The sequence below is a fragment of the Panthera pardus genome, unplaced genomic scaffold, assembly GCF_024362965.1.
Source record: "Panthera pardus isolate Hobbes unplaced genomic scaffold, ASM2436296v1 HiC_scaffold_8, whole genome shotgun sequence".
Lineage (NCBI taxonomy): Eukaryota > Metazoa > Chordata > Mammalia > Carnivora > Felidae > Panthera > Panthera pardus.
The window spans coordinates 21,122,461-21,246,280 of NW_026527013.1; the positions used below are offsets into that span (position 1 = coordinate 21,122,461).

The following is a 123,820-nucleotide window of genomic DNA, read 5'->3' on the forward strand; positions in this document are numbered from 1 at the left end:
AGAGGTACATCCTGTGTCCTCATGAAGTCTGTGGTTCTGGGATAAGAGATGAAAAGCTGGAGCGCATGGCCCAGGACAGGGTAGGACAGAAAGTGAAACAAGAAGACAAATTCTGATGGAGGAATTTGAACACTAATTCTCATTGTGAACCCCAAGGCCTGGGCCCCAGTGTAGTCAAGAAAGCAAAGGAACACCCATCAGTCCCTTCTTTTCTGGGAGATAAAAACAGACCTCTCCGTTCATGCATGGTAGTCCCTCCATACCTCTATTCTGTAGGACCACCAAGACAAAGGCCCTGAGTGAGGCTGGTCACCCAGAAGGGGCCTCCTCAGATGCCACACACCAACCAATCAAAACCTTTGTGAAGGGATTAAAGCCACCGCACACGGGCACGTGAAAGCAGCAATTAATAAATTACAGCAGGCACTGCGTGACCTGAATCAAGAAAAAGGGCTGCCTTCCTGCTCTAAGACCAGAAAAGGCAGCTGAACTGTACTCCAAAGGATGGTTAGATTTGTACTTGGGGGGGGGGGGGGGGGGGACGGACTACTACATACAGGGAAGTGCTGAAGACTGGGATAAAACAAAAATATCCACTTGTTCAGGAGGGAACCCAAAACCGAGGGGTGCTTCCATGTATGAGATTTTATAACTTGTGATTCCTATACTACCTCCCTTGAGGGTAACTCATCGCCCGGCCCTTCCCTTGCCCTCAGGATGTACGGGAAGGCGCTGGCACCAAGCCACTCACCCCTGGCATTTGCTCTGAAGGTCATAGATCTCTTCCACCTGCACCCCTTTGACACCTGCGATCAGGGAAGGAAAGAAGTCGGGAAAGGCAGCCCCTGGCTGTGGTGCGAGGGCACAGAAGTGGGCCCCCCCGCCAAAGCCCGGATCCGACGGGTAGGAGAGGCTCTTACCGAAATCTTCCACCAGGAGGGTGAAGAGGCCTGGGTGGGGCGACAAGAGGAGCGGGTTGGTGGTCAGGCAGGCGCGTTTCGGGCCCACCCGGCCTCCCCAGCCCCCGGCCCGCCCGGCACCCTCCTCACCAGGGTCGCTCTCCAGCTCCAGCCAGCCCTTATTCATCTTCCCGCGGGGCGGCCCCTCAGCGCCATGTCCAGGCCCTCCCGACACCCCGCCGCCCGCGCCGGGAGCCCCCGCCGCCCCGGGGCCCCTAGCCCCACACACAGACAACGGGCCCCGTTAGCGTCACCCGTCCGCGCCGGCGACACTACGTCACCACGGCGCGACGCTCTCCGCCCCGCCTCTGGGATTGTCTGCCGCGGGATCGATTCCTGAGGTCCTGGCGCTCGCACGGAAGGGCGGGGCGAGGGGAAAGGGCGGGGCGAGAGCCGTGCTGGGCGCGGGCAGCGCGAGAGGAAAAGGCGGGGCGAGATGAGGGGGTGGAGCGAGAGCGGGCGCAGACTGCGCGAGAGGAAGGGGCGGGGCGGGCGCGCGGCCGTTAGCGCGCGGCCGTTAGCGGTCCTCCTCCGGCAACGGTTGGTGTTCCGGTAGTCCCCGCGGCCGCGGTCTCCCTAGGTCGCAGTGCGCGTGACCCGGCCCCCGTTTGCGCGCTCGCCCCCTTCGCTGGCGCAGTCACCGCGCGGGGCGGCCGCCCGTGAGGTAGCTCCCACGGCTTGTGACAACGAATAAAGCTCCGGACAGCAGAGCCCTCGGCGACAGCTGGGCGGGCGGCTCCGGCCGGGAGCGGCGGCCTGTGCGCTATCGGGAGGAGCGAGCGGCGGAGGCGACCTCCGGCCCGGGCCCGCACCAGCCGCCCGGCAGGCGCGACATGAACCTGGTCTGGCATTCGCGGGATGCTCCTTGAGCCCCTTCTCTGGCTATTACCTCCGGGGGACGGTTGTGGCCACACCGACACGTATTTTCCAAATCATTGTTTATTCTTGCGGCGGCGGGGCCGAACAAGCTAATTTATTTTTAATTTTCTCAACAAGCCTTTACCCAGCATTCATCCAGTGAAACAGCTTGATAACCGTTTCAAGGGAGCATCCGCTCGGTTAGGAAGTCTCGGACTGAGCAGCTCGTGGAAGCCGGCATTTGCAAAGTCCCTCCTCAAATGCTCTGAAGATTGTTGAGTCTTCCCGTAACTATCAGTGTGCCCAGAATCCCATTCAAGGAACGTCTTGGTCCAGCGATGCAAAGCACTGACGTTTCAAGGTTTTATTTCTATTGCGAGATGGCTGGGATTTCCCCCCAACAACCCGGAGCCGCTCAGTAGCCACTAAAGTGGATCCCCTAGTGCACGCCCTCCTCCCTCCTCTTCCAGCCCGTCCAAGTGCTTTTGTTGAATAAGAAGCCCTCAGATGTCATTACTTCTGCAAGTGTAACTCATGGGTCAGAGGAGGAGATGGAACAAACACAAAGAGAGGAAGAGCAGTCTAGTCTTAGTTTTCTGAACAGCTAGTTGCCTTAGTAGTTGTATCCATGGGGAACAGTTGACAGTCCCTGCAGATGTTCACGCTCCCCCGCTGTGATCTGAGGACATGGGTGCTGGAGTGTCTGTCCCTGGAGTGACCTGATTCACTCAGCTCTCCTTGGAAGAAATGCTGCCCTCCTCTCCCTTCCTTCATGGGAGTGGATTTTATGTCTTTTTCATTTGTCTCTCTTTCAGGGATTTCCCTTTCAGGGATTTCCCCTTTAACCAATGAAAACTAAATTTTCAGTCTGCTGACATTTGTTGGGGGAGGAGTGGCAGGATGTCCTCTCCACTCTGGGACATCTTACTCTTGGCTCAGATCTAGACAAAGATTGGGAACAGACCAAACGTCAATGGCCTGCTGAGCTGGGTGAAAAGTGATGTGACTTGTCAGTGTTCTCTCTTGTCTCCCACTAGGGGGGGTTCTTGCTTCAGGCAGTCAAAATCCCGGGGGCTTTTTTTTTTTTTTTTTTTTTTTTACTAGGAAAGAGCTACCTTCTCTAAGCTTTTACTGGGTAGAATTAAGGCACCTATACTTGGAGGCAAAAAGAACCTTTTTTTTCCCCCTGACCACTCCCTCATGTATTTAGTAGGCACAAAGAAAAAAAAGACCCACTTAGGTCAAGCAATAATTCCAATTCTTACTCTGCTGAGTGATAGCAGTAACTCTGATCTTGGGGAAGTGCCTCTCTGTGACCTCTCTGTGCCTCAGTCTCATCTTGAAAATAGGGATAATGGTGGTACCTCCTGCATGAGAGTCTTTGTGAGTTAACACATGTAAAATGCCTAGAACAGTTCTTAACACAATTTAATATTTATTGGCTAATGCTAGCCTTGATACTGGGTGGGTCCCTTTTATTATGTCACATGAGTTGGGAGGTGAAGTACACTATTACTTTGACCCTGTGGAATCAAGTGTAGAATTAAATTGCTGACCAAGCCCTGTTTGTATTTATAGCTGGAAGAGCCGGTATTGTCCTCATAATAGTATAGAAGAATTCAAGTTAGGAGAGAGAGGCAGCAGCGAATGAAGACTATTAAAGAAAAGAAGAAGGAACATCAAAGACTGAGGTAGAGTAGGTGATGTAAGGGAGTTTGGGAGAAATTGTCCAAAGGCCTGTGGCATATGCTACACTTGTGTGGCCTTGAGGGCTGAGGTTGGGTAGTACGGAAGCACACACCAGTGGTCCCTCGGAAGCTGCCCAGCAACCTATGCTCCTGGGGCTGTCCCTAGTAACAAAGTGCTGGCACTGGAGCCCTAGATTCATATCCTGGCTCTAACACTTGCTAACACTAGGTGACCTGGGACAGGTTACTTCATTTCATTATGCCTCAATTTCCTCATCTGGAAAATGTGCATAAGAGCAATGCCCATTTTTAGAACCGTCTGTAGATTCTTGCTTACTGGCAATAGTGCTTCGCAATAGGAAATTCACACTCAATTTTAGTATCATTTTTTGATGCTTTATGAGCATGGTACCACCAGAGATTCAGAGTATGTGGCAGAAGAAACAGTAAAAGAGTAAAAGGGGATTTGCTCTTGCATTCATTCAGTCTACACGGGCAGCACAGCCAACGGGAACAGAAAAGCACAATCTTACATAATTCAGATAACTTGGTATGGTTTGTGCTTTCAAAAAAATATCCAATAAAAAAAGAAACTGATGCCTTAGCCTTTTGATATTTTGGCCCTTCCTCAGACCCGTGGAGGCATTTTGAGGGAAATGTCACATTGGTAGGCGACAGGATCCTCAAACACCACCTTGTACTTCTTCCTTCTCTTGTATAGAAAATCTGCCAAGACAAGGAGGGTAACCCAAAGGAAGCCGTCTTCAGGGCCTGGTAAGAAAGACTGGAGGTTCTGTTCAACCGCATTCCGACCTCAGCAAAGGCCACCTGTGTAGGGCAACAAACTTGCTTCTCTGTCTGTCCTACTTCCCAGATTCTCTAAGATCCTGAAGAATTCAGGGTCCTTGATTTTTTAAATGTTCCAAAGTTCAAGAAACAAGTTAATTAAAGCCACTTGAGACAAAAGTATATGAAGTGTGCAGTTGTAGCCAATTCCCTAAAAAGTGGCCAAAATGTATAACTGATACCATGTAACACTTCATCCCAACCTCCATCCTTGTCAAAATGTCCTCTTCCCAATACTGGACTCCTCCTTGTATTTAGAGAGATGGTTATACTCCCAAACTGAATTCTTAACATTCTCTCTTCCAGTTTGCCGGCTATGCCTTCGAGAACCTGGGGATCCCGAAAAACTGGGGGAATTTCTTCAGAAAGACAATCTCAGCGTGCATTATTTTTGTCTTGTGAGTATAAGGTTCCTTTTCAATGTTTCATGGCATTTGCTATATAGTCTGCTCTCTGTTTTTCATCCAGCCTCAGATTTATAGCCCTGTTTGTTTTTCTTAATAGCTTTTTTCTTTTTTTTAACGTTTATTATTTATTTTTGAGAGAGAGAGAGCGAGCGAGAGTGAGTGGGGGAAGGTTAGAGAGAGAGAAGGAGACACAGAGTCCAAAGCAGGCACTAGGCCCCATCCGAGCTGTCAGCACAGAGCCTGATGCAGGGCTCGAACCCACAAACCATGAGATCATGACCTGAGCTGAAGTCTGATGCTTAACCAACGGAGCCACCCAAGTTCCCCAATAGTTTTTTTCTTTTTAAAACATAGTTTTTAGGGGCTCCTGGGTGACCCAGTTGGTTAAACTTCTGACTTCAGCTCAGGTCATGATCTTGTGGTTCTTGAGTTCAAGCCCTGCGTCAAGCTCTTGTGCTGACAGCTCAGAGCCTGGAGCCTCCTTTGGATTCTGTGTCTCCCTCTCTCTCTGCCCCTCCCCCACTTGTTCTCCTCTCTCTCTCTCTCTCTCTCTCAAAACTAAATATTAAAAAAAAGTTTTTTAATCCTAGTTTTGAAAAGTAATACCAGAGGTACCTGCTATAAAATCCTGGCAGTATAAAGTATGTACAATTAAACAGTACATTCTCAAACAGTATTCCCAATACTTCTCAAAACAGTATTCCCAATCTTTCCCCCTCTCCCCAGAAACACATGCTATCAACTGTCCTTCAAGCTGTTGTTTGCACTATCCTTTTTCTTAATTAGCTATAATTTGCATACTATAGAATGTACCCATTTTAAGTGTACAATTTGATGAATTTTTATAAGCTCTTATATCATGGGGATATAATGTATATCCTCATGTAAACACTGCCCCAATCAAAGTAAATATTTCTATCATTGGAAAGTTCCCTCCTGCACTCTTCTAGTCAGTCCCCTCAGAGATCATCACGTTCTGATCCATAGATTACTTTTGCCTTTTATTATACTTCATATAAATGGAATCATACAGCATTGGCACTCTTGTGTCTGGCTTCTTTTGCTCAACACAGCATTTTGGAGATTAACCCATGTCATTGCATGTACGGGTAGCTTGTACCTTTTTGTCGCCTAGTAGTATTCTGTTCTGTGAATATTTCATAATTGGCTTATTTATCCATCTGCTGATGGACATTTGAATTGTTTCCATTTGAGGCCTATTATGAATAAAGTGGCAATGACTATTCCTGTACAAGTGTTTCTGTGAACACGCATTTTCACTTCTCTTGGACAAATGCCTAGGAGTGGAATTACTGGTTGTATGCTAACTGCGTGTTTAACTTTATGTGAAGTTGCCAAATCACTTTTCAAAGAGATTGTACCAGTTTATACTCCCACTAGCAATTTCTGAGAATTCTGGTTGCACAATATTCTTGCAGTTCGTGCAGAACTTGATATGGTCGATCTTTTTCATGTTAGCCATTCTATTAGGTGTGTACTGGGATTTCACTGTAGTTTTAATTTGCATTTCTCTGTTGACTTAAGATGTTGAGCTTCTTTTGTGTGCTTACTGGCCATTCACTTATGTTGTTTTGTAAAGTATCTGAACAAATATTTTTCCTTTGTAAAAGTAGAGCTATTTTGTCTTATCAAGTTATAAGAGTTTTTAAATATATTCTGGATATAAATCCTTTTTCAGGCATGTGTATGCTTTGTCACTATTTTCTCCAAGTCTGTGGCTTGCCTTTTCATTTTCTTAATGGTGTCTTTCGAACAACAAATGTTTTTAATTTTGATGAAGTTCAGCTTATCAGTTTTTTTTTTCTTTTATGATTAGTGCTTTTTGTGTGTGTCCCAAGAAATCTTTGCCTACTCATTGAATTACCTTGGTGCGTTTGTCAAAGTCAATTAACCATGTATCTTTGGATCTGGGTGATTTATTTTATGTCATTGATCTGTGCATCATCCTTACAACAGTACTGCATTGTCTTGATTATTGTGACTTTATAATGTCTTGAACTCAAGATTTAGAAGTTCTACAGTCTTTTTAAGATTGTTTTGGCTATCAGGTCCTTTTCCATGAAAATCTATATTTAGCTTGTGAGTTTTTCCTTAAAAAATAAAAAAAGCCTGTTGGGATTGAGATTGGGGTTGCAGTGAATTTATAGGTCAGTTTGGGAAGAATTGACGAATAAGATTGAATCTTCCAATCCATGGATGTCATATATTTCCCCATTTATTTGGGCCTTGTAAATTTTGTCTCAGCAATGTTTTTTTTTAATTTATTTGTTATTTATTTTTTTTATTCAGCAATGTTTTTTAGTGAAGTCTTGCACATCTTTTATTAAATGAATGCCTAAATATTTTGTGACTTTCATGCTATTATAAATAGTATTTTAAAATTTCAGTTTCAAGTTTGTTGATGGCATATATAAATGCAGCTTATTTTGTATGTTGATTTTGTATCCTGGAATTTTGTTAAATTCATTTATTTAGTGGTTTTTTTATTTTTAAATTTTTTGGTAAATGCCTTAGGATTTCCTGTGTACACAATCATGTAGTGTGAATAAAGACAGTTCTACTTCTTCATTTCCAACCTTTAAATGTATTTATTTATTTTATTTTTTATTTTTAATTTACATTCAAGTTAGTTATCATATAGTACAACAATGATTTCAGGACTAGATTCCTTAATGCCCCTTACCCATTTAGCCCATCCCCCCTCCCACACCCCCTCCAGTAACCCTCTGTTTATTCTCCATATTTAAGAGTCTCTTATGTTTTGTCCTCCTTCCTGTTTTTATATTATTTTTGCTTCCCTTCTCTTATGTCATGTTTTGTATCTTAAAGTCCTCATATGAGTGAAGTCATGTGATATTTGTCTTTCTCTGACTAATTTTGCTTAGCATAATACCCACTAGTTCCATCCTGATAGTTGCAAATGGCAAGATTTCATTCTTTTTGATTGTTGAGTAATACTCTAGTATGTGTGTGTGTGTGTGTGTGTGTGTGTGTACACACACACACATATACACATCTTCTTTTCCAATCTTTAAATTCTTTTCATTCTCCTTGCCCTATTATACTAGTTAGGACTTTCAATCTAGTGTTGAATAGGAATTACGTGAGTACATATCCTTGTGTTATTCCCAGCATCAGAAGACAGCATCCTATTTTTCAACATTAAAATATGATGTTAACTGTAGGCTTTTAATCAGATTGAAGAAGTTTCCTTTTATTTCTAGTTTGCTGAGGATATCATGAATGTGTGTTGAATTTTCTCAGATGCTTTTTTTTACATCTACTGAGATGATCATTTTTCTTCTTTCTTTTGTTAATGTGGTTTGTTACATCAATTGAATTTTTTAATGCATTTGTGGTATAAACCCTGCTTGATCATGATGTATTATCCTCTTTATATGGTACTGGATTCAATTTGCTAATATTTTGTTTCATTTTTACATCTATACTTGTGAGAAAGATTGGTTTGTGATTTTCCTCTCTTGTAAGTCCTGTGTGGTTTGGGTACCAGGTCTTGGCTAATCTCAATGCCTTTACAAGCATATGCATTTTCAACATAAAAATAAACATACTATACACAGTGTTTTGTATTTTGTTTGTTTTGTTTTTTTTATCTCTTAATACTTATGAAGGTCTTTCCCCATGGAACATACTGTTTTTTTCTTTTAATAGCTAATTGGTATTCCATGGTATGGGGGATTAAAGTATTAAACTGCTCTTAAAGGACATTTAGATTATTTCTGATCTTCCACTGTTGATTTTTCTGTTTATAGAAATAATAGGTGTTCATTGTAGAAAACATTAATAATAGGAGTATAAAAACAAATCACTCATATAGTCCTAAAGACCTGAGATAATCAGTGTTACATAGATATGTTAAGCCTAATTGGGAATATAAATCTGTAATTCAAGCATCCTCAAGTCGTCTAGCCTTGTAGGGTCACCCTTCTATAATGTCAGAATAAAATAACCTGAGCCCCCATTATATATTACATGTAATCACTGCAGCCAGTCCAGTGCCCTCCCCAGTACTTTTGGAAGATTCTTGGGGTAGGGCTGGGGTGTTGGCATTTTTCCAGTGTACATACACGTACATAACAGTTTATGGGTACATGAACAGTTTATCTTCTTTTTTCTTGATTTCCCATTCTAGAATCGGCTGTGGGGGCTTTTCAGAAACAAAAAGGCTTTTAAAGTGTGTTTTTAAAGAAAAGTTCAATTCCTTCCCCTCCCCAATAGGGCAGAATGACTACAGTCAGATTTTAAAGCCCTGTTTCCCTTCTTGTAGAGAATACACTCTAAGAAGAGCATATTCTGTACCAAGGGTCAGTACAGTGGGTGGGCTAAGAGTGTGGGTTCTGTGGGCCTGGATGTGAATGTCAGCTCTGCTGCCTCCTTGCTGTGTGGCTCCAGCCGTTTCACTTACCATCCTGTGCCTCGAGGGGCTCCTCTGAAAGAGGAGGACCACAATAGCATCTGTATCACAGGGTTATAGTGAACATAAAATGAGTCAGTACACAGCGTTTGTTTCCCCAAAGGGCTCAGCACACAAAAGCAATCCTCAGTAAATGAGAGGCAGTGTAGCACAAAGGTATGTAAGGGCCCAGGTTCTGGAGTCCTGTAACCTATAAAATGGGATGATGACAGTACCTACCTCTTGAGGTTGTTATGAGGATTAAATGAGTTAATATTTGAAAAGCACCTAGAGCACCCAACACATTACACAGTTAATTCTGTGTAAGCCCTTTGTCAAGTAAATTACCTGTAAATGCGTATACACTGTATATCCTGCCCAGCTCTATATACCCTGTCTTCTTCCTCACCCCATTGCACTGTTTCACTGATCATCAATGTTGACAGCCTGCTTCTACTGCTCCCCCAGATCCTATCTAGCAAGCTGCCTCAGAGAGGCCAGTCCAACAGAGGTTTCCATGGATTCTTGCCGGAAGACATCAAAAAGGAGGCAGCCCGGGCTTCTAGGAAGGTTAGAATCCCCCAGTACAGGGGCCTGGGCCTTGGGGTAGGCCTCTTCTCATACCTCTCTGATCGTCCCTGTTTCTGTTCTTTTCCCTACCTGTTAGTTTAGAAGTCAAAGGACTCCTGGATTTCCCAATTGGTCCTCCTCTTAAGTTGCGTGCTTCTCTGGGGTGTAGTACCCTAAGTGAGGAGAGAGAGCAACATCCTGGGAAAACAAATAATCTAGTGCCACTTGAAACGCAGCTTCAGGGTACCCCCAGAGCTTTCAGGTCAACCAAGGAAAGGGAATGGCTTTTGCTCCATAGAATTTCCCTTCCATAGAGTGACGTGCCACAGAATGTCTGTTTGTCTTTCCTGGGGCCCTGAGCACTGCCTGGGATCTCATTTGCAGATCTGCTTTGTGTGCAAGAAAAAGGGAGCTGCCATCAACTGCCAGAAGGATCAATGTGTCAGAAACTTCCATCTTCCTTGTGGCCAAGAAAGGGGTTGCCTTTCACAATTTTTTGGAGAGTACAAGTGAGTGATGAAAGGGAAATGTCGGGCTGCCCTTTCGCAAGTTGCTCTGAATTGGCCACTAAGGAAATCAGAGTCCAGTTCTCACGGGCCTGTTTTGTTCACTGGTGAATCTGTCCCACCATTCAATAATGAGAAACAGTGTCTTGGCTTGGTGATTTCACAGGGGTTACTTCTTGCTTCCCATCCCCTTCTTAAATTACAAACAGCTGGGGTTCTTAGACAGCTGCTCAGAGCTAAGCGGGGCTTTCAGGAACAGAAGGCTGTGGAGATAGTCCCCAGAGTTCAGTTGGGGAACAGCTGTGAGGAGGCATGTGGGCTGTTCCTCCCCCTGCTCCCCTCCGCCCCACAAGCAAGGAGGTTTGCTGCGCAACGGCCTGGGTGGTTGCCCTTCCTAGGCCAGGCAGCTGGAAGACAGCATCAACGACGAGCCAAGTAAGTCTGTTTACTCTGCTACAGATCATTTTGTGGAAAACATCGCCCAACACAGGACATCCAGCAGGGGAAGGCAGGGGAGGAAAGCTGTGTCTTATGTTGTGAAGACTTATCCCAAGCAAGTGTCGAAAACATCCAGAGTCCATGTTGTAGTCAAACTGTCTACCACCGCAAGTGCATACAGGTGGGCCTTTCTCTGCCCTGGGGACCTCCCACATTTTCTCTAGTTCACAGCACCTTGGGAATGCTCAGGCAATCTCGGCTTCCGTGCTCCATCCTGGAGGCCTGTATGCAGGGGTGGTTCCAGGCAGTCAGAGGAAAGTCAGCCCAGTCTCTCGTCACTCGTGACTTGTAAGACCTCATTCATGATAACATTTAGACTGAACAAAATCCTTAGGATGGCTAGAGCAAATGAGTTTAACCTAGAATGAGTCAAGCAGCCTCAAAATCAGGCTTATTTCCTGAAATAGAAGGAAAAGGACCCCGAACGGGTCAGCACTGCCAAGCCCCACAGCCAGAGATGACAGCTGAGGCACTCCTGGGAGGTTTCTTGAATTGAGCTTGGTCTCTGGTCTGATACCTGGATTTGCACCCCTCACGCTGGCTTACCCATAGCTCTTCAATGGAAATCTCCAGTCAAGCTCTCTTAGCAACATCCTCTTTGTGAAATGAGGGTTGGGGTGGAGAGGAGGTGATCAAAGATGGTGTTTTTATAAACACAACGCTCTTCCATGTTTCTCTTACAGAAATATGCCCACACATCAGCAAAGCATTTCTTCAAATGTCCACAGTGTAACAATCGAGAAGAGTTTCCTCAAGAAATGCTAAGAATGGGAATTCATATTCCAGACAGGTAGTGGAAACTCTAAGGCAGGGATTGAGCCAGGGAGTGGGTTGCTAGATTTCTAGAGAGGAGGTGAGTGTGAGGGTAGTTCAGAAAATGAAGAAGCAGCCCATGCCTTTGTATATGGGAAAGAGGGAAGGAAAGGAGGGAGGGCTTTTCAGTTATAAAAAGAAAAATTGGGAGGGAATCATGGGGGTTGGGGTAGACATGTTCCTGAAAAGGGTACTTGGGTATCAGAATTCCCTGGTGGGTTGGTTCTTGAATTCCAGTGGGGAACTAAGGAACACAACCCCCCCCCCCCCCCCCCCGCCCCATGTTCCACTTATCCTGCCTCAACCCTCTTCCACTGTCAGGCCGCTCAGCCCATCTTGTTTAAAATAGTCAGGCAGCCTGTTGCACTCTTTTCCTGTGCTAGCTCTAGTTCTTTCTAGTTTCTCCCAGGTTTCACCACCGATTACATGCCCCTTACTCAGTATTTCTTCTCCCACTGTAGAGATGCTGCCTGGGAACTCGAGCCAGGGGCTTTCTCGGAGTTGTATCAGCGCTACCAACATTGTGATGCCCCCATCTGTCTGTATGAACAAGGCAGAGACAGCTTTGAGGACGAAGGGTAGGGAAAGGCTCCTGGCTAGAAAGATCTCTCATTGGTGCCACCATAGAGTTAGACCTTGGCACAGTTATTAGGAGCAAGAAACTTGCTCTTGTGTGCAGACCTCAGGGTGAACTCAAGTCCCATTCTCACCAGTCCAGGATTCACTCCTGCACAAGTGGACAGGTCCCTGCAGGGCCTGCTCCTCCTTGTGCCCAGGGCAGAAACCCTCAGATCCAATTCTTTCCCAAATCCACCTTTTGAGTGTCTGTGCCTGACTGCGGGGTCCGGGACTTGGCACTCAGCCACATGTGGGTCACAGGTAAAACGTATGGTGAAAAATGCCTGGGAAGCCCTCGGCAAAGGCCTGGCCTGTAGCTAGCCTCCCGAGAGTGATAGTGTAATATTTGTCTCCACGACCCTTGGCTCTTCCTGCAGGAGATGGCGCCTCATTCTGTGTGCTACATGCGGATCCCACGGAACTCATAGAGACTGCTCTTCTCTTAGAGCCAACAGTAAGAAATGGGAGTGTGAAGAGTGTGCACCTTCTGCTGAAGCCACAGGTGGGACCAGAGGGATGGTCTGGTCTAAGAACTGGGGTGGAGATGGGGGGACTTGTGGTGCCTGGGAAAGGGGGAGGGCTTGCCGCCAGATGGGGACTCGTGGTTGGCGCCTTTAGTTTGGGAAGGAAAGTGGCTAGGTAGGGGCTTAAGGACCTGAGCCTGAGAGGCAGAGGGTTGAGTCTTCCTCTCCCACCTTTCTTTCACCACAGACCACACACTTGAAAACTCAGGTGCCGTCCCTTGCTGCAGCAGCACCTTCCACTCCGGGGGGCATTTCTGCAGAGACACCAGCCTAGAAGAGAACCCAGGCCCTTCTTGTACTGATTGGCCAGGACCTTACTTACTAGAAAAACCAGAGTCCTCTGGTGGCAGGAGGGGCCACTCCTGGCAGTCCAAGGGTGTCAAAATCACTAAGAGCGGCAAAAAATCCAAGTAACAGCTTCTGAGTAGTAGCTGCTGAGCACATTTGGGTATGAAGCTGTGCTCCTCCATCGGGTTTGGGAGAGGGGGCCCTTTGGGACTGTGAGACAAGGAAAGGGGGCCAGCAGTGAGAGTAAGAACCTAGGAAAGAGAAGTCCCAGGGGAGATGCCAACCTTGGAACATGTTAGTGGTTACGAGAGCATCTCAGCTCTTTCTGCTTCGTCCCCAGAGAGCCCTCTTCTCTTCTCCCACCCTAGTCTGGTTCTCATATGCCTCTTCTTACTTCACCCACGTTTGTTATTATGCAAATAAAGGTTTTCTCTCCATTGGTGTCTCCTCATAAATTCACTCTGGAATTTATCTAGCATTCGGAGGAATCCAGAGGGCAGAGTGAGGAAATAGAAAACTCATGCTTCTACTCTATAAAATGCGGTGGATAAATGTAGAATTCTCAGCTTAGAACATAGACATGTTGCTTTGGAGGGAAGCAGTTTGCAGGGAAATCAACTTTACAGGTGGGGGCAGAGATTTCATCGTTGCACAAATAAACACAGGCTCCCATCAGGGAGGTGAGCCCACAAAGGAGTTTACACTGGACTGAGAATGGGCCACTATTGCAAGGCTTGGGGCCCTGGGCCCCAACCAGGGCAGGGACTGCCATGCTCACACTGGGTGGAAGGACTCCGTTCACTCAGGCGGTGCGGTCGGCAGCGTACCTCCACTGAAAACCTTGCTGCCTGGTGACTCAGGAATTTCTGTCTCGGGTAAGGGAGCCATGCCAGGACAGCCACATTAGACAAGGCAGCTAGGAATCTGGCAGAAGGTCTTGGGAAAAATTGGATGGAACCTATCTCACATTTGTTTGTTTTTAATGATTTTGTGGGATTTAGATTAGTGGGGGAAACTCAGGACCTTTGCCAGATACTCAGTTCTTAGGGTCTCACTGAGTCGTTGTCACCGATGACGGAGGATAGGGTTCTCCATTCAAATGTTGCTGACCCGTGGGGACTTAACATCCTTGGTGCTTACAGTGATCACTTTCAGATTTGACCAAATTCACTTGGAATCACATGGGGTGTGGGGTGAGGTACTTGTCTTTTTACTATTATTATTATTTTTTTTAACGTTTATTTATTTTTGAGACAGAGAGAGACAGACATGAACGGGGGAGGGGCAGAGAGAGAGGGAGACACAGAATCAGAAGCAGGCTCCAGGCTCTGAGCCATCAGCCCAGAGCCCGACGCGGGGCTCGAACTCGCGGACCGCGAGATGGTGACCTGAGCCGAAGTCGGACGCTTAACTGACTGAGCCACCCAGGCGCCCCACTATTATTAAAGTATATAGTAAAGTAATGCAGAATTTTAAAAGCCTTAAATTGAGAAGTACTAAAAGGAGATATAATGAAAATAGTCTTTTGAATTACCCTTCCCTACCCTCGTCCCATTCCCTAAAGCCAACCACCTTCCATTTTTTTAGCCATTTCTTGATTTATTAATCTTATATATTAGTGACTTCCTATTTTGTTAAAGGATCTAGCACCTTTATTTTTTAATATTTTTTTTTTCAACGTTTTTTATTTATTTTTGGGACAGAGAGAGACAGAGCATGAACGGGGGAGGGGCAGAGAGAGAGGGAGACACAGAATCGGAAACAGGCTCCAGGCTCCGAGCCATCAGCCCAGAGCCTGACGCGGGGCTCGAACTCACGGACTCACGGACCGCAAGATCGTGACCTGGCTGAAGTCGGACGCTCAACCGACTGCGCCACCCAGGCGCCCCAGGATCTAGCACCTTTAAAGCCTTCCCATTTTCATTCTCTCCATCTTTTATCATTGCATCACAATCTTTGTTACATCAACCTTCGGTATTTACGTTAGTAACCTTCTGTTTACCTATTATGACTATGTAAATGCTGTGTACTTCTGAGCCAGGCAGTACACTAGGATTATTTTTCCTCTCTTGGACATTGGTTCTTTCCTGAAATGAATTCCTATCTCTTTGTTAATTGCTCAATTTGCTATGTACCTGTGGCTAATTCTCAAATGTTCCACATGACAATTACCTCAAAATACGGTTTCCCTCATAGGCCAGACATCAGGTCACTATCAGCTGCCCTTCTTTTCTGGAAGACCTGCCTCCTCCTAGAGCTCACTGCTCACTGGGCCTACTGCACAGCTAACACCCCAGGGCTACCCACGACTGAGCCTTTTTTCTTCCTTTTCTCTCTGGTGATTTTGATGACTCAGTGTTGTGCTTCCTAGCCTGGCTTCCAAGGACACCTTGTCAGAGCTCTGCAAGAGACAGAAGAGTTTTTAAATTGTGGATTTTCATTTCAAAAATCCATTTTTTACCTATCCTAAAGACTCAATTCTTATAATTCACAACTGAAAGACACTTCCAAGATTAAGACTTTAGTTCTTAATCTAGAATTTCTGTAACTTGGGTCACCAGGCATATTCTCAAGACATCTGGGGTAGTATCTTTGAATCTACTTGTGGGGCACCTGGGTGGCTCAGTCAGTTAAGTGTCTGACTCTTGATTTTGGCTCAGGTCATGATCTCACGGTCATGAGATCGAGCCCCATGTTGGATTCCACGCTGGGCATGGGAGCCTGCTTAAGACCCTCTTTCTTCCTCTCCCTCTTCCTCTGCCCCTCCCCAGATCTCACTCTCTCAAAAAGTAAAAATTTAAAAAAAAATCCACTTGTATACTACTCAAGTGTGAGAGGCGCCATCTTAACTGAAAGTAGTGGGCCTCTAATAGTGCTTTCTGGGCTCCAGCTGCAGTGGATGGGAGGTAGAGCTTGTGGTGGGGGTGGGGGGTTGGGGTGCCTTTGTCACCCAGACATTCAGCTCCCTGAACATCTTATGAGTACCTAGCATGTTCTTATGGGAACAGCACACGTGCGCGTGCACACACTCCCACCCATTAACTTTTTCTTCATCTCTATACCTTTACTCTCCATTTATATTAATAGCCAATACCATTCTTGTAGATTGGAAAGTCCCCAACTTTGAAATGTTCTCTTCTTCATCTGGGCCTAATCAGTCGTTCTCCACTAAATAACAGGGCTTTCTTTCTTTCTTTCTTTCTTTCTTTCTTTCTTTCTTTCTTTCTTTCTTTCTTTCTTTCTTTCTTTCTTAACAGGGCTTTTTTTCTTAAATGAACTCTTAGTTTAGGATAGTTTTAGATTTACAAAAAAAAAAAGTGTGAAGATAGTACAGGGAGTCCCCAAATATCCCAAACCCGGTTTTCCCCGCTATTACCGTCTTAATATGGTACATTGTTACAATTAATGAACAATATATTATTATCGACTAAAACCCAAAGTTTATTTAGATTTCCTTAGTTTTTACCTAATGTCTCTTTTCTGTTCCAGGATCCCATCCAGGATACCACATTGCATTGAGTCGTCATGTCTCCCTAGGTTCCTCTTGGCTGTAACAGTTTGTCAGATTTTCCTTGTTTTTGATGACCTTGGCAGTTTTGAGGAGTACTGGTCAGGTATTTTGAGAGCCCTCAGTTTGAATTTGCCTGATGTTTTTCTCATGATTAGACCAGGATTATGGGCCTGGGAGAGGGAGAGCACACAGGTAAAGTGCTGTTGTCATCACATCATATCCAAATTACATTCTGTCAACAAGTCTTCTGCTGATGGTGACCTTGATCACCTGGTCAAGGAGTGTTTGTCAGGTTTCTCCAGTGTAAAGTTACTTCTTTTCCCCCCTTTCCAGACTGTGCCTTTTGGAAGAAAGTTACTCTGTGTAGCTCACAATTAATGAGCGGGGATTTATGCCCCCTCCCTCCTTGAGGACAGAATATCTAATTATTTGGAATTCTTCTGCATGGGATATTTACCTATTCTCTCCCATTTATTTATCCAGTCGTTTGTTTATATCAGTCTAGACTTAGGGATATGTATAGTATACTCTGAGTTATAATCCAGTACTACTTGATTTATTTTGTTGCTCAAATTATTCTAGCTTTGGCCACTGGGAGTTCCTGTGTCCTTTTCACATACCACTATTATTGTGTGGGGTTTTTTTTTTTTCTGTTGTTTTTCTGAGCACTTCTTTACTTTTTGGAGCTACAAGGTGCCCCAGGCTCATCTTGTATGTTTTAAATATGTGTTTTCACAAATGGTGTGTCTATTAGAAATAATTAGTGTTTTATAACTTAGGTCCTAAAACGAATAGTTCACTTGAGGAGGGTAGAAATAGATGTTACATAAAAATTCCCAAAGCACCTTCTCTATTTTCTCTAATTCTTACCTTTGTAGGAAGCATAAACTAAGGCCAGAATCCCAGAACTTCCTCCTATTTCCCTTTATCCTCAACCAACCTCTTTCTTATCAATTTGAGTGTTTTACAAACATTTGCATTCCTCACTATCCCAATTGCCAGGGCTCAGCTCTAGACCCCTGTGCCTCAGAGGACTGCAGGAAAAGCCTTCTGTCTTCATGGGTTCCTATGTCCACTTGCTTTGCTGACACATCCACTCTTTTCCCTTATGCTAATTGCCATAAAACATCTGCTAGCTCTTTACTTAGAATGGCTCTGCTGAGATTGGCATCCAAGCAAGGCCTTCCACAAATATGGCCCTACTCTTCTGCATCTTCCTGGATACCCCACCCACAGGCACTCTGCCCTGGCTACCCTGGAACCCTGGCCCTGAGCATGAAGTCTGCACTCTGGAGAGCCATACATAACCTTTATCCTCAGCCTGTTGAATCCAGCCTAAGGGCCATTTCTTCACCCTTAGGCACTGCCACTGGTCTCTGTTTATACTCCTATTAGGGCTAGCATCATTCTCCACCTGATCCTACAGTTGTGGATCTATCTCTCCCACTAGATTGGAAGCCCCCTAAAGGCAGGGACCTGTCTGTCTTATTAACCTTTCTCCCCTCATGGTGTCTGACTCTGGACCCCACATTCAGAGACAGTTTGATGTCTACTGCATTGATGGAAGTGCTTATACCTTGTGTGCACAAGCCTGTTGTTTTACTGTCAAACACCAGAGGGCACTGTCAGCGTATTGAGGAAGAAGGTTGTAACCCTTTAGAGCTGGAAGTTTGAAAAAGTTTGCTTCTCTTCTGGGATTGTATAGGACTTAATTCTCTTCACTTGTTCTAAATACATCCATTTGTGTTTATTCATGAGATATGCTCATATTGGATTTTGAAATTAGTATAAAAGTTATTAATGACACTTTCATCCCAGGTCAAAGACTCAGACAGGTCTGCCTTCATGATCTATCCAGACCCAAAGTGATTGTCCTAATTGCAGCTGCCCTCCTCCTACCTCCAAAAAATGACTGCCAGTCGCAAAGGACATGGGTGAAACAGTTCTGTTCTTTTGCCCCACCCTCCTTATATACCACACACACACACACACACACACACACACACTCACACTAAGGCCTCCCTCTAGTTAGTGACATCAATGGCTCTAACCTAAGGACCAGGCAGGAGGTTGCTATGAGAAATAGCAAATCCATTGGCCCTGCCCCCAGGGACCCTGTGTTAGCTCCTGTGTGCTCCCAGGCTGGAGGTGAGTTGCAGCATCTTTGGGGTCCCCAGGCATGAGAAGTCTCCCTACTAACTAAGCCAGGACACCCCATTCCAGAGGTGTCTGAGATTTGGCAGGATCTCATGCCTTGTACATTTTTTTTTTCCAGAAATCAGTGTGGCAATTGGAGGCCATAAACCAAAAAGGTGATATTTTTCAGAAAACAAAAACCCAAAACCTCGTTCTAGCTTCTCTGTGGCAAACCACCTCTAGTATGTGCAACAGCATGAGACCCATATGGAAGGAGAGAGGCCCAGGGCTCCTCCCCCTTGTCTTTGGTATAAACTTGTTCCTTGACCCTACCCTGCGAGCACCTCTGATAAACAGGAAGGCATCTGCGCCATCAGTGTCCATCCCCCTCAGAGCATCTGAGACCTGTCTGGGCCATCAAAGCCATCCCCAGCCCCCAGGAGCATTGTGGAGGGGACTCCAGCCTCACCAAAAACAATTCTCCATTGTGTTCCCCCCTTGGAAATCGGGGATTTGTAAACAGTCCCTACATTTAGACTGGTCCTGCCCTGTCTTTGTGCTGGTGTGTTGTTTTTTCTTCCCTAAACAATGTCCTTTCCAGCAGGCCTAGCAGTTCACACCATTGTCTGAGACCCTTGGACTACAGGAAACAGCACCAGATTCTTATCGGCTGGGGGTGGGGGGCAGCATGAACAGATGAGGTCATGTCCATAAACCAAGCTGCTGGTCTGCCACATCATTCTTCTGTATCTTTATCTGTGAGAGCAGAGCCCCCCTTGTCCTCCTAACAGGCCAATCTGGGCTTTGAGTGTTCCAACTACTATAGTTCCCTCCATTTGATGACAGACAGGCCTCTGTTGATTCATTTTGGAGTCCTTGCCAGACCACAACTGTCCCCTTGTCCTGGTCTTCCCTCTCTGTCCAAGGGGATGCTTATGGAAGTGAAACACACCCTGTTGGGATGGATTAAGGTACACTCCAGTCATCTTCCTCCCTGGGGGAAAGAAGTCAAGACTGGTCACCTGAGTCCCCCTCAGCTGAGTCCTTGAGTGCAAGCTACTAGCTGACTGCTAAGGCCTGGTGTGAGGTTAGGGGCTGGCGTCCCTTATAAGGCCTCCCTGGAGTCTGTGCAGCATTTCCCATCCTCGGTGAAGAATGATCTTTTTTTTTTTTTTTTTTTAATTCTTTCTTATTGTCCTCCACATGGGGAGAATGATCTTTTAAAAGGCTGCATTGAGGAACCAGGAGTTTCCTTAATAAAAATCCAGTGGGGAAAGTGAAAGGCTTCATTAGGACAGGGAATCCAGGGAACGGGCCCACCAGTGGTACCCATGGCAAAAGTGGGCAGGGGCCGGGCAGTGGGAAGTGGGCAGGGGGCCACAGCTGCTGTTGCCTCATCTCCTGTTCATCAGGGGGGGGGGTGGGTGAATCTGGAAGAGAAGCCAGGGCAGGGGCCCAACAATCCTTGAGATCCTAGTCAGGAATTGTATGGAAACCTAGCCCCACCCACTCACTCTCTCCCTACACCAGGGCCAAGTTTGTAGTCTCAGAAAACCCTGGAGATTTGATCTTAGTGTGTGCTGAAACTTCTCTTTGGGGAGCCCCTGAGAACCAGCACTTGGGGAAGGCTGGGGTGGATCCCTAATTAGGATGGAAATCAGGCTGTTTCTGAGCAACTGTCTCCTAGCTCTAAGAAGGAGATGTGGCTGGCTAGAGAGGCCTCAGTGTGCTGGACTGGCAGAGGGATGTGAGTGAGTTCCCTGCTCACCCCACTTTACCCATCCCCCTCTAGCTGCATCTGGGGCCCCTACCAGCCCATGGAGAGGATAGCCCGGATCCTGATGGCTGCTGCCTGACTCCTCCTCCAACTGGAGGATTCAAGGGGGTGTCTAGAAGCTGACCTGGGCTTGGCTGAGTGTAAGGAAGCCATCTAAGAAAGTGAAAAGAGCTGTTTTCCTCCCCTATTCTCCCTCCCTTAGAAGTGAGTGTATTAGACTGCTGGACAGCCACAGGCTTGGGGTGAACCCTAGCCATCAATAGAGGACCTTGCCAGGGAGTGGGCTGCTGAGGCATACTGAGTGTGGGAGGATGGGCAGAGGCCAAGCCCAAGGGCCAGCAGACTGGTGGCTTGGCTGCCCTGGCCCTAGGGTGGTGGGTCCTGCTCCAGTGCCTCCCATAGGAAGCCAAGATGTGGCTATTCGACTTGGGGGGGTTGGGGCAGAGCCTCCAGCGTTTACAGGCTTAGAAAACAGAGATTAATAAACTAATTTCACATGGCCAAGGAAGGAATGAATTAATCAAATCAGCATTTTCCCAAAGTATGCTCCAAAACATTAGAAACACGAAGTGGTGATGACCTGATGGGAAAAAGGGGATAGAGGACCCAGGTTTAGGAGAATCATGTAGCTCATGACAGACATGCAAATTAACGAGAGATCACTGTGGCTTCTTGGGGATTTCACAGGGCAAACAGGCAGCACACAGCAATTCCACGGGGGCTAAAGGGACAGAAATCCCCATCTTTATTTGACCCTTGTCACAGAGGATCTCATGTTCCATAGGACACCATTTTGGAAAATGCTTGTCCTGTGTCTTTCTCCAAGCCCCTTTCCAGCACTAAACCTGTTTGGGAAATCATGACACAGACCCAAAGACTAGGGGAGGTATGAGACTTTGAGGAAAAAGCTGCCAGAAGGAGTGAGAGGGAAGCCCTTGAGGCAGGAAATAGGACTCAAGATGAGAGGCTGAGAGGGAAAAGTCCAGACTCTAGGGGTGGGAAGGTAGGAACACAGCTTCTGTGGCCTGGGGGGAGAAGGGACTGTAGAGGTCAAGTTCTCACATCCTTCCCAACCCCACGCTCAGCACCAAATGGGTGCCCATGATGCTTCTCAGGTGGCTTGGGGCAGGACATACCGGTTCAATTCTGTCAGGCCCAGGGGACAAAAGGAGGGGCCCTGCTCCAGCGCTGCGAGAGGGGTCTGGTGACTGACTTGTTAAGCCTCTCTACTCTATAGTATGGATTGAGGGGCCCAGGCAAACAAGGGATTCGTCTCCCTGGCAAGGTGAGGTGATGTCCCTCCCATCTTCAAACCTTCCCTGCCTTTTCCCATCTCCCTCCAGCACCAGCAGGCTCTGTTCTTCGTGCAGGGGCATGGCATCGCTGGGGGAGTGAGAGCTGTGGTCAGTGGCGCCCTCGGAGGCAGCTCAACCAGACCTCCCGTCCTTCTCAGAAGCTGCAGCCCCCACAGCGCAGCCTAGCACCCCAGGCAAGAGCACAGGGGCCTTAATATATGTTGGTATGTGGCTTGTGAGGAAGACAGGCACCAGGCCAAGTATTGCTGTCATGAAGTTACTGTGGAAAAGGAACAGGACTGCCTACGTGCCCAGCTGCCCTTTGCCAGCACTTTTTTCTGACTCAAGGTCTTCCTGAAGCCCAAGAAGGTCAGTCTCAGAAGCCTGAGGGGCAGGAGTTTCCTAACTTAATAAGCAATCTCAGTTTCCTAGACAAAGCCCTTTGACTCCTTCCTTCCCCTCATGCCCATCTCCCTCCCTCCTAGAACATATCTCCGAGGGTGGCCATCCTGGAATGGATGGAAAGGCTCTTCATTTCCAGCTCACATAGATGGCATCCATCAATTTAGAACAGAAAAATACAGAGATACAATAATGATATAATTATGTGATGTAAATATTAACTCCATCGCTTTCCTTATAGGTCTATGCGGTAGACTACCTCATATCCTCATCAAAGCACAGAGGCAGTCATGACAATAAAAGTAACAATAGTAATTACAAGAAGTGTGCTCTGAAGACAAAACCACAAGGCTGATCTCAACATACCAATATAAAAATAGAATTCACACATAGAAGCATTTCCAGGAGTCAATAACACACAGTACCATGGGGGTGGGAGGTGTGGGGAGTTGGCAGAAACTGTCCCTAATTTTCTAAGTGCAGATGTTCGTTGTTCAGGATTTTGAGCTCCTCCTCCATTATCTAGAGTAACTTCCCCAGAGAACCCTGCCTGGAGCCAGCCATGCCTGGGTCCAACCTAGAGGCCACTGAGAGCCTGGCTGGTCATTTCTTCCTGACTTTGCTGGGATAGAGGGGCTGCAGCTCTATACACCCATTCCCAGGGCTCTGTGCTCTTTCCTCTCCCTCTTCCATGGCCTCTACCTCCCCCTCCATGCCCTTCTCCAGCCCCCTACCCCCACAGTCCTCTCCTTTGCTTTTACCTGCTGACTTCCCAGCCACAGCAACCCCAAACCTGAGGCTTCCCAAGGTTAATCTCCATGCCTCTGGTTAACTTACTGTGAAGTCAAAGAGGAAAGGGGGCCTATTTTAGATCCCAGTTCTCTGGGCGTGGTGGGGTGACTCAGGTAAAATCCAATGTAGATGTACAGTCTGGGTTTGAGTTCAGTGGAGCAGGAAACCCTGTCCTGCTTTTTTATCTGTTTTTCCCCCTCCTTTCTTCATCTTAGTTTTTCTCATGGAGGGAATCTCAAACCTGATGCTCTTGTCCCCTCCTGTCAGTTTTGTGCGTCATTAACTTGCTCATATGCAGTCTGGGAATGACTTTTCATTTAGTCCTCCTTCTCCTCCCCCTCTGTGCTCCCCAGCCCAAGAAACACATCCCTGCTGTTGGCAAAAACACCTCCCTACACACCCAGACAAAATGCATCCTGGCCACCTGAGCGTCACCTCCAAGAACAAGCAGGATTTAGCAGCTTTTTTTCCTTCTATTTTCTTCCCTTAAGAGAGAAAATCTTCATAAATGAAACCATTTATAACCAACCATTATTTAACAGAAACCAACGATCCCAGAGGGAAAACATCTTGTTTCCCCTGTGGCTCCTGAGCTAATTGATGCTATCCTGGGTTCTTGAGAATGCCTGCCTGGGGTCCCATAGCCCATCCTGGGGGGTCTCACCCTCTCCCCACCTCAGAAGTGTCTCAACCCTCTGTGGCCCTGGCAAAGCCCTGGGCCTGTGCCTGCCCACCAGCTGTAGCTTGGGGAGCTGCCACATTCCCTCCCTCCCCAGCTGTGAGCATGCTTGTACCACCCAGTGAGAGACAGCCCCCCCCTCCTGCCCCATACTTCCCCTGCTCCCCTCTCCCCATCTCTAGTCCACAGAACCTAGAATCCTCCTAGAACCTACCCTCTCCCTTCATCAGCTTGCAGCCCCTGATGGTGGGGAGGGGGACTCCCATCAGAGGTCTGGGCATCCCAGGAAATCTGGCCTGGCAGCTTGGGGTCTGGGGAAGAGAAGTCAGGCTGTAGAGACACTGCTTGGTTTATGAAGTAGTGCCTGAGACCCAGACCAGGGGCCCGGGAGCTCTGGCTGTCAATGCTTCTATGACTCTGTCATGGAGAAGAAGTGGTGGGCAGTGGCAGGGAGCCACCCCAAGTGGGGGGAGGGGCTTGCTGTTCCACCTTCTCTGCCCCTCCCCTTCCCTGCCCCAACTCACAGTAGGTCCTCTTAATGGGTGCTAGCATAGAGGCAACTTCCATCCTCCTCTGGCTGCCTAAGGGCCCCTTGCCCAGACACCTCCTCAGACGCACCCAAACGCCCATTCCAAGGGTCATTCAGAATGGCCATTGTTCTGCTGGCTGGGAAAGAACCACCCAGGCCTCTCACCTCCAGGCACAGCCGGAAATGTGCTCTGGGGACCATGTCTGAAAACAAACAGCAGGCCCACTGGGGTTGGCAGCAGACAGAGGGTGCTGGCTCCAGCCTAGGACTGAGAGCACAGAGGGGCAGGAACAGGTCTTGGACACAGGGCCCTCCATCAAGCCCCAGCTTTTCCTGTGGGCAGCCTGGTAGAAGTATGGGGGGCAGAGACTCCCGCCTCTAAGAGGCAGTCAGGCATGCTGCCCTCCTCCCCTTAGCCCTAGCTGGGTGGGTGGGAGACTCTGGGGGTTTCTGGGCCACCTGGTCCATCCCGACCACCCTCTCCTCCACCCTCTTCTATGTGGCCTCCACCTCCCGGGGCGTCCGATTGCGCTCTGTCTGCCCCTGGCTCTTCACCTTCTTGCCCAGCTCCAGCCCTGCCCAGCTCTTGCCCTTGGCCTGTTTGCCCCGGCTCCTGGAAGGGCACCACACGCGCTCACAGTACTCGTCCACCCGGGGCAGGTTGGCGAAGCCGATGAGCTGCAGGATGTCCTTATACCAGGCCTTGGAGGGGGTGGAGGCCAGGCCTCCCCAGCCTGGGGTCTCCTCTGGCCTTGGATCCCGAGGAAACAGGCCGTTGAGCTGTGTGGCCACAATCACCTCCAGAGCCAGGCGGACCACAGTCTGGGAGAAGCCGTGCTCCAGTGTCTTGCAGGTGTAGATGCCCGCATCCAGATGGCTGACTCTGCGGAACAGCAGCCCCTGCTCTGTTTGCAGGACTCTCTCATCTGTCTTTACCTGTGGGAGGTGGGGGAGGGGATGAGGGGGACATGGAGTAGGGCACACACAACATCAGTTACTCTCCCTGCTTTTCCAACTTCGCATTTCAGGACCTGGTGCTTAAGCATTTCCCCTCCCCATCTCTCCTTCCCAGGCTGGCTCAGCACTGTGAGCCAATTGCAGGCAGGGTCTCATCTTCCTATAACCCAGGACAGGGCCTGCAAAGGAGGCTTTTCAAAGATTTCACTGACTGGTTTCTCCCCTAGTCAGAGCTCTGTGGCACCTACCTTGGCCTTTGGGAGCCCTGCCACATAGTCCCTGGGGATAGAGTGGGCAGAGGGGTATTTATGGGTTTTTATTCAGGGAGGGCTATACCCATAGCCCTAGGACTAGAAGTCCCCTCCACTTTCCTTTCTCTCTCTCTCTCTCTCTCTCTCTCTCTCTCTCTCTCTCTCCCCTGTCCTTGTCTGCACTGTTCAGTCCCCCAACCAGGGGTGGGCTGAGTGCCCATCACAGTGCGGGAGGCAGGAGCGCTACTCTGATCCCACCTGGATGTCTGAACATCTGTACGTTGAGGCGGGACTGCCTGGGCGGTAAGTATTGTGTAACCATCTTGTTGTTCCCTGTGCCTGGCCCCCTGGGGGTGTGCTCATCGTGCCTAGCCCAACAGCTGGCCCAAAGCTGGCCTCCCCCAGTTCCCAAGCTGGAAGGAGAGCCCCTCCTGTAATCAAGGCACTCCCTCCCCTTCTCTGCCCCTGAGAGAGGCTGGAGAATGGTTCCTCACCCTGCCCCACCCACACCCTAATCAGGCCCCAGACTGAGGCCATTTCTGGGGTTGACAGACTTTTCCGGATGGGGGAGGAGAGGGCCTGGGCAGACAGCTGGACTCCAGGGAGGAAGTGTGGGGCTAGGCAGTGGGTATGTGTGTAGGGGTGTGTGTGTGTGTGTGTGCAAGTTTCAGTGGTTTAGGCACCACCCTGGGGCAGAGGAGAACCAAGAACCCATGGGAAAGAGAGGCCTGCAAAGATGAGCCATATGTGTGAGCCTGGGGGGCTTCTTGACTAGACCAGACTCTCTTCCATCTCTACTACCCACCTCCCAGAGCTCAGTTCAGTGCCTGGGAGTTAGTGGGCTCTCTGTCACAGGAAGGGTTGCAGCCACGTCTGGCCTGGGCATTCCTGGAGGCAGGAAGAGGGGTACCTCCTTCCAGGCACTGCAGGCACTTAATGCACACTCTTCTTCAGTTGACCTTGGCAGGTTCCCCCTAGAGCCCCTTCCTAGAGATCAGGACTTGGGGTCAGGGAGGGATGTGAGATCAGGACATGTGCAGGTTGGAGGCAAGGTCTTTGCTCACCCGGTCGGGTCCCTGACCCCCTGGCCTCTGCAAGAACCAGTGCACAGCAGCCTGGGAAGACTTGGGCAGGCACTCCAGGAAGGTGCTGTTGTGCTCCATGCCGTAGACTGTGGTGGCCGCCATGGGGCCTGTAGCCTCGTCTGGAGGGAGATGGAGGGGGGATCGGCTCAGTACTGTGGGCCCCCAGGGCCCCCACCAGTGTGACAAGGACCTAAGTCTCCATCAATCCCCAAGCCATTCATTCTGTCCAAAGACCCTTCCTTCCCCAGTATACTGACAAGAGCTGCACATGTAGGAAAACTGAGGGCTGGGTGTTAAATAAAACAGGACCAGCCTGAGACCACACTTTGCAGGGGTTGAGCCCGGGCCAGAGGGGTGAGGAGGGGCCCCCATGCCTGCCACCACTCACCTTCCTGGCTCTCCCCCAGGCACTGCAGGGCAGGGTTGCCATGCCGGATGTCCTGCCTGCGGAACCGGCGCTTGCTGGTGCCAGGCCGGTAGCGGGTACAGGAGGCACCGTCCCAGGCACAGTATGGGTCCCGGGCCAGGCAGCACTCAGCACAGGCACTGCCGTAGGTTTCACAGTGGTGCAGCTGCAGCCGAGCCACGCCCAGCCTCGAGCCCACGTACAGCATTTGCTGGGGGGGACACAAGCAGAGCCAAGGTGAGCCTGGGCCCCACCTAGAAGCAACTAGGCTCTTGGCCCTCTTGGGCTTCCTGAGACCCCCACCATTTTCAGGCAGTCTTCCAGAACCTCTTGGATGTATCCCCAGAAACCAAAAATGTTGATCACCCACCTGATATGCACCAGATCCTGTTCTAGGACACGGAAGGAAGGCACGGGGCAGACCCGGGGGGCTCTTCTCTAAGGGGTTTCTCCAGGCCCTTCCTGCTGCTGACTTTTGCCCTCAACCTCAATAACCTTTATCCTGACTTGCCTCTGACCTTAGAGGTGCACTCTGCCTCAAGCAATCCTAATACAAAAGTTGGGATTTACCCAAAGATAAACTGGGGCGGAATAACTTGAGGAGATTTTGCCACTTGCAAAAGGACATAGCAGGCCTCTAAAAAGTGGCTCTGCCCTATTTGATTTAAATTATGGGGGTGCCTGGGTGGCTCAGTAGGTTGAGTGGCCAACTTCGGCTCAGGTCATGATCTCAAGGTCTGTGTATTCGAGCCCCGCATCAGGCTCTGTGCTGACAGCCTGGAGCTGCTTTGGATTCTGTGTCTCCTTCTCTCTCTGCCTCTCCCTGACCCATGCTCAGTCTCTCTCTCTCTCTCTCTCTCTCTCTCTCTCAAAAAAAAAAAAAGAAGAAACATTAAAAAATTTTTTTTCAATAAAAAAATTCCGGATTTTGTTTCCAAGCATGTTTCTGTCTCCCCAGAGGGACTGGCCTTTGTGGCTCTCCCCTTATCTGAACACAGTCTCACTCAGGATTCCCACTGCCCACTGGTTTCATGCGTGAGGTCTCAGCTCCCCGCCAGACCCTCAAGCCTCGTTGCAAGGCCTAATCAGGCATCCCCATGGCCTATTGCAGCACCTTCCAGAAAGCGGCCTTGCTCAGAGCTTCAGGTGAGGGGTTAGAGGGAGAAGGAGGGAGGGATGGCAGCTGCTCTTACCCTTTTGACAGAGATCTCCATCTCAGTGATGGGTGTCGGCACCTGGGGAAGGAGCAGGGTCTCAGGGATGGGTGGGTTGGGCCAGACCTCCCCTGCATCCCTGCTTTCGGCCTCCTCCAGCCCCTGCATGGGAGCCACCTGACTCCCAGCCTGGGTCAGTGCGCTCCCTGGCAACTAAGGCCAGACGGTCTTTCCCAGACGTCGGGTTATTAGAAAGGTCCCCTCACCCTGGCTGGCCTCCAAGGAGCACAAAGCTCCAGTGTCCCCTCCCACACCCCTGCTGTCCAGCAATGAGGCAGCTGTCCCACATCACCCATCCCATGTTGGGAGCACAGCAGTCCCCCACATGCACGTGATGCCCTGCCTCGCTCTGTAGTTGGGGGGCCAACAGAACCCCATGGGGACTTGGGGTCTCAGCCACCCCCTCACTGTTGCTTGAGCCTAGCAGGGCTTTGTCAAGGGGTGATCACCTTGGACGCCCCTCCCTGGGCCCTCCGACTTTTCTCTGGGCCCCACAGCCAGATAAACGCACCAGCAAGGCCCTGCGGCAGCCAGTGTCTCACTTGCACTTCCCACTGGCTGCAGGTTCAGTAAAGACAGGCCTATCTCCTTGTATTTTGCTCCTCTGTCCCCGTGGCCAGGCCTAGACCCAGCAGTGGAGCTGGAGGGGACCCCTCCCATCAGTTCCCCCTTTCCCAAGACCCCACTCACCTTGAACACCTGGAGTTCCTCCAAAACCACCTCCTCAGACTCAGTGGAGGCCCCACCCTGGAGGGCGATGACCTTGAGCACAGAGCCTGAGTCTGGGGCAGGGCAGGAGGGAAGGATTAGTGGGAGAAGAAGGAGTGGCTTGCCCCACCCCCCAACCAGAGACACACCTCCCCAGCCCATCCACCCCACTCAGCCCACCCACCAGTCCCCAGGAAGATGACGTCGTAGGTCCCGTCCTCTGCCTCCACGCGGTCCACCACAATCTGGCGCAACTGCTGGGCCAGGTGCGTTTTGACAAGGACAGGGCGGCCCTGCTGTGGCCGCACGGGCCAGAACATAAGTGGGTGGGCTCGGGCAAACTGCAGCACCTCATCTGGGTAGTTCTTGGTGCTGCCAAAGGGTCGTCCTGGCTGCGCTGTCATCTTGCTGGGGCACTGTGAGCGGCAGCAAAGGGAGCACCTGAAACATCCTGGGGCCGCATGTCCCCCACCCCATCCTGTTTCCAGGCCCCACTGCTGGGCATGCCCACCTTGGGGGGACTGCTCTTGCTGTAGCAGAGACTCCTTAATGTGGCAGGGCTCTGCTCCCCTCCTTACCCCACCTGGCTCCCCTGGAGTCCCAGCTCAACCACAAGGTCATCCCAAGGTACAGTCCCTCTGGTATCGGCTCAGCCCTCTTCCCTGGCCTGGCTTCCAGGCAGATACTCACCACTCCAGGGCGAGGGAAGGGCACCTTGCCCCCATAGGGTCCCCACTGGTGCTGGGGACCATCTTGGTGGGCAAAGGGTCCCCTGAAGACCTCCCAGATATCCTCCATGTGGTACACACAGACGGCAAAGCCCTGGAACACAGCACTGCCAAGGGCGGACAGGGATAGTCAGGCCAGGGTGGCTGTCACAGGTGGGGAGGGGGCAACCTATCCATGGACAGGACAGAGGATGATGGTGCCTGAAGTCAACAGAGACTGAAAAACGAGGACACCCAGGCAGAGACAAAGAGAGGGAGATAGACACAGGGCCTCAGAGTTATTGAGTCGGAGATAGAGACAGGGACCCACGGTAAAGTTGGGACACGCAAGCAGAGGCTCAGCAGAGGACGCTAGGAGTGCAGAGACTGGAACCAAGGGTGGGGGTGTGAGGGGAGGCCCATGTGCCCACCTGACTGTGCTGAACAGGGCGTACACCTCAAGGGTTTTCCCTGCGCTGGGCCACAGCAGGAACACATCCTCTGGGAGACAGAGGGCCACAGTCAATGCCCCCCCGCTCACTGACTCTGAGCCCTCCGCACCCACACCCAGGCCTGCCTCCGGCCATGCCCTCACCTAGCTGGTCAAAGTGGGTCTCAGCACCACCAGGGCCAGGCACTGAGCACACCAGCCTGGCCTTGAGAAAGGTGCTCCATTTGTTCACCAGCACTCGCTGGCCACCGGCGTCATTCTGGGGGTGGAAGGCCAGAATCAGCCCTGAGCCCCAGGGGGTGGGGCCCCCTCCTGTTCCTCCACCCTCACCCTTGCAGGCAGAGGCTTGGATGTTGGCTTCACACCCTTGCCTCAGTTTCCCTCTGCCGCTGGTGGGGATGGGCGTAGGAAGGGGGTGCGGTGAGGATCTGAACCTCACCGCCTCTTCACAGCTCTCACCACGCAGACACGGCCCACGCGGCTGACCGTGACACGGCCTGGGCCACCATCGGGCGAGGGCACAGTTTCCGAGAAGAAGAAGTACACCTTGTCATCATCCTGGTCAGAGTTGTCGGCAATCCGGGCGGCCATCACAAACCGGGGGTCTGGGAGGTAACAGGGTGCAGCTGGTTGGGGGGGGGGGCGCCTTATGGGGGAGGATGGGGAGGTTGCTGAACCCAGCGTGGAGGGCAAGAGGCACAGGGACCCCACGGGAGGCTGGGGTCCCAGGGAGTAGAGTAGGGTAGGGCCATCCCCACTCCAGTGCCAGCTCTCCTACCTCCCTGCTGGTGCCAGGGGCAGATCCCAGCCAGCCCTGCCCTGGGCAGACCCTGGGCTCACCGTGAAGGAGGTTCTGGTCAGAGTCAGAACGTAAAGCTGGTCGGGGACCCCCAGTCCGGAAGATCATGGCCTCGCGCCCCAGGAAGTCAGCCGTGAGGCCCGTGTACAGCTCCCCACCTGGGTGAGGGTGGGGCAGAATCAAGGGAGGAGGGCCAGGCCCCATAGCTGGCCCCATTTCTTCCCAAGGACATCGGCAGGCTCCCCCCTCCTTGTGCCCGCCCAGGCCTGGGCATCACCCACCTACAAAGGTGCTGGCGAAGGGACTGCTGGGCTCATGTGGACACCGCCCCCGCCCACTTTGCACACTGCTGGGCTCCAGGTGGAGCACGTGCTGCCCGAGAGGGAGGAAGGGAGGGAAGGGTGTCACCTAGGAAAACAGCACCAGCCCCCCGCCTGGGGAAGTGGCCATCGCGTGCAGTGATGAGAGTGGGGGTGGGCAGAAGGCGCCCTCATTCAGGGCCTCGCCAAAGGGGTCAGCCTGGCACAAAGATCCCTTTCAGGCCCCTGACCCCTCTGCCCCAAGCCAGGCTCAATGAGGAGCGTTCAGACAGCAGGGAGGAAATGTCACTGCTTCCCAGTCCCTTGTGGGGCCTGCCCCAGGCTCACCTCCCCACGATGCCCAACCGTGATGAGGGCACAGGTGGGCTGGAAGGCCCCAGTGCCACATGCCAGTAGGTGGGTCCGGTTGTGGGGCTGTAGGACCCGCACAAAATTGGCACACTCCACCTAGCAGAGAGAAGGGGCAGGGTGGAGGGGATGAAGGGGTCTTTACCATCTCCTTGGGCCCCAAGGCTCAGCCCTGCCTGGCTGATCAGTTCTGGAGATCTAGGGTGGGGATGACATTCTTCACAGACCTTCAAGAGCCCTCAGGATCTGCTCCAAATGCCCCTAGTGTAAGCACCTGGGGGAGTGGCTACAGGCTATCCTGGGGGTCAAGACCTGGGTGTTGGTCAGGGCTGGGGGTCAGTCACTTCTGACAGCACTCACCAAAGGATCTCTTCCCTTGCGAACACACTCCTCCTTCTGTCCTGGCTGTGGTGGCCACAGGACCTGAAACACAGCCTAATTGACTCCTGACCTCACAGCCTCAGTTTCACCATCTGGCCTCCTAGCTCTCAGACAGACCCTTCCCTCTGTCAGTCCAGCTCACCTCCCGGGGATCCGGCCATGACTGATCCAGCCGCAGAGAGTAGATGGCATCACGGCCCCCCAGAAAAAGGCGGTCCCGGTACTCATCCAGGTACATGGCCCGAAGGTCCAGGGAGCCCCGGGGACCCAGAAAGACAGCAGAACGGTTGGCAGACAGGAGATCTAGGAGGGAGCAAGTGTAGTCAGTGCCTACTGCTCAGCGCACTTCTCCAGCTAAGATGTGGAGGTAGAGGGTCCCAGCTGTGCATTCACCGCCCCTCACCACCCCCGCCCCCTCACATCTGGAAAATGTTTCCATCCATAGGCCCGCTGGAGCGCTTCTGAGAATTGCCTCCTGGGGGTGGGTGGGACAGGGGGGCCCTGAGCCCTGCTTCCTACCACTCCATTCCTTGGTCCCTTAATCCTTCAGTTAACATATCCTTCCCACAGGCCTATCTGTGCCCTACCCAGTCCCCAAGGAAGATGACCCTGCTGGCCCCGCTGTCAGAACTTACGGTAGCAAGCTGAGCAAAGTGCTGGAAGAGCCTGGAGGAAGGGTGGGTTAGTCTGAGCGGTGTGCAAGACTGACTCAGTGGGACAAGCGGACAGACAGGGGAGAGCATTCCCAGCAGAGAGAACACCTGGCAAAGGCCTGGGTATGGGAAAGGTCAGGTATGGCCAGGCAGAGCTCAAGGCTCTAATCCAGGGATGTGATGAAGGAAGACTTTCTCCTCCATAGACACTGCCTTCCCAGACGCAGGGGGGTTGGGGGTGGCTGGCTGGGGATGCTGGCCCCAGGAGCCAAGGATCATGAAATAGGTCCTTGGGGGTTGGCTAGGGAGGTGGAGGTAACAGGTGGTCAAGCGGGCAGGCAGAAGGATATGGTGGGAATGAGCATTGGCTACCCTTGGGAAGGCCGGCTATCCTGTGCCTGCTCAGAGGATACCCATCCAAGGTGGCAAGCCCAGCACCCACTCCACCCCCAAACTCATCAACAGCCTCTTCCAGGAAGCCTTCCATGACTGACAGTACTTTAGAGGGGATTTGCCCTATTTGGGCTTTATTTTTTTTACTTTCCCCCCCAAACCATAGCTCCCAGAGCAAGACCACCTTCTGCCCCCAGACCCAGCTACACTCTCCAGAGTGGAGCCACGTCTCCCCCCTCAGTCCCCGGAGCAGGCCTGGGTCTCTCCACTTGGATTGGGGTGCCCAGGGGAAGGTGGTCACCCCTCTGGTTTCCCCAAGAAGAAGAATCATGGAGAGTCTATGTCTCAGGGACCTTTCCTGGGGACCCTCTCCACAGACTGTGCCAGCTACAGCACAGCATATCAGGTTAGATCTGCTGAGGACTGCCCCCCGCCCCCCACCGGGCCAGGATGGGCAGAGAGAGGAGGCTGAAATCACTGCTGGGCTGTGAAGAGCCTCTGGGACAGAGAGGGAGGAGCAAAGGCCAGCACTGTGAAGTGGGCTGCAAGAGGCAGAGGGGGCAAGGCTGTGGAGATAGGGTGAGGGCCCCCACCACAGGCTGCTGCCCTGCTTCTCACTGCCCACCCCGGGCAAGGAGCCCAGGCTGAGTGTACACCTCAGGATCTTGCAGACCTGTCCTCTCCATCCCTCCCCATCTCTCCCTGCCCATCTCTAAGGAGGCCTCTCAGGGTTTCCATGCCCCTCTCCTTTTCTCAGAAGCCCCCTCAGGTTGTCCTCTGTGTCTCTGTTTCTCCCACCTCCACCCTCCTGGGACCTGCCCCTGCCCCCGGTCCTCCTCCCCAGTTCCTGCCTCTGGTGGCAACTCAGCTGGAGAACCATCTCCGTGAAGTCCTTCCCACAGTCTGTGCTGTGTGGAAGTGACCTCCGGCTGGCAGAAGAGATTGCCCGGGGCTAGCTGGGGCCCCCCCAGCTGGGGATGTCACAGAGTCCCAGGGTCCCACAAATGCGCACATGAACAGGGCGCGCACTGCCCCTACCTCGGTAGGAGAGCCGCAGGCGAGGCACGCTGGGGCCAGGGCTGGGGCTGCCCCCGAGGAGCAGGAGTCCTCCCAGCATGCAGCAGATGGCCCAGGCCGAGGGGGCCATGCTGGGGAACCGAGGGCACCACGCTGCCCAGCAGAGCCGCCCTCAGTCCGCTGCTGGTTGTAGTTTGCTCCGTTGCCGCCAGGCCTGACACTTATAAGGCAGGGGCTCCACCCCCTGTAGGGCCAGGGAGGCGGGAGGAGGAGGGAAGGAGATGGGGGAGGGGCCCCTGCCATCCACCTGCTGCCTCTCTCTCCACCCGGGCTGGCCTGGTTAATGCCTCTGTGTCAGATTGGCAGGCTCCCCATTGGGGAGACTCTTTCCCAGCTGGGATGTGGGCGGCTTACACAAAATGTTCACAAACCCAAGTCTCCAGAGATAGCCTGGAAGGGAGGTCAGGGGTCAGAGATCAGAGGTTGGTGGGCTGGCTAGAGGTCTAGCTGGGCTCTTCTTTGTTCCCTGTCCTTCCATTGCCCGTGACAGTCTCCATGACAAAGACAAACTGACTCTGGGCCCAGATCCCTGATACCAGGAAGGTCCAGCCCCCTGAAGCACTGGCCTGGCTCCCCAGCTCCCTTGGCAGGGCCCAAGTTGCCTGGGAGGGTCATTCCAGCCCAAGGGACTCCATGCTTTGGGTGGGGGCTGGAAGTCTGGCTACACTTCATAGATCTGGGGTTGGCAAAAGATGAGCCCAGCCTCCTCCACCCAGCCCTGTCCCCCCGTCTGGTCTCCAGGCCCCATCCCAGCTCACTGGGGCAGAGGACAGGATCCACTTCATGCTAGGGAACTCTCCCATTGCTGTGTCCCTCAGCCCTCCAGGCCCACCAGAGCTCCACGGCCCAGAATGTCACCAGGTGAGTGGTGGGTTCTTCCCAGAGTTCCCCTCTGCACACAGACCCTACACACACACACGATCCCTTCGGGGTGAAGGTGGAGGTAGGGTGCTCACACCCTTACTCCCTCTAGCCTGAGCACCGGTTCAGGGCAGGAGAGCCACAGAAGCCAGACAAGGGAGACAGAAGGCTGAGGGGTTGAGTAGGGGTAAGTAAGGGGACTTCCCTATGCCCCCCATCCCACAGCAGCTCCTGTCTCTGTACCCCCTCACCCACAGTACTCCACCCCAGAGCCCTTTACTCATATCTGAGGCTCTAGGCACTAAGATTTCAAACTTCAGCTGGAGTTGGAGCTCCAAGGATTCTAGAAACTCCTGCAAATTAGGTCTCCCAGGTGGACGAGCCTGAGCCCTTAGATAGTGGTCAGGAAACTTGGGGGCATTAGAAAGAGAAGGACCTGGCTCAGGCCACACAGCAGGCTGAGAACAGACTCCGCTTAGCCCTGGCCCTTCCTGGGACTCTCTTTATCTTCTGGGGCTCCTGGAGTACTGGGGTCCTGTCTCCCCCACCCCCATCTCATCCCTGCAAGGGAAACAGGTTGGCTCCTAGAGTCAGCATGAGAATGACCCAGGGACCTGGAACCCTGTCTCCCTGTCTCCATCTCCCCATAATACATATATGCCTCTTCCCAGGGCATATGCAATGCCTCCTGGCATTGGGCAAGGGATTTCTCAGGGAGGCCAGGGACTAGTGTCAGCTCACCCAGCCTCTGGCTCCTTGGAGAAACTTGGCTAAAGCCTTTCCCTCTTTGGGCCTCAGTCTCCTCCTTCCGTGGGCAGGGAGCAGCCACCTTGGGGGTAACAGGCTCTATACCAGTGAGGTGTGCTTGTTCAGGGCCTGCCATGGTGGTGATTATGTCATGAGCCCTCAGAAGGCTGGAGCCCCTCTGCCTCTATCTTCCTGGGGAGATGTTTCAGCCTGAAAACCGGGCTGGGGGCCAACGTCTGGCTGAAGATTGGGTTGGACATAGCCTCTCATTTAGCATGTGGCCACCAGCTGTGGGCAGGAGGCCCACAGCTCCTCAGTCAGCCAGCTCACCCTGGGGGTCTCAGTTTAGCTAGGCACCCAGCTGCAGCTGCAGGGAGACCCGGGTCTATTGGAGCAGGATGCACAGGGCAGGCCACTCCACACTGCAGAAAAACAGCCTGTGGCGGGGGCTGGGAGCCCCAGGTCTACTGTTAACTTGTTGTATGGCCTCAGGCAGGTCTTCTCCCTCTTTGGGCCTCATTTTCCCAGTCAGGGAAGGGGGTAAGGATCTTCTGTGAAGGCCAATGCTTGCTGGCTGTAAGTTGGAAAACAGACTCTGAGGGTCAGATCGATGGGCCCAGCCACGAGCATCTTGTGCCATCTACTGGACAAAGAGGGAACTGCAGGAGGTCCTAAAGCTGCCCACCGTGTCAAGCCCTGTGCTTTGGCAGTGGGGCCACTCAGCAGAAACCAAAGACCCTGGAGCAGCAGGCAGCAACCAGACAATCATAATATGAAAAGGTAGGGCAGCAGGAGACTCCGGTAATTGATTCTGATCAAGAAATCAAGGGAGGCTTCATGGAGGAAGCACTATCTAGGCAAAGGATGACACACAGTGCAGAAAAAAGGGAGAGGACTGAATACAGCAAAACAGTCAAATTAGGTGATACATGTAGGGAGCTTAGTGCCACGTGCTGATGGGAACTTGTGAGCCCGTGGCCATATACATGTGTGATGTTCGTGCTCACACATCAGGCGCCACCAGGTAGGTATGTGGAGGGCCATAGCCCACCCGGCCTCTCCCAGCTAGAATTCTGGGGTGAGCATGCCTGGAAGGAATGGATGCCTCTGGTTCCTCCCCAACCAAACTCATTCTAGAAGAGACATTGGGACAATCGCACAGGCTCCCCCTGACTCTGGACCTCTCTTTAAGGCACAGCCAGCCACCCCCCTACCCACATGTAACCTCTTGATAGCTGGTCCAGCCATCCTCCTGTTTTGTTCACAGAAAGCTTAACTCTTGGAGTTTCTCTCTTCTTTCCCAATCCCAACAGCATCCCACATCCCCTGGGTGCCCCCCTCTCCCCCCGGTTCTCCTCGCAGACAACCACCTCCCCCTGCCCCCACATCAGCCACCCATCCTCCAGCTCACCACCAATAGGGAGGTAACCTTCGGCGTCTCTGTTCAGAACATGTCTTCCCCTGGGCACCCTCTCCTGCACTCAGTAACCCCACTGCCACGGTTCTTTCTTAGTTGCCTCCATTCCAGCCCCTGTCTCCTTGTCCAGCTTGGATCCAGGGGGCCCAGCACTTAGAAGCAGACCCTTAAAACACTCCCCAGAGACACGTTGCCACCAACCTTCTGTAGGCTTGCCTCTGTGTCTTGCATCACCCTTTGCCAGCTTCACTGGGTTTTTCCCAATCATTCCCTGCCCCACCTCCTTCAATGAGCGTCCCTGGACTCCACATCTCCCTGCAGCTTCGGTGCATTTCCTGTAAGACTTCACCAGTACTGTCCATGCTCACCATCTCCCCTTTGCCTTGCCTCACTCCTTTGATCCTCTCCAGTTGGGCTCCCATCCCATTGCTCCAATGAAACCCTCATGTTCAGGTGGCCAAGGCCTTAGGAGCCTCTATTTCCCTAACCTCAGGGTCACCAGCCGCTTTCAATGCCCCCATCCCTCCCCCCTGAGCCCCTCACTCACCCAGGGTCTCTCCCTGGCCGCATCTCCTCTCTTGGACAACCTATGTGGGATGTCCAGTGTCCAGTTGTGGGCCACCTCTCTCTATACTCTCTCCCCGGGGCCCTCATCCAGGACCAGGGCATCTCTGTTACCTTCTTACTCCGATGACACCTGAGTTTATAGTCCTCTTTCTGCCCTCTCACTTAGCTCCAGTCCCACTTTGACATCCCCACCATCCTGTCCCAGAGGTATCTCAACTTTGACATGGACAAAGGACTCTTCATCTCTTCTGTGATTGTCCCACCAGAAATGCACTTCCTCCAGGAAGCCTTCCTGGACCACTGGTCATCACATCTCTACAATCCCCATTCCAGCATACACTGCTCTCCTCACTGCACTCATTGCTTTCTTTTGTCTTCCCAAGTTGATGGTAAATTTCATGAAATTAGGGACAAGGCTTCCCTCTGGAGGGTTGCATACAGCCCATGCCAGGCATAAAGTAGGTATGTGCTTAAACTGTGGAATGGCGCACTGGCAGGTGGGCCCACTGTGGCCCCACCTGCTCTCCTGGGATGTTGTCATTCCTAGGTGGACGTGTAGGTCCTTGAGTTCTCCTGCTCCCAAGGGTGGGCCTGAAGCGACCCCTCAGATCTCCCCTCAGGCCTCCCCAGGGACCAGGCAGCTCCTGTGGCTCTGGTCTCCACTGGAGGAATCCCCAGAATTCCAAGACCATCTCCGGAATGCTGGGCCTGTCTGGGGAGTGCTAAGGCTGGGGCACATGTGGAGAGGCCTCGGAGCGGTGGGGCGGAACAAGGACAGCTGCTGGCATTCTGGATGGAGCCTACACACCGTGGCAGCTGTCGCTCCTGCAAGCATCATGCTGATACCTCCATGTCCTTGTGGCCCCCACTCCAAGGCCAGTGCCACTTGCAGCCACTCAATGTTCTGGCTGCAGCCCTAGCCCCCACTAAGCTGAGAGCCACCAAGTCTCACACTTCCATTCTGTCAGGGAGGGAAAGTGGGTCGCTGGAGCCTCCGAGGCTCAGGAGAACTGGAAATTATACCCGTCTGGACCTGGTTCATCAGACAGAGCCCTGGCCTGGGAGCCAGGTGGCTCTGCTCTCTGCCAGGCTCGCTGGATGACCTTGGCAGGTCCCTGTGCCTCTCTGGGTGCTGGGGTCCTCACCTGGCAGATGGGTGAGTGGAAAGAGAATAGACGGTGTGTCCCTCAGTCCTAGGGAATCAGTGTTGCCAGCACGAAATGCAAGCGAGCGGGCACATGGACTGGTACTACAGCCTACTGAGCCCATGTGGCATCCTGCTTCTCCCCAACCAGAGCCGAGAAGGAGCTGGGCTGCTGTGCCGAGTGGCCTCCAGGGCCTAGAAGGGTACCCTGTTCTCTCCAAGCACAGGACCTCTCAGCCAACTGGCTGACCAGAGCCACAGCCACCAGGAGCCTGCTAAATGTGGATTCCCAGGCCACCACCAATTCCAGATGCCGAATCATCTGGACATCAACAGTCATAGAAAAGAGTCAGCGGGCCATGGAACATGGTAATCTCTAATCTAATCTAACCCCTCTGGCAGAAGCCTATGTACAGGGATGGGCAGAACACAGGCTCTGGGATAAAGCAGGAAGTGGTCATCAGAGCATCAGTGGACCCTGGTGGAGCATCCACAGCCCCCCAGGGAAATGAAAGCCAGACACCAGGCCTCCAGGGAGCAGGGCTTTATTTGAGTTCCCTAGGATAGGGCTGGGGGAGGCAGTCAGTGAGGGCCCACGGTCGGCCAAGGACACACCGAAGCTCACATGCTGGGGACCCTGGTCCCTTACCCCCACCCCAGGGTCCGGCTGGAGTCGCCAGGTAGCACAGGCAGCTCTGGGAGAGGGTTGGTGTCTACTCCACCCCCTTCATGAACTCCAGGAACTCTGTGGAGAGAGAGACAGGCCTCGGTCAGAGAAGGGGGCTAGGCAGGGTGTGGGCAACGGGGATTCAGCACACCCCGCCCCTCACCGTCATAGTCAATGCGGCCATCGTTGTTCTTGTCACCATCCTTCATGAGCTCCTCAATGTCATCTTCCGTGATGGTCTCACCTGTAGCTTGAAGCATCACCTTCAGCTCATCCAGGTCGATGTAGCCATCAGCATTTCTGGGGGGTGGGGAGTGGGGTGGAGAGGGTGAAGGGGACCTCGAGAGCTCATGGTGGGGGCTAGATGAAGGGAAGAAGCAGCCCCACCCATGACCCCAAGAGGCAAGGCAGGGCCACTGGGAGGTGGGGCATCCCATTCCCCCATTGCACAGAATGGGAGACTGAGACCTTGACATCACAAACTGTCCCCCTTTCCCCAGCTCTGTTAGGTTCAGGGTCAGAGGTCCAGCGTCATGAACTCACTTGTCAAACATGCGGAAGAGGTCTGACAGCTCCTCCTCAGACTTTCCTTTGCTGTCATCCTTCATGCACCGAACCATCATGACCAGGAACTCATCAAAGTCCACGGTGCCACTGCCTACAAGGTTAGCAGCACAGCCATTAGTGAGGGACGGTTACAATGGTCTCAACATTAGACCCCAGTATTGTTGCTGCATCCTTTTAGCAACCCTGTGAGACGAGTGTGGTCGTTATCCCCATTTCATAGATGAGATTACTGAGGCTCAGAGAGGCAAAATAGTTCCTTCAAGGGCACAGAATAATAAGTGGCGGAGTCAGGACTCAGGTCCTCAGCAACCGGAGGGTGATATGGGTCTGGAGCCTGGGGCGGGGCGGGGGGGACAGAGGGGCTCACCGTCCTCATCCACCTCGTCAATCATCTCCTGCAGCTCCTCAGGCGTGGGGTTCTGTCCCAGCATCCTCATCACCTTGCCCAGCTCCTTGGTGCTGATGCAGCCATCCTCAGCGCCCAGCACGAAGATGTCAAAGGCTGCCTTGAACTCTGTGTCCAAGGTAGGGGGGAAGTGCAGAGTGGCCAGGGCTCAGAAGCAAAGACCCCAGAAGGCCAGACCCCTGGGGCCACCTGCCAACTTGCCCATTTCCCCCCAAGACCTCTGAGGTCACACTGAGAGGGACCCAGCCTCTGGGGTCCTCATGCTCTCCCAGCCCAGCCCTGCTGTCCCCACACATGTTTGGGCACTCACCATTTTTCTGCTCTTCTGTCAGCTGTTCTACCTAGAGAGGAAAAGAGGTCTCAGGACTCAGACTCAGGCCTTCGTTGCTTTTAAGGAAACCAACCCATTCCACAGATAGGAAGAGTGAAGCCAGGAATAGACAGGCCATTCCCAGGTCACAGTCCTCAGGCCTCCCTCCCTGTCCCTGAAGCCCTGAGGTGACCCAGCTGGCCTCACTAAGACTGGGCTTAGGGCCAGGGTGACAGGTGGGTTGCCCCCTCCAGGGCCAAGGTGACCCTGAGTAACAATAGTCAGTGACCACTCACTCAATGCCCTTTTGGCCCCCCTTCTGAAACCCAAGCTGAGTGGCCTGAGGGACAGCTGTCCCTCAGGTTGGGACAATAAAACCAGTGTGGGGATGGGCAAAGCCACCCACAGTAATCTGACCGGGATAGCCACTGGGCTATTTTTAACGGGGGACAAAGTTAAACCTGGTGATTGTTCTGGGGACTCTGGCATGCAGGGGGTGGGGCAGCGTTATCTGGCCCCCTGGCCTGATGGTGCCTCAGGAGCCAAAATTAGTCCCCAGCCCCGCCAGGCCTTGTATGGGCACAGGGTAGAGGGCTACCCGCCCCAGATCCATGGACTCCTGCGGGATAGGCAGGGCCGCCCCCAGAGCCAGCTGTAGATCTTCCCTGCCCAGGAGGGGGGCTGCACTACCAGGGTGGAGGGAAGGGTTCCCTTGGGGACAGCTGTCTGTGCCGAATGTCCTTGTCTCTGGGGTAGGGGGAGGTCAGCAACACCCCCCTCCTGGGAGGGACTAGCATCTAAAACCCCTCTGTGACCCCAGGATGCTGCAGGGACTTGGGGTGACCACTCTCCAGCCCTCACCCCTGGCTAAACCACCGAGACTTGTGCCTGCCAGGCCTGATGTGGGCTGGGGCCCCAGTTTTCTATTCCCTTTTCCCTGTCTCTCCCCTGTGACCAGTGCTTCCCTGTCTACCTCAAACTTCAAAGCCCCTTCTCCAGCTTAGGATTCCAGCTCTCCAGCCCCCTCCTCAAACTCTTGTCCCACCCTCCACAGCATCTTCAGCCATCCAAGGAACTGGAGGTAGGTGGGGGATCATGAGTGTGAGAAGCAGAATGTAAGGGGCAGGAAGGGGTCGGGGGGACAGGGAGACAGCAGCAGAGACTCGGAGGGACAGCTTGGAAGGAACAAAGAGATGGAAAAAGACTAAAAAAGGCAAAGGTCCAGAGACCACAGACACAAGTGAAGGGAGATGTGGCCGGAAGACAGTGACACAGACTACAGACACTTGGAGATGGGGGCAGACATGATGCTAAAAGCTGTGATCTCCTCCACCCACCTGACAGCTTCTCTCCAGACCCTGAACCCCTCACTCCTTCCACACCCTAGAACTGGAATGCCAGATCCACCGTCCCCTTGAGGGCTTGGGCTGAAAGTGCAGGGCCCTTTCCTGGGTCTCTACCACCTTTGTGCCCACCCCCATCCTGAGTTGAGTGAGCCCCCAGTGGGCCCACCCACCCCAGCCCTGCCCAGCCCAGTCCCTCACCGCAGCCTTGTAGATGTCATCCATGCTGGCGGCTCACAGGGCAGGCTGCTGGCGTTGCCAGCTAGTCCTGGGTTTAAATAGCCCTGCCCCACCACATTCCTGCTGGCCCAGCCCACCCCTGCTTGCAGTATCCTCCACCCCCTCCCCCAGCCCTGGTGATCTCAGGCCGGCTTGAGTTCCTGTGTCCTCTGCCCAGTGCAGGGAGCAGATGAAGGGCTGCAAGGACCACATCTTTCCCTCTCTGTCCCCCATGCCCCCCAAGGGACCCTCTGGAAAGGTTTCTTGAATGAATGAAAACATGAGCCGAAGACAGGACAGATGCTGCAAAGTAGTGGACCCCAATCTAGGCTCCTATACGCAGTTACTCAACTCCTATCTGATTATAGAGGTGGGCAATATTATTCCCACTTTTCAGATGAGGAAACTGAGGCTCCTGGAGGAACTAGTGACTTGCTCAAGGTATGACCGACTTGGCAGTCCCTGGCTTAAGTTAAACCTGCTGGGGGGGGTTGGGGTGGGGGGGGGGGGTGCTGGCCAGCAGTAAGCAAGGAGAGGCTGTGCCAAGAGAAGCTTTGAAAGCCAAGCTCAGAGTATGGTGCTGTGTAACTGTTGGAGAAGGAAGTATTATTTTTTTTTTAGTTTTTTAAAAAGTTTATTTATTTACTTTGGGGGGGGGCATGCACACAGGTGGGGGAAGGGCAAAGAGAGAGAGGTGAGACACAGAATCCAAAGCAGGCTCCAGGCTGTTAGCACAGAGTCTGACAAGGGGCTAAAACCCACAAACCATGAGATCATGACCTGAGCTGAAGTCAGAGGCTTAACCGACTGAGCTACCCAGATACCACTGGAGAAGGAAGTTATTGACCCACCTTAGTACAGAGTGGTACAGACCCCTTCAGCCAGGAGTGTCAGAGGATCCATGCCCAAGACCTCTCATCTCCCCAAGGAGTGCTCTGGGCTTGAGTAAGCTTCACTTAGTCATTCAATAAACACAGATGCCCTATCTGTGCTACTATCCCCTCCAGCTGGGTTACCATCTCCCTCTTCTGGGTCTGGGGGCTTCCCCAGTTAGGATTCTCTGTACCTGTGCTTCTCCCATTCCAGCACTGTAGTTTCTGTGTCCAGGGCCAGTCTGCCATCCCCTCCTTCTGAGCTCTGGTAGGGCACCATCTGGGGGTCTTGCACTCGATGGCCAGCACATATCCCTCCCACCTACATGCAGAACCCCCACTTGATAACCACACAAGCTCCAGGCCTTGAGTGCTGGGCACTGCATTGATTAACCTCATATGATAAAACAGCTCTCCAAGTCTTGGAGAGGTTAAGAACCTCTGTCCAGCTCGGGCTCTAAGCACAGCTCATATGTCTCCTTCAACCCTCTCGTGTCCTACAGGGAATGAGCCTGAAAGCCAGGTTTGGCCTGCCTCTTTTCAGGACTGGGAAACTGAGGCCAGGTGGTGCAATGACTTGCTTTGGGTTGCCCGGGAGGTGCGGGATCTTCTGTCCTCCCTTCCAGGGCACCGAGTGGCAATGTACAGGACTGTCCCCGGCCCAGTGCATGTCTTCTCCCAGGCTGCAGGGAGCACCGCAAGACACAAGATCACTAAGCATACAAACTCTCAGGCCTCTACGGCTTGCGCACGCGTGCCTTTGGCGGCTGCTGTCAATTACACGCGAGGGGCGGGGCGAGGGCGCTAGGAGGAGGCGGGGCCAAGATGGCGGCACGGCGTGGGACGGGGGCGGGTGGGACGCCGACCCCGCCCCTTGCTCCTGCCAGTCTGCGACCCGCGGCAGCGGTTGCAGCAACGGATCTCGGAATATGGCGGCGGCGGCGCGCTGCTTCGGGCCCGAGCGAGAGGCCGAGCCAGTCAAGGAGGCGCGCGTCGTGGGCTCTGAGCTCGTGGACACGTATACGGTGTGCAGGGGGCGCGAGCGCCATAACTAGGGGTAGCGACTGGAACCCGAAGTCCGAGTCGAGAGGATTGGGGGGGTATCTGGGCCCCGCCACCGGTGAGGAGGGGGGTAGCGGGGGCCCCGATTTCGAGGAGAGGAATCTGGGGAACGGGGTTCGGTTCCGCATGTCCGGAAACAGGGTCCCGGGTTGGGTCCAGGGAGGGAGCTTGGGGAATGGGTACATTTTCAGAAAAGGTTAGGGTTGGGGAGGATCTGGGGATAAAGGGGGTCTGCGGAAGACGGGAGTCTAGATGAGGCGGAGGCCCTTGTAGATCCTCTAGGCCTGGAAGGGCGCCGGCCTGGGAGGACGTGACAGGGGCTCCAGGAGGGGAGGGGTCTCAGATGGATGTAATCAGGGGAAAGGTTCGGGGGTCCCTGCAGGCCCTGAAGAAGAGGGAGCGGGGTCTTGATCTTGGGGCGGGGGGTTGGGGTCGCAATTGAGATTTGCTTTAAAAATGACGGGGGGATCTGGAGCTCCGAGGCCCTAGGGGGTCAGGCATTGACCAGAATGGGGGAGGAGTGGAGCCGTGACACGGGGGAATTGAGATGGTCACTCTGGACAGAAACTGTTAAGACCCAGGAACCTCAGGGGTCTTCATGGTTTGCGCGGGGGGGGGGGGGGGGGGGGCGGGAGGGGAGGGGGGCGGTGGCTGTCGGGGCAGCAAGCCGCCCACACACTTCAATCAAGGCTGGGGAGGTGGAGAACAGAAAAGGGGAATGGAGTTCCAGACTGTGATGGAGTTGGAAGGCTTTTCTGGGTCTGGATGGGGTTGATCACCAGGCTGCTGGACCTGGTAGGCTGCCCAGCAGGGACTGGTCTTGGGGTGGGGGCGTGTTGAGCATCTCCCAGCCTCTGGTTCTTTGTTCCCTGAGGGTGGGAAGTGGTGGGGGTGGGGGGCTTTGGCCCTGCCTTCACCCCACCCCTTTGGGCCTCATCCTAACCCTCCTCCTAAGGGTCATTTCCCTGGCTCTTTTTCCTTTCCTGGGCAGCAGGAGGGAGAGGGAAGCTGCCAGGCTGGAAAGAGGGGCTGGGGGAGGATCCTGGAGCAACAGGCCGGTCCTAGAGAAATGGCTGCTCTTCCTTGGAGGCTTCAGCTGAGTTGATTATTTCTCCTCCCCCTTCCCTGCATGCTGCAGAGAGGGGAAGGACACTGGGACCAGAGGGCCTCTCCAGGTGAGGGTGAAGGTCTCTGAGCGGATGGCTGGCTGTCCATCACCCCTAAGCAGCATTCAGCTGGGACGGCAGTTCCAAAAAGCTCTCATTCGGAGGGGTTGAGGCCTTCCTCTGCATGGGTACCAGGGAGGTGGTGATCCAGGCTGACCCTACGGCTTGTCTCTGGCTGTGCTGAGTTGAATATTATTAACACACCTACGTTTGTTGAACATTTGCTACATGTCACGCCTTGTACGAAGCATTTTACGTGTATTACTTTATTCGATTGTTAAGCCTATCAGATTTTAAAGTGGAAAAACTGAGGCTCAGAGAGAATTTAGGCTCCCAGTCACTTACATAAGCCACAGCCGGGAAATGGCAGAACCTGAGTTTTGAACTCAGGTTTTCCTTGACTCCAGGGCCCATTCCCTTAACCGCTAAGCTATATTGCCTTCTGCTAGGATTTGATTGTTCATCACTGCTCTTCCCCCGCCCTCCCATCAACTTCTTAGTACTTTGACTCCTGGCTTAGCAACGGAAATCATAGCCATGAACCAGCTGAAAGCTTTGGGAAGGGACTTGCTTCTAGGATATAGTTGGGGCACCTGGAAAAATATACAGCGGAGAAGCTAGTCCCTCCAGACCCCACCCTGTTATGCCTCCCCTGGAAGGGTGGCCTTGCCTGCAGCTCAGGTTGGAGGCTGGAAGTAAAAAAAAAAAAACAAAACTAAAGAGATGGCTTGATAGGATGGTCACCTTTTTTGTTCCCCACTGTTGCACAGAGCCACAGATCGATTCCATGTGCCTGCCAGCCAGTGCTAGGACTGTGGAGGAGGTTGAGAGGGGGTCCTGCTGCTTAGGGTCAGATGCGGAGGCTAACAGGCAAGGGCAGCCTAGCTTTGGCCTGGGTGCTGGGACCGTCTGGGTGGCCTGCAGCTATTGCTGAGGGGAGAACTAGGCTTTCCTTGTTGCTGGCTGGGCAAGGACTATTGGTTTTCCCTTGTAGGTTTACATCATCCAGGTCACTGTTGGCAGCCATGAATGGACAGTCAAGCACCGCTACAGCGATTTCTATGATCTGCACGAAAAGGTAACTCTTGAGAACTGGGGATCTGTGTCTCAGGGCTTGGGGGGGGGGGGGGGGGGGGCGGTGCTTTTAGGCCAAATTCCCATTGTGCCACACATTAAATTTAGGGCAAAACCGGCTCCATGCCTATAATGTTTAGTTTCCTGGGGAGGAAACAGGTTTGAACTTATTTCACCTGACTGTAGCTATTCCAGAGCCTATACTTTAATATCCAGCTGTGATTCCATTTCTTTCTTTGTTTTTGGGTAGAGCTGCCTTTCTCTGGGTCATTTGCAACATGAGTGTTTTAAAGACAGAGTACCGCCCTAATTCTTTTCCATTCTGGTTTGGAAAAGATGATGGTTTTTAGAGGCCTGGAGGTATTTTCTGAATGTCTCCACAGTCTCCAGATGGAGCTCCTTGTCTGGGATTGTACTGGTATTTCTAATCCTAGTTGACTCTGATGAGGCCAAGTTCCAGATGCACTAGTTTGGTCACTAATTCTGACACTGCTGCCAAGACGGTTTGTGGAAGTTGTGACAGGCTCCTGTCCTCAGGCTGCTTGCCTTGGTCCTGCACCATTGCAGAACCTCTTGGTCTGTGGTTGACCGTGCTTCTGTTTTCTTACAGCTGGTTGCAGAAAGGAAAATTGATAAAAACCTACTTCCGCCCAAAAAGATAATTGGGAAAAACTCGAGAAGCTTGGTGGAAAAGAGAGAGAAGGATCTGGAGATCTACCTGCAGACGCTCCTGGCCACCTTCCCTGGTGTGGCCCCCAGCGTGCTGGCCCACTTCTTACATTTTCATTTCTATGTAAGTTCCTCCTAGGTGTCCCCTTGCAAGCCTGCAGCCACCACAGCTCGAGGCATAAACCAGTGTTCAGTCTCAGCTTTCAGGAGAGGTGGGCTGGGGTTTGACCCCGAGGTTAGAAAGATGTAGGAACATCACCGGGGTGGGGACGGGATATGGGCAGGAGCATGTTTGTTGACAGATTTGCTCTAAATTAGACTGTAGCCACAGACAGGTTTTCCTTTACCACATGGCATTTTGTTGAGCAAAAACAGCCTGTGGGTGTTGAAGCTAGTTTTCCGTCCAAATGGATGGGGGTAGATTAGAAACAGCTGACACCTGGCACAGACTATCATTTCGTTGTTGGTTTACAGCTCAGGACTAAGGAGTCAGGCTGTGTCAGCAGAATATTGCTATCTGAGGGCATCTTCAGGGTCCAGGGTGCCGAGTGTCCGTAGATAGATAGACTGCAGTATATGCCCTGGAGCGGCTCTGTACTCCCTTTGGATAGAGGAACAACTTTCATGGGCTGCTGGTGACAGGACGAGCTGTCACACTTCACACAGGGAAGTTCAGCTGTGTGAAACTCAAACATTGAAAACAGCTAACAATTCCACTTCTGCGAATTTATTCTAGTGGGGGAAAGTCAGGCCACTGTGAAAAGGATATAGGTATGGGTTGCTCCAGTCGGTGGCTAAGTAGGTTGAGAATCTGACTCTAGATTTCGGCTCAGGTCACGATCTCACTGTTTGTGGATTCACACTCCGCATTGGGCTCTGTGGTGGCAGTGTGGAGCCTGTTTGGGATTCTCTCTTTCTCTCTCTCTTTCTCTCTCTCTCTCTCTCTCTCTCTCTCTCTCTCTCTCTCTCCCTCTCCCCCCCCTCCCCCTCCCCCTCCCTCTCCCTCCCTCTCCCTCCCTCTCCCTCCCTCTCCCTCCCTCTCCCTCCCTCTCCCTCCCTCTCCCTCCCTCTCCCTCCCTCTCCCTCCCTCTCCCTCTCCCTCTCCCTCTCCCTCTCCCTCTCCCTCTCTCTCTCTTTCTCTCTCTGCTCCTCCCCAGCTCGCTCATGCCTGCCCCCCTTCTCTCTCAAAGTAAATTAAAAAAAAAAAAAAGGAAAAGAAAAGAAAAGGATATAGGTACATTCCAGGATAGTAGCAAAATACTGAAGACTATCAAAAGTCCAGTGGAGGCGGTTTTTTAAAAAATCACAGGATTTTTGATCATGTAATTGGATATTCTGCTAGAAAATGATGGTGTAGCTGTGGATTCATTGACAAAGGAAAATAGGTATATTACTATATGAAATGAGAAGGCTATAAAATGGTCCTGTTTTTTTGAAAATAGGTTTATGTGGGAATATTTGTCCAGGAAAATTCTGAAAGATCATATACCACAATACTAAGAGTCATCTCTGGGTGATAGGTTTTTGGATAATTGACATTTAATCGTTTTCCCTCTGTGTGATGAAGATATAGAAGAACCCATTCCATTTTCAGGCTTACCTTTTAGGAAGGGACCTGTAGGTTGTGGCCTTAAAGGCTCCAATAATGTTTAAAACACAACTTTCTTGAAGTGCTTTCAGAGTAGGACAGTTGAACCTTTCTTGGAGTGCTAGATAGAGCCTGGAAATTTGGTGATAACGCTAGTATTGGGTCACTAAGCTTGGAGGGGCTGTGAGGAAAAAGGGTGACATTTACAGATGGCATGTATCTATATAAATGCTTCGGATTTTATTCAGCATATACCAGTAGTGTATGTGGCTAACAGTTTCCTGTTGTAGGTATTTTTTTTTTTACATTTTCTTTCTGTATGTGAGGAAAAATTTCCATTCCTTACGGGAGTTTTTCAGAGAAACTATCGGTTAGTATTTTAGGAAATGCTGTTCTTTAAGAAAGCTTTGATTAGTCATTAAAGGCTAAAACTTGATAAGCAGCCCTTTGAAAGTATAATTCATTACTTAAAACCTAGGCCTTTGAGGAACAAATCTCCTGGCTACCTCAGGTTTGCCCAGCTCTGAGCATGGAAAGGCCTGGGCTGCTCTTCTGAGATAGGTTTGCCTGAGGTAGGCCTGGGCTGGCCCACATCTGAGGTTCTGGTTTGAGGCATGCTCTACTGTTTGGAACATATCGGACATATTGAAATTACTGTTATCACAAGGGCCCATGGGAGTGCCTGGGTGGCTCAGTCGGTTAAGTGTCCAACTTCAGCTCAGGTCATGTTCTCGCAGTTTGTGAGTTTGAGCCCCTCATTGGGCTCTTTGCTGACAGCTCAGAGTCTGGAGCATGCTTCGGATTCTGTGTCTCCCCCCTCTCTGCTCCTTCCCCAGCTTGCTCTCTGTCTGTCTCTCAAAAAATAAAAAATAATAAAAAATAAAAAAAAAAGAAGAAGGGCCCTGGGTTGTATACATGCAAGGATTTTAAAAAAGTAATTGACTCATCATTACCTTAAATCCTGGTTTCTCAGCTGTGGCACTGTTGACCTTTGGGGCTGGATGATTGTCATGAGGATTGTCCTGTGCACTGCTGAGCGGCATCTCTGTACTCTGCCCCCTGGACGCCAGTAGCCGCCGCAGGTTGTGACAACCAAAATGGCCTCATGCATTGGCAAATATTCCCCTGAGGGACAAAATTGCACCTGGTTGAGAACCACTAGATCTTCAAATGAGTTTGAACAAACAGGACCTGAAAGATTTGTCAGCCTTTTCTGTAGGCTGGAAGCTCTTAAGGGAATGTTTGTGCCGCCCTTTGTCCCATTAGCATCCTCACTGAAATTGTTCCCAACATGTTCCACTTCTTGTGGGGCTGACGTTGGACAGGGCTGGCTCAGGGAACCCTACTTGTCCTGAGCCTGGTTTTTTGGTTTTGTTTTGTTTTTTCGTTAAAATAGAATTCACATACCATAGAATTCACTCTTGTAAGGCATACAGTTCCTTGGTTTTAGTATATTCACATAGTTGTGTGGATATCACCACTGTCTAATTCCAGAACATTCATCATTCTGAAAAGGAACTGTGTACCCATCAGTAATCACTGATGTACTTTCTGTACCCCATGGATTTGCCTATTCTGGACATTTCATATAAATGAATCATACAAATGTGGCCTTTTGTGATGGGCTTCTTTTGCTTAGCATGATGCTTGCAAGGTCCATTTGTATTGTACTCTGGTCCTTTTTTGGCTGAGTAATATTCTACAGTTTAGATGTACGACATTATCTTTCAGTCGACGGACATTTGGGTTTCCACGTTTTGGCTATTATGCATAATGCTGCTGTGAACACTCACATACAAGTTTTTATATGGACCATATATTTTCCTTTCTGTTGGGGATATATAAAGAGTGGCATTGCTGGGTCCTGTGGGGAGCTGCCAAAATTTTTCCATTTGACATTCCTATCAGTAATATACAGGCTCTCTTCCCCCCACATCCTTGTCAAACTTGGTACTGTCCACTTTTTTTGATAGCCATCCTAGTGGGTGTGAAGTGGTGTCTCCTTGTTTTGATTTGCATTTCCCTAATGAGGCTGCCTCTTTTCGTATGCTTATTTGTCATTTGTATACTGTCAGTGGAGAAATGTATTCAGATATCCTTGGCATTTTATTTTTTCATTTTTAATTAAAAAAATTTTTTTTAACGTTTGTTTATTTTTGAGAGGGGAGAAAGGGAGGGGCAGAGAGAGGGGGAGAACAATACGAAGCAGACTGCAGGCTCTGAGCTGTCAGCACAGAACCCCATGCGGGGCTCAAATCATGACCTGAACCGAAGTCAGACACCCAAACCAACTGAGCCATCCAGGCGCCCCTCCTTGGCACTTTAAAAAATTAGGTTACTTGTGTTTTTGTGGTTGAGTTTTAGGAATTTTTAAAATATATTCTGGGTATTAGACCCTTATCAGAAATGTGATATGTAAATGTTTTTCCCATTGTGCAAATTGTCTTTTCATTTTTTTGGTACTGTCCTTTGAAACACGAAAGTTTTAGATTTTGATGAAGTTCATTTCATCCATTTTTTTTCCTTTGGTCACTTGTGTTATTGGTGTCCTTAGAAAGCATGGTCTAATCCAAGATTACAGAACTTTAGAGCTTTGTTTTCTTCTTCTAAGACTTTTATGGTTTTAACTCATATTTAGGTCTTTCATCCACGTCGAGTTAGTTTTTGTTTATGGTGTGAGGTAAGGGTCCAACTTCATTCCTTTGCAGTGTGGATTTTGATGGCAAGGCAAGAAAGCAGTTCATCTGTCTGTGGCCAGCTCTGAGCCAGAGAATCCAGGGGCTGGGGCAGCCCAGCCACCTGTGTTGCAGTGAGTGGGTGGGTACACCTTGGCACTGGGCCTGTTGCTGTGCTGTTTCCCTCCAGATAGCTGTGGCTCAGTACTCCTGGAACTCTCAGTGACAAACCTCATCCCAACACCCCCCAAGCAGAGGTTTTCAAATTCAGTGAAATGGAATCCCACAGAGAATTTTAGCACACCATTTTGAGGCAGGATGTCAACCAGTGGACTTAGGAGGCAAGCCGCTTCCTGACTGTTTCTTCTAAGTCAGTCATTTGACCTCTCTGTGTCTCAGTCCTTCCTTTGTAAGCTTGGGGGTGATGTCCTCCAAGCTTGAGAATTGATGGAGACCGTGCAGTGAAGGTAAAGAGCCTGGAAGAGCAGTGGGCCCATGGGGGCTCACCAACTGCCATCCAGTGCTGGCTGCCCTGGTAAGGAAAGGCATCCAATTCTTGTCAAAGGTGGCATCTCTGTCATTTTCTTATTTTAAAGCCAGTTGTCTAGGACGAAGGCGCTTTATGAAATTTGAAATCAGGAGCTGTGATAGGACTGTTACCACCTTAACATCAGCCTTAGTATCCGCATCCATTCTTTGTCTCAGTGGCAAGGTACTGAGGCTGTGAGTGGTAGCAGATTTCTCTGCAGCATCCTTATGGTCTTGGAGCTCTCCCCAGTAAATATTTAGCCTTGAATGTCTCAGTGGGGAATTTTTACTTAAAGCCGAATTGCACATAACATACCCGTCTCCTGCTAGAATGCCTCATCACAGTCATGAAATAAGAGCTATATAGGGCCCGCCAACCCTTAGCATGTGTGTGAGTGAACCACGTAGTGACATGTGATGGCGTCCCTTGTTTGTGCCCTGCTAACAAGTACCCTGTGCTCTGCCCAAGCAGAAGCGTCGGACTGGCCTGGGGTTATGTCTTGAGCACAGCCACGTGTGCTGTGGGGTGCACTGGGTTGCAGGGTGCCACATGCACAGATGTAGCTTTTGATCTACAGCCTGACTAGTTTGTGGCGCATTTGTGTGCAGCTCACACTGCTGCCTGAGGGCGTACACCAACACATGATCCTGGTAGGCGGCTGATTGACTGGTCTAGCACCCATTTAGGGATGGGTGTTATGGTTTTTAAACATACCTAATTTTACTGAAAAATTTTTTGAGGTATAAAGAATGTCTTTTTTTAAAAATGCATTTTGGGGTACCTGAGTGGCTTAGTCAAGTGTCCTGGCTCTTGATCTCGGCTCAGGTCATAATCTCCCATTTTGTGAGTTCAAGCCCTGTGTCAGACCTTACGCTGACAGCACAGAGTCTGCTTCGGATTCTGTCTCTCCCTCTCTGGCCCTCCCCCACTCACACTCTCTTTCTGTCTCTCTCTCTCAAAATAAAGAACCATAAAAAAAAAAAAAAAAGGCATCTCAATTCAGACATTTGTAGCACCCCAAAGCACTTTAGGTCCCCTCCACCCAGATTGGGTGAGGTGTGTGGGAGTCACCTTTCCCTTCAGGTGACCTAACAGAATCTGCAGTGGCTTAGATGGGGGGGCACTGAACCCCATCCCCACCCTCCCACACCAGGAGAAAGCCTGATTCTGCTCACCTTTGCTCTGCACACAAGGCTACAGCTTAACCAGAATACTGTGAGGAGGCCAGCAAAATGCTTCTGTTAGGAGACTTGAACTCTCAATTCAGGGGCCAAGATGTTCCTTTTTTCCTGTCCCATGAAGTCTCCCCAGATGAAGATGAGCCTGGGAGACAAAGTGTTGCAGCAGTGTGCACCTCCTGTGCACATAGTTTGCTGCTTAGATTGCCCCGAAGTAAAACCCCTGTTCTCTGCTTAGCATGAGTCCTTGGCCCTCACTATCTCTCTCAGCTTTCTGTGTTTTCTGGAAATGCCAGCCTTGTCCTATTGGCAAGGTTGGCATTGAAGCCAGCTGCCCAAAGAAATGCAACATTATTAGGTCAGATGGAGGGCAGGGAGCCCTTTCTTGCAGGAGACCTTTGGGATCCCCAGGGTCACTAGCACAGGTCAGAGAGTTGCTGCTCAGGAACCTGCCTCTTTCAGGACTCACCAGGTGATGCTCAGGCAGCGGACTTAACTTAGAGATGGGCTGCGGCCCTCAAAACTATTGGCCGAGAAACAAGCCTTTGGACCATTCCAAGCTCTTCAGTTCTTCACAGCAGTCAAGGAAACTATAATTGAGTTTAAGTTGTTGCAAGAGACTGAAGTTGAACTTCACCATGAATGGAGAGCCTCTCTCCTCCCTAGCTGGAGCCCTGTCCTGCTCAGAGCCTGTGTTGTCCTGGTGGCCCCTTTTCATCTGACCTTTCATCCGCTGGGGCCACATTTGCTCATTTTTCTCCCTTGGGCTTTTTGTCCATTTGTGATGCCAAAGGGGCTTATTCTCGTAGAATATGTAAACTGAATTTTAAGCAGCTTAAAGAAATAAACACATTTTAAAAAGCCAGTATAAGGTACTGAAAGAAAAATTAGAGGAATATTTATATAATCCTGGGGTTGGGGAAGAGCCCTGAAGTCACGAAGAAAAAGAAGCACAGATTAAACAACTTTTATAAAATGGAAAAATCTCTGTGTCAGGAAAACTGCCACAAACAAAGGTAAAAGGCATGCACAACAGGAAGAAGATACAGCATATAAACAACTTAAACATGTGCATCATGTATGAAAGGTAAGGGCACAGACAAACTACAGAGAAAAACAAGAAAAGGACACTCTGTCTCCAATCTGGTGCCTATTGAGTCCCATAAATATGTGAGTCGCATGTCCCGGTGGCAGAGCTGTTCCCATGAGTTACGAAGGCAACTGTGTGGCCTCCATCTGGGCCTGTTTACCAGAAGGCTGCCATCTGTCAATTTGTTAAAATTCTTACCTGCAGGATTTGCAGCTGGGGGGCCCTACTGTTCCCACAATTGTACACAAAAGCACTGAGGCAGTTGGTGACGTACAGAGAGAGCCTTCAAGGCCAAATGACTGTGCTGCTTTTTGGCCAATTTCTATAAAATTGGAGAATACGGCACCTCTCCACCTCAATTTTCTCATCTGTGAAACTGAGTTCAAAATGCCATCTTCCTCACATGGGGCATTGGGAAACCTGAGTGTGCCAGTATGCAGTAACTGCTCAGGGGGTTCAGACCCCAGCATACCAGCTGTTATGTGACTGTGGGCTTAGCCTGTCAGGCCTCATTAAAGAAGTCCTTTCCTGTCTCTTCTGTATGAATTTGGGGCCAAGTGGACTGGTGCAGGGCTTGCTGGATAAGCATAGAAAGAGAGCAGGTGCTCACTTGGAATGTGAAAGAAAGTAGAAACGGTCCCTCGTAGAAGAAATAGGACTTTGTCTCTGTCACGCCGTCTCCTAGGATCTTCTGGGGCCAGTTTTGGGAGCTGCTGGCTTCCCAGCTGGGTCTCTGCATAACCAGGCTTTGCTGGCCTCCTGGGCCTCATGTGTGAGCCAGGGCCTGTGTGCTGAGAGTCACCGCAATAGTCTGCTTTCCATTCTGCCTTTGAGGTGACATTCCAAATATCTACAGAACTGGAAATATTCACTTTCCTTTCCTGGGCACTTTGACTTCTAGTTTACTTTCTCTTTTGTTGTATATCATAATCTCTTTTTGTTACATTAACTTTCTAGAGAGCTGGCGTTGCAGCAACAGAGATGGGTAGCAGGGGATGTGTGCGTCCCAGTGACTGGGGGCAGAGGGACTTCCTAACTGTGGGTTCTGTTTTCTCTGCAGGAGATAAATGGCATCACCGCAGCACTGGCTGAAGAGCTCTTTGAAAAAGGTATGTGGCCAGGAGTCCCTGAAATACTGTGTAACTCGCCCAGCCCTGTTAGGCAGTTGGGGACCCAGGGTGGCGCAGAACTCCGTCCACATCTGTTGTGCTGGGCTATGAGTCCCAGCCAGGGCCCACCTCCCTCGGGTTTTGCCCAAATCCCTGGATCTGGTCCACAGCTGAGCCTGCCTGTCTACCTGCCCTGCGGGCAGCCAGGTCCGAGAAGCTATGGACCTTACCTGAGTACTCTTTTGAGTCTCTGTGTTGGGGGCTAACCCCAGGCTCAGGATCTAGTCCAAAGCCCTGAGGTGGAGTTCTGGAAGGTAGGTGGCAATGCTGCCCTCTTACACCTGGTTTGTCCTTACCTGAAAGAGGTTAGACGTCAAACAGAAGCCAACCCGGGGTCGTGGCCCTGCCAGAGAGCATAGTAACAGTAGCTGACGTGTAATGAGTGTTTCCCATAGTTTAGCCCTGTGTTGGGCATCTCACTGCCTTCCTTCCGGGATGTGCAGATGAGGACACTGAGAACGAGAAGCCCGGGAACCTGCTTCAGGGTACATGGCTGGGAGGAGCAGAGCAAGGACCAAGTGCCAGTCTGTCTGGTTGAGAACCCTGCCTCCTCACAGGTCCTGCACTGGGCTAGCACCTTAGGCCTCACCTGATCACAGAGTGTTTGCATAGTAGAGGTTGTAGTGTGAGTCTGCTGCCCGAATGCCGCCTTGCATCAGCTTTATCCCAGCTCAGTGCCTCAGATCTTGACTCGGCCTCGCCTCATGGAGGCTCCCCAGCCGCACATTCTCATGTCCCTTCCTTTGTAATCACGTGTCCTGGGTCTGCCCTGTGCCCACGTGAGCTCAGGACCATAGCTTCGTCCTGAGGGTGCTTGCCAAGTGCTTGTTAACTGTTGGCCAGGTGGGCAGGTGCCCTGGCTGCACAGTGGGGCTGGTGCTGGATGCTCATCCTGTGGGGCGTGGCTGTTGCAGGAGAACAGCTCCTGGGGGCCGGAGAGGTCTTTGCCATCGGGCCCCTACAGCTCTATGCGGTCACCGAGCAGCTACAGCAGGGAAAGCCCACGTGTGCCAGTGGGGACGCCAAGACTGACCTGGGGCACATCCTGGACTTCACCTGTCGCCTTAAGTACCTTAAGGTAAAGCTGTGGCAGCTTGGTAATGGAGAGCCACCCCGTTGTGGGCACGTAGCCCGTGTGAGGCATAACAGCTCATTGGCTGGCAGCATGTGTGAAGGTGGCTGAATGGGCCCTGGGAGAAGGAAGGCCGTCTTGGGTGTTCTTGACACTGTGCTTCTGGCTGTGAGCACCAGGGGGCGTTGTGACCCAGTGCCCCCCTCGCTCAGAACCTCGGCTTTAGCCTGCTTTGTTGACCATGCATGTGGTGAGTGGAGGTGCGTGCCTGCTGCGAGTCACGTTCGGCAGCTGCTGCAGCACCGCCTCGTGAATGTGGCTGAGGAGCAGTTGCAGCAGCATCCCTAATTCAAGCCCTCTCTCTGGCCACAGGTTTCTGGCACAGAAGGACCTTTTGGGACTAGCAACATTCAAGAGCAGCTCCTGCCTTTTGATCTGTCAATATTCAAGTCTCTTCATCAGGTGGAGGTAAGGCCCAGGAGCCCTGGAGTTTAGGCAGGGCTGAGCCCATGTGGGTGTGGTCTTGCGTCTGATCATCTATAGCTGGAGAGTGTCTGGATTTACCCATAAGGCACTGTTTTCGCATTTGTCAGTATGTGGCAGACTCTGTCTGGGGGGAAGTCTGGCCTATCTGAAGGTAGAGAGAGAGGGGCCTCCACTGCCCTCGGCTGGTCTGCGTGTCTCCACTCCGGGCACAGGCAGCATTTGGACAGGACAGAGTATCAGTGCTTTGGCTCCCTCCTTCCATTGCTGGAGCTCAAGTGCTGGGGGTGCACCCTGAGGGTCTGGCAGAGGGCCTCTGCCTCCCAAGTCTGTGCCTCCCAGGGCAGGTTGGCAGAGGGCTTGGAGGGCTCTCTGCTCTCTGGTGTGCCCACGCCTGATGCTTTGTATCACTCCCTACTAAACTCCTGGGCTCACGATGCCATTTTGTTAACATTTTTTTAATGAAAGGGGACCCAGTAACAAATTTAAAAAATGCTTCAAAGCATCTGCTTCTCGAGCATGGGTTTTGCATTCAGCCCTGTGCCCTTATGCACACTTCTTGATGGAAGCTTCCCAACGGCCCTGTGAAATGGGTACTTTTATTCCCATTTTACAGTTGAGGAAACAGGGTTAGGGAAGTAAGGAGGTTTGTCCAGGACCACGAAGTTAATGAAGCTGGGATCTGAATCCAGCCAAGTCTAACTCCAGAGCCTCTGCTACCCGTTGGACTATGCTGCGTGCACATTCTGGGCTAGTCTCAGAGAACTGGAGTCCCACATCCCTTGATGGGAACCTGTGGTGCATGCCTCGACCAGTGCTGGCTGAGGAAGGGCTGGGAAGTGAGAGGAGGGCCCACCCCAGCCTTGGCCCACACAGGCTGAGGCCCCAGAGTCGGAGTCTCTGTATGGGTAGCACTCATGCATGTGCTCTGGCCTCTGGCCCACCCTCCCTTGCTGCAGGACCGCCGAGGCCAATGAAGTAGGGCTGGGTGAGCAAGAGGGCCCATCACCAAAGAGCAGAAGCAGAAGGGGCAGAGAGAAGCCCCTTCCTCGCAAGCCCTGCTTTCCAGAGCCTGCACTTCCCATCCACCTGCCAAGCCCCAGCCAGCCCTTACAGAGAAAACGGAACATCGAGCTTGTGGTTCACTGTGCACATCGCTAGATTCTTCGGGGAATGTTTAGTTAGCACTAAAAATTGGGAAAAAGACTTAGGGTAGAGTTGCCTCCTGCCTCTTAGGATTTGGGTTTATTGATTGTTGTGCTTCTGTTGTGTGTGGGTGGTAGACACCCTTTTCCAAGACTTCTGATGGAGCAATGATGCCATTTCTGAGACGTGGCTGTTCTTTGTCCCAGATAAGTCACTGTGGTGCCAGGCACATACGGGGGCTAGTTGCGTCGAAGCCCACCTTAGCCACAATGAGTGTCCGCTACTCCGCAACCTCTATGAAGGTAAGCTCCACCCATTTCCTGCCTGGGGTGCTGGCTGAGAGACAAGGTCCTGCATTGTGGTCCCCTCTGCACTGAGGATGGGTGTGAGCATCACTGCTGCCTGTCAGAGACACCAGATGCTGGACCTTTCCCTGGGCAGCAGCACACTCGTGCAGGTCCTCGTGGTGCTTGACAGTTCCTGGGATGCTTTAGTCTGTGCCTTCATCAAAAATCAACGCTGTTAGGGGTGCCTGGGTGGCTCAGTCAGTTAAACATCTGACTTCGGCTCAGGTCATGATCTTGCGGTCCGTGGGTTGGGGCCCCGCGTCGGGCTCTGTGCTGATACCTCAGAGCCTGGATCCTGTTTCGGATTCTGTGCCTCCCTCTCTCTCTGCCCCTCCCCCACTCGTACACTTGTGATCTCTCTCTCTCTCTCTCTCTCTCTCTCAAAATAAATAAACATTAAAAAAAAAAGATCAACGCTGTGAAACAAGGCAGTTGAAGGAACTAGGTCTCCCCTACCCCAAAAAGTCACTGGTTTTGGATGTGTGAACACATTGCTAGGCAGTGGCAAGTGGAAGAACGTTTATTAGATTGATAAAAATGTTTCTCCAAGGTTAAAACGCCCTGGCTTAGCACTTGTTCGTATCATGTTCTGAGTGGACTTTAAGTAGATAGGTTGTAGAAATGCTGGTCCCTGTCATTTGTGTGTGAGCAATAGAAATGCTCAAATTGAGAATGTCGGGGTTTTTTTCTATTTACCATTTTATGGATTGCATCTTAGTAGTGTTAAAGTCCATCTCAGGGTATAGAACAAACATAGTGGCTACTTCTGTGACTTACAGTGTATGATCCAGATTTGGGTTTGAAGACTCGAGGCCACTGGCTGAAATAGGAGGCTTATGTAATGAGCAAGGGTGTGGGGCAACTCGGCCTCTGTCCAAGGCACTCCCTGCTGCCTGGCTCAAAGGGCCCAAATTCATTCATTGAGGGAGGAGAGGTCTTCTGGGCAAAGCAAGGCAGACCTGCCTTCCTGCCCTTTGATGGTGCCCCTGCGTCCATGCTGCTACCCTGCAAAGTAATGGCTAAAAGGGCCTACTATCCTCAGTGGGGACCATAGTGCCAGTCTGGAAAGCACAGTTGCCTGGAAACACCATGAATTCTGAGCTTCAGCTCCTGAGGTTTAAGCCAGAAAAGGCATCACCACGAAGCATAAGGCTCTTCTGGGTTTGAAAAGCATTTGCTAACAAAGCAGGGTCAGAGCATATCCCAAGTGGCTGTTATGTTGCTAAGCTTTTCAGTTATTTCGCAATCATTTAAAGCTGTATGAACTGAAGCCTGTTTTAATGCAAGTTCACTTCCACATACTAAATATGCTGAAGCCCTTCCTGAAATTTTGCAATGATTGTGTTGCGTGAGGGCCAAGTGTGGTGCTCAACAGATGTTCTTACATAGGAAGTCCTTGTTCCCGAAGCCTCGGAATTTGATGAGTGGGAGCCAGAAGGCACGGCCCTGGAAGGCCCTGTGACTGCTGTCATCCCCACATGGCAAGCACTGACTACTCTAGACCTGAGCCACAACAGCATCTCCAACATCGACGAGTCTGTGGTATGCTCTCAGTAGCAGGCACCAGGGGCTTCTCTGGCCTGATCAAATCCTGAGGTTGAGTATTTGGCTTGGCCTCTTCTAGAAGGACCATGGAAAACCTGTATCCAGTGCTCTGTGCATTGCTTGCAGTTTTTAAAGTTAATTTCAAAGTGGGGTTAATTAAAATAGGTGAGGTAGTGGATAGAGCCAAATGAATCCTACTGATTACATGCACATTTGATATAGAAACACAGTATGTGAAGGAATTTATGCCCAGGGGGTAGAGTGGAAAAATCCATGTGCCTGTATAAGAGTGACATCCAGATGATATTTGGGCATTAGGAGAGTAATTCCTGTATTTGTGCCTTTTGGTGGGGTTGGGCAGGGTTGTAGAAGAGGGATGGGCTTCCTTCCCTGTCTGGGACCTTGCATTTGTCATTTTTACAAGCCAAGTGTCCTATAAAAACAGTGGGTCATATTCAACACTGGAGGCCCGGTGTACTCCTGGGATGTGCTGCTGGGTGGGCACTGGAAGGGGTCACATCAGCAGCCCTGCAGAAGTGTCCAGCTGAGGGGTCCGTGGTCAAGAGGAAGCATCCCACCAGGTGCAAGGGCCACCTAGGATCCCGCCTCCCAGAGTAACCTCGAGTATCTCTTTTGTTTCACAAGAAACTGATTCCAAAGATTGAGTTCCTGGACCTGAGTCACAATGGAGTGCCGGTCGTGGACAACCTGCAGGTAATTCATGTCTTTTAAGGACCACCACCTGTGGGCTTCTCAAGGTCCCATTCTCCTGAGAGTTCAGGAGGCTGATGTAGCCTTGGGAGTTTGGCCATATCCTGGGGTTTTCTCTCATAGGCACCCCAGAGATGTCTGGGTACACTAGAGGTTTACAGAGCCAGGGGCTGCTAGTGTTTCTTTAGGGTCTCAGTGATGCACTGGGCGATTGTTGCTCTAGTTTCAAAGAATGGGAGAAGGTATGGAAATCTAACTCAAGCATGGTGAAGATGATATGCCTCCATCACAGCGATGGACAGCGCCTGCCCTGTGGGCCGTGATGCCTCTTTGGGGGTGCCACTGGGCCATGGTGCGTGCATGGGGGCAGGGGGATTCCCTTGCCAATAACTGTCCAAGGGAAGTGGGCGTTTGAGGGTGGAAGGCCTGCTGCACCTTTAGTGGCAGCCTGCTTTCTTGGGAGCCTCAACTTGAACCAGTGTACCCGGTTTTCTATGCTGCTGCAGCACCTGTACAACCTCGTGCACCTGGACCTATCCTACAACAAGCTCTCCTCCTTGGAAGGGGTTCACACCAAACTGGGGAACATCAAGACCCTGAACCTGGCGGGCAATCTCCTGGAGAGTCTGAGTGGCCTGCATAAGCTCTATTCCCTGGTCAACCTGGATCTCCGTGACAACAGGATCGAGCAGGTGAGCCACAGCCCAGAAGGATCTCAGGGTTCTGGGATGTCTGTACCTTGGTATTTGTCACTGTAAAGAAGAGCGGGGGCCGGGCACACCTGGGTGGCTCAGTTGGTTAAGCAGCTGACTTTGCCTCAGGTCACGATCTCGCGGTTCATGGATTCGAGCCCCGCATTGGGCTCTGTGCTGACAGCTCAAAGCCTGGAGCCTGCTTCAGATTCTGTGACTCCCTCTCTCTGCCCCTTCCCTGCTCGTTCTCTCTCTCTCTTTCTTGCAAAAATAAATAAATATTTAACAAATAAAGAAAGAAAGAAGAGCGGGAAGCTGCCTTTCACTGCCAAGAGGCCATCAGACATGTTGCCCTGTTGGTGAAGCATTCAAAACAGGGATGATGGCAGGGAACTCGTATCTTACAGATGGAGGAGGTCAAGAGCATTGGCAGCCTCCCGTGTCTGGAGCACGTGGCTCTACTGAACAACCCTCTGAGCATCATCCCTGACTACCGGACCAAGGTGCTAGCTCAGTTTGGAGAGAGGGCCTCCGAGGTAAGCTGCTGGGGTAGGTCGGCTCTGTCAGAGAGACAGTCTGGATGGAGTCTGGCTTTTCACAGGCAGCACTGGAGGTGATGTCCACTGTTTTATGCCTGCTTGCTTCGGAATGACATCTGGCCCTTAAGGGTCTTTTAGTTCTGGGAATTCTGCTGCCTCCTCAGGAAGAGGCTTTCTTGCTTCTTCTACGGGGACGTCAGCTGCCGTGGTTCCCACTAGCTTCCCTCATGTCCTCTCTGTCAGAGCTTCAGGCCAGGAAGGCTCCCCGTGAACCAACAAGCACAGAGTGAGGGTGGAAGGACTGTCTTCAGCTTGTTAAAAAGTCAAACTGTTTTTTGTGGGCTACAAACAAAGGGTTTGCCCGCCTTTGCCAGTATAGTCTAGCACAGTGTCTGCTGCTTGCTGAGTGTAATCTGGCCACCTGCCACCATGCCAACTGGACAGATCCTTAGCCAGATTCACCCGTCTTTTTGGTCTCAAGCAGGCCCCGCCCCGTTCTCCCCAAATCCCGGGCCAGAAGATACCTGGGTGTCTTCATCCTTCCCCCACCACCCTCCTCATCTCTTTTCAGCCCCGGTGCCCCTTTCTTCGCACCGTCACCAAGACCATGTTCACAGGATGTCCTCCTCCTACCCTCCCAGGCTGCACGGTGTGGTGTCAGCTCCTCCCGCAGGTCCTTGGGACCATCCTTCATTCGAGCACACTGCCACCCCTCACTGTTTGCCAGCCACAGTGTCCTCCTCTATTGGCGGATGGGGGTCCTTGCTCTTCTGCCTGTTCCCCCGCCCAGCAGCCCTCCCCTTGCTCTTCACTGATCTGAGTTTTGCCATAACTGGGGGCTTGGTTCAGGTCGCTGCCCCCACGCCCAGCCACCCAAGAGGCCTTCACAGTGGATCCTGTACCCTCCCCTTCTCAGAGAGGGACTCCAAAAAATGGACCAGGTGGTGTGGGAACTCCCAGGTCATTTCCATGGGTGGCGAAGGGCTCACCTGCCAGGGGGCAGAGCCTCCCTTGGCCTCCTATGTCCTGTTGGGACCTGGCCCACACCTCAGCAGGGCCCCTGCCACTCTGCCCCCCTCAGCCCCTATGCTGACTCCATTCTCTGACCTCTGTAGGTCTGTCTGGACAACATGGCAACCACAGAGAAAGAGCTGGACACCGTGGAAGTGCTAAAAGCAATTCAGAAAGCCAAGGAGGTCAAGTCAAAGTTGAACAACCCAGAGAAGAAGGTGGGTCTTTATGTGGGAGGTGACAGGAGTGATGGTGAAGAGCCAGCTGAGGAAGGAGCTGGCTCACTGTGGAACCAGGCTGTAGAGTGCTCAGGTCCACTGCATCTCAGCTGTGCCTCTCCATGTCCTAGCTGCTTGACCTTGGGCAAGCCACACCCCCTCTCCTCACCTGTGCAAGGAGGGTGGTGGCAGCACCTGCCACATCGGGTTGCTGCGGACTAGGCCGGACCGCCTGCACCATCACCACACTTGTGAGAGCTGGGAGTTCCTCTCTCCTCCCCACTGACTATGCCGGGTTCTGTGCTTCCTGATCTTTCTCTCCTCTCCCGGGCTGACTTGAGCACTCCTCCTCAGATTGGTGAGGATTCCCGGCTCTCAGCTGCCTCCTGCGTCCGGCCCAGTGGCTCCCCTCCCAGCGTGGCTCCCACCTCTGCCTCCCTGCCCCAGCCCATCCTCTCCAATCAAGGTAATTGTGTATGTGTCTTTCCACCTGGCAGAGTCACACAGGTCCTGCTTGGGCCTCCTGGCTGGGGTTGGGGCTGATGCCGGCACCTGCTCCCTGCAGGGTTCAGACACAGGGAGGGCATGGTGCTATCTACAGGCTAGCGCCTCTTGGGGTGGCACAGAGTGGGGGGGGGGTGCCAGCCTGAGTTCAGTTGTTTGCTTAGCTAGTACCCCTCGGTTGGTCTGAACGCCCACATCGCAGTTCCTATAGAATCCTGTGGGTTTCTGATGGGGCCGGGGGGCTGCCCTTTGAACAGGCTCAGGGCTGCTGCTCATAAGGACCCTAATCCCTGATAGGCATTGCGGGCAGATTGGTTCCTTGTTAACGGGAAGCCGGGCCCAGTGACTTTCTGGAATCGGGCACCCCGGCCCCTGTGTAGGGAACTTTCTTTTATTGTTTCCTCACCTCTGTGGTTCTCACGGTGTGATTCAGCCCCCAAACACTGCGTGTGTGGGGCCAACATGGGCTGTCCGTGGACCCATGGAAGACCAGTTCCCTTCACCCGCCCACTGTCTTAGCGTTTTCAAAGGGCTTTCACCTCTGAACCCAGGCATCCTCGGAGATGAGTGAGTGAAGCAGGTCCCATGGGAGTGTCTGCTGGCCCGGCCCCCACGGAAGAGGGGAGGGTGTGCCGTCCCGAGTGGAGCCAAGGCTCGGGACACGCAGGAAAGAACGCCGCCCGCCCGGGCTCCTGGAGACGCAGAACTTGGTGTGAGGTCTTGGGAAAACAGTTTGACCCTATGTTTCAAGAGCCAGAAAAACGTTCCCACCCCTTGACCTGGTAACCCCGCTGGTGGGGATTTTATCTTAGCGGGTTAAGTTAATGGGGAAGGGGGAGGTGAAATGCTCACTGCAGCGTTATTTACGCCAGCAAAACATGGGATGTGACGAGTGTCAGAGGATGCAAGGGAGATTGAGCTGTGGTACAAAATGCTCTGCCACCATGACATCAGAGAGAGGGGACCTGGGTCGGAAGAAAGGGGAAGTGCTCGAGTTAAATCGGAAAGCCCATGGCAGGGCAGCACACCAAGGTCATGACCATGAGATTAGGGGAGAGAGTTCAGGAGAATGGAGTGGTGGTATTAGGGGCCAGAGTGATTGTCAATCTGCTTTTGTAACACCCTTGACTGAGAAATTTTGGTTTTATTTTTTTACCTGAAAGGGAAGGGGGGTTTGTGTCCCAGTGAAGAAGCTTTCCTGCCTCGTTCCCTGCCACTGGGCCAGGGCCCTCTTGGGGACTGCTGCCTCAAGCTGCCATGTCACAGCACCGGCTGGCCTGCTGGCCTGCAGAGGAGCCAAGCTGTGTGACTAGACTTTTTGGGGGCAGGGAGACGCAACTGGTCCTTGAGGCTGGGAACCAGCCGGTTCTCAGTCAGTATGTTAAATCGATGAACGAGTGAGTGTGTGAATGAACAAGTGAGCAGAGAACCAGATAGTAAAGTGCAGACTGTGGGCAGGGGGATGTGAGGTGTCTGCCCCCAGAGCCGCAGCTGCAGGCAACCCTTCCCCCACTGCCCCACCCTGGGGACATGCCACAGGGTGGCTCGCTGTAGTCTGCTCCCCCTTTCCCAGCTACCGGACATTTAGATGTTGTCTCCAGATTTGCACCTCTTATAAATAAAACTGCACTGGATGTCTTTGTGTGCACATCTCTTTCCTTTTTGTGAGAAACCACAGAATTCGGGCCCCATCTAGGCAATCTGATGCCGCTCGTCTCATCCTCTGAGTGACCCTTCCTGACCACTTGTTTGTACAGTCCATGGTCCAGGAAGGAAGCAGAAAGACTGTCCCTGTCCACATTTCCTCAGTTCCAAACAGGGTGGGTGGGTAGTGGCAAGAAAACATTTTTTCTCACTAAGGTGGAGAAATGTTTGTGTTCAGCTATGCGCTGCCCGTCTAGGGCCTTGCCTGGACGGGTCAGGGTTTTCCCCTAAGGGAGCAGTTATGCTCCCAGCCTGCTCCCACCTGTAGAGGTGAATATACTTGTGAATAAACTGGGTGCTCTCGAGTTAACACCAGGCCTCTGGTTATCTCAGGAGCTGTTAGCCAGCTTGTTGGAGCCATGGAGGATTGTGACCAGTAGGGGCTGACGTGTGAAATGCCAGAGTTGATTCTTCAGCCAGGTCTGTAGAGAAGTGGTTAGGAGCAGGCACCTGGGAGGCAGTCGGCTCAGTTTGCATCCCGGCTTCCCTGGCCGTGTTCCTTCAAGCAACTTGCAGCCTCTCTGAAGTTCTGTTTTCTCAACTGTAAAGTGGATACACCCTACTTCATCGATTCTAAGATGCACCCGTTTCCACCTTGTGACTTGTCTGAAATTGAGATGCGTCTTTCAATCAGTGGCGTCTCATAGTCGCTGTCAGCCAGCTGGTATTCGTGATGGAGTCGTGTGAAAGCCTTCCGTGGACATCTGCTAAGACCAAGATGGCGCCCCACCCACGCATCTTAGATTTGATGAACTGTGGTAAATAACGAGAGGTGTGCATGAGCTAATGCTGGGGGAGCGCTTAACACTGCTCCTGGCTCACCAGAAATAGTCAGTAAGGGCTTCCCTTCCCTGCATCTTTATCAGAGGTTTCCAGATGACCAGGACAGTGCCCCTGAGGAATGTGGAGTCTCTTGGGGAGGTGAGCTTGTGTACCCAAGGGAGAACAAGGCAGAATGATGTGGGGGCACTTGTAGAAGGGAGAGCCATGTCTAGAGCAGAGGGCTTTGCAGTGGAGGTTAGTATGTGAGGTGAACCTCAGAGGATGGCAGAATCTGAGCGAATGAGGGAGGGGAGGGGTGGACTCCAGGAGAGAACAGTGTGCTTCATGCATGGCTGTGTGCTGCTGCCTTCCTGCCTGCATAGCGCCTACTGCTTTGCTTTTGGGGGTGTCTGGGTTTGGGCTGCTGGCCTGGCTAGCTCATGGGCAACGGCCTGGGCTGCATGAGTTGTCCTGTCCCTGGGGGGCAGCTGAGCTGGATGAGGGTCCGTGACCTCTGGAGCTCAGTCATTTCATCGAACCATGGTGACTAGTGGCAAAGCCAGGCTGTGGAGGCAAGCCCTAAGCTCCTCTAAACGTCTGCAAAACTGGGGTCAGTGCTCAGTATTGTCCTCACCAGCTGCATTTAGGAAAATGTTTTAAAGAGTCTTTATCCTCCTCCAATGTAGAAGACGTTCGGAGTGAAGGAACAGGCCTGGACATGCTGTGTTCATAAAACAGCCTCAGCAGGGTTTAAGAGCACTGTGTGTTTCTGGGGTGCATGAGTCAGTTTGCTGTCCATGTGGAGGTAGCCTAAGGGAGGGTCAGTGGGGGGTGTCCTGCGGAAAACAGGCCATGGGTACCAAGCACGGATTGTCCTTGCCAGCCACGGAAGAAAACAGCCTGGAAGAAGGCCTGGCCGAATGAGGGGATCTGAGCCCTTGCGTGTCTGTGAAGCTCAGCGGAGATGTCATGTTACTGGGGGGATGGGGCCAACTTCAGTCATTTCCCTAGAAAGAGTCTCTAGGAGTGAACACGTTTCAGGCTCTTGACGGACATACTGCCAAACTGCTCTCCCAGCGGGCAGGCCAGCTCATGCCCCACTGCCCACCTCTGCCCAGTTAGGCCAAATCCAGGCCATGCAGTCAGTCAGACTCTTGCCAACGTGAGGCGAAACAGAGGTCGTGTTCCAACTTGCCCTTCTGTGGTTCCCTGTGAGAGGGTGCATCGCTTCCTGTGTTCTTTCTGGCGGCCATTCCTTTGTGGGATGTCTCTTCATCCTGTGGTCTCCTAACGGGGTTTCCAGCTTTCCCCTCCCATTTTTGACCTGGAAGAGCCTTTTATAGATTAAAGACACACACCTTTATCAAGTATTACAAGTACTTTTTTCTCATTTCATTTCACTTTGTTATATCTTAGGTTTCTTACAGAAGTTTCGTTGTTACATAGTCACACACGTATCAATTTTTTCCTTTGGATTTAGGTTTAGAAAGTCTGTCCCTGCCCTGAGGTTAGATAAGCAGTCATTTGTTCTTTCTTAGAGTTTTTTTAAGATTTCCATTTTTAATGTTTTCTTCTGTGATCCATGCGGCTGGGGTAGGGGGTCTGAAAAGGCCCCAGTCAATGCCGATAGCCTGAGGGCCCAGCCCTGTGTGTTGAATGGCTACTTTCCCTGCCTGCCCTGCCCGCCTGCCCCTGGTCTCTCCAGGAATCATGTTCGTGCAAGAGGAGGCCCTGGCCAGCAGCCTCTCATCCACCGACAGTCTGACTCCTGAAGACCGGCCCATTGCCCGGGGATGCTCTGATTCCTTAGAGTCCATCCCTGCAGGACAGGTAACACCCTCCTCCTGCTGCCAGGGCTTGGTTATCTCTGTGGACCACCTCTTCTGCCTGGGGCTGTCCAGAAGTAGGATGTGCCTTGGCTGGAAGTAGGAGGTGGTCTGGCTGGAGTTGGGGCAGATGCTGTCTCTGCTTGGTCCACTGTGCTTTATGATGAACGGTTTATATTCTCTGTCTGTCGTCTGTCGTCTGTCTGTCCGTCTGTCAGGGCTAATAGGAACGGGCAGTTCTCTCTCACTAGGTCCTGGGGGACAAAGCCAGATGGTCCTTAGCCCCTGTGAGTGGACTCTCCTACGAAAGGCAGTTCAGAAGGCCCTAAGTGGGGATTGTTTGGGTCCTACACCCATCAGGAAGAGTTTCCCTCTCCCCTGTTGCCTGGTGTCCTGGGCTATTCTGCCTGCTCCTGCATGTTATCCTAGCAGTCTGGGACACACTGTGACTCCAGCACCTCCTCTGTGGCTATAGCTGAGGGTTCTGGAACTTCTCCATGAGTCCTGGGAAGAGAGGAGGACAGCAAGTGTGATGTGAGAGTCTTGTGTGTGGGGAGTATGCTTGGTACCTGGGCCTCCATCCAACCCCAGCTGTGTTCAGCAGGCCAGAGTCATGGCCCTGTGACCTTGGGCAGTCTGTGGGGTCCTCGCTCTGTCCCCACACTCCTTGGCACTCTTCCCTTCGCTCTCCCCAGGGTCACACAGTAGGAGGTCCTGGGCCCTCGGTCCTCCACACTGCCCAGAGACCATTGGGAGTGCCGTGCCAGGTGCTGCCTAGCCTCTTTTCATCGAGTCCTCTCCTGGCCAGTTGCCAGATTGGTAGACTGACCATGTGGAGCCTCTCGGGTGGCATGAGGAGCACTTAGATGCCAGACCTAGAGGCGCATGCTGAGTTGTGGTATGGGGGCGTGGGCTGGGGTCAGACACATGGGCAGGGATCTCAGCCCTGCTGTACACTGGTGGGGTAACTGGATGAGTCTCTGCCTTTCTGGGCCCCAGAATCCATCCCCGAGGGAAGCAGGATGGTGAGGGGCAGGGGGTGCCTGGCTCAGGGTCAGGCACCCAGTAAATACCAGGGAATGGCTGTAGCAAGTAGGGGGCTCACTTCATGTCCTTCTCTGTCAGGCACCTTCTGATGATTTACGGGACGTGCCAGGAGCTGTTGGTGGTGTGAGGTAAGGAAGAGGTTGAGAAGGCATTCTAGGCCTCCTGCACGTGCCCAGCTGTGGGCTAGTGGGAACCAGTTGGATTTTGTTAAGGATCTGTTCATAGGAGTCCTTCAAAACTGTTTCTTCCTTTAAATAAGCACCAATGAGGTGGGCTGTGGTCTGTTTCCAAATTCTAATCCCTGAAGTTTGCTTGACACGTTATCCCATACTAGGGGTCAGCAGATTAAGGACGATCTGGTCCACAGCCTATTTTATTTTTTACAGCCTGTGTGAGCTAAGAATGATTGTTCTATTCTTAAGCCACTGTTAAAAAAAGAATATGTGGGTGGGGTGGCCCCCAAAACCTGAAGTGTTTACTTTCTGACCTTTTATAGAAGTTTCCCAATGCGATTCTCTGTATGCTTTTGCATAAGGGGAGCAGTGGCCAAGAGGAGCTAGAATTTAAATGTGGAAAGTCCGAAGACCCACCTAGCTTACTGCCTGACTCCCATCCCAGAGGCTCCTGGGTGCCCCTGAAGGGAACTGTTGTCAACCAGTGACTTCATGCCCTTTAGCTCTCGTCTTTGGGGCTCACGGCCAGCGTCTGAATGACTGAGAAGTCTTTGTGGTGCTTCTGTTGGGGGATCCTGTGTGGTGTGGGTAGGACAGTGTTGGTGCCTGTGGGCCGAGCCCTGGGAGTATGGGCTGTCACTGAACTGGCAGTCCCAGCCTTCCAGCACCTTGGCTCCCCACTGGGATGCTTATTGTGGGTTCAGGACAGGTTCAGCTGTTTAGAAGGCTTGGGAGACCCTTGAGGCCAGGGTGCAGCAGACGGTTGTGTGTGTGGGTGGTAGGGATGGCCCAGCGCAACATACCGTTGACCTGGCCTCTCCCCACACAGCCTGGAGCATGCGGAGCCAGAGGTCCAGGTGGTGCCTGGGTCCGGCCAGATCATCTTCCTGCCCTTCACCTGTATTGGCTACACGGCCACCAACCAGGACTTCATCCAGCGCCTGAGCACACTCATCCGGCAGGCCATTGAGCGACAGCTGCCTGCCTGGATTGAGGCTGCCAACCAGCGGGAGGAGGGCCAGGGCGAGCAGGGCGAGGATGAGGACGATGAGGAGGATGTTGCTGAGAACCGCTACTTTGAAATGGGGCCCCCGGATGTGGAGGAAGAGGAAGAAGGTGGCCAGGGGGAGGAAGAGGAGGAGGAGGAGGAGGAGGAGGGCGAGGAGGAGCGCCTGGCTCTGGAGTGGGCCCTGGGTGCAGACGAGGACTTTCTGCTGGAGCACATCCGCATCCTCAAGGTGCTCTGGTGCTTCCTGATCCACGTGCAGGGCAGCATCCGCCAGTTCGCCGCCTGCCTTGTGCTCACCGATTTTGGTATCGCCGTCTTCGAGATCCCACACCAGGAGTCGCGGGGCAGCAGCCAGCATATCCTCTCGTCCCTGCGCTTCGTCTTCTGCTTCCCCCACGGTGATCTCACGGAGTTCGGCTTCCTTATGCCGGAGCTCTGCCTGGTGCTCAAGGTGCGGCACAGCGAGAACACGCTATTCATCATCTCGGATGCCACCAACCTGCACGAGTTCCATGCTGACCTGCGCTCGTGCTTCGCCCCACAGCACATGGCCATGCTGTGCAGCCCCGTGCTCTATGGCAGCCACACCAGCCTGCAGGAGTTCCTCCGCCAGCTGCTCACCTTCTACAAGGTGGCGGGCGGCGGCCAGGAGCACAGCCAGGGCTGCTTCCCCGTCTACCTGGTCTACAGTGACAAGCGCATGGTACAGACGGCCGCCGGGGACTACTCGGGCAACATCGAGTGGGCCAGCTGCACGCTCTGCTCAGCTGTGCGGCGCTCCTGCTGCGCACCCTCCGAGGCCGTCAAATCGGCTGCCATCCCCTACTGGCTGCTGCTCACGCCCCAGCATCTCAACGTCATCAAGGCCGACTTCAACCCCATGCCCAACCGCGGCACCCACAACTGTCGCAACCGCAACAGCTTCAAGCTCAGCCGCGTGCCACTATCCACGGTGCTGCTGGACCCCACACGCAGCTGCACCCAGCCACGGGGTGCCTTCGCAGATGGCCATGTGCTTGAGCTGCTCGTGGGCTACCGCTTTGTCACTGCCATCTTTGTGCTGCCCCATGAGAAGTTCCACTTCCTGCGTATCTACAACCAGCTGCGGGCCTCGCTGCAGGACCTAAAGACCGTGGTCATCGCCAAGAGCCCTGCGACCGGGGCCCCGTCCCAGAGGCCCCTCGTGGATGGCCAGCCTGCCGAGGGCAGGGCCAGGTGAGACTGAGCACGGGCTCTTGAGGGAAAGTTGTGGGGGGGACCGTTTCTGAGACCGTTCGCCCCAAATCACATCTCTGAGCATCTGCATGAGTGGGCCCAGGGTAGGCCCAGCTCCTCTGCTCCTCTTTGACTTCTGACCAGCCTCAAAACTGCTCTTGGCTGCCTCTGACACCCAGTACCAAGCCTTACCCTGGTGGTAAGCCATATACCCCTCTCCGGGGAGAACTGGTCTGCTGAGGGGCTCTTTCTCTATGTACCATTCTGTAAATTCCTTCCAGAGGAACTTGTTGGCTAAGAGTGGCAAAGTGCGAAGGTCTGAGTTTGTGACCTGGGTGGTCCCCTCGTTGAAAGCTCCTTTCCTTCTTGTGGCAGGGGAGACAGGGAAGTAGTGGCAGCTTTGTCCTGTTCTTCCTCACTTTGCTTCTGTCCCCAAGCCTGACTTCCCCCCATCTCCCTCCCTGGGTTTCCCTCAGGGCCATCTGGGGCTGAGGCTAGAGGGAAGCCTGTGGGCAGCCGTAATCATATCCTCAGTTCACCCCAACCCAAGCCTCCAGAGGGACCTTGTGCCCTGGAGGGCACACCTGCCCCCCGGCTTCATACAGGCTGGGGCTTCCCCAGCCTGGGCAAGAAAACCCTTCATCTGGTGGTCCTCCTATTCTCTGAGATACAGCCTACCCTACCCTCATTTTCTCTTCCATCTCTATGAGCAGTGGAGACCCTGTTCTCATCCCAGCAGCTCATACAGCCTGCTTCCAGTCCCAGTCCCCTAACCGGTGTTCCCAAAAGGCTTCCAGCCTCTCTCTGGATGAATCAGGTACCCTTCTTGGGCCCAGCTCAAGTCCTGTGGCCTCCAGAGAAACACTCAATGTCTGCACACACTTCAGGGTCTTCCCCTCCCTGCCCCTGTGCTGCGGCTTCTAGTGGTGACACCTTGTCTCCATTTCCCTGCTGTCCCCAAGCCTGGCTGAAACCTGCCCATAGTAGGGACCGCATGCAGAAAACAGGTGCCCTGCTTTTCCCCAGCAGATGTATCTCTGTTGCAGGACAACAAGGAGACAGCCCAGGGATTTCTCCAAGATCAGGGTCCCAGGGATTTCTCTCAACAGATGGACTGTCCCAACAGAGAGGATGATGTCCAAAAGACCCTGTCAGCCTGGGGCATGTAGGCCAGTTGCAGGGTCCTCCCAACCTCAGGGGTCCGTTCCTAACCTGAGCTTTAAGGGTTCTGAGCATTGTTTGGTCTTGTACTTAGAACAGACCAGCAAAAACCCAGTGTGGCCACGTGTATATGGCTAGGTGGGATGAGAGCCTGGGCTACTTCAGGAGGACCCAGAGGCAAACTGAGGAACAGTTTGGTTTTGGTTGTTAACGTCTGTTTGCACTCAGGTCCCAGGCCGTAGAATTCTACGGATTCTAGAGTGGCATTTCTGGCACCTCTACCACCTTCTGAAAATGCATTTTTAGTCCTTGGGCCACGTATATCTGGCCATCCCAGCCCTAGGGTACCAGATGGTCTGTCTTTCCCCTGTCTACCCATCTCCCTTCTAAGAGAAAGGGCCTGGCACTTTCCCTTTGTTCTGTCTTCCTGTAGGGAACCCAGACATCTCCAGGTGACCTCAGAGGTGGCACTTGGTGGACATGAGGTTTTGTGTGTGATGTGACCCTCCGCCTGGGGTCCCTGTGTTAACACAGTGTTTCTTGGGGACTGGGGGATGCAGCAATGACCAGCGTTCCCAGGAGGTCCTGGTGGAGGCTCCAGCCCCGGACCCGGTGGAGGCGCCAGCTTTGGCCCTAGCCTCGGTGGAGGTCCCAGCTCCGTCCCCGGCAGAGGCCTCAGACCCTGCGAAGACCCCAGGTCCAGTGGAGGCCTCGCTTCCAGCTTCGGTCCCATCAGAGGCCTCAGGCTCAGAGGAGTCCCCAGTGGAGACCCCAGCCCCGACCCCAGCTGCCCCGGCCCCAGCAGAGCCTCTGGTGCCAGCGGAGGCCCCTGCTCAGTACCCAAGCGAGCAGCTGATCCGGTCCACTTCCGAGGAGAATCAGATCCCGTCCCACCTGCCCGCCTGCCCATCGCTCCGTCACATCGCTAGCCTACAGGGGAGCGCCATCATCGAGCTCTTTCACAGCAGCATTGCCGAGGTAGTGGCCCCAGAGCCGGGCTCGCTGACTGGTGCTCATGTGGAGAAAGGTGGTACAGTTGGTCCTGGGAGCTGTGGCAGGGCTTGGCTTGGGGTCAGCTGCAGGCTCTTGGACTTCTGTGCTGGCTTTCCTCCCTAGCTTTAGCTGGTCACAGCTTTGAGGACCTGGGGAGGGAGGTCCTGGGCTGCTCTCCCTGGTCAGTTGTCTTTCCTGTCACCACCTCACCCTGTGGCCACCCCTAGCCTTGGGCCCCAGGCACACCCCGCCCCACATCCATCTCCCACCCTTGAATCCTTCTCTGCTTCCAAGTTTATAAATGCGTTGACAAGATGCGATGAGGGTCTTGCGTCTCCCCATCTGGGATTGTGGCCATGTCACCGGTATGTGCAGGTCACCAGAGCAGTGGGGCTGATGGGGGGTTGCCCTGCCCAGAGCTGTTTTCAGGTACAGCCTAGAAGAGAGTTGTGTGCCCTGGCCCTGCTCTGCTGCAGGGCCAGACCCGGCCTTTCTGTATCCAGGTTGAAAACGAGGAGCTGAGGCACCTCATGTGGTGCTCAGTGGTGTTCTACCAGACCCCGGGGCTGGAGGTGACCGCCTGCGTGCTGCTCTCCACCAAGGCTGTGTACTTCGTGCTGCACGATGGCCTCCGCCGCTACTTCTCAGAGCCACTACAGGGTAGGCACCGGGGCCTGCTGGCACCCAGGAGCTCAGAGCAGTGCCTGAGGAGACAGGCTGGGCTCTGTCTCTGTAGCCAGCTGTGTGGCCTCAGGCAGCAGCGATTCAGCAGGGCTGGGCGGAGCGTCCCTTGTCTGAGGAAGGGGGTTGATAACCACGCTCTTTTCTGGAGCTGTCACAAGAGACCAGAGGCCAGGGCTTGAGTCCAGGCCCAGTGAGTACCCAGGAACTGGCAGTGACGAGGAGGGCTTGGGCAGCCTCTGTCCTGTGGGGCCTCGGTGGGAGCCTTAGCTAGTGGCCTATTACAGGGCTCCTCGTGACTCTGCTGAGCCAGGCAAGACATTGCCCGTGAGGCCTCGTGTGCATAAGAGGTAGCAGTGGCTCCTTGCCAGGCCTCAGCAGACCGGGCTGGCCAGGGGCACCCCTTCCTGCTGGACACAGCTGTACACCTGGGACCCTTGGGCTCCCCTGGCACAGCCAGCACCACGCTTGGTTCCTGTCTTTCCATCATAGATTTCTGGCATCAGAAGAACACGGACTACAACAACAGTCCCTTCCACATCTCCCAGTGCTTTGTTTTAAAGCTTAGCGACTTGCAGGCAGTCAACGTTGGACTTTTCGACCAGTATTTCCGGCTGACGGGTGAGTGACTGCTATGCTTTTTCCTATTTTGGGTGAAGGCCAGCGTCACCAGTGGGCTTCCACCTTCCACATGTGGGTGCGTTATCGCAGGCTGGGTTATCTCTGCTCCCAAGTCCGTTCACCGGAGTGGGAGGAAGCGGCTTCAGGAACTGCTGAGCGTGCAGAACCCCCCAGGGCTCAAGCGCGAGGCGGGGACCAAGGCAACCAAGTGGCCGACGGGCAGGCAGAGTGGGCCCAGGGCTCACGGGCAGGATGTTTCTGACTCACACTTCCTGAAGAGAGAAAGCTAAGCTTTTTCCCTAATGCCTCTGCATCCCCTTCCAGAAAAATGTCGCAGCCCTTCCGGCCTGAGAAATAGCTATCTCTCCAGGCCTCGTGATGCTTTCCCACGTGGGCCCTCATGGCTCTGTGGTCTCGGGGGGCAGGGACAGAGCCCAGGGGTGGCGGCTTGCAACCGTGACCAGCCCCTTCTCCTACAGGCTCCTCTCCGGTGCAGGTGGTTACATGCTTGACACGGGACAGCTACCTGACACACTGCTTCCTCCAGCACCTCATGTCCGTGCTCTCCTCCCTAGAGCGCACACCCTCCCCTGAACCTGTCGATAAGGACTTCTACTCTGAGTTTGGGAACAAGACCACAGGTACCCCCACTTGGCTCAGGCTGCAGACAGGCCACCTGGGCCGATGTCACCGACCTCCTCCCTGACCCCAAGGGCTGCAGCAGACCCCAGAGCACCTGTCTGTGCCCAGAACCCCTTCTGCCTTCTCACTTTTTGTCTTTCCTGCTTAGCCAGCTAGGGTTTCACATGAGCTTTTTCACTGCAGAGCCTCTATCCCAGCAAACCCTCAGCCACTCGGCACGTGCATCTCAAGCGTCTGCTCCGCTTTGAGCTGCTGGCCTGTGGGTGTCCTTCCCAAGCGTGGGAGCCTGGAGCACTCCCCCGCTTCTGACAGCCCCTTATGCCGCCATTCTGTGTAGCATGGGTTTGCTGGTGCTCCGGGCCCCACAGCAGGCAAGTTCCAGGCTCTAGCCCCGGTGGCCATCTCTCTCTGCAGGGAAGATGGAGAACTACGAGCTGATCCACTCGAGCCGCGTCAAATTCACCTACCCCAGTGAGGAGGAGATTGGGGACCTGACTTTCACTGTGGCCCAGAAGATGGCTGACCCAGAGAAGGCGCCAGCCCTCAGCATCCTGCTCTATGTGCAGGCGTTCCAGGTGGGCACGCCGCCCCCTGGGCGCTGCAGGGGCATGCTGCGCCCCAAAACGCTCCTGCTCACCAGTGCTGAGATCTTTCTCCTGGACGAGGACTTTGTCCACTACCCATTGCCTGAGTTCGCCAAAGAGCCGCCGCAGAGAGACCGGTACCGGCTGGACGACGGCCGCCGTGTCCGAGACCTGGACCGCGTGCTCATGGGCTACCAGACCTACCCACAGGCCCTCACCCTCATCTTTGACGATGTTCAGGGCCGTGACCTCATGGGCAGCGTCACCCCGGACCACTTCGGGGAAGTAGCAGACGGCCCTGCCAGCAGCAGCCAGGGCCGTGAGGTCCAGTGGCAGGTGTTTGTCCCCAGCGCTGAGAGCCGCGAGAAGCTCATCTCGCTGCTGGCTCGCCAGTGGGAGGCCCTGTGTGGCCGTGAGCTGCCCGTCGAGCTCACTGGCTAGCCCGGACCACAGCTGGCCCCTGCTGCCTGCCATGCCCACCCTGGCGTCCACTCAGGGCGGGAAGCAGGCTCTCTTTGTCATTTTTAAAGCGTTTTCTCCTCCCTTTTGGGTACCTTCATTTGACTGTCCTCAGAGAATGTGAACATAGGTGTTCAGTTACTTCTTTCCAGTACTGGGAGTGAAAGCGCCGGCACCCTCCAGGACCTCCATGTGCCGCCAGCCTCCTGTGGTCTGTTGCCTGCCCTGGTGCGGTGTAGCCAGCATTCTAGTGTCGTGTCTTCTGTCGTGGGACTGTTATTAACGTGTGGCACCATGGGTCCGATTTATTCTTCTTTGTGTCCTTTCCTGAAATGTCCAGTCACGTGCTGTCATTGTGCTGTTTGCTGCTAATCGTGAAGCTGGTAGCAAAATACATGTCGGAAGCTCCCGCCCCGTGCAGTTTTCCGAAGTGGAGGCCTCTGCTGGTCCAGACAAGTGGGAAAGCCCCATGGGGGCAGGAGTCCCCAGGCCTTGGGCTGAGAGGGATGGGGACAGGGGACCTAGAGCTACCAGCACCGAGTGTGATTCCTGTTGCCTGTTTTCTCTACTCCAATAAAGCAGAGTTTGACACAGTCTGGGTCTTTTATTTCAAGGGGCACTGGGGTCCCAGCAGGGCACTGGACCAGGGCAGGGCTGGCATGAGGGAGAGGGTACCCTAGAGAAGCAGGAAGGTGAGCTACTGGGGGCAAGGGAAAAGCGGGGGAGGGAGAAGGGCACGGAGGGCAAAGGAGCTGCTCTTCCAGGGTGGTGCTGGCAGGGGAGTGCCGGCACAGGGGAGGTGTCAGGGGACCCTTGGGATCGGGCCGTGCTGAGCTGGGGTTAGACCCTGAGCCTCAGGGCACACCTGGTACATGGGCTCACTTCCTTTCTGCTTCCTGCTTCCCTCCCACATGGGTCTGGGATGTCACACCTGGCCCGGCCCCAGCTGAAGCTGCAGTCTGTTGTGAGGGTAAGGCCTGGAGTCTGGGATTGTGTAGGCTGGGGCCTGAGGGGTCTCACCGGGAGCGCTGGCAGGAAGATGGCCTGTGGGAGGTGGCCCCAGGTGGTGGATAGGATGTTCCTGTTCTCAGAGAAGTGGGGGTTGCCTCAGGGAGCCCTGTCAGACAAGGACCTGGGATGTCTTTGGGAGCCAGTCCCGTGTCTCACCCTTTCTCACCCCATTCCTACCCCCAGAGTGGGGCCCTGGAGCCCCACTTGTCTCTTCCATCCTGGTCCAGTGAGGAGTCTCAGTTCCCAAGGCCCTGGGGCCATTTGGGTCAGGCAGGACTGGAGAAGAGGTGAGTGGAGGGTGGCCAGCCCAGCTTCCAGCCTACAACTCCTGTTCTTCAGGAGGGTCTGCAGCACTCGTCACCCTCAGGAAGGCTGCCCGGCTGGGGGGGGGGGGGAGGGGGTGAGCCACATTTGGGAAGGTCTCTCCACTCACAACCTCCCCAGCCAGATTTCAAAAGCTAGCCCAGTCGATGGCTCCTCCAGCCAGTGAGGGGAGAGAGGCCTGCTTAGGAGGAGGAGGAGGAGTCAGGTGACAAGGCTTCTCTCCCTACCAGGCTTTTATTGAAGACATTTACGTGGCTACCAGCCTCTATCTGTTGTGTGTAAACAGGGATGGTGCCAACCAGAGGCAGGGTCCACCATGCCCAGGCCTGGCATACACAGGCCTCACCACCTGGGCTACTGTTCCCAGGCGCCATGGACCAGCATGATAGTCGGCCCTTGCCTGAGTCCGTGAGCACAGAATCTACTGGCAAGGGGCTGCGCTGTGTAGTGCACGGGGCCCTGCAGGCAACAGACCTTAAGCGTTGAGAATGGGACCTTAATACTGATTAGCCAAGCAACCTTAGACAAGTGCCCCAGCACTGAGTCTAGTTTCCCCACCAGTAACAGGGATGATAAAGGTACCTGCCTGCCTTCGTTCACTCCACAAATCTGTACTAAGCATCAACCGTGAGAAACAGCCAGACACCATCCGTGCTTTCCCATAGCTGACATTCCATCAGAGGACAGAGAATAAATGAAATAAAGTGTCAGCTGGTGGCAAGTGCTAGGAGGTGATGGCAGCTGGTGACCCTTGCTTGACTTGAGGCTGACCTTGGGGTGAGTCCCTGTGAAAGGATCTGGGGGAACAGCAGCAGGTTAGGAAGTGGAGAGGCTCATGGCAGAGCAGGCAAGCTCAGGGGCTGGTAGAGGGCTTTGGGGTGCAGTGGGAAGCCAGGAGGCTCCTTGGGAAGAGGAGGAGGGTGCAAGAACAAGGTGGAGGGTGTGGCTGGGGCAGGTGAGCCAAAGAAGGGTCTGATGCGCTGTCTGCTTAGCACGGGCCCAGACCTGCTCTCAGCACTTGGAAAGGTCAAGACAGGCAGACCTGATTCAGGGGCTGCCCTACCCACAACCGCCAGAGCCCCCCACCCCCAGAGCCTATGAATGATACAGGCCGGGCTTGCAGACAGGGGCTGGATGGTTGTTTACATCGGAATTTGCTTCACACCCTCTGATAAGCCCCAGGCTTGTGGCTGCTGGTGGGCTTGGGGTCAGTGATACCAAGAGGAGGGTCCCAGGCCAGGAAGCCCCAAACAGGGCCCAGGCTGACCATGCAGGGGTCAGCGGCCAGCACCTTCCCTTCCGCCTGCAGGCTGCTGATAGCAGAAGGAAATCCTGGCGGGTTCCTGTGGGGGTGAACTGGCGGGGCCTCCAGGCTGCTTTTAAAGCAACTGCCCGCCCCGTCCCACCCGCCTGTCCTGTGCCTGCCTCCTAAAGCTCGTTCCCCACACTGGCTGCCCTGACTGTCCTGGACGGCGTGCCCGCCAGCCGCCACCAGCCATGGCAGGGCCCCGGGGCCTCCTCCTGCTCTGCCTCCTGGCCTTCTGCCTAGCAGGCTCCAGCTTCACCAGGGGGCAGAAGGTGAGTAGGAGCCAGTGTGGGGGACATGGTATCCAGGCCCGCTGGCCAGTGGTGGGAGCAGGGAGGGAAGTGTGCACAGATCGGGCACAGGTCTGGGGGGACACACGGGGCAGCCGATACTTGTCTGACTCCGAGCAAGACCAGAGGGCTGGGCTATTGTGCCCACCTCCACAGGCTGAGAGGTCTGTGTCTAGCTGCCTCGGGTGGCAGGGGTGTGTTGGCCTGCCCTCCTATAACTGCACCCAGCCTGCCAGCCATGTGGTGTGGGCAGCCATCCCAGGGCTCCCCAGCCTGAAGTTGGGGGGTACAGAGCCAGGCCCATCCTCCTGCCCTCCCTGTCCAGACTGGGGCCTGGTCTCTCTGTGACCCTGGCCTGGGGATTGGAGATAACATCACCCCCAACCCTGGAGGGTTGTGGAACACACATGTATGTGTGCCTGTATTTGGCCCCAGGGGTAGAATGAGGTCTCAACCCTACTCCCTCTGGGTAAGCAGCAGCCAACAGGAATACTCTCAAATCTAAGAGCTGCCCTTTATCAAGTGCACAGCCCTGGGTGCACCTGGCCATTATCCTCTGGAATCTTCATGACCCCTGGACAGTGGGTCCTGTTCTCTGCCTGAGGGAGCTTAAGTTCAAGGATGATGGAGACCGGTCTGTCCAACTCTGGAGCCATGCTCCCAATCACTGCCTGTGAGTCCCCAGAGAAGGGGTCCCAGTGTGTGGCTGTCAGGTCCCGCGTGTGTCAGCTGCCTCCTGGCTGCCGGGCTGCAGGTCTGCTTGAGCCCCGGAGCAGGGACGTTGTCCCCACTGGAGCTTCCAGAAGAGCCTCCCACCCTGAATGTGGAGATAGAGTTGCCTGGCTGGGGCCTGCCTACAGTTGAGGGTTCCCTCCACCATGAGGCCAAGTTCATTTGATTCTTGGGACAGCTGCTGCTGTCCCCATTATTATTAGTGGGCAGGCTGGGATCCAGAGAGGAAGGACTTGTCCAGGATTCCACTGCCAGGTAGCGCCAGATCGGAGCTGGGGATGGGCAGGTTGGAAGCTGCAGGGGTGACCGATGGTTGGAAGAGCCCAGGATTCTAGGCTGCAATGAGCCCTGCAGGTGGGTTCCCATTCCCTCCCTCCTCCATTTTTCCCACAAGTGAAATACAAGGGCATTTCATACGCCTTGCCACCTCCCCATGTTCTGGGGACAGGGGTCAATGAGGCGCCTCACGCTGGGAATTTTTCCCTGTCAAAGACCTATGCTCTGACCACCTCTGAGTCGGTATCCTGGGGCTGGGGCTTAGCCGGGCTGGGGCTTAGCCAGCCTGGGCCAGGTCTGATGGTCCCCGGGGCTCCCATGAACAGGGAGGTGGCAATACCGGCCTTCTCTTGCATCCTCAGTCACCCGACCCTCCTGGCAATCCCTGTAGTGTGAGGCCCTCTCTAAATATTAGGAAACTGAGGCTCCAGGGGGTAAGGATGACCTGTGGGTCACACAGCCAGTGAGAGGCAGAAGCAGGACTCAAACACAGGCAGGTTCAGGCAGTAGAGGCAAGGAAGGCTTCCTGGAAGAGGGGGAGTGTTAGCCCTTGTCCATTCAAAACGCCTTTTGCTTAGTGTTTCCTCTGTGCTGGTGCTGGCGGAGCCTGTAGTCTCAAGCTGGGGGTTAGAGGGAGAAGAGCCCTGATCTAGGGCAGAGAAAGCAGTTGGGGGTTCGGAGGGGGCTGCCCCTGAGGGAGTTTGGGTTCTGGGCCCCAGGCCCCATCTTGGGGGAATTTCTCCCACTGGCAACAGGCTTTACACCTCATGTCTCCTCAACTTCCCCAGCAACATCTGTCTCTGTGGGAAGCAGATGTTGCAAAATCAGTTCTGGATCGGAGCAGGGAGGGGGCAGCACCCAGGGCCTGGCTCAGGCGGTTCTGAGGTGCCCGGGAAAGAAGAGAATCTGATTCAGCACTGGGCTGTGACCCAGAGGGACCAGCAGTGACGCTGTGCACTGGGGAGGCTGGTGCCCCTTCCAGGCTGTAGGGCAGAGGGGCCTGGTGCCCGCATCTGGTACACTCCCCACGGGAAGTATGATTCAGCCACTGACTTATCCACCCTTCACCATTTCACACACATTTCCCAATGCAGCAGCCTGAGAGTGAGTGTGTCCCCCTTGGGACACCTTCCTCCTGTGCTCACCTCCACACTCCACACCCCACCGCCCTGCCAAGAGCCAAGAAAGCATGCTGTCTCCCTCCCCTAAACCCTTCCATTCCTCTCAGAGCCAGTCCCCGGGCCAGTGGTGGCCACAATGGCAACTGGGCCCGGCTGGCCAGGTGGCCCTCAGGGGTGCCTTTGCCCTGAGCCAGCAGCTGCCCAGGCTTGGAGTTACCCAACTTCCTAGACATTCCCTGGCTCAGCAAAGGCTGAGCCCCAGGGTGGGGAATGAGACCACAACACTCAGCCCCACGGCTGGGCCTAAGGCCACTCTCAGCAACTTTCTTCTTTGCAGACCGCAGAGGCATGAGCGGAAAGGGCCAAATCACAGCAGCAGAGAGCGGCCCTCGGGTCCTCTCAGAAGTGTCATGCTGCTGTTTCTTCTCTCCTCTTGCCTTGAGAGGCCTCACACGTGTAACCTTCTAGGAAAGAGATGTTCTGGGCTCACTCCCTTTGCACCGCAGCATGTTCAGCATTTTTTAGATTAGAATATCTTAGATTCTCTAGTCTGGGCCCTGGAACCCCAAATCCTCTCTTCCATCAACACACACTCTCCTATGGCCCTTTCTCCCACTTACAATGTAGACTTAAACTTCCATCCCTCCAGGGCATAGCACTGTTCTTGGGACTTTGTTGCCATGATGGTGGCCCCAGGGATAGTGGACTGGCAGGGGCTGTGGCAGGCCAGTGAGTGGGACCACAGGGCTGGGCTTTCTCAGCATCCGGCACCCTCAGGGGATGGTCTCTTCTCCTCCCCCCACCCCCTCCCCCACCTTGGCCAGAGGTCCATTTAAAACAAACCAGTTGGCCTGGCCACTGGCCTCTCTCCTTAGCCACTCTCTGCCTTGTCACACTTTGTCACCTGCTCCTTTCCACTTCCTGGCTTTTGCCTCTCCTGTTCCCCTCTACCAGGGGCACTACCCTGGCCAACTCTTATCCATCTTTCAGCCCCAACTCAATTGAGTCACCACCCCTGGGAAGCCGCCTGGGTCCTCGCAGCTCCCTCGCGCCAGCATTGCCCACCCGATGATAAGTTGTGGACCTCTGGGTCCGCGTTCTTGTGTGGGGCCAGGGGCCAGGCGCCAGGCCTGGGGTCAGGACTTAGGGAACCCATGCAGACTCCCTGTGCACGTCTGCTCACACAGGCCTACCTCTTGGGTCTGGGGCTGGCTGTTGGGTCTCTGCCCCTGGGGCAGCTGAGCAGGCCCTTGGGCTTGCTGAGAGGGTCATTTAGCAGCACAGTGGAGACATGCTCAGGGCAAAGTGATGACCAAAGGGGTTCTGCCTGGGCCTGGGAATTGAATCGCTGTGCTCTCCCAAGCAGTGTCTGCTGTGGCATTTAGTGTTTACTCTTAAGTGAGAGGTGATAATGGACACTAGGTTGAGAATTCAGGTTCTGGTCCCTGACAGACCCAGTCTCTGGGTGGTTTGGGGCCCAGGGTTCAGTTTCGTCATCTGAATGAACTAAGGTCTAACAAAATGGCTGGGTTCTCATCACGTCAGGAGGTATAGACTCTGAGGCTTCTGGGCATATGTTTGTGGCCATGGGCAGAAGTCCGTGGCTGTGGTATAGGAAATACCATGGCAGGGAGGACCTGTGACAGGCAGGTTTCCCCATCTCTCACAGCTTCCCCTGTCCTCACTGGAACAGGTGGGAAACCAAGGCCTGGAGAGAAGTGCTAGGCCTTGCCTCAGTCAGAGCAGAACCAGGACTGGGTACAGGGTCCAGGCCGCCTCGCCCCAAATTCCACTTGTTGCCCAGGTGCGGTCCAGACGCTGCGATGTGAAGACCAAGTTTGTCATGCGCATACCCTGCACCATGTGCCCCGCCATTAAGAGGCGGATGTGCCCCCCAGGCTGGCTTCGGGAGTTACCAGAGAAGATCTCACAGGACTGCCGGTGTGGATCCCCACCTCCATCCTTGTCCACTTCCAGGAGCATCCTGTAGGGTGGGGGAGGGCTGGGGGGACGAGGGAGAGCCTGGCAGGCTTGGGTGGTGAGGGCAGGGACTCACTTATTCACATGTCTGTTGCCCTTCCAGTGGGGCAGAGATAGGGAGTAGGGAGGAGGTGGGGGCAGCTGGTATTTATTGAGCACCTACTACTTGCCAGCCCTGTGCTCATCTCTGGACCAGGCAGACAGAGAGGAGGCAGAGCCAGAGCACTGAAACCCAGTGTGGGGAGGCCAGGCTGGGGGCTGCAGAGTGGGAGTCCCTCCTGTCACCCCGCCCACCTTTGTGCCCAGCTATGAGGTGCAGCTGGGGGACTCTTTGATGTCTATGAGCGGCTGCAGCATGGAGTGCTGGAAGGACGTGGTGGAGAAGGCCTGTTGCCCCGGCTACTGGGGATCCCAGTGTTATGGTATTGGTGGGGGCCCAACCCTGCTCCTCATACTCCAGCCCTGGGTGCCCCCATCTGCGGCTTCTGCCTGCATCACCCTCCACTCATTCAGTAAATGGACACTGAGTGAGCACCAGCATAGCTTGGCTGCCTGGGGGAGGGGCCGGGGCTGCCTGGAGCTGCTGGGGTCAGGGGTGAATTGTGAGTTCCTAGGGGCACAGCTGAGTTCCGGGGGGGGGGGCGGTTCACAGAGTGTCCTGGAGGTGCTGAGACTCCGTGTAATGGCCGTGGGACCTGCCTGGATGGCATAGACGGGAACGGGACCTGTGTGTGCCAGGTAAGGGCCTGGTAGGGCTGGGGTGGGGGCAGTGGAGGGCTGCACTGACTTGCTGCAAATCTCTGCCAGGAAAACTTCAGTGGCTCCTCCTGCCAGGAGTGCCAAGACCCCAGCCGATTTGGGCCCAACTGCCAGTCAGGTGAGTGCTGGCGAGGCAGGGGGCAGGGCCACTGCCCACCTGGGGAACTGTGGAGACCTAGTCCATGTACCCGCCCCCCAGCAGGCTCCCTCCCAGTCCCTCAGCCTGACACTTCACCTCCAAGGACATGAGCTTTGCCGGCTCGTACCTCCAGTCCCGTACTGTTCCCAGAGGCCTTCACCAGGAAGCCACCCCCTGGGCCCCTAGGCTAGGCCAGGAGCCTCCCTTGGGCTCCCATCTCCCCTGTGGTCCTACATTACAGCCCTGTATTCTTGGGCTGGTGCCAGCTGAAACTGAGTTCTAGAAATGCAGAGGGTAGGGACTCAATGTCCCCGTGTGTCCCTGTGTGTCCCTCCCAGTGTGCAGCTGTGTTCATGGCGTGTGCAACCATGGGCCACTTGGAGATGGAAGCTGCCTGTGTTTTGCTGGATACACCGGACCCCGCTGTGACCAAGGTGGGCAGGGATGCTGGGATAGGATGGAATGGCAGCCTCTTGCTCACTGAGCAAGTGCTAAGCCCTTGCTCAGTGACCAGAGCAAGAGAGGCCAGTAGGTGAGGGATGGGGCCTGAGCCTCAGCAGGACTTCTGCCCAAAGCCTAATTTCTTTCAAAGTAGGAAAGAGACACAGTGGTCTGGGGGAGGGAACACCATCTGAGACCTATACTGCCCAGAGGCCCAGAGAGGGTAAGGCCCTGGCCAGAGTTACACAGCAAACTGGGCAGAACATCTTCGTTCCTATCTTCCTTCCTCCCCAACCTGGAGCTCTGCGTCACCACAATACTCCCCCCTCTCCACTCAGAGCTGCCAGTCTGCCAGGCCCTGAATTGTCCCCAGAACTCCCAGTGCTCTGCAGAGGCCCCTGCCTGCAGCTGCCTCCCGGGCCACACCCAGCAGGGCAGAGAATGTAGAGGTAAGTCAGCGACCTAGATGCCGGAGGCCCAAATTCAGAATGACCAGGGGCTGGGAAGACATCCTTTAAAAAAAAAATTTTTTTTAAGCTTATTTATTTATTTATTTGGAAAGAAAGAGAGAGAGAGAAAGCGAGTGCACGCAAGCCGGGGAGGGGCAGAGAGAGAGGGGGAGAGAGAGAATCCCAAGCAGGTTCTGTACAGGCAGCACAGAGCTAGACTGAGGGCTCAATCTCACAGCTGTGAGATCATGACCTGAGCCAAAATCAAGAGTCGGACACTTAACCGACTGAGCCACCCAGGCGCCCCCTTTTAAACCAGCAAGTACAATCTGGCCATTTACAGCAAGTACAGCCTGCCACCGAGAGAGGCCCTGTCTCCAAGTTCTAGATCAACTTGCTCACCTCATCTTTGGGCCATTCCTGCAGACGTGATGAGGCTCCTGGGTGCTCAGCTCACTTGGGCTCTCTCTTTCTCTGCCCTGGCAGCCCCTAATCCCTGCCAGCCATCGCCCTGTTCCCCACTGGCCCAGTGCTCGGTGAGCCCCACGGGGCAGGCACAGTGTCGCTGCCCCAAGGACTACCACGGTGACGGGACGGTGTGTCTGCCCCATGACCCGTGCACCATCAACCATGGTGGCTGCCCCATCAACTCCACCGTGTGTCTATACCTGAGATCAGGCAAGGTGAGCCGGGCCCTGGCTCGGGCCTGTCCCGTGGTCCACCCACCCCCATTGGCTACTGGACCCTAGGCCTCTTGGCCCTCACAGGCCTCTTGGGAGCCTCAGTTGTCCCCTTTGTAAAATGGGAAGAAGATGACAGCCCTCTTCTCAGCTGGTGGGTGCACGGGCCGAGCATAGTTTTGTGGGTGCAGCAGATGCCAGTGGTTCTCACAGATGTGATGTCACCCTCCTCCCCCTGCCTGGTGGCCCAGGCATCCTGCCAGTGTAAGCCAGGCTTGGTCAGCATCAATCACAATGCCTCTGCGGGCTGCTTTGCCTACTGTTTCCCTCATTCCTGCGACCGGTCAGCCACCTGTCAGGTGACCTCCGATGGGAAGACCAGGTAGGCACGAGGGCTTCGGGGTGGGCACCGGGGGCAGAGCAGAGAGGGTGGGCTGGGCAGGGGCAAGTGTGCACACATGTGTACCCTCAGTTCAAAGGCCCTGAGGGGACAGATGCGTGAGGGCCAGGAGGTGGGGACGGGCCATACCCCTGCCCTGACCCATTCTACCCATGTCCCTAGCTGTGTGTGCAAGGAGGGTGAGGTAGGGGATGGGCGTGCCTGCTATGGACACCTGCTCCATGAGATACAGAAGGCCAGCCAGCTGGGTGTGGTGTTCCTGCGGCTGAGAGTCACCCTGGCCATGTTGGGTGTGTGACCCCTACCACCTGCCTGTGACCTTGTCCCTCATACTCACATTCTTAGGAGGGAGGGAGGGGCGGACTCTGCAAGGATGCCCTGTCTCTCTGCCCAAGAGCTATGGAAGTAGAGTGGGCCGGGGTGGGGTGTGTGATTGGAGGTGGGAGCTAGTCCCCCAAATCCTGATGCCTCTCATCTACCCTAGACCTAGGCCCAGTGCCCCCCCACCCAACTCTCCAAAACATAGGACTGATGCCTGAGGTTTTCCCAGATCTATTCTAATACATCCTCTCCCGGCTCCCAGACCAGGGCTGCCGCGAGATCCTCACCACATCGGGCCCATTTACCGTGCTGGTACCGTCCCTCTCGTCTGTCTTCTCCAGGACCATGAACGTGAGCCCTTCCCCTTGAGGAGCTGGCTGCCAGCCCTTGCCTCCTCCCTGGGCCTGCCCCAGGCTTGAGGGCCCCAAGAGAGGCCACACTCTGGGGATCTGAGGCCTGGGACGCCCCCTGTCCTCTCCATTGCTTGGGCAGCGTGGCATGACGACCGCCACGGGCCCATTCGGCACCTTCGTCCCCCTGTGCCCACAGGCGTCCGTTGCCCGGCAGCTCTGCAAACAGCACATCGTAGCAGGACAGCACATCCTGGAGGAATTGGGGACCCAGCAGACACGCAGGTGGTGGACACTGGATGGGCAGGAGCTCACCGTCACTTTCAATCACTTCATGGTAAGGAGGGCAACCCCAGCCTGGGGACCAGAGGTGTCACAGTTGGGGGACGCTGCCTGAGCAATGGTGTGGAGGTGGAACGGAGCCTCGGCACAGGAGGCTGGCCTGTGCCGTATGAGCCAGAGGTCTCACATCTCAGCAGAAGTACACATACAAGTACAAAGAGCACCCCCAGCAAACATTCACCATCCAAAAGGCCAACTACCCGGCAGCCAACGGTGTCTTCCACTTGGTCACTGCTCTGCAGTGGCAGCCCCCACCAGAGCTCCCTGAGGACCCCAAGGTAAGCCAGTGCCCTCACCTTTCTCCATCTCGTGCCACTGGGTGACCTCTGACTCTCACAGAGTTCAGAGAGTGGGCAGGGGCAGTTCTGGGCAGGAGTGGAACAGAACTCCTTCCCCTCTGAGGCTGACGCAGCCTCACCCTTTTCTCTGGGGCTCTCATGCTTGTCCCTTGCTACAGAGAACCATCGGCCAGATCCTTGCCTCTACTGAGGCCTTCAGCCGGTTTGAAACCATCCTGGAGGTGAGTTTGGGGGAATGGTCCTAGCCCATCTGATCTTTTGGCTCGGGACCCCTCATTACCCCAGAGGGATCTGGGGATCTGGAGTAGTATGGGTCTTTGCCCATGCCCCCACCCTGTAACCTGCCCATCACCATCCTGAGGTCCTGTGTTAGCATGGACCCAATGCCATTGTCTCCCACTTACTCCTCGTGGGCGTTCCCTGCAGGCTGAGGGTGGTGGGGCCCAGGCAGGCCTCAGAGGTAGAGGCCGAGCCTCGCTGAGCCTCCTTCTCGCTGTCACAGAACTGTGGGCTACCCTCCATCCTGGATGGGCCTGGGCCATTCACAGTGTTTGTCCCAAGCAACGAGGCTGTGGATATGTTGCGTGATGGCCGTCTGATCTACCTCTTCACAGCAGTAAGCTTGGTGGGGAGAAGGGGCTGGGGAGACAGGGTACCTGGGCCTCTACCCTCCCCTACCAAGCCCTCTCTCCCTTGCCAGGGTCTGTCGAAACTACAGGAGCTGGTGAAGTACCACATCTACAGCCATGGGCAGGTGAGAGACTCTTCTCTGGAAGGGTGACCAGCTTGTACCTGCTGCTGGGCTTTTGGATGCTTGTCTGTAGGTCTTGGCCTCCCTGGGAGCCCCTTTTCCTCTCCCCATCCGTTTGGACTCTATAAGCACAGAAGAGAGTCTGGGGACCAAGGTGGTGGCTGTGAGTCACCTGGGCAGGACTGTTTGGGGCTTTACAGTGTGGCTAATGCCCAGCCTAAGGCCACACTCTCCTTCGCCTCAGCTGACCATTGAGAAGCTCATCTCCAAGGGTCGGGTCCTCACCATGGCAAACCAGGTCCTGGCTGTGAATATCTCTGAGGAGGTGAGCTCCACAAACAAAATCTGGAACAAATGGACTGATGGAGGAGCTGGTGATGACTGGCTGGTTACGTGGTCTCTTTTGGACCTGCCTTTATGCTCTGAGCCCCATGGAGTGCAGGCCCTGGTGGGACTATGTGGGAGGCAGGCACAGATCAAATCCCTCTCCTGGGGCCCAACAGACCGGGGGGGCTCCAAAGACGTGGAGGGTGGGCACAAGGGTGGGGGGGGTGGTGGTATTCCGTGTGACTTGGGGCGCAGAGGCTGGAAACCACATGAGCAGACACTACAGGGCTCAGGACACAGAGGCTGGAGCAGTTTTGCCAGAGCAGGAGGCTCTGGAGAGCCAGGGAGAGGGGAGAGGAGAGGGCCGGCAGGCTGGGCTGTGGGGATGAAGGAGGCACGGGCTCAGGGGTCTGCCAGGCCAGACAGGCCGCACACTGGGCTCCACCACAGGGGCGCATCCTGCTGGGACCCGAGGGGGTGCCACTACGGAGAGTGGACGTGCTGGCTGCCAATGGCGTGATCCACATGCTGGAGGGTGTCCTGCTGCCCCCGACCATCCTGCCCATCCTGCCTAAGCACTGCAACGAGGAGCAGTACAAGATCGTGGCGGTGAGCACGTGCCACACGGTCCCAGCCTTCCTGGGGTCCCTGTTCTCCTCCAGTGGCTTTAAGGCTGGGGCCTGGGCACACACCCCACAGAGGTGCCTGCCTCCCCCACCGCCAGGTGTCAGCAGTGCTGTTGATGGTTCCTTCAAGATCACTCCTGCATCTTCTGGCCCTCTGTCCCAGCCCTCTGGCACAGTTCTCACACTCCCACGCTAAGCTCTTCCTTCTGCCCTGGCCCTCCGACAGTTGACTCTCTCATACCTCGGGGCTTGGCTCCGTGACACTTTCTTTGGGTCTTCTGTATAAACCATGACTAACCACTCTCCCCGCCACCCCCCTCCTCCTGTCGGCCCTTCCCTGCACAGGGCTCCTGTGTGGACTGCCAAGCCCTGAACACCAGCATGTGTCCCCCCAACAGCATGAAGCTGGTGAGTGTCCCTTGGCTGGGCCCTTAGGGCTGCCCAGTGAGACTTCCGTCATGGGTCAGGGTGGGGAGAAGGCCCTGTGAGGCTGGACCTGGAGCCTCAATCCCTCTCGGCCCCACTGAGGGTGGGAATGCTGGACCCAGAGTGCTGAGTGGTCCCTGGATCAGAGCTGCCTGGCGAAAGGGGCCGGCTCAGGCCCCATGCCGGCTGATCAGCTTTGCACGGCCCACCCCAGGACATCTTCCCCAAGGAGTGTGTCTACACCCATGACCCTACTGGGCTCAACGTCCTGAAGAAAGGCTGCGCTCACTACTGCAACCAGACTATCCTGGTGAGCCTGGGTGTGGGGTGCTCACTGCCAGTGAGCTGGAGCCTCCCCTCCGGGGCAGAGCAGGCTGCCTTCCTCAGAGAGCTGTGTTGCATCCCAGAGGGGCTTCATGCACCCCCTTGTTCTAGAGATGGGACCAGAGAGCAGCAGTGGCCCCAGATGGACCCTCAGACACACTTTTGTCTCTTACAGAAACCTGGCTGCTGCAAAGGGTTTTTTGGGCCTGACTGTATACAGTGTCCTGGGGGCTTCTCCAACCCCTGCTATGGCAAAGGCACCGTGAGTCCTCCCACTGCCCTGGGGTGAGGGGTGGGAGTTGGCCAGCGACACCCTGTGTGTCTGAGTCAAGCCTGCCGCTCTGTGGTCTCAGGCTTCCAACATTTAGGCAGAGGGAGTTGGACCATATTGTTTTTAGTATTTTAATTAGAAATAATTAAGTAGATGGACTTGGGCACCTGTTTTCATGAAACCTATTTGTCGGTGCTTTTCTTGTGTGTTCTGTTTTGCCACTTGGTAGCATCGAGGGCAGGGAAGACACCCTAGGGGTTGTGCGTTTCTAGGTTGTGCACAGGTCCCCCCTGAAGCCTCCAGGGCCGGGTGTCTTTTAGGGCCCCAGTTCTTTGGCAGCATTGGTGGCTTGGTCTCTTCCAGGGTGAGGTCTTCCGCGGGGAGCAGAAGCTCAGAGCCACCCCATGGAGGAAGAGGGTGTGGGGGAGGGCAAGGACAGCCCCCACCCCATGACTGGTCCCTCTTCCTGTCCACCCCCAGTGCAGCGACGGGGTCCGGGGCAACGGGGCCTGCCTCTGCTTCCCAGACTACAAAGGCATCGCCTGCCACATCTGCTCTAACCCAAACAAGCATGGAGACCGGTGCCAGGAAGGTGGGTGGTCCTGGCCCAGGCTGCCTGCCAGGGAAAAAAGGCTCTGCTTGGAAAGAGGGTTGGGGGCTCTCAAGAAGGGGAATAGAGCCCCAGGAGGAAGAGTAAAGGCCAGAGGGAGGAGGGGAGGATTTGGGGACAAAAATAGATGTCTCCTTCACCCACGCCAGGATGACAGCTGTGGTTCAATCTAAAGCATGTGAGATTTAAGTCAGACACACAAAAGAACTTTCTGATGGTGCTGTTGGGGGCAGGGAAGCTAGAATGGGGTGACTGAAAGCAATGAATGGCCCTGCTTGCATTTCTTCTGCCTGTCCACTGAGTCTGGGATGGCCTCTGATTTTGTGACCCTGAAGTCAAATCTATGCCGGCTGCCCCATTCCCCGTCCCCAGTGCTCCCGTGGCTTCATCCTGGCTCCCAGCCAGCTCTGCCCCTGTCTTAGTTTTCCTGATCCCATCTCCTCCCTGCAGACTGTGGCTGCGTCCACGGTCTCTGTGACAACCGTCCAGGCAGTGGGGGTGTGTGCCAGCGTGGCACGTGTGCCCCAGGCTTCAGCGGCCACTTCTGCAATGAGTCCTCTGTGAACTGTGGGCCCACGGAACGGGCCCAGAGCTGCCACCTGCATGCCCGCTGTGTTAGCCAGGGAGGCGTTACCAGGTGAGGACTCACGTTTCCCCTCTGCCTTGTCCATGACCATGCATGTCAGTTCATTCGGCCTCTGAGCTCTTCCAGAGGCTCACTGGAGGCCTCTCGTTCACCGGCCGCAGGTGCGTCTGTCTCGATGGCTTCGAGGGTGATGGCTTCTCCTGTACACCCAGCAACCCCTGCTCCCACCCAGACCGTGGTGGCTGCTCAGAAAATGTCAGTCTCACTGTCTCTCTCTGAAGCCCTGACCCAGGGGTGGGAGGGTCAGCCCACCATCCTGCAGAGCTGAGTCATTTCATCGTGGCTCTCACAGGCTGAGTGTGTCCCTGGGGCCCTGGGCAACCACCACTGCACATGCCACAAAGGCTGGAGCGGGGACGGCCGTGTCTGTGTGGCCATCGACGAGTGTGAGCTGGATGTGAGAGGTGGTTGTCACGCCGACGCCCTCTGCAGCTACGTGGGACCTGGGCAGGTGAGGCACAGCAAGCCTAGAGGCAGCAGAGTGGGGCGAGGGGTCTTCATTCTGGGGGTCTCTCACCCCACCCCATCTGGCTCCATGGGCATCCACTCCCAAGAGCTCCAGCTGAGGGTCTCAAATCTCAGACACAAGTGAGAATGCAGGTCTGGAATGTTGAGTCGTGTAGTCTAGAAGCAGCAGACGTGTCCTGGAGACAACATGAAGGCCATGACAGTTTTAAAGGAAGGCGCATTCTAGCACCAGTCCAAGGCTGCCTATTCCCCAAATCAGAAGGCCGCGGCTCCCGTCCCTTGGGGATGAGGACTCTCGTAACTGAGTCCACGAGTCCTCTGCTCTTTCTGGCCTCAGGGCCACTGTCTTCTGACCATGAGTGCACTCATTCACTCACTGGTTTCCCACATGGCACCAGGAGTGTGTTACATGCTAGTCCCTATTCTAGACTTAGGAATTCAAAGCTGAGCAAAGGAGGGGGAGACTCCTGCCCAAGGAAAGTGGCATCCCCAAATGTTTAGACTCCTGGAAATCCAGCTGTGGAGCTTTGCAGCCTCAGACCCCAGCCACAGGGTCTGAGCATCTGGAGCTTTCCTTGTGAGGCACATCAGACCCGTGAACCTGAGGACTAGGTGGCACTCAAGTGTCTAGTATGCCGATCGGGAGACCAGGCCTGGCTGGCTCTGGATCAGTGTGTGCAGGGACCTTGCTCATGATGGTTGGGGCCACCCGCCTGTGGGGTGTCCATGGCGAGCACCCAGCTGGCTATGAGGGCTGGCACTCTCCACTCCACAAGAAGCTACACAATGTTAAAGTCCTGAACCGAGGACCAGAATAAGCAGGTTGAGATTCCCCCAACTTGCAGAGGAGGGCAACTGAGATCTGGGGAGTGTCACCACTCAGCTGCAGTGGGGACAAGCCCAAGACACAGGCATTCAGTGGGAAGGATCAGAGCAGGGTGGCAGGGTCAGAGGTGGGTCTGTGCCACCAGCCCTGGGGCCAGCCTTGCCAACACCTGCCTGCTCACCACACGTTGCTGACCTCTCCCAGGCCTGAGGGCAGAGGGGTACCAAGTCCCCATGGATGCTTCCCTGACGATGCCATCACTTCTGTTGGCTCATCTGGAGAGCCAGCCTCCCCTCAGGGCCTCAGAATCCTGATCTGGAATGTGGATGGAGCTGGGAGAAGCTCCATGTGTCTGAACAAGGCTCCCCAGGACATAAGGCCCATGGACAGCTGGGGAGTGGAGGAGGAGAGGGGCGTGCCCCTGGTGAGATAAGGCCCTCTGCTTCTAACCTCTCCAGAGCCGGTGCACCTGCAAGCTGGGATTCGCAGGGGATGGCTATGTGTGCAGTCCTATTGACCCCTGCCGGGCAGGCAATGGTGGCTGCCATGACCTGGTGAGGGGGCGAGAGGGCTCGGAGCCTGGGGGAGGCTCTCTGGTTGTCCCTGTCTATGGCCAGGATTGGAATCCAAGCCACAAATCCAAACCATGTCACCCCTTTGTCCACAGTATAGAGCTTTCACTGGTTCTTAAGGCCCCAACCCCTGCCCTGCCTCCCGTCTCCTCCCTTGCCCCCTACCCTCTTCTATGCTCTTGTGGCCTTTTTGAGCCCATTGCTGTCTGTCCCGACTTCATTCTGCTCTAATACCACTGCACCTCTGCCACGTATTCTGGAAGGCCTCCCAGCTAGCTCCTCCTGCTCTCAGTTCAGGCCTCTCCTCCTGGGTGCTCCCTCAACCCTGGGCTTTCCCAACTCATCTCTCATGATGAAGTAGGGTAACTCATGTCAAGTGCTCAGTGACCTTGGAGACCTAGGGCCAGGCATACCAAAGGAGAACATGAATGCAGATTGGCTGGATGGACAAACAGATGGTGGGGCTGGGTAGCAAGACAGGCAGGCAGCAGGAAGATAGATGATAAGGGTGAACAGAGAGATGGGGTGCTGTCCAGCTTGCCATCTGGGTACTGAACGGAGGGCCCTGTCTCTTTGCCCCACCTGCAATTCAGGCCACCTGCCAAGCAGTGGGGGGAGGCCAGCGGGTCTGCACATGCCCCTCTGGCTATGGGGGTGATGGCTTCAACTGCTACGGAGACATCTTCCGGGTGAGTGGGTCCCTGTGTTTGGCAGGGCGGCGGTGTGTGTGGGGGGTCCTTTCACACACCTCAGGTGGGAAGAGGCAGTGCTCAGGGTCCTGGTGAGGAGGGGGCTTGGGTTTGTCCCTAGACTGATGACTTCAGCTTTTTCCCTTCCCTTAGGAGCTGGAGGCAAATGCCCACTTCTCTGTCTTCTACCAGTGGATCAAGGTAGGACAGGGCAGAATACTGGGGTTGGGGCTCAAATCCAGGAGGCCTCCCTGGATGCAGAGGTGCCACATAATATCTCCAAGAGCTGGAGGTGGGGGCAGGCCTGCAGGCTGGGAGCAAGCAATCTCAGGTGGCTGCCTTCATTACTCCCCCTACCCCCCTGTCACCACGCGCACAGAGTGCTGGCATCACTCTTCCTACCGACAGCCGAGTCACAGCCCTGGTGCCCTCTGAGTCTGCCATCCGTAGGCTGAGCCCCGAGGACCAGGCCTTCTGGCTGCAGCCGAGGATGCTGCCGCACCTGGTCAGGTGGGCAGCCAGGGCAGGGAGCTGGGTTGGGAAAGGGACTTCTGTGTGGGACCCTGCCCCTCCCCAGAGGTTCTCTTTCTGAGGACCTATGTCCACCTGTTGGGGTGGAGCCTAGTCCCAGGGTAGGTTACACTAACCTGGTTCCGTGCCCTACAGGGCCCATTTTCTCCAGGGTGCCCTCTCTGAGGAGGAGTTGGCCCGGCTGGCTGGGCAGGATGTGGCCACCCTGAGCCCCACCACACGCTGGGAGATTCACAACATCAGTGGGGTACGTGGTGAACTCTGGGCAGGAGAGGGGGTCGTGCAGAACATGGTGGGGGACTTCCCAGAAGGGGGTCCCCGGTGATGAGATTGAGGTCCCCTCGACCTCCACAGGGCCAGCAGAGGGCATACTCAGGACAGTGTCTTGGGACCAGCAGTGACTTCCCTGCCAGGGGCTGTCTGTTTGTCTTTCTCTGCATGTGCATACCTGTCCCTTTTGTGCATGGGTCCTGGTGTGGGTCTGTGTACCCATCTGGTAGGTTCTCTGGGTGTCTGGGCCAGGCTGGGGGCCACCGGTAGCTGCCTGTGTGCCCAGCAGAGTCTCTGTTGGTGCTGTACCCGCTCTTAAGTGTCTACCTGTGACTCCCTGTGGCTGAGCCCTGCTTGCTGTTTTCCAGAGGGTCTGGGTGCAGAATGCCAGCGTGGATGTGGCTGACCTCCTTGCCACCAACGGTGTCCTACATGTCCTCAGCCAGGTATGGCCAGAGGGGTGTGCGCAGGGAACATCCTAAGCTGAGGGGCACTGACATACTGACCAGCCCCTATGCTCCACGTCAGGTCTTACTGCCTCCGAGAGGGGACGCACTGCACGGGCAGGGGTTGCTGCAGCAGCTAGACTCGGTGCCTGCCTTCCACCTCTTCCGGGAGCTGCTGCAGGTAAGGAACAGAGGAGAGAGGGGGAGTGCCTGGTCGGGGCGCCCTCCCCTGGGCCTGGAGGGAGGTGGTTGGCCGCGGGGTTGGGACTGAGGGGGATTATGCCCATTGGTGACCCTGGCCTCCTGCCCCCAGCACCACAGGCTGGTGCCCCAGATTGAGGCGGCCACGGCCTACACCATCTTCGTGCCCACAAACCGTTCTCTGGAGGCCCAGGGAAACAGCAGCATCCTGGTGAGGTCGCTGGGATAGGGCCACTGAAGGGGAGGGTGAAAACCTGGGGGAGCTTCCCATCCTATGACAAAGGGACAAGGCAGGTGGAACGTACTGTCCTGGGCACTTGGTGGTCCCCGGAGTCCCTGAGCTTCTTCTCTGCCAGGATGCAGACACGGTGCGACATCATGTGATCCTGGGGGAAGCCCTCTCCACAGAATCCCTACAGAAAGGGGGACACCGCAACTCTCTCCTGGGCCCTGCCCACTGGCTCGTCTTCTACAATCATAGCGGCCAGGTCTGCGGGGGTCGGGGGTTGGGAGCCTGCAAGCTCTGCTCCAGAGACCACCCGTCCTGGAGACCACCCCCCCCCCACGCCTGTAGCCCCAAGGTGAGGGTGGTAAGTGTGGGGGGTGGACTCAGCCTCCTACTGTCCTCCTCAGCCTGAGGTGAACCACATGCCGCTGGAAGGCCCTGTGCTGGAGGCCCCTGGCCGCTCATTGTTTGGCCTGTCGGGGGTCCTGACTGTGGGCTCAAGCCGCTGCCTGCATAGCCACGCCGAGTCCCTGCGGGTGAGAGGCCGAGGCCGGTGGGGAGGATAGCTGGGGGTTCAGAGCTGGGAGGTGCTGGCTGGCCTGGCTGGCAGGGCAGGGCAGTTGGTCAGGGGTGGGACAGGAAGGAAGGTGAGTTGGGGGGGCCCCCCGTCCCAGGACCACCTGAAAGCTCTGCCCTCCCTCCCCATAGGAGAAATGCATAAACTGCACCCGGAAATTCCGCTGCACTCAGGGCTTCCAGCTGGAGGTGAGGATGGGCCCAGCACAGCTCTGAGCTTCGCCTGCTCTCTGCTCCCAAGGTGTCTGAGCCCGCAGGGCCCAGTCGGCTCACCCAAGCCTGGGGAATGGAACAGCAAGGGCTGCTTGACCTCCCTGGTAGAGGCCAGGAGGCCCAGGCCCAGGTCTGCTGGGAGGAGGCCTCACTCGCAGCCCGAGGCCTGGGTCCCGCCTGCCATCTCCTCATCAGGTCTACCTGTCTTGATCCCTCCCTAATTTTCTGCTGTCCTGCTCATCTGTCTTACCCACTGATATCTGTCTGTCCTGATTGTCTGTCTCCCCATTCACTGTCTGCCCCTACTCAAGCGAAGGGCTGAGCCCTCCTTGCCTGCCCCTGTTTCCAGAACACTCCCAGGAAGAGCTGTGTCTACCGATCTGGCTACTCATTCTCCCGGGGCTGTTCTTACACTTGTGCCAAGAAGATCCAGGTTTGCCTTGCGGCACCCCCACCCCCAAGTCTAACCAGAAAGGGGGAAGTGGGAGTGCAGGCCCAGGGGAGAAACCTGGCCTAGATTTCAAAGGCAGAGGCTGGGCTTGGACTAGGGTTGAGGCCAGAGGGGCAAGGGCCCAGAGGGAGGGTAAGGAGGAGAGGTCTGAGGTCAGTGGGGCCAGTGTTGGTCCCCATGGCCACACCCCAGGAAGTAGGGACGGGGAGAGGGGAAAGAGGCTCAGCCCGGACACTGTCAACCAGGCCCCAGGGGCAACTGCTGGGCCCAGCTCTGTCTCTCACTGTGAGACCCGGCACAGCTGTCGCCTGCCTGAGGCTCCGTTCCCTCGCCCCTGCCACGGGGAGGGTGGTAGAAGGCAGCCGCCATCTCCCTGGTTCCAGCTTGCTTCATTTTATGGCTTTGTGGCCTGTCCCCGCCCCACCCCTCCAACATTCCCCCGCCCCCCACTTCCCTCCCCCTACATCTGGCCTGTGCCGGGCCTCTCCCTGCCCCCTCCATGCAGGTGCCTGACTGCTGCCCTGGCTTCTTCGGCACGCTGTGTGAGCCGTGCCCCGGGGGACTGGGTGGTGTGTGCTCGGGCCACGGGCAGTGCCAGGACCGGCTCCTGGGCAGCGGAGAGTGCCACTGCCACGAGGGCTTCCATGGAACAGCCTGTGAGATGTGTGAGCTGGGCCGCTATGGGCCCACCTGTGCCGGAGGTGAGCACTGGAGAGGGTGGAGGACGGTAGGCACGGGGATGGACCAGCAGGGTCAGGACGGGAGCACTGGGTAACTCCTGTCCCCCCTTGTTCTGCTCCCAGTCTGTGACTGTGCCCATGGGCTGTGCCAGGAGGGGCTCCAAGGGGATGGAAGCTGTGTCTGTCATGCGGGCTGGCAGGGCCCCCGCTGTGACCAGAGTGAGTGGCCTCAAGGGGGAGAGGTGGGTGGCTCCTGGGGAGGTGGTTCCTGGGTCCAAATGACCAGAACCATCTTCTCACCCCTCCAGAGATCAGCGGCCCTCAATGCCCAAAGAAGTGCGATCCCAATGCCAAGTGAGTGAGCTCAGCCTGGGGCAGGTGGGCAAGTGTGTAGGGGTGCTGGGGGCAGGGAAGGGCCAGGCAGGCATAGGCTGAGCTCTTGCCACCCCTCCCAGCTGCGTACAGGACTCGGCTACAGCCCCGGCCTGTGTCTGTGCTGCGGGCTACTCAGGCGATGGCGTCCACTGTTCAGGTCCAGTCACACACGGATGCTTCGGGCCCCCACCCTGAAATTTGCAGTGGCTTTCCCTGCAGAGCCCTCTCCAGTCCCTCTGAATCTAGTTTCGATCCCGGTCCCATCTCGGGGCCTGCCCTTCCCTCTGACCTCTTCCTTCCTCCCACGTCCTCTTCCCTTGTCCCCACTCTGTCCCTGTGCCAGCTCCTCACAACTCTCTGGGATCATCTGCCCCTAGAGGTGGACCCTTGTGCCCGTGACCACGGGGGCTGTTCCCCTCACGCCAACTGTACCAAGGTGGCGCCTGGGCAGCGGACGTGCACCTGCCAGGATGGCTACACAGGAGATGGGGAGCTGTGCCAGGGTGAGGCTGGGGTCCCTACCCTGGGCGTACGTGGGGCCAGGGGTCTGGCCTCAGTGTCGTGAGTCACACTAGGAGAGGCTGAGGGGCCCACGGGGGGCCCTGAGAGCATGGGGGTGAGTACCTGATCGCATAGATGAAGGGCCGCCTAGGGCCTCCTCTCATCCCCGCGTCTCTTCCCCCAGAAGTTAACAGCTGTCTCATCCACCACGGGGGCTGCCACATGCATGCTGAATGTATCCCTACAGGCCCCCAGCAGGTCAGCACAACAGAGGTGGACACTGGGACTGTGCCATTCCCTCATAGGGTGGGGCCCCCCTCAGACCAGGCGGGGTGCTCCTTCTGTCAAGGGTGCTGGCCTGCTCTTGGGGCCCAGCAGCCGCACTGATTAGGGTTTGGGACAGGTCTCCTGCAGCTGCCGTGAGGGTTACAGTGGGGATGGCATCCGGACCTGTGAACTCCTGGACCCTTGCTCCCAGGTCAGGGCCCAGCCCCACCTCATTTCATAGGGGAAGGGGACTGAGGCAGGAACCAGCCCTCCTTGCCCCCATCAGGGTCCCAAGGGCCTCCGAAGGGTAAGCCGCCCTCCCACAAGCTCCAGTCTGACTGATCAGTAGCAAACCGAGCTTTGGGGGCTGGACGGGGGTCTTCATGGCCCCTTACCCAGGGACGGGGCAGAGGAGTCTGAGAGCCACTGATGCCTCTCCCTCTCCTATCCCTGCCTCAGAGTAACGGAGGCTGCAGCCCCTATGCTGTGTGTAAAAGCACAGGGGATGGCCAGAGGACATGTACCTGTGACGCAGCCCACACCGTGGGTGATGGCTTCACCTGCCGTGCCCGAGTTGGCCTGGTAATGATGCCCAAGTTAGACCCCTGACCCAACCTTGGCTATGCCTCCCCATGGGCCTCACCCATGATATTAAGACCCCAGGTTTGATCCTGATCCTGGCCTTAACCGTGACCCTGACCCCTGACTCTACCTGGGCCTGACCCAGCTATGATCCATGAAACTAATCCTAACCCTAGCTCAGACCCCCGGCTTTCCTTTCCTCATCTCTGCCTTGGCCAGACCTTGGGCTGCAGGTGCTGGGACAGGCACCAGGCCCTGAATGGGGGCCACCCAAAATCTGAGCTGATCCTCGCCCCCCCCAGGAGCTCCTTCGGGACAGGCATGCCTCATTCTTCAGCCTCCACCTCCTGGTGAGTGACCAACTGGCTTCCAATTCCTCAGTCTGGCCTGGGTCTCTCTGATCTGCCAGTCCCACCGGTCTCTGGGCCTTCAGGTTCTCATTTGCCCAGGGGGTTGGCTGTTCTGGTCTCTCAGAGTCCAGGTCTTTCCAGGAGGATCCATGGAAGCCCTGAGTTTGTCGAAAGTTACCCCTCCTGCACTCAAGCTGTTTCCCCCTCCTGCAGGAATACAAGGAGCTCAAGGGCGATGGGCCTTTCACAGTCTTTGTGCCTCGCGCAGATCTAATGAGCAACCTGTCGCAGGTAATGCAGCCCTCCCCAACCCGCAGAGAGGCTGGGAAGGAAGGGGTGGGCATTCTGGGGTGTGGGCAGAGGCAGCAATCAGGGGCCTCCCTCTACCCTCCCGGACCCCCACTCCAGGATGAGCTGGCCCCGATTCGCGCCCACCGCCAGCTTGTGTTCCGCTACCACGTGGTCGGCTGCCGGCAGCTGAGGAGCCAGGAGCTGCTGGACGAGGGCTACGTCACCACGCTCTCAGGGCACACGCTGCGCATCCACGAGAGGGAGGTGGGTCCGGGCCCCGCCCCCACCCTAAACGACCCAGAGACCCTGCCCCTGACCCCTGTGCTCTGACCCCACGCAGTTAAGACCTCACCCTCCCTGGGCCTGGGCGGGTCTTAGTGACGGGGAGACCAGCTCCAGACCCTGCCCACTACCAAAGGCCTGTCCCCCAGGCCCGGGCCTTCGGAGCCTGGCTCCACCCTCACTCCCACCGGCCACACCTGGCTGCCTGCTGCCTTGACCGTGCCCACCTTCTGCCCCAAGACCCACCCAACGCAGGTTCCGCCCCACCTCAGGCCCCACCCACAGCATGAGTACCCCACCAATCGGCTTCATTCAGTCCTGGGCCCCACCCCCAGGGCAGCATCTATCTCAATGACTTCGCCCGTGTGGTGAGCAGTGACCACGAGGCTGTGAATGGCGTGCTGCACTTCATCGACCAAGTCCTGCTGCCGCCGGACGTGTTATACTGGAAGCCTGATGTTGCCCCTGTCCTGCGGGTATGACCTGGGCACAGGCCTGGGGGCTTACCGAGCAGGTTGCTGGGGGCCTCAGATGCTCCCTCCCTGCCTGACCTCAAGCCTCACAGGTGCCTTTCCACAGAGAAACGTCACCGCCGCTGCTGAGAGCTTTGGTTACAAGATCTTCAGCGGCCTCGTGAAGGTACTGCTCCCGTGGGTAGGCCTGTCAGTGTGTGCATTTGTGCCCGTGTGTGTGTGTGTGTGTGTGTGTGACAAATGTGTGAGTGTATATTTACCTGTCTGCACCCTTACATGTGTAAGCCTGTCCCTTGTGTGCGTACAGGCCGTCTGTGTATGTGAGCCTCCCAGTATGAGCACAAGGGTATGCTTATTTGTGTCCACGTACCCGAAAGTAGTCCAGGTGTGTGCAAGCTTATCCCTGCACATATGTCCATGTGTATCTGGCTACAGCCAAGAACGTGGCTGGCGGGAAGGCCCCCTGGGCCCTGGAGCCCCTTCCTGGCCTCTGTGGTCCAGCCCCCTACTTCCACCCACGAGTCTCTGACTGTCACACCTCTGCTTCTCCTTGCCAGGTGGCTGGCCTCCTGCCCCTGCTTCAGGATGTGGCCCATAGGCCCCTCACAATGCTGTGGCCCACAGACTCTGCCCTGCAAGCCCTGCCACCTGATCGCCAGGCCTGGCTGTACCATGAAGACCACCGTGACAAGCTGGCAGCCATTCTGCGGGGCCATGTGATTCGCAACATTGAGGTGGGTATACCCCCAGTCCTTGGTCCCCACTGCCTGCCACCCAGCCTACCTGCCTGGCTCCAACCGTAGCCCCTTCTGCTCAGGCCTTGGCATCTGACTTGCCCAACCTGGGCCCACTCCGCACCATGCATGGGACCCCCATCTCCTTCTCCTGCAGCCGTGTCCGGCCGGTGAGTGTGAGGAGAGGACTCAGATGAGGGAAGCAGGAGGCAGGGGCTCTGGCATTGGGGGGCCACAGTGCACCTGTGACCCCGTGTACTCTCCCTCCTCCGCCTGCAGGGTGAGCTCACCGTGGGTGAGGAGGATGCCCGCATCATGCAGCGGCACCTTCCCTTTGAGGGTGGCCTGGCCTATGGCATCGACCAGCTGCTGGAGCCACCTGGCCTTGGTGCTCGCTGTGACCGCTTTGAGACTCGACCTCTGCGGCTGGTGAGGGAGGCCATAGGTCAGAGGTGGAGGGGCAAGGGATCCTAGCCAAGGGACCCGTCTCGTCCATCCATCTGACCTTGCCGTGTTGGCCTCTGTTCTTTACAGAAGATCTGTAGCATTTGCGGGCTAGAACCGCCTTGTCCTGAGGGCTCACGGGAGCAGGTAAGGGCCTGGAAGCTGGGTGGGGGTTCAGGCAGGGCCCAGGGACTCCAGGGCTGTTTGACTCCTCTTGGCCCAGGGCAGTCCTGAGACCTGCTGGCGGTACTACTCAAAGTTCTGGACGTCCCCTCCACTGCACTCCTTGGCACTGCGCAGCATTTGGGCCCGGTCTAGCCTCTGGGGTCAGCCCCAAGGCCTGGGCAGGGGCTGCCACCGCAACTGTGTCACCACCACCTGGAAGCCCAGCTGCTGCCCTGGTCACTATGGCAGCGAGTGCCGAGGTGAGTGTCCCAAGGTCGTGAGTGTCACTGGCTGGCTCTTCTGGCACAGCTCCAGCCACTGCTCCAGATAAAACATGTTGGGGTAGTGGGGCCAGGGCAGGTCTGGGTGGTGAATGGATTTGGCCAGGAGAGAGTGCTCTGAGAGGCTGGGTGGGCATCTGTGGGATTCTCACCTGTGAGGGGACTTGGGTGGATTGTGGCTTCCGGAGGAGGCTCGACCGCCCCGGGTACGGGACGGATGGTGTGGCTGGGCTGGGGCTGCCTGTGGCGGGGGTCCCAGTGAGAGCCCTGGCCCCACCTCACTTCTCTCACCTCTCCACTAGCTTGCCCTGGTGGCGCCAGCAGCCCCTGTGGTGGTCACGGCGTGTGCATGGACGGCATGAGTGGCAGCGGGCAGTGCCAGTGCCATTCGAGGTTTACAGGGACAGCGTGTGAACTCTGTGCCTCGGGTGCCTTTGGGCCCCAGTGCCAAGGTGGGCTCCCTGCCCCACCCTGTCTGACCCTGCCCTCTGAGCCCCACGGCCCACATGCCAACCCCATCAGCCTGCTGATCTCTCTCCCCAGCCTGCCGCTGCACCTCCCATGGCCGCTGTGACGAGGGCCTTGGGGGCTCTGGCTCCTGCTTCTGTGATGAGGGCTGGACCGGGCCAAGCTGTGAGGTGCAGCTGAGTGAGTGCTGTCTGTGTTTGTGTCCACCTGAGTGCTTTTATATGCTCGCGTGTAGTGGCATGTGCCCCGACCACACACTCAGGTGGAGCCACTGAGGGTGGGTGGGAGGGGGTCCAGGGGTACCCAGGAGGGCAGCTCCTAACCTGGATATGCGGGGGATGCCTGGGGGACAGAGCTGCAGCCCGTGTGTGCCCCGCCCTGTGCGCCCGAGGCCGTGTGCCGCGCGGGCAACAGCTGTGAGTGCGGCCTGGGCTATGAAGGGGATGGCCGCTCGTGCACAGGTGAGTGGTGGGCAGGTGTGAGGTGGGAGGCCCCCTCCCCCCCTGCCACCGGGGCCTGCCACTCTCTCCCTGCCCGCAGTGGCGGACCTGTGCGGGGATGGGCGTGGCGGCTGCAGCGAGCACGCCACCTGCAGCCAAGCAGGCACAGTGGTCACCTGCACCTGCCTGCCTGCCTACGAGGGCGACGGCTGGAGCTGCCGGGCCCGCGACCCCTGTGCGGACGGCCACCGTGGGGGCTGCAGCGAGCACGCCGACTGCTTGAACACAGGCCCGGTGAGCAGCCGGGGAGTTGAGCGGCAGGGTGGGGAGGCTCCACAGAGCAGCCTCTCCACCTCGCCCCCCTCCCCCCCCCGGGCCCCCCCCCACCCCGGTCCCTGAAGAGCACCTGCCCGCTCTCCCGCCCCAGAACACGAGGCGCTGTGTGTGCCATGCTGGCTACGTGGGTGATGGACTGCAGTGTCTGGAGGAGCCTGAGCCGCCCGTGGACCGCTGCCTGGGCCAGCCACCACCCTGTCACGTGGATGCTGTGTGCACTGACCTCCACTTCCAGGGTGTGCTTCCCTGCCCGCTCCCGGTGCCCCTGCTTTACCTCGGTGCTGCTGGGCTGATCACGCCTCCCTCCCTCTGCAGAGAAACAGGCTGGTGTCTTCCACCTCCAGGCCCCCAGCGGCCCTTACGGCCTGAACTTCTCAGAGGCCGAGGCAGCGTGTGGGGCCCAGGGAGCTGTTCTTGCTTCTCTCCCTCAGCTCTCTGCTGCCCAGAAGGTGTGTGGGGCTTAGGAATCTGGAGCCAAGCCCGTGGGGGCCCCCTGGAACTGGGCCTTTGGTCTCAGCATCCCCTTCTGCCCCTACAGCTCGGCTTCCACCTGTGCCGTGTGGGCTGGCTGGCCAACGGCTCGGCTGCCCACCCAGTCGTCTTCCCTGCGGCAGACTGCGGTGGTGGGCAGGTGGGTGTCATCAGCCTGGGCCTCCGGAAGAACCACTCAGAGCGCTGGGACACCTACTGCTACCGCGAGCAAGGTACAGCCTCCCCTACCCCCCCAACACATACCCCGGCTTGGCCCCTTCCCACTGACCCACCCAACTGCTTATCCCGCAGATGTGGCCTGCCGGTGCCGCCAAGGCTTTGTGGGTGATGGGACAAGCGTCTGCAATGGGAAGCTGCTCGACGTACTGGCTGCCACAGCCAACTTCTCCACCTTCTATGGGGTGTGCAGGGGCCCAGCCTCAGGGCTGAGGGTGTGGGTAGCTGGGGTCCCTGGGGAGGGAGCCTGCCCACAGTCCTATTTTCCCTCTTCCAGATGCTGCTTGGCTATGCCAATGCCACCCCTCGGGGTCTGGACTTCCTGGACTTCCTGGACGATGAGCTCACCTATAAGACACTCTTTGTCCCTGTTAATGAAGGCTTCGTGGACAACATGGTAACCAGTGGGGGTCGTGGGCAGAGCCAGGCCCAATGCTGATGCCTCCGGCTGGCCTGGGCCAACAGGCCTTGCTTTGCCTACAGACGCTGAGTGGCCCAGACCTGGAGCTGCATGCCTCCAACACCACCTTCCTGAGCACCAATGCCAGTCAGGATACTGTGCTCCCCGCCCACTCGGGCCTCAGCCTCTTCTTCAGTGCTGTGGGCCCTGACAACAGTTCCTGGGGCCCTGTGGTGAGTTTTGCTACTGTACTTCTCCTGCTGGCTCTGGCCCCTCACACTCACCAGGCCCAACTCTGGTCTCCCTACAGGCCCCAGGGGCGGTCGTGGTTAGCCACGTCATCGTGTGGGACATCATGGCATTCAACGGCATCATCCATGCTCTGGCCAGGCCCCTTCTGGCTCCCCTACAACCTGTGAGTTGGTGAGGGGTGGGGAGGACGACAGGCAGAACAGCAAGGGGTGAGGGGACGGTCCTGGCCTTGACGCTCTCCTTGTTTGCAGCAGGCAGTGGTGGCGCCTGAGGGTCCACCCGTGGTGGCAGGTGTGGGGGCTGTAGTGGCTGCTGGAGCACTGCTTGGCCTAGTGGCTGGGGCCTTCTACCTCCGTGCCCGAGGCCAGGCCACGGGCTTTGGCTTCTCCACCTTCCAGGTAGAGCTGTGTTGGGGGGGAGGGGGGAGGGATGTTGGGGGTGTCTGGGTCCACTGATCTTGCTCGAGGCCCCTCACCACATACCTCTCTTCCAGGCAGAAGATGATGCTGAGGATGACTTCTCCCCATGGCAGGAAGGAACCAGCCCAACCCTGGTCTCTGTTCCCAACCCCGTCTTCGGCAGCCCTGATGCCTTTTGTGAGCCCTTCGATGTGAGTATGAGGGGTGAGCGATGACAGAAGGGGACCCCCGGGCGTGGTTATCAGCCCAGCCACAAGCAGTCCTACCCCCTACCCAGGACTCACTCCTGGAGGAGGACTTCCCGGACACCCAGCGGGTCCTCACGGTCAAGTGATGCATCTAGGACCGAACAGAGGCACAAGCAGGAGGGAGACCACTTTTATTGCCCGCCCTGGAATGACGCCCAGCATAGGCGGGGCAGGAGGGGTTAGGACCTATTCTGGACAATAAAGGTGCCCTCAGCGGATGTGGGCCATGTCGCCAAGGAAGGGTGTCTTCATGCAGCCGGTGCAGAGCTGGTCCATCCAGAGTGGCGCCTCATGCTGCAGGGGTGTGCGGCGTGGGTAGAAGGTGAAGTCTACCCGGTAGTTGAGTAGACAGCTGAGGGAGGCCATGTAGAGGTCAGAGAAGCGCACGAGGCGTCGTGAGAAGTACGTGGGGTTGTGGAAGGTGCGGAAGATGCTCCCAAACTGAGCGTTGAACAGGGCCTTGGTGATGCACCTGAGGAAGAGACATGGGGCACTAGAGCAGGCACAGCAGGAATGAGGCTGGGAGCCCTTCCTGCCCCACCCTGCCCACCTCAGCTCCTGCCGCTCCTTCATCCAGGCAGCCAGCACCTGCTGCGACTCGGCGTCCTGGTACGTCTGGGGGAGACGAGGTGGGTGCTGGGTGTGTGCCTGGGCGGCAGCCCTGCCCTCCCCCCGGGGCCGCCCTGCGCCCCCACACCTGCATGCGCTCCAGCAGCCCCGTGAGTGCCTGCTGCCACGTCAGCGAGTGCATGTACTGCTCCGTGTTGATGATGCGGATCTCGCGCTCTAGCTCGGGGATGATGGCACCGGTTCGCCAGCCGTGCCGTAGCATGAGGTCCTGGGGGGTGGAGGACAGGGATCAGCATCAGCCAGCAGGCTCCCTCCCTCCCACCCAGCCTTGCGCCCCTCACCGCCAGATCACTGTACAGATGGTCTCCGAAGTAGAGCACACGGGGTCCACGCCACTCCGTCAGGCGGAGGAAGTCATACAGGTTTCCCTGGGGAGAGGTGGGGGGGGGCACCGCTGAGCACAGCGTACCACGGGACTACCAGAGCCACGCCATGTTCTCCACCTTCCTCCCAAATCCCCAGGGGCAGCACGGCCCCTCCAGCTGGATGCCGGGCTGCCCTTTCCCGTGGCCTCAGTGTCCCCGGGCTCTGGCCCTCTCTCCTCCCCCTTCACAGTCAGGAAGGGGGTCTGCCTGCCACAGGAAGGTCTCCTGTCAGCCTGGCATGATGCCCTGGGCCTCCCCTCCCTGTGGCCTCACACCCACCCCAGGGATCCCACTCTGTGGGAAACAAACCACAGAAGCGAGCCTGTGGCCCTAAAGCCCTTCCTGTCCTCCCCGGCCTGGGCCCAGAGGGACCCAGCAGACCTCACTGCGAAGCCATCTGCCCCTCCTGCTCCAAAGCCAGAGAAAAGATGAAAGCAGTCAAGCTCAAACACAACAGAGGAAGCTCGTGGGAGAGCAGAAAATGGGGCAGGGGGCCCAGAGCAGGAAGCGCAGCAGCCAGTGAGGCAGGAGCCCACACCCTAGAAATGAACAGAATTCACACTCAGCGCAAAGGAGCTACTACAGTAGCCTGTGCATGCTAGCAGCAGGGGGAGAAAGCAAGGCGTGGCAGACACAGGGCCGTGAAAGGATTGTTGAAATAAGCTCAAGTGGGGAGGCTGTAGAGTCAAATACGAGTGGGTGGAGCGCTGAGGATGTGCCCTGAAACAAGAGAAAATTTCGAGGTACAGGTGCTGAGTCAGGCAAGACGGAACCTGGGTTCCAGGCTCCCCAGCAAGGGGAGACAGGAAGGGAGCATAAAGAAAGATGAGAACCAAGCAGGATCGGGCACACACACAAAATGAAACTTCAGATCATCAGGCATAAAGAAAAGGCTAAAAGCTGCCAAAGGAGAAAAACTCCCCTTGTTCCCCACGAAGGTACATGACCCTCCTCAGGCTTATTAGCCAAGATGCCAAGACAAAGGAGAGCGTTGCCCTCAGAGCTGAGGGTAAGAGCCTGCGCTCAAGGGGGCCATGGAGAGTTGGGTGCAAGCCAGGTAGGAGTACTGTCTACAGGCCGGGCCGCTGCCCTGGATACCCCAGGCTGCTCCCGACCCAACTGCTGACTTCCTCCCTCCCCCCAACCCCTGGAACCCCCACCCTCAAGAAGCCCAGCTCAGCCAGGATTTCCGCATTCCATCCAGGGCCAAATGCCTTAATCACCTCCTGCTCCTTAATCACCACACAACCCCCAGCACTGGGCCCCCTTCTCATCTTCCTAGCCACCAGCCAGGAAAGGGGGTCTTCCCCAAGGGCCCGTGAGCTGCTCCGGCCAGCTTGACTGGCTGTAGCAGAGTGGTCAGCCCCAACTAATGACATTGCTGTTTAGTGGGTATTCAGTAAATGCCTGGCCCATCTAAGGGCTTGTACACCACAATTCAAGTAGAACATACTTTTTTTTTTTTTAACATTATACTTCTTTTATAGATGAGAAAAAGCAAAGCACAGAGAGGTCAAGTGACTTGGCCAGACTCCCTCTGCTATCGAGCAGTAAACTTGGAATTCAAATGAAGGCAAACTGACCAGGCCTGTGTCCTGAGAGCCATTCCCTGGTGCCCCTGGAAATGGTGCAAGGGGGCAGAGCCACGGCAGATGTGTGGTGGCTGGGCAGGGCCCAGGAGGCTGTGCTACTGACCCCTCCACAGCCTGGGGCTATGGTTAGGCCACCCAGATAGCACTCACCTGCCGATAGATTTTGCCCTTCTCCAGGCGGGTGATGCGGTCCCAGTGCAGGGAGCCCTTCTCATCAAGTTTTCTGAAAGGCCTGGAGGCAGAGGGGTAAAGGGCTTGGATTCCAGTCTAGGGCAGGACCAGAAGCAGGCACCTCCTCAGTTTGCAAAGGCCACCTGCTCACATGGGCTGGGTGCTGACAAGGGGGTGTCCCCACCCCAAGCACACAGGGTGGTGAGCAAAGGCCAGTGCCCGCTCCCCACCCTCATCACCCCTGCTAGGCCCATACTTGCGCCGGTCAGTAAAGAAGCTGGGTTTGTCTGCCTGGACGATGACCACATCAAAGAGCTGGCGCCAGTCAGGACCCACCATGTGCCGCATCCCCTTGTCCCTGGGCAGAAGTGGAACAGGCAGCAGGTGGGCTGAGGCAGGCCCCTCCTTGGGCCCCGCCCCATTCCCCCCAGGACCCCCCCACCTCCCCACCGCAGGCAGCTCACACGAAGCTGAAAGGACTGTTGGTGATGAGGAAGAGCTGCTTCCTATGGGCCACCAGGCGGCTCAAGACGGCGAAGGTCTCGTCCCCTCTCAGGATGTACTTCTCTAACAGGGAGATGGGTCTGTGAGGGCCAGCCCGGCCCCCTGCCCAGAAAGCCGCAGCAGGGCTACTGTCTACCCTTACCCATATCCTGTTCGATCCACTGGTACATGAGGCCCTTCACGTGCACATCTCGAATGGCATCCTGGGGGTAGGAGAAGGACTGTGAGGGTACAGTGGGGCCAAGAAGGCCTGCCCTGCTGTGGCTGACTTGATCTTCCCTGCCACCCCAAGAGGCAGGCCCAGTGTCCTCACTGTCACATCCTTGTAGAGGTGCGCCTGGTCAAACTCCAGGCCGTGACTCAGGAAGTGGTCCACCACGCAGGACAGCAGTGCCATTTCTGGCAGTGAGAAGATGTCCATGAACTGCTTGATGGAGGGACCCTGTGGAGGGAGCAGCCACCTCAGCAGCCCCTCTAGCCCTACCGCCCCTCGCCCTGGAGACCAGTGTCCCTTGGGACACTGGTAGAGGGAAACTACCTGCTGGGTGAGCCAGCCCACCAGGGTGAGGGCACCCACAGCGAGATCACTGAGCTGCCTGCCCTGGCCAGTGGCAGTGTTAGACGGAGCAAGTACCTTGCCGTAGAAGCCACTCATCTGGTACAGTGGGATGTGCTGGGTGCCCCCATATAGATCTATCACCTCCTCGTCAGGCACAGGCTGGAGGCCCCTGGGTGGATGCACAGACATCATGAGTCTGAAGTGGTCCTGAGCTGAGGCCACGGTGTAAGATGCAGGTTGAGGGGGTGGGGGGACAGCAGGGTCAGGCAGGGCAGTCTGCACTGACCTGTAGGCCGTCCCCAGCTGCACATAATGGAAGGCATCAATCTTCATCAGAAGGCTCTGGGAGCACCAGGGGAATGGGATGGGTGGTAAGAAAGGGGCTTGCATTCATTCATCCAAGCCAGCCTCTTCCAGTCCCTGTGCTGAAGCCCCAGCTGGAAGGTACCAAGGGGATTAAGTGCCCGTGAAGCTACAGCTGTGAGGCCAGGGGTAGCCCCTTATAGAGGATGGGGGCTAAGGAAGTAGTGCTGATGCACATCCAGTCAGGAGGGGCCCCGCGGAGAACATGGCCTAGCCACTCACCTTCTGAATGTCGTAGTGGAGGCCTCGGATGGCAAAACTGGGGTCGTAGTCATATTTCCGGATCCCCTCTGGGTACTGTCGGGGGGGGGAAGTGCGCCACGCCTGAGCCAGTGGCAATGCCAGACCTCTGGCTGGGCAGCTGCCTCAGGGGACCTCCGTGACTCAGCCTGAGGCTCCCCCGGGGCCTGGGCCGTCTGCCCGGCCAGGCTCACCTTGTAGTGCTCAATCAGGATGTCGCGGGCGGCACTGAAGATCTCGGGGTGCAGCGCATCTGCGTACTGGGCCAGCGTGTAGTCGTAGTCGAAGCCATAGACTTCGACATCACGCAGGCTGATCTCGTTGTTGGCATAGATGGCTGCTGGGTTCAGGAGACTGCAGACCTCGGGGGGCAGGAGGTCTGGAGGGAGGAGATGCAGGTATGATGAGATGAACACGGAAGAAGCAAATGGTCACCGAGCACTTTCCAGGTGCCCAGCTCTGGGAGGCTCATGAAACCACCCAAGATGGGCAATCTTAGCCCGAGGCTGCATATGGTCAAACTGAGGCTTAGAAATGCCACTTGCCCAGGGTCACGTGGTTGGGGTAAGGCAGAGCTGGCAATGGGACAAGACCACAGCTGGATCTCCCACCTCTGGGTCTTGGGTTACACCCCTGCCTGCAGCCCACCAGGTGAACTGAGCCCACGTCCCCTCCAGGCTCTCATAAGCCCCACTGGACCCATGGCTATGCTTGGGCCCTTTCCACCCTGCCTGAAGCTCAGGCTGGGACTGAGGAACATTATAGGAGTTGGGGGAGGGGGGAGTATGGGGTAGCTCTTCTGTCGCTCATTTTCCCGGGTCTGAGCACCTGCCACGGCCTGTGGAATGAGGCCCCTCTAATCGGATTTCAGCGGCCCGCCAGTCCACGTAATGACATTTGCTACTTTTGGCCAGGGAACATTGCTAATTACGACAGGCAGGACGTGTGATGTTGGGCTGCAGGGCAGTACCCAGGTTGCTCCCTTCTGGGGATGTGGTCATGGCCACCCCAAGTCCCTGGCTGCTATGGTCAGGTTGAGTGGGACACCGTGCAGAGTAGGCTCTAGGGTCCTAGGGAGGCAGAGGAGGATGAGGGGGTCCCAGGCTTATCTGCCTCAGTTTCCCCATCTATACAGTAGGGGAGTTGAATGGGGAAAGGGCCTGGGCTTTGAGGTCACAGAGACCAAGCCAAATACCCCCTCTTACAACTGGCACCTCAGAAAAGTTACCTCACATTTTGTACCTCAGATTCCCTATTTTTCAAGGTGGAATCAAAATCGTGCCAACCTACAGAATTATGGAGAGGTCATGTTGAATGTGCTCTGTGCAGCATTCCTGCTCTGCACCCAGCAAACGGATTAAATGAACCACGGGCCTCTGAAGCCTGTCACCTCCCTGTCCCGGATCTCCCTGCATCACTCGAGGAGTAGGGGCTGTGGGAGAGGGGACCAGGTGGGATTAGGTGCACAGGACACCGCCCTGCAGGGGCTCCAGGTGGCCCCATTCCTGAGACCACTAGCTTGTGTCTAAGGCCCGCACCCACAGCCCAAGCCTCCACGGAATTCCTGTCTCAGCCACAAGAAGGCACAATCCTGAAGCAGAAACCCTCGGCCACACAGCTGCCTGTGCACAGAGGCAAACACCGATGAGCTCCCACGCTCTGAGCATTTGCCTTGGAGGCCCCTTTGGAACACGGGCTCCACCCTACCCCCTTTCCTTTGGAGCAAAGTGCAGGGTGTGGGTGGGGGAACAAGTGTGGCTGGTTCCTCTAGGGGCCCCAGGCCAACGTAAGCCTGGCACAGAGCAGCTGTTTCGCAGACTCGTGGGTGCAGACAGAACACTCCTCACTTGGATGCACGTGAGACGCAGCTGCCTTCAGCTCTCTAGGGAACTGCTTGTGAGATGCCCCTCTGATGTCACTAGGCCTCTGATGTCACTGGGCCTTGCTCTCCCCACGGTCCTGAGTTCCTGGGCACCAAGTCCAGTAGCCCCCCAGGGCTACTGGGGGGAGGGGAGGGATCTGCTTGGCAGCATAGCCCCTTGTTGCCGGCAGAGTTCTAGCCAAGACCAGGCTTCTGCCTCTGTCCTTGAAAATGTTCCCAGGATGGACAATCCTCTGAGGAACAAAGCAGGATGGGGAAGCAGCCCATGGGGTCTGCCCTCCTGACCTGATTTCTGGACGGAGGAAAGCACAGCTCTGGGAGCCACAAGGTCCACTCCTTTCCACGGGACTATGGTGGCGCACAGGGCCAGGTGAGGAGGATGTACTCCTCACCTGCACTGGCCTCCCAAGTTCACTGGGCTCACTGTGCAGACCTCACCCTCCTTTCCTCTTCTCAGTCCCCAGTTCCCACCCCTGCCCCAGGCTCCAGGGCCAACTCTTCCCCACGGCAGCTGTAAGACTCACTGTGGGTGCCTTCCTCCCAGCTGTTGCTGGGTGCACTTGCTGGGTGCCTTAGAGGCTCATCCTGTTCAAGCCTTACTCCAATCCTGTGAGGTGGTCCTACTTATGCATCCATCATCCAGAGGAAGAAATGGGCTCAGGAAGGTGAAGTCACTTGCTCTAAACCATCCAGCGGTAGGCAATGCAGTTGAGATTAAAATTCGGGTCACTCCACTTGCCTTAACCACTCTGCCCCTAGGCCTAGCCTTTCAGTGTCCCCATGCTGGCAGGGAGGCACTGGGCTGGGGCCTGGCTCCTGGGCAAAGTTTTGCCCACAGGCATTAGCCCAAGGCATACCTCAATGCCCAGAATGTCCCCCAGAAAACCCAGTCAAGAGTGATGAGTTAGGACTCAGGGGTGCCAGTCTGGCTCATCCTAGCATCTTGGAAATGATGCTTTCACATCAAGAGGAGCTTGGGTGGCTCTGTGATGATCTTAAGATCCAGGTGAGCCAGGTGTGACAAAGCCCAGCAGGCCTTCCTGTGTTCTCTCCCACACCTACAAGGCAGGCTCCTCAGGTTGCTCTACAGAAGGTCTTCTCCAGACCCAGAGCAAACACAAATCCTTAACAGCATCCCAGGCCTGTCCTGTCCACTGAAGGGGGGGGTGGGGGGTGGGAGGGGCGGGGTCCTGACAGAGGTCCAAGGGCTTCAGAACCACAATTCCTCACTATTCTGCCTTGGACTTCTCAGGTGAGTCCTGTCCAGCTCTCCACACAGCTAGAGTGGAGGCTCTAATCATCTGGAATCTTCCAGACAGGGCCACTTTGTCTTACCAGACAATGAAAGCCACATCACCCTTGGGGGCTCCTCTAGAAGCTCCCCTGCCCTTTCCAGGCCTCGTTCCTTCTGTGTCTCCACCACAGCCCTGTGTTGTGGGTTTGTGTTTTACACTGTAGACTCTGAGGGTCCAAGAGGGTTGAGGCCTGCTGAGCGCCACCCCGCGGGTCAGTGATAGGGTCAAGCCCAAACCACATATGCCTGCCACAGAAGAGAGAAGAGCCTCAGGGTGGGTGTGGGGACCAATATCAGGCACTCTCAGATCTCTGGCTTCATCAGGGCATCCCAGCCTCTCATCCCATCCCTGTCTGGAAGATTCCAGATGATTAGAGCCTCCACTCTAGCTGTGTGGAGAGCTGGACAGGACTCACCTGAGAAGCCCAAGGCAGAATAGTGGTTCTTAAGGCCTTGGACCTCTGTCAGGACCCCCCCCCCCCCCCCCCCCCCCCCGCCCCGCTTCAGTGGACAGGACAGGCCTGGGATGCTGTTAAGGATTTGTGTTTGCTCTGGGTCTGGAGAAGACCTTCTGTAGAGCAACCTGAGGAGCCTGCCTTGTAGGTGTGGGAGAGAACACAGGAAGCCTAGCCTCTCTGGGGAGAGGCTGCAGGTTCATCAGCCCATTTTGCAGTGTCTCGGCCAAGGATGAAGCCACCCTTGTGGACTCCAGGGCCCTGGGGTGGCTTGGTCTCGTTTCTCCAACCAATACCTTCCCCTCCTGGGCTGAGAGTGCCTCGGACCTCGGTGGCAATCCAGAGGTGTCTGCAAAGTCTAGTCCGCGTCCGCTTAGGTTGGGCAGCGCCGCCGGCCGGCTTTGTCCCTGGAGCTCCCGCCCCAACTAAGGGCCCCTAAGAGAACAAGGGGTAGGGGCATTTCCGCCGCAGCATCCCGGCAGACGGGGTCGCCAGGAAAGACGGTGGGGGCTCCGCATTCCGGAGGCCGCTTCGGGAACCCCGAGATCCTGCAGACCGAGCCAGGAAACAAACCTCCCGTCGGCCCGTCTGCCTCCGGACGTCGGGGCGGCCCTAGAGGGCCCCGGGACGACCAGCGGGAGCCTCTCCAGAAATGCTGCTCGGCCTTCAGGCTCCGGGGCCCCGGCGAGCCTCACCAGGGTGCTTTCCCCGAAGAGCGGCGCCCGGGACGGCTCGGGACCGCTGGTCTATCCGTCGCCTGGGCGCGCGCCGGCCGCCGCGCGGATACACCCCCGGCGCCCATCCCACCTCGGCTCACCCACCGTGCACCAATCTCCGCATGTCCTGGTAACGAGCCCACAGGTGCGCGCTGAGCTCGGCGCCGCCGGCGGGCGCCGGGGCGGGCGCGGGGCGCGGGGCACCGGGGCAGTGGGCGCCGGGACCCGGGGGGCCGCAGCCAGGGCAGGAGGGCGAGGACGACGCGGCTCGCGGCCCGCCGTGGCCCCTGCACGGCAGCCAGCGCCGAGCGGCCGCCCGCAGCCCCGCACCCGCCATGCCCGCCGCGCGGCCCGCGCAGCCCTCGGCCCGTCGGCCAGTCCGCCGCCCTCCGACTGCGCGCCCGCCACGGTGGCCGCGTGCTCCTCACGGCGGCCGGCCAATGGGCGCGGCGCGCGGAGCCCGGCCGGCCAATGGGCGCGCCCCTCGGCCTGGGGGGCGGGAGGTCCCGGGGCGGGGCGGGACGGGTTCCCTAGCCCCCTCCCCCGTCTCCTCGAGGCTGAGGAGGACTCTGCGCCCCCCTTCGGTGGCCACCGCAGCGATGGCCGCTCTTTGGGCTCCCTTCCCGGGAGGTCGGAGGACCCAAGAACGGTCGTCTCCTTGAGGCTGCAGACGGCCGGGACACGGAGAGGGAAGGGTCGGAGCGCGGCGGCCCCACCTCGACCCCCGGTCCTCTGTCTCCCCCTCCGTTCCCGGGTCCTCTAGCCCGCCGCCCCCCGCGCCCGCCCCTGTCCTTCACGACCTCAGCTCCGCCACCGCTCCCAGCCAGTGATGCGGCGAGGGTCCTGTTCCCTGCAGATCAGAGGCCGGCCAGTTTCACTCTAGCGAATAAAGAGCCTTCCCCACGCCGGGTGAGACCTCGGGACCCACAGCGCCGCTGAAGCAGCCTCTCCTCGCTCCCGCCCTCTACCGCACACAGATGACCCCTTTTAACCTAGGGCAGGACCCCTGAGCGGTACGCTGCAGAGTTGTGGGCCCGGGGTCACTGCGCCTGCCTGGTTCTGACCTCAGCAAACAGCCGCACTGACCTCACTCTCCGCTTTCCCGCGCGGGGCCCCCATTGAGATGCCGCGGTCTCTTCCAGCAATGTTTCCAGACTTCCCATCGAAATTCGGCATTCCTTCTTGGAACCACTCTCCACCTGTGTTTCTTCTACTCAGATCTGTTTCCTGAGCCCGCATGCGTACCAGGTGGTGCACTGCACCGGTGGGCCCTGTCGGTGGGGACCTGGCCGGCTAGACACTCTGTTTCCTTGGGGTGCTCCTCCCGGTTTAAGGGTGTGTGCCTATTTGAATACACATTGCATCTTGGCTGAGCACTTACATATGGTGGGCCAGATCCTGGGCCAGGTGATGGGGCAGGATGGAGGCGGAAGGGTAGGCACGTGTGAGCCCCAGGAAGCTAGGAGGGCGTTGAACACCTGTCCACAAGTAAGTCCTCAGGCGGGAGATGGGTGCCCCGCAGTGACAGGCTTCCAGAGCCACCAAAAGAAACGAGTGAGTGCCAAGCCAGTGTGTGCGGGAAGCTGGAGAAGGCAGGTTATCCGGGTAGCAGCACTGGCCTGGCTGCTCAGCTCGGCTCTGTGACCCTTGCCAGGGGCCCTGCTTGCTCTGTCCCTCTTCTCCAGCCTGTTTGTGTATACTTTGTGTTCACGTCACCAGACTTTTTTCACTAAGTTTTCATTTGATTTTTTTAGTTTGTGTACTAGTTGTCTCCCTTTCCAAAGATAAGGACCCAGTTGTTTTTTTAGCCTTAGGTAATAAAGTGACAGCTGTTTACAACAAAGCATGGAGACTTAGTGACTTAGCAAGAGTGAAGGCTCTGGAGTCTGAGCTCTGCTACTACCTGGCTCAAGCTTTTAACTTCTCAGTTTCCCATCTATAAAAGGAGAAGATGCAAATAGAGGCGAGTTTCCCTAGGATTTAGAGTGCATGTAAAGAACTGGCACTCAATAAATCGTTATCGCCATCATCATCATCCTGTTTTAACTAATGATAATCGATCAGCTACTATGCTCCAGGCATTGTGGTAAGTGCTTTGTTTGTTTTACCTCTAAATCCTCCCAGCATCAGAGAAAGGGTCCCATTTTGTGGAGCAAGGGATGTGGTTTGACAAAGCCCATTCTCCTGAGCCACTCTGCTCTTCTGTGATTATTGTGAATAAGGAGATGATGCATAAAAAGCACCTACACGTCCCTGTATAACGGTAAGTGCCCCGGATACAGGATGGCTTTGATTAATTTCAGGGTTGTTTGTCACAAGGTGATTACTTGGACTTTTGTTGTGATAAAGTTCAGCTTTCAACAATGCATATCAAATTCTGTTATTTTTAGTATTCTTGTCACCAGTCGCAACCCCGAAATAAATGCAAAGAATTGCATAATTGCACTCTATAGTACAATGCGGTATACGTTTAGCCCATCAGAGAGGGTCGTCACTTCTAGCAGGACTTTAAGAAAAAAGATGGCGGTGGCAGAGTAGGGGGTGCCGCCGCCAACTCCGAGCACTGGCTTGCACTGGGGAGGCTGGGGCGGAGCCGGGTGGACGCCACGTGGGAGGCCCCGCCCCCTTGGGCCACCCTGCCTCCAGAGCCTAGGCGCCTGCGCCAGCTCCCTCGGGCTGGGCTCCACCTTAAGGAGCACGCGCACTCTGCCGCAATCGGATTGGCGGGTCCTCGCGCCCCACCGCACTCTGATTGGTGGAGCCGCCCAGTCTCTGGGGCCGGGTGTCCGAGCTCAGCTTCTTCAGCTCCGCGGCTGCCTGGAGGTGGCGCAGGCCGGCCGCCGGACTCGTCTTCAGCAGGGAGCTCCAGTCCAGGAGCTTGGGCAGCTCTCGTCGCTCCTGGTTCCGCTGAACCCCTGTCCACGACCTGGGTCGGGCATGTTTTCCAGGGCCCAGGTGAAGCGGATCCTGCAGCGGGTGCCCGGGAAGCAGCGACTCGGCGTTTACAGGTTCCTGCCCTTCTTTTTTGTCCTGGGAGGAACGATGGAGTGGATCATGATTAAACTGCGCGTGGGCCAGGAGACCTTCTGTAAGTGGGGGTGCAGCAGCGTCCGTTTCATTTCAGGAAGGCAGGAGGCGGCAAGGGACCCGTTTCCCTGGGGGACAGTCAGGTTGCAGACTGCTCATTCCACTCTGAGCGCTGAGCTGCCTTTACCGTGGTCAGACGGGCAAGTACGGTTACATTCGCGGCCCCGGGCTCTCTTGTAAGCGGGGCGACAGAAGCACTTTGGTGTCCAACCTTGAGACCTTCCCTGCACTTTGAGGGGAGAGCACGTGACTCCACGCGGAACACCCTCCTCTCAAGCCAGCTCCTTCGTCCCTGCCCGCCGGTGACATTTGTTTGGTTGGTCCTAAGGAACACACTTGCTCACAGCACTGTAGAAGCGAGTGCGACCCTGAAGATTCATGGAAACACCTGCTAATTGGTCAGCCCTCTCTGGATTCTTCAGTCCAAACCCTGGAGAGAGCTGGTCCGCCTTGGCCTAGAGGATTGCCACAGTCTTTGCGGGACAGAGTCACTGACACCAGGGCCCAGCAAAGAATGCCTGTGAAAAGAATGCCTGGCATTGCTTTGCCAAGCCTTAGCGCTAGTTACCCTTCTGGAAAAACTTTCCCACCCCCTTGGCCATTTCTGCTTTATTCCTCTCCAGAAACACGTTATCACTTGCGAATTACCAACCCTCATTTAAAAACAAATTTTTTTGTGTTTGTTTATTTTTGAGAGAGAGCAGGTGCCAGAGTGAGGGAGGGGCAAAGAGAGAGAGAGGGAGACAGAGGATCTTAAAGGGGCTCTGCCCTGAGAACAGAGAGCCCGATGTGGGGCACAAACCCACCAAACGGGAGATCGCGACCTGAGCCGAAGTCAGATGCTTAACCGACTGAACCACCCAGGCGCCCCTATTTAAAAAAAAAAAAATTAAATAAAAAAATTAAAGATTTTTAAGCAATCTCTAGCCCCAACGTGGGTCTCCGCGAACCTGCAACCCTGAGATCAAGAGTTGCATGTTCCACCTACCCAGCCATCCAGGTGCTGGGCCAACCCTTATTTTAAAAACACTGTTACATTAGCGCTTCCTAAAGATACTTACCTTTTGTTCATCTATTCATCAGTATTTAATACACACCCATGAGAGTATGTAAGGAACAAGGCAATGTCCCCTCCTTCAGAAGAGCTCTAATGGCAGAGACCCATCATAAAGACTGTTACTATTAAGTGTGGTCAATACTGAGGGGACAGTGGCAGGGGGCAATGGCAGTCTTGGGGGAGTGTGGAGAACTCAGCTGGATCAGATGGTGCAGGGAAGGCTTCCAGGAGTTACCATGCCAGGTGGGACCTGAAGATTGAGTAGGTCAGCCAGATGAGGGGAACGTTTGTGGAGGTGAAAGTCTGACGCTAGTGCCATGGTGTGAAAGATTACTGTTTGAGGGCCTGAAGGTGAGTGGAGTGAGGGATGAAGTGGTTAGAAATGTGCCTGGGCGGATGTGTCCAGAAGCACTGGAGAACCAAGAACGTACCCAAAGGATTGCAGGTTTTAAGCTGCGGAGGATTAACAAGAGAGTGGGTTCTTGTGGAGAGGAGGCAAGAACACAGGCTGTTGGTTGTTCAGGCCTGAGATGATGGCCTGGTCGGGTGGGTGTAGATGGGATGCCCAAGAGTGGAGTTGAGAGACACTCAGGAGATGGTACTGACAGGGCCTTGTGACTGAGTGGACTCAGGAGATGAGTGGTGGAGGCTTCTGGTAGGACAGCCGGGGCAGGGGTGGGGTTAGGGAGGGGACACTGGCGGGGCAGTCCAGACTCCGTTTTTGGACGTGCCGAGGTGGAGATAGTTCTATAGATCTGAAGCTCAGCAGGCAGATCTGTCTCATGGGTCTGGGTTTATAGGTCATTTGAAACCAGATTGGAAGGAAAGTCAGAGGCAAATCCAACATTTTAAGGATGACTAGAAGTAGCCAGAGAGGCAAGGAGGAAACCCAGAGGCTCAGGAATCTGACTCTGTGAATGGGGGGTGTGGGGTGTGTGTGTGGGGGTCATCCTCCCCTCTCCCACCAGGAGAGACCTGAAAATATGGAGATTCGGGTCAGGAAAGGGGGGTGGAGACAGGCTACACATACCTGGCTCTTGAGAAGGTGGGAGAGCTTGGGATCAGAGCAGAGGCATGAGAGCAGCCCTTGGAAGTTAGCTGGAAGAATTCTTTACTGATGACTTAGCTGTGTGAAGAAGAGTCCATGGCCTTCTGGGGGTAAGTGAAGAAGGGTCAGGGTCATGACTGAGGAAATAGGATTGTCAGGCATCACAAGTGGACCCAGTTAAATGCATAAGTTGGTCCTACACCACAAAGCAGAGTGAGGCATGCAGGAGGAAGGCAATTGGATTAGTCTATAGTTGGGTTTTGAAGATGGGTCAAGAAGTTATTAAGAGGGGACTGCAGCTGGTTTGGGCAGGAAGAGAGAACAAGAAGGGGCTGAGGAGGTATTCAGGGGCCAAGGGCCTGGGGAAGAAGTTGATAGAGGTTCAAGGACGGAATGGCTAGAAAGGTGGTAGAGGTTGTGGTCAGAGCAGGATGAATACTTCAGAGAACACCGCAAGTAGATGGCAGAAGGTGGCCAGAGAAGTCAGGGAGGTGAAGGGGCTAGTGCTTCATCCCCATGGCAGGTGGTGTTGCCTGGAAGATCACACAGGGAGGTCAAGGAGCCTGAACGAGATGCCAGCATTTTCAGTGACTGAAGGGGAGTGGTGGCGCCAGGTGCCCATGAGAGAGCCAGGTGCCCATTGTGGCAAATGGCGTAAGCCCCAAAGGAAGAGGGTGAAGAATCTGCAGTGTCGAAGGGCAGCTGCTGAGAACAAGGGAACTCACCTCACCTCCCCACCCTGAGTTCCTGGTGTAGGTGAGGGAGTAGCAGAGAGCTGCAGGGCAAGACGTGCCTTTGAGGCACTTCAGTTAAGGATGATTTCAGAGAAAGACATTTTTTCGGGGGGGGGGGGGGGGAAGGGGGGGTGGGTGGGCAGGGGAGGAAGTGAGGAAAGTCTTAAAAACATTGCTAAGAGGTATGCCAGGACAGGATCCTGTCTTTGAAGACACTCTTACCATGCTATTAAAATCCAGAACTGCATTAACATAGTCCTCATCTAACTCAAGTTTTGTTTTAAATGAGGTTTATTTTGGCATTGAGTTAAACAGTGAGATTCAGAAAGAGCTTGAGAGCTCTAGGCCACTGGTTAAATTAGTCAGATCTGAGTACTTTTAATTCCTGTTTCTTAAAAATCTAAGTGAAATTTTTATTTGACACAGATGATGTCTACCGTAGAAAAGCCTCAGAACGACAGTATCAGAGAAGGCTGGAAAATGCATCGGAGACTGTACTTCAGCCGTCAATAAAGTAAACATGAAATTTTACTACTGGTTTCAATTCCTTTGAAAATGTACTTTTCAGATCTCTTGTTCTTCCCAGAACTGCCTTTACAAAGAATTTTTATAGTTTTCCTGTCTCTGCTTGAATACTTCCCAAGTCACTGTTGGATGGCACTTATGGAAAATACTTTCCTCCTGAAACACTCTTGCCCATTAAATCCACTCGATGAAAATACTAGAAAAAAAATTAATGTTTATGTGAGAGAGAGAGAGAGAGAGAGAGAGAGAGCGCGCGAAAGAATGGCGGAGGGACAGAGAGAGGAAGACACAGAATCTGAAGGAGGTTCCAGGCTCTGAGCTGTCAGCACAGAGCCCAACGAGGGGCTTGAACCCACCAACTGCGAGATCATGACCAGAGCCAAAGTCAGAAGCTTAACTGACTGAGTCACCCAGGTGTCCCTCCATGAAAATATTTCTTAAACAATTCAAGGATCAAAAACAAAACAAAACAAAACAATTCAAGGATCAGTCAGGATGCTTTTTAGTGCAGTCTCAGTCTGAATTATTTGTGAAGTCTTGTTTTAGGCCACAAATAATTACTTGTTTGCAGAATTTAGATTTAAACATAGAGATAAAAGATCTCTACTGCAAGATTATTTAAACCAAGATAATTTTGCAGATTACATTCCTGCTAGCTACCAATCTGTCAACATTTGCTAGGGTGGTGGGAATTCCTGACCACACATTACTCATGTCAGGTGCTCTTATGAACAGAAATAAACCCTCCCCTTGCCTGTCCCCACTAATATACAAGGGCTGGACCTCCATAAGGACTCCAGAGGGGACAGGCTTCCCACTCCTCTGTGATGAAGATGTGCTTTCATCCAGCTGCTAAAGATAAAGACACTACTTCTTCCCTGAGAAAGTGAACCTTCACACTGCAAAGCAACCATAAAGTAACCACAGACTTCATCTGAATCGGAGGCTCAGAGGAGAGATTTTGTAATTTGACCCAGAGTAAGTTTGGGTCAGCTGGTAAGAAAAGCAGAAGCTGTATCCATTTTTTCCCTTTTAATCCCTGCTTGGTAACTACATCCAACATCTATTCAAACAAGAACATATCTGTATTAAAGAAGACTAAGTTTCAAAATAGTTTCTAATGACTGCTCATGAATATATAGAAGCAGATGCTTAAGGCCACAGTGTATTCTCAATAACCTCTGTCACAAACATCTCTTCCCGTTTTTCTAATTTAAATTAGTCCATTTATGTTAGAACCAATTCAGTATAAAGACCCACTGACTACTCCGATCTCCTTAAGGCACTATCCACACCAGCTGCAGCTCAGGGTCACTGCTCAGAGATGGCTTAAGCGTAAAGACCAGTGATGACCCACAGCACTGGGGAGAGGAAGGAGGTTCTTCTGTGCAGTGTCACCTAGAGAGTTCCTGGTGAACCTGACCTTATAGGCATTTTAGTGATTAGACTGCAGCATGAGGAATTAAATTGTAGGATTCTCTCAATTATATGGCCTTATTCCATACCCCACCCCAGTTCTAGAAGTTTAGTATTGGTAATTTAGAGAGAATCTGTAACTTACACACCTTTTACAACTGCCCATAAAACTGACAGTTAACTTCTGTGTCTGCTGTGGGCTCCTTCCCTGGCCCGCCCCCCCTGCCTGCACCCCAGAATCACAGCTGCAAATTCATGTTAACCTTCCTTAGCATTTTCTTTGTTCTTTTTTTTTTTTTTTTAACGTTTATTTACTTTTGAGACAGAGAGAGACAGAGCATGAACGGGGGAGGGTCAGAGAGAGAGGGAGACACAGAATCTGAAACAGGCTCCAGGCTCTGAGCTGTCAGCACAGAGCCCGACGCGGGGCTTGAACTCACGGACCGTGAGATCATGACCTGAGCCGAAGTCAGACGCTTAACCGACTGAGCCACCCAGGTGCCCCTGTTCTTCTTTTTAAAATATATATCAGAGTTCTGATTTACTGATGGACAACAGAACTTTGAAGATGATAAGAAATGTCTCATTTCCAGGCAAGGAGACTAGCTAAGCATCTGTTGCATTAAATTGAAGATACTCTCAGAGTATGTTGTTTGGATGCTACAAAGTAAGAGCTAATCTTTGTTAACCTAAGTGAAAGCTTTTAAGCTGCACCTCAAAAAAATTTTAAGCCTCCTACTTCTCACACACTGGAACTGCTAAGGAAACTTAAATAATGTGAAAAGCAATGCTCTTATATGCTGATTACAGAATTGCTGTGCCCCCTAGTGTGAAGTACAAGGCAAAAAATTTAATAACTCAAATTTTAAAAACTGTAATACTTCTAGAATGACAAAAACGGAACTAGCATTTGTTGCTTGAAATCTACGTCCGGTGTGGTGTTGGGTAAAGAACGTGGCTTTGGAGCTTCACTTATTCATCTGAACTGATAGGGACAATATTTAAGTTAGGCACATAGTAAATCATAAAGGGGAGCTATCTTTGTCTAAAGGGTTTTATTCTGGAAGTCTTGCCTAAGTCTAAGATGTTATAACTTAAGCACATTAATCTCTCTTCCTTTCTTTTTGTAAGTCTGAATTTTTCACCCCAAGTTACTTCTCTTAAAAAACAACAACAACAACAACAAAACACATTTGGACCATGGTGTTTTCCAAAGCAATTCCTCTCCTAGATAAAGCCATACAGGGGCGCCTGGGTGGCTCTGTCAGTTAAGCGTCTGACTTCGGCTCAGGTCATGATCTCACAGTTCTTGAGTTTGAGCCCTGCATCGGGCTCTGTGACTCCCTCTCTCTCTGCCCCTCCCCTGCTTGTACTCTGTCTCTCTCTCAAAAATAAATAAAACGTTAAAAAAAAAAAAAAAGTACAGTGTCAGCTCTTAGTCTTTACACATGTGCATTAAATTTAGAATTT

General features: G+C 54.8%; 8 protein-coding genes across 24 annotated transcripts in view; 4 read left to right on the forward strand and 4 right to left on the reverse strand.

Moving 5' to 3' along the window:
* BAP1 (BRCA1 associated protein 1) overlaps positions 1-1,237 on the reverse strand; it is an 8,864-nt gene extending 7,627 nt beyond the window's left edge. Inside the window, exons 1-3 of one of the 2 annotated variants that reach the window (XM_019417087.2) lie at positions 1,050-1,237; positions 921-950; positions 752-806 (exon numbers count right to left, since the gene is read on the reverse strand). In XM_019417087.2, the coding sequence (XP_019272632.1) occupies positions 752-806; positions 921-950; positions 1,050-1,086 (122 nt within the window). In that variant the 5' untranslated portion in view covers positions 1,087-1,237. The remainder of the gene's footprint in view (positions 1-751; positions 807-920; positions 951-1,049) is intronic. The other variant, XM_019417089.2, reaches the window with a different exon arrangement.
* Positions 1,238-1,472: 235 nt separating this feature from the next.
* Positions 1,473-18,278, forward strand: PHF7 (PHD finger protein 7). Of its 6 annotated transcripts, none has more exons than XM_019417092.2 (11): positions 1,474-2,192; positions 3,396-3,508; positions 4,227-4,279; positions 4,658-4,749; positions 9,662-9,763; positions 10,148-10,272; positions 10,729-10,888; positions 11,451-11,557; positions 12,042-12,158; positions 12,576-12,700; positions 12,910-13,447. In XM_019417092.2, the coding sequence occupies exons 2-11, from the start codon at positions 3,465-3,467 to the stop codon at positions 13,134-13,136; spliced, it is 1,152 nt and encodes a 383-aa protein (XP_019272637.1). In that variant the 5' UTR covers positions 1,474-2,192; positions 3,396-3,464; the 3' UTR covers positions 13,137-13,447. The 6 variants fall into 6 exon arrangements, with proteins under 6 accessions (XP_019272642.1, XP_019272637.1, XP_019272639.1 ...); XM_019417094.2 differs by having other exon boundaries at positions 1,474-1,801; XM_019417098.2 differs by lacking the exon at positions 12,910-13,447 and adding an exon at positions 16,500-18,278 and having other exon boundaries at positions 1,475-2,178.
* Positions 18,279-22,308: 4,030 nt separating this feature from the next.
* SEMA3G (semaphorin 3G) lies at positions 22,309-34,023 on the reverse strand. 3 transcript variants are annotated; one of them, XM_019417099.2, is made up of 16 exons: positions 33,843-34,023; positions 31,901-32,061; positions 31,738-31,800; positions 31,357-31,476; positions 30,991-31,081; positions 30,751-30,867; positions 30,370-30,515; positions 30,055-30,169; positions 29,891-29,960; positions 29,443-29,587; positions 28,937-29,168; positions 28,735-28,826; positions 28,024-28,065; positions 26,813-27,041; positions 26,404-26,543; positions 22,309-25,067 (listed from the first exon to the last, which is right to left on the reverse strand). In XM_019417099.2, the coding sequence occupies exons 1-16, from the start codon at positions 33,949-33,951 to the stop codon at positions 24,627-24,629; spliced, it is 2,313 nt and encodes a 770-aa protein (XP_019272644.2). In that variant the 5' UTR covers positions 33,952-34,023; the 3' UTR covers positions 22,309-24,626. The 3 variants fall into 3 exon arrangements, with proteins under 3 accessions (XP_019272644.2, XP_019272645.2, XP_019272646.2); XM_019417100.2 differs by lacking the exon at positions 31,357-31,476; XM_019417101.2 differs by lacking the exons at positions 30,991-31,081; positions 33,843-34,023 and having other exon boundaries at positions 31,901-32,046.
* Positions 34,024-39,146: 5,123 nt separating this feature from the next.
* Positions 39,147-42,213, reverse strand: TNNC1 (troponin C1, slow skeletal and cardiac type). Its single transcript, XM_019417103.2, has 6 exons — positions 42,112-42,213; positions 40,568-40,598; positions 40,219-40,365; positions 39,828-39,942; positions 39,448-39,584; positions 39,147-39,362 (listed from the first exon to the last, which is right to left on the reverse strand). Exons 1-6 carry the CDS (start codon positions 42,133-42,135, stop codon positions 39,331-39,333), a joined length of 486 nt encoding a protein of 161 aa, XP_019272648.1. The 5' UTR covers positions 42,136-42,213; the 3' UTR covers positions 39,147-39,330.
* Positions 42,214-43,919: 1,706 nt separating this feature from the next.
* Positions 43,920-76,939, forward strand: NISCH (nischarin). 2 transcript variants are annotated; one of them, XM_019417107.2, is made up of 21 exons: positions 43,920-44,026; positions 46,224-46,307; positions 46,914-47,096; positions 55,093-55,141; positions 56,116-56,279; positions 56,646-56,741; positions 58,109-58,204; positions 59,639-59,791; positions 60,440-60,508; positions 61,012-61,197; positions 61,605-61,733; positions 62,852-62,965; positions 63,320-63,431; positions 67,641-67,765; positions 68,887-68,936; positions 69,811-71,205; positions 72,927-73,344; positions 73,863-74,019; positions 74,533-74,661; positions 75,141-75,302; positions 75,718-76,939. In XM_019417107.2, exons 1-21 carry the CDS (start codon positions 43,931-43,933, stop codon positions 76,326-76,328), a joined length of 4,578 nt encoding a protein of 1,525 aa, XP_019272652.1. In that variant the 5' UTR covers positions 43,920-43,930; the 3' UTR covers positions 76,329-76,939. The 2 variants fall into 2 exon arrangements, with proteins under 2 accessions (XP_019272652.1, XP_019272653.1); XM_019417108.2 differs by lacking the exons at positions 67,641-67,765; positions 68,887-68,936; positions 69,811-71,205; ... (3 more) ...; positions 75,141-75,302; positions 75,718-76,939 and adding an exon at positions 64,021-65,117.
* A 2,133-nt stretch (positions 76,940-79,072) lies between these two features.
* STAB1 (stabilin 1) lies at positions 79,073-105,948 on the forward strand. Of its 8 annotated transcripts, none has more exons than XM_053898476.1 (69): positions 79,077-79,259; positions 83,211-83,347; positions 83,693-83,808; positions 84,039-84,124; positions 84,194-84,263; positions 84,623-84,718; positions 85,064-85,174; positions 85,661-85,857; positions 86,106-86,236; positions 86,417-86,544; positions 86,838-86,926; positions 87,125-87,262; positions 87,402-87,545; positions 87,725-87,787; positions 88,069-88,182; positions 88,267-88,320; positions 88,562-88,642; positions 89,095-89,253; positions 89,616-89,678; positions 89,911-90,006; positions 90,196-90,282; positions 90,772-90,883; positions 91,352-91,538; positions 91,649-91,742; positions 91,840-91,998; positions 93,300-93,395; positions 94,007-94,102; positions 94,256-94,303; positions 94,482-94,612; positions 94,769-94,880; positions 95,272-95,349; positions 95,432-95,530; positions 95,663-95,761; positions 95,907-96,038; positions 96,184-96,312; positions 96,485-96,541; positions 96,915-96,998; positions 97,522-97,717; positions 97,820-97,915; positions 98,005-98,050; positions 98,152-98,228; positions 98,449-98,574; positions 98,757-98,830; positions 98,976-99,050; positions 99,299-99,421; positions 99,724-99,771; positions 99,985-100,062; positions 100,180-100,326; positions 100,680-100,820; positions 100,924-100,983; positions 101,375-101,551; positions 101,635-101,721; positions 101,831-101,980; positions 102,086-102,142; positions 102,219-102,420; positions 102,744-102,893; positions 102,985-103,089; positions 103,263-103,370; positions 103,450-103,643; positions 103,777-103,921; positions 104,001-104,134; positions 104,224-104,389; positions 104,469-104,578; positions 104,671-104,790; positions 104,877-105,026; positions 105,104-105,208; positions 105,297-105,443; positions 105,539-105,641; positions 105,722-105,948. In XM_053898476.1, the coding sequence occupies exons 1-69, from the start codon at positions 79,179-79,181 to the stop codon at positions 105,796-105,798; spliced, it is 7,728 nt and encodes a 2,575-aa protein (XP_053754451.1). In that variant the 5' UTR covers positions 79,077-79,178; the 3' UTR covers positions 105,799-105,948. The 8 variants fall into 8 exon arrangements, 7 of the variants coding, with proteins under 7 accessions (XP_053754458.1, XP_053754451.1, XP_053754457.1 ...); XM_053898482.1 differs by having other exon boundaries at positions 105,742-105,948; XM_053898478.1 differs by having other exon boundaries at positions 105,300-105,443.
* NT5DC2 (5'-nucleotidase domain containing 2) lies at positions 105,827-114,886 on the reverse strand. The gene is made up of 14 exons (XM_019417155.2): positions 114,589-114,886; positions 110,331-110,515; positions 110,119-110,193; positions 109,820-109,875; positions 109,609-109,702; positions 109,288-109,416; positions 109,117-109,177; positions 108,935-109,037; positions 108,727-108,828; positions 108,450-108,531; positions 106,624-106,710; positions 106,410-106,550; positions 106,263-106,327; positions 105,827-106,184 (listed from the first exon to the last, which is right to left on the reverse strand). The coding sequence occupies exons 1-14, from the start codon at positions 114,818-114,820 to the stop codon at positions 105,923-105,925; spliced, it is 1,674 nt and encodes a 557-aa protein (XP_019272700.1). The 5' UTR covers positions 114,821-114,886; the 3' UTR covers positions 105,827-105,922.
* Positions 114,887-117,265: 2,379 nt separating this feature from the next.
* LOC109247915 (small integral membrane protein 4) lies at positions 117,266-120,940 on the forward strand. The gene is made up of 2 exons (XM_019417160.2): positions 117,266-117,571; positions 120,836-120,940. Exons 1-2 carry the CDS (start codon positions 117,421-117,423, stop codon positions 120,925-120,927), a joined length of 243 nt encoding a protein of 80 aa, XP_019272705.1. The 5' UTR covers positions 117,266-117,420; the 3' UTR covers positions 120,928-120,940.
* Positions 120,941-123,820: the final 2,880 nt, after the last annotated feature.

Excerpts from the sequence above, each read along its gene's own strand:
- PHF7 (XM_019417092.2), top strand. The coding sequence starts at position 3,465 with ATGAAGACTATTAAAGAAAAGAAGAAGGAACATCAAAGACTGAG. Across the intron at positions 10,889-11,450 it reads ACCACCGCAAGTGCATACAG|AAATATGCCCACACATCAGC; the intron begins GTGGGCCTTTCT and ends TTTCTCTTACAG. Across the intron at positions 11,558-12,041 it reads GGAATTCATATTCCAGACAG|AGATGCTGCCTGGGAACTCG; the intron begins GTAGTGGAAACT and ends CTCCCACTGTAG.
- SEMA3G (XM_019417099.2), bottom strand. The coding sequence starts at position 33,951 with ATGGCCCCCTCGGCCTGGGCCATCTGCTGCATGCTGGGAGGACTCCTG. Across the intron at positions 29,961-30,054 it reads GACCCACTTTGACCAGCTAG|AGGATGTGTTCCTGCTGTGG; the intron begins GTGAGGGCATGG and ends TCTGTCTCCCAG. Across the intron at positions 28,066-28,734 it reads AGGAACTCCAGGTGTTCAAG|GTGCCGACACCCATCACTGA; the intron begins GTGAGTGGGGTC and ends CTCCTTCCCCAG.
- TNNC1 (XM_019417103.2), bottom strand. The coding sequence starts at position 42,135 with ATGGATGACATCTACAAGGCTGCG. Across the intron at positions 40,599-42,111 it reads ATGACATCTACAAGGCTGCG|GTAGAACAGCTGACAGAAGA; the intron begins GTGAGGGACTGG and ends TTTCCTCTCTAG. Across the intron at positions 39,943-40,218 it reads TGACGAGGTGGATGAGGACG|GCAGTGGCACCGTGGACTTT; the intron begins GTGAGCCCCTCT and ends CTAACCTTGTAG.
- NISCH (XM_019417107.2), top strand. The coding sequence starts at position 43,931 with ATGGCGGCGGCGGCGCGCTGCTTCGGGCCCGAGCGAGAGGCCGAGCCA. Across the intron at positions 59,792-60,439 it reads CCAACATCGACGAGTCTGTG|AAACTGATTCCAAAGATTGA; the intron begins GTATGCTCTCAG and ends TTGTTTCACAAG. Across the intron at positions 74,020-74,532 it reads CTTCTCAGAGCCACTACAGG|ATTTCTGGCATCAGAAGAAC; the intron begins GTAGGCACCGGG and ends TTTCCATCATAG.
- STAB1 (XM_053898476.1), top strand. The coding sequence starts at position 79,179 with ATGGCAGGGCCCCGGGGCCTCCTCCTGCTCTGCCTCCTGGCCTTCTGC. Across the intron at positions 90,007-90,195 it reads ACTGCAACCAGACTATCCTG|AAACCTGGCTGCTGCAAAGG; the intron begins GTGAGCCTGGGT and ends TGTCTCTTACAG. Across the intron at positions 102,421-102,743 it reads CTATGGCAGCGAGTGCCGAG|CTTGCCCTGGTGGCGCCAGC; the intron begins GTGAGTGTCCCA and ends CCTCTCCACTAG.
- NT5DC2 (XM_019417155.2), bottom strand. The coding sequence starts at position 114,820 with ATGGCGGGTGCGGGGCTGCGGGCGGCCGCTCGGCGCTGGCTGCCGTGC. Across the intron at positions 108,829-108,934 it reads AACAGTCCTTTCAGCTTCGT|GGACAAGGGGATGCGGCACA; the intron begins GTGAGCTGCCTG and ends ACTTCTGCCCAG. Across the intron at positions 106,551-106,623 it reads ATCTGTACAGTGATCTGGCG|GACCTCATGCTACGGCACGG; the intron begins GTGAGGGGCGCA and ends TCCACCCCCCAG.
- LOC109247915 (XM_019417160.2), top strand. The coding sequence starts at position 117,421 with ATGTTTTCCAGGGCCCAGGTGAAGCGGATCCTGCAGCGGGTGCCCGGG. Across the intron at positions 117,572-120,835 it reads CGTGGGCCAGGAGACCTTCT|ATGATGTCTACCGTAGAAAA; the intron begins GTAAGTGGGGGT and ends TATTTGACACAG.